This window comes from Vulpes lagopus, chromosome 6, assembly GCF_018345385.1.
Source record: "Vulpes lagopus strain Blue_001 chromosome 6, ASM1834538v1, whole genome shotgun sequence".
Classification (NCBI taxonomy): Eukaryota; Metazoa; Chordata; class Mammalia; order Carnivora; family Canidae; genus Vulpes; species Vulpes lagopus.
In genome coordinates this window covers 34,435,533-34,549,972 of record NC_054829.1, presented here as the reverse complement: position 1 = coordinate 34,549,972, position 114,440 = coordinate 34,435,533, and the positions used below count along the sequence as shown (strand labels likewise).

The 114,440-nt window shown below is 40.1% G+C and overlaps 4 protein-coding genes across 9 annotated transcripts; 3 read left to right on the top strand and 1 right to left on the bottom strand.

The window, feature by feature from the left end:
* Positions 1–10,322: 10,322 nt before the first annotated feature.
* ZBTB25 (zinc finger and BTB domain containing 25) lies at positions 10,323–30,156 on the bottom strand. Of its 5 annotated transcripts, none has more exons than XM_041758652.1 (4): positions 29,716–30,156; positions 28,743–28,896; positions 15,139–15,318; positions 10,323–12,131 (listed from the first exon to the last, which is right to left on the bottom strand). In XM_041758652.1, the coding sequence occupies exons 3-4, from the start codon at positions 15,309–15,311 to the stop codon at positions 10,997–10,999; spliced, it is 1,308 nt and encodes a 435-aa protein (XP_041614586.1). In that variant the 5' UTR covers positions 15,312–15,318; positions 28,743–28,896; positions 29,716–30,156; the 3' UTR covers positions 10,323–10,996. The 5 variants fall into 5 exon arrangements, with proteins under 5 accessions (XP_041614586.1, XP_041614589.1, XP_041614587.1 ...); XM_041758655.1 differs by having other exon boundaries at positions 29,987–30,156; XM_041758653.1 differs by lacking the exon at positions 28,743–28,896.
* Positions 30,157–30,281: 125 nt separating this feature from the next.
* Positions 30,282–58,485, top strand: ZBTB1 (zinc finger and BTB domain containing 1). Of its 2 annotated transcripts, XM_041758651.1 has the most exons (3): positions 30,282–31,000; positions 47,743–49,655; positions 56,618–58,485. In XM_041758651.1, exons 2-3 carry the CDS (start codon positions 47,761–47,763, stop codon positions 56,652–56,654), a joined length of 1,932 nt encoding a protein of 643 aa, XP_041614585.1. In that variant the 5' UTR covers positions 30,282–31,000; positions 47,743–47,760; the 3' UTR covers positions 56,655–58,485. The 2 variants fall into 2 exon arrangements, with proteins under 2 accessions (XP_041614585.1, XP_041614584.1); XM_041758650.1 differs by having other exon boundaries at positions 30,283–31,000; positions 47,743–58,485.
* A 5,545-nt stretch (positions 58,486–64,030) lies between these two features.
* HSPA2 (heat shock protein family A (Hsp70) member 2) lies at positions 64,031–66,810 on the top strand. Its single transcript, XM_041760057.1, has one exon. It carries the CDS (start codon positions 64,428–64,430, stop codon positions 66,339–66,341), a length of 1,914 nt encoding a protein of 637 aa, XP_041615991.1. The 5' UTR covers positions 64,031–64,427; the 3' UTR covers positions 66,342–66,810.
* Positions 66,811–71,164: 4,354 nt separating this feature from the next.
* PPP1R36 (protein phosphatase 1 regulatory subunit 36) lies at positions 71,165–103,226 on the top strand. The gene is made up of 12 exons (XM_041757793.1): positions 71,165–71,170; positions 72,082–72,355; positions 73,106–73,175; positions 83,268–83,354; positions 83,901–83,998; positions 84,096–84,162; positions 87,216–87,314; positions 92,104–92,238; positions 101,172–101,214; positions 101,723–101,901; positions 101,984–102,175; positions 102,609–103,226. Exons 1-12 carry the CDS (start codon positions 71,165–71,167, stop codon positions 102,793–102,795), a joined length of 1,437 nt encoding a protein of 478 aa, XP_041613727.1. The 3' UTR covers positions 102,796–103,226.
* The last annotated feature ends 11,214 nt before the right edge of the window (positions 103,227–114,440 follow it).

Sequence of the window (114,440 nt, the reverse complement as noted above, 5' to 3'; positions counted from 1 at the left end):
TTTATTTATTTGACAGAGAGAGAGAGAGAGCAGGTCCCCACTGAGCAGAGCCTGACTTGGGGCTCCATCCCAGGACCCTTGGATCATGACCTGAGCCAAAGGCAGATACTTAACTGACAGAGCCAACCTGGGGCCCTGAATTGTTTTCAATCTTTTTGGCTCTCCAGATAACTAAACAAACTTGATGTGAAAATGCTTAAATTATTCAGATGTTGGGCAGCCCGGGTGGCTCAGGGGTTTAGCGCTGCCTTCAGCCCAGGGCCTGATCTTGGAGACCCAGGATCAATGTCAGGCTCCCTACATGGAGCTTGTCTCTCTCTCTCTCTCTCTCTCTCTCTCTCTCTCTCTCTGTGTGTGTGTGTCTCTCTCATGAATAAATAAATAAAATCTTAAAAAACTATTCAGATGTTGCCTGCTAAAGCTGAGTGTTTCAAAAGTTCTATGTTTATGAAGACACTGATTTTATTCCCCTAACATTGACAACCTTGTTTTTCCTTAAGCACAGCACAATGGCAATACAAAAGAACGTACTTTCCAAATCTTGGGACCAATTTAAAGTTGATAGTGTCATAGTGTCTGGGGTGCCTGGCTGGCTCAATCAGCAGAGCATGCGGCTTTTGATCTCAGGGTTGTGAGTTTGTGCCCCATGTTGGGTGTGGAGATAAAAAAAAAAAATAAAGTGGATAGTGTCCTAAAACTAAAACTTCTTCCAAAGCAAAATGTCTTACTAATGTACAAACCCTGTGCGTAAGATTATTTACTATTTCAAATTTTGCAGAATTATAAAGTTCTTATTAAATCATATCTTTCTAATATAAAAGAAAGATAACACTACATTTTGCAAAACTTGTCCTCATAGGCAATTCTGCTAATCCTTTAGATCTACCATTACTGCTGAAGTCTGGAGTCCCTGACCTCTTTTTGCATGCCTACTTTTTCTCCAAAAGCTTGAAAAGGTTGAGTTTCTGAGCTTTGGAAAGCATGAGAACAGACAGTCCCCAACTTATGATGTTCAACTAATAATTTTTTGGCTTTATTATCATGTGAAAGCAATATGCGTTCAGTAGAAACTGTACCCGGAATTTTGGATTTTGATATTTCCCAGGCTAACACTATGTGGCACAATACTCTGTCATAGTGCTGGACAACAGCAGCTACAGCCCACGCTCAACCATGTGATCACGAGGGTCAGTAACTGATACACTTACAACCCATACAACCGTTCTGGATTTCACTTTCAGTACAGTAGTCAATAAATTACATGAAATAGTCAATACTTTATCATAAAGTAGGATTTGTGTTAGATGATCTTTCCCCAAATAGGCTAATGTAAGTGTTCTATGTTTAAAGTAGCTGTGCTCTAAGTGGTGATGTTTGGTGGGTTAAGTGTATTAAATGCATTTTCAACTTGTATTTTCAATTTACGATGGGTCTATTAGGACATAACCCCATCACAAATGGAGGAAGATTATATGTGTTTGTACCTGGCAACACTACACATCCGCAGAAATTCCTCAGCAAAGCTGGGCACAGGTGCCACAAACAATTAGGGAAAACCTGGGTAAGTGGAGGATGGTGTGGTGGGCCCCAGCCTAGAAAAATCCCAAACTGAAAATTGTCTCTGTAAATTCCAACTCATAACAGCAGTGGTAGCAGCATTCAGCAGTTTCTGTACATTAGCAAGACACGATGCACTTTTCCTATGACTCATTTTGTAGCTAAGCTCAAGACTTTCAGCCTTGATTTTTATTACAGTGCAATTATGGAGTAGAAATTCAGCTTTCCACAGCTATACTTGTGACCATAAAACCCAGACCTTCCACTTCTGCACTCCTGGAAATGGGGAGCACAGGGTGACACAAAAGCAGATGAAATTATTTGTATACTTGTACTCGAAGCTTTTATTCCCAAATCCTTACTGTGACATCTGTACTTTCAGGGCACAGGAAGGTGGAGTCAGTCTGGCTACAAGTGGGTCTCTGGACCACATCTATGATCAGTAAGTCACCACTAATGCAGCTACAAGCACACTCCAATCCATCAAATACCCTCATACATAAATTACAGTGCAGAGGTTCCGTGTAGAGCAGCCATTTGTGGCATTAAAAACCTGGGATATTGCCCCCCATTTAAATACATCATCCAAAACCAGAGTATTTCCATCCTCTTGATCAGAACTAGTTAGAACTGCCCTTGTTCTCTGGGTAAGGCTGAGATGTACGGAATGCCAAGACAGTTGGTCACCACTCAATTCAAGTGAAAAAAAGTCCAGCTGACTTTCTGATCTTTTATGCAGATGTGCCACAAACAGCCTTATCAGCAGTTCAGTGAACTGCTTAGAATTATCTTTTTAGTTTTATGGGTTTCTTCTACACCCTTAATGTCTGGCTGATGTGTTTTTTCTGACCTGTGGAGGTTTAATAGTGAATGATAATCATTATGGTTCGGTAAACTCTAAAACGTATTTATATCTAGCTGATCTTAACCTTTTTTTTTTTCATTAAGGTATCATTCATATACAGTAAAATCCACCCTGTATGTGCACAGGTCTACAGATTTTGACAGACACATATAGCTGTGTCATCTAGGGAGTTTTTTTTTTTTTCTTATTCTGATTTCATAATTCTCTACAGCACATGTGTATTTTAATTTCCTGGCTGTATCAGTGAAAACTGCTACCTGCTGCAGAAGTTCAAAATAAGGGCTTCTTAAACCCAACATTTAAACCAGGAAGAATATTCAAGGGTGCCTCGCACAGCTGTGCAGAGTGCACAGCCCACGGCAGAAGCCGGCATGTGGGGAGTGGCGCCCCCTAGTGTTTCCTGTGCATAATCTGCATGGCCGTCCGTGGCCGCTCTGAATATAGCCACCAGTTTGAGGGATCTTCAAAACTGTGGTGGTGTTAACAGTGAAACAGGAGATGTTTAAAATAAAAAAAGGAGGCTTCCATTTATATGCCTTTCCTCCCACACTTTAAAAGACTGTGATGGAAAGAGAAGACAGGAACCACTGAGCTTTATAGCACCAGACTTTGCACATATGTGAAAGAAGGGCAATGTTGCAAAATGAGAACTGGTCTGGTAAAAAAACAACAAAAACAAAAAAAAACCAACAACAAGAAAACAACTTGGAGACTCTGCTGAAATCTCTGGTCTGCATCTTATTTTTCTTAAATATGTATTTATTTTAGAGCACTCACGTGCCTGGGGGTGGGGGAAGGGGCAAAAAGAGGGAGAAAGAATCCCTATGTGGGGAGCCAACATGGAGCTTGATCTCAGGGCGCTGAGGTCATGACCTGAGCCAAAATCGAGAGCCAGAGGGACACTCAACTGACTGAGCCACTCTGGTCTGCATTTCATTTACTTTTCTTTTTTAGATTTTTTATTTACTTATAGACACAGAGAGGCAGAGACACAGGCAGAGGGAGAAGCAGGCTCCATGCAGAGAGCCTGACATGGGACTCGATCCAGGGTCTCCAGGATCACGTTCTGGGCTGCAGGCGGCACTAAACCGCTGCGCCACTGGGGTTGCCCTCTGGTCTGCATTTTAAAACCTTTTCTCTTGCCTTTGCAAATGTTACATCCTCCTTCTAAAGAACCACCATAGGTTCTTTAGATGTTCCTCCCTACAAGGCACTTAGAACAAATGCCAGTTACCAAAAAAAAAAATTTAATTAGATATTTCCCTACATATGGTTTGAACTAAGTACCATATGGCTCCCACTACAGAAAAATGTGGCAAAACTGAATTCACAAGACCTCATTCTGCTAGGGCCTATTTAGTCCACACAAGTCTAACATGGACCTTCCAGAAATTTAGACCAAACAAGCAGTAACAAATACAGCTGATGAGGGCCTCCTTCTCATGTTTCCTTCCCACAAAGCCTCTCCCAGTCCACAGGAGAGCAAAGACCAATTCAGTTGTGCAGATCACCTTTCTCGGAGTACTACTATTCCTTCAGATTTTGACATTAAAGGACACCATAGTCTTCTAATAGTTTAAGGGAAGATATTTTATTTCTATTATCTTGATACAATATCACCAAGTTGTTTCAATGAAAAAAGTTTTAACACTGTATAAACAATGGATGATAATTTATGTGAGAGAAGGTGGGATCATTCTCTAAATTGGTTACTCAGCTATAAAATGAATTTAAGAGAAGCATTTAGTGATTAGCTACAAAGTTCTAGAGTAATAATAATATTGCAAGCATAAATGATGGGCGGGGAAAGGCACACCACATTCACTCAGAACTGAAAGGCAAGAAGAGTTGCAGGCAAAAGAACTCTATTTAAATCTCAGCTTACTCAGAAAATGGAACTAGTTGGAAGGAAGTGAGGGTAGAAAAGTATAAAGAACATCAACAACCAGCTTAGAGGCACCTGGCTGCTCAGACGGAAGAGCATGTGACTCTGGATCTCCGTGTCACAAGTTTGAGCCCTGCCTTGGGTGCGGAGATTACTTAACAAACAAACAAATAACCCATCAGCTTAGAAAATCAGTTTTTGAACTACAGTTGAAAAAGAAATTCCAGAAAATAATATAGAGGCCAACCTCATGGGATGGGAATGTGAAGAAAAAAAAATGGAAGGCAAGAAACAAGGGTATATTTACTCAAATGTCCCTGGATTTATCTCTTGACCAGGCAGGACTCCAAAAACTCAGTTTGATGTCTGATTAAAAGAGCAAATGTGATGGGGAATAAAATTCCAGAGACTTACTTTAGAGATTTGCAAGAATCCTCAGAAATGCTTGATGTAATGACCACAATAAATGCTATGTTTTCAAAATAGTATTTACATGTAATTGGAAGCTTCTTGATCAAAGAAGGATGTCAACTCAGGTCATGGTCTTGGGGTCCTGGGGTCCAGCCCCACGTAGGGGCTCCCTGCTCAGTGGGGAGTTTGCTTCTCCTTCTCCCTCTGCCGCTCTTCCCTGCTATGCGAGCTCTCTCTCTCTCTCTCTCTCTCTCTCAAATAAATAAAACCTTTATTTCAAAAAACAGAGGGATGTCAAAACAGAAGTACCCAACACATTATGGAATCCTAGGAAAAATCTTGTTAGTTATGACTAATAAAACAAGATCCAGGAGCAGCTAAGTACTAAATAAATAGTGAATTAAACGAATAGTGATGCCAAATTTGAGCATAATGTAAAATAGATTTTTAAAAGATACATTGGTGCCACCTTTTGGCCAGATTAAAAATTTACACAAATTACAATCTACAATCACATTTGAATTTCAAAGAGACCCTGTTAGAGGCACAGTTGTTTGATTCAAACATTAAGTGAATAGATTTAAAACTGCCTTGCTGCTTATTAATACAGCTGATTTTTAATTCTATTTTGTATTTTTTAAGAATTGGGATAGAAGATAATACAAATAGAGTTTTAATGCTGAACAAATATATCTCATACTCCGTAAGTACTCCTTTAGTTCCTGACAGCCATCACAAAACTTATTTTAAGCTTTTCGGCCAGAATTAGTCAACTTTAGCACTACTGATATTTTGGGCTGGATAATTCCTTGGTCGGGGGGGAGGCTGTCTCCTGCATTGTGAGATGTTTAGCAGCATCCCTGACCTCTACCCACTGGATGCCAGTAGCAACATTCCCCCCACCCCACCCAGTTGTGACAACAGAAAACATCTCTACATTGCAAAATGTCCCCATGGTAAGGGGAATCACCCTGTGTATGGTTAACTTTAAGTTTCAACTGGCCACAGGTGCTGATATTTGGACAAACATTATTCTGGGTGTGTCTGTGAAGGTGTTTTTGGATGAGATAAACATTTGAATCAGTAGACTGAATAAAGCAGATTGCCTCCCCTTGTGGATCTTGAGGCTGCTGGCTTTTGGACTGGAATTACACCATCAGCTGGCCCAGGTCTCCACCTTGCCAACTAGAGATCTTGGGACATCTCAGCCTCATATCTGTGTGAGCCAATGCCCTATAACCAATCACCCTCTCTCTCTCCCTCCTTCTCTGCACACACACACTGTTCATTCTATTTCTCTGGAGAACACAGACTAATACATGCTGGTGGAGAACCACTGTTGTTGATTACATTACCAGAAAAATACAATAAATAGGGAAGAAAAAAAAAAAAGGCAAAGGGAAAGAAAAAAAAAGGCAATGGCTAGATATTAACCTTTCTTTCCAGAGATGGCAGTTGGAAAGCACTGGATTAGGATGCCAATTTTCTATTCACACAGATTCTGGTTGATAAGGACTGGGCTCTGTGATGCATTATTTTGCATTACACATCCAAGATGTTACCTGGTACAGAGACTGACTTACCCCAGTGCTAGGAGGACAATATTTGGCAGACACTTCTGTAAAATAAGAACACTGTGTATAAGCTAGACTAAAAAAAGGTTTTGTTTATGGTCATGTCACAATTTATTTGTCATGATAAAATACATGAAATCCACTGTTTTCATTCCAAATAGAGGGTACAAAACTTTCTAAAATAATGTTTCTGAAGCAAACTCAAAGCACACAAGGTGGAAGAGTTCAACCATACAATGCACCATTCACCACAATCTCCTATATTTGCCATGTGTTACTTGTACTTGGAAGATTTCTTCACTGGACCTTTTTTTTTTTATTGCACATGTTTTTGAAATCCACATTTCTTTGAAATGATTTTAAGTTGATATTTGATCTAGTCTGACTAAATGACTTTATTTGGCACAAAATAGCAGAGTTGATGGCAGTTAATGTCAAATGTGTTGGAGCACTATCTACTAAGCACAGATGCATCCTGAAGCACAACGGATCCTTCCAGGTCTTGAAGACAAAAATCTCAGTCTGTGATTCCTTGTACTTAAGACATCCACACTTGGGACTGTATAATCTTACCAGTTTTCAAAAAGTCCAACCATACAAACGTGGAAGTCCAGCAGAGAACAATCATTTGTTGATTTCACTCTTAGGAATTTAAAAATTAATTATAATAAAATACAACAGAGCTATATTTAGTTTAAAATATACAAAGACACAGATCTCATTATGAAATCTTTTCATGTGACTTATTTTACCTCAATTACTACTAAAAAATGACACTTATAAAAAAATGACACTTATCAAGGATCTTGATTACAACAGTAAGATTTTGCCTGTGCAGATAACATGGAAATACCATTTTCCAGCCTATCTTTTTCCATGATTAATATGTATTTCCTTCAGTTTAAAGTGAGGCTTTTCCATTATGAATTACTTCCAATAATGAATTACAATGTTATTATCCCCACTCTATTTCTTGTCCCCATTTACTTTTTAGATGATCTAAATTAAAGAAATGAAAATGATATTTTCCATTGCTTTTTTTCCTTTTTCCATGCATAAACAATACATTTGGGGGAACTTTCCATGAAGCTGAAATGCAAAGATTTTATTCCCTATAATGCCAAAGGACTAATATCCTTCTTTAACAGGTGGTTAAACTACAGCAGAAAAGGAATTCCAGCAACATTGCTGTTTCTAGAATATTTCTTAAAAATAAAAATAAGAATTGTGTCAATTGAGTATTAAATAGTATATTCTAAGATATTCTAAGAGTTTACGGGTTAGAATCCTGGTTAGGATCCAGGTTAGGTTTAGCCATAGAATACATGTAATTTTCTTTATATGGTTGGTTTTTATTAAGAATACTAAGAGAAAAACAGAAAATAAAAGAAAAAAGAAACACAAACTAGATAATAAAGGAAAACCAATACTTGGAGTTTTTTAAAAAAAAAAAAAAAAAAAAGAATACTAAGAGAATTTAATGCAATTTTTTTTCTATAGAGAAGGGGGTAGAGGGCAGAGGGAGAGGAATGGAGAGAAATAATCTTAAGCAGGCTCCACGCCCAGCATGGAGCCCAATGTGGGGCTCAATCTCAGGACCCTGAGACCATGACCTAAGCCAAAATCAAAACTGGGTGAACCACCCGGGTGCCCCAAACTTAACACAATTTTAGTACAAATCCTCACAACACCCCTGTGAGGTAGGTATTGCTTATATCCACTTAATGGGAAATCAGAAAAGCAAAGCAAGAAATAATAATCTTAAAACACATAAATCAAGAGATTTTGGTTCCCTTATAAGGCAGACTACACTTACAAGTTCCAGAGTTGTGACAATACGCTAATTGGGACAAATACTGAAACAACTCTGTTTCTCTCCAGAAAACAACTCTATGTAGGATCTGTAAAGAAGGGAAAGTTCTAATCTGATTCAAGAAGAAAATGTCTTTTTAGTATTTGCCTAATACACTGATTAAGGTGCATATAGCATTTCCCATTTGAAGAGCTTGGTAATCATTATGCAAACCGTTATTATATGGTTAAGATTATAGCTCCATTTTGTAGATGACATGATCAAAAATAAAGGGCTTAGCCAGAAGGACTTTTTTTATACAAGCAGATTTTCTTAGTAAGGAACCATGTCTTTAAAAATTACACTCAGGGCACAGCATTGATCATGTAACAGCTATTTTAAAAATATATGTCTGCTGAATGAATGTAAAAAAATTTAACTGGGGTCAGTCCCAACATCGCTATTCACTGGCTATCTGGAACCTATTTCTTGGGACTTTTTTCCTATAAAATGGAGTTAACATTTTTCCATTTCCTAAAACAGAATATTATGAAGACTAAAGAAAGAACATTGGCTTTGAATTTCTAATATTAAAAGGAACTATATGAATAAGGATAAAAATATAGCTAACCATCACATTCTTAACACTAAACAAATGTAGATATATTTCACTTTTAAATTAATGTTGTCTGCTATGGCCCCTCAGCCACAGCAAACTCTTACGATTTCTCCAGACTCTCCCCGAACTGCTGCCCTACCCCTCAACTCATGTGCACCCCAATCCCACCCTTTAACTACATACTTCTTATGTCAAGCAAGGTCTAATGACTGAGCAAGAAGGAAAGAACAGAGAAGAAAGAAATCAGAAAATTTGTTATACTAATGAGAAAATTGTACTTGAAGAAGGCTAGGGAATGTATCCTGAATAGCCTAAAATATATGACATCAATGTCAATATTTGTGTTCATCCTAGGAGATGAAATCTTTCAGGGTAGTATAAATTTGCACAACTGCTAGAGTGACTTAAGATTCAAGGAAGTTCTGACTCCAAAGTGTAACACATTTGTTTTTAGCCACTCCCAATATAATTGATCCTCTATCAATAGCTAGATTTTTTTCTCAACACATCTCAATCTTGACCCCAAGAAGTTTTAGTTACTTGTCTGAGGCAGAAACTCAACTGTGGTTTCTTCATTCAGCCTTCAAGAAAAACTTATCATTTCATAATTCACCTAACTTGTTTACCCACAGAAAACCTTTGTGCCCTTAGACTAAGCTAGATTACTCTTTGAGCTCCCTTCTAACCTGAACCCTGACACTGTCAGGAGATGTCCTCAGAAGGATGCAGTCATGAAGGAGCTCTGAGTTTCTGTATAATTTCTAAGCCTCACAAACCAGATTTTTTAACATGTCTGTGAGGCTTTGAATTGAACAGGACAGCATACAAGAAAGAAGAGACTGTTTTAAAGCTTTTCTCTTTTGTTATTCTTGACTAATTTTTGAAATTTAAACATTTCAGGAACAATTTAGATCTATCCTTTGTGGTGAACTTTGACCAGCTTTTTCCCCAGCTACATAAAGCAGGAGAATCTATCATTTAGTCCCTCAGTTTTAATTTTTCTGATGTTTTAGCTGTGTTAAGTTTCACTGCTATAAAAGGGAGCTAAGTTTATTCACAAAGCGAAAGCTATCATGGATTTTAGACATAGTTCTAGGACATTGACTGTATCTACTCTGCTGGTTTTATGGGCCAGAAAAAAAAAGAAAAGTGTGTCATTGAAAAATTACTTTTTCAAGTGATACTTAGAAAATTAACATCAACTGAGGCAGCCTAGAAAATCCTCTGACACTAAGAGTAGAAAGATAATTTCTATTTTACCATTTTCCTCTTTAAACTGATGGTCATAAAAAACAAACAAACAAACAACTCTAATTGCTCTTATGGTTGTTAAGGAAATGCTCTACAATAAGGTAACAATACCGGGTTTAGTGTAGACCTATTTCAACTTCTGTCTGTGTTTATCTATCTGTATGTATATTCCTATTTCTCTCTCCTTGGGATTTTATTTTAATGTCTGAATCTTCTCCCTTTCTCTCTTTTCACTAAAATATATATTTTTTAATTTTTATTTATTTATGATAGTCACACACACAGAGAGAGAGAGAGGCAGAGACACAGGCAGAGGGAGAAGCAGGCTCCATGCACCGGGAGCCCGACGTGGGATTCGATCCCGGGTCTCCAGGATCGCGCCCTGGGCCAAAGGCAGGCGCTAAACTGCTGCGCCACCCAGGGATCCCTCACTAAAATATTTTTAATTAAAAATGAGGTATGCTCAATGTCAAGAAATAAATAAAAGCCATATAAGATGCTGCAGAGCTAATAAGTAAAAAGTGATTTAAAAACTACTTATGATAATATGTAGCTATACCATAAAACAAAATTTGTATACATCATAACATATAGGTATGCATTAAAATAACTTCCTATATGGCAGAGCATAGTTTTAAATAGTCTTCATAGTGGCATATTCATGTGAAAAATTAGCCTAAAATAATAGTGTAGGATATTCTTTAAAAACGATTTCATTTACTTCATTTTCAATTTGGTTTTTACTGATTCTACAACTTAGAAATTATATAAATAACTATTTGGTCTCAAGTTCCATAATTCCTACATTGATTCTGATTTCTAAATTGTGATTTATGAATGTCCATAGCTCTACTTGAAGGTTACATTTTAATAGCCATATGTATAACATATCTTACAATAATTAGACCTACTATACATACAACCTTAAAACTATGGCTAACTGGTAAAAAGTTAATAGAAGGTGAAGAGGAAAATAATCCATGAATAAAAATACATGTGATTTTTTTTTAGAATGGATATAAAAATTATGAAGGAGAAACTGCTACTCCACAAGGATAGTGTCCACATTTTCTTGCGTGAGCTCTGACTCTAAGGCACAAGATGACTCTAACTGTTCTTGTGACAAGCGAGAACCTTTCAGGGGGACATCAGACCAGCTGTCACAATACGGCTGAAATCTCTGGGCTAACGCATTGCCAAACCTTTGGCATCGGTTGTATCTGTAAGCTTTACCTTTGTGTGTATACATGTGTTCTAGCAATTGGCTTTTTCGGAGAAATTTATGACCACAGATGGAACAGCTGATTTTTCTTTTCCTTGAAAAGGAAAAATTACAGTTTAATTCTACTGGCTCTGTGTCTTTGGAGATCAAAGACACTTGACTGATCTGCAGAGGCTCTGTAGCACCCTGGTTTGAGCGGTCAGGCTGCTGCTCGTTCTCCTTGACAATGAAAGAGCTGAGCCTGTGGCATTCAAGAGCCTCGTTATTTTCATTAAGTGGATGCACTTCACCAAGGTCATTGCTTTCCAGAATGGAAGCAGGGACACCAAATGGGAGGGATCCAGACACATGGGTATGGAGATGTTGTCTTAGGTTACTACGGGAATCAAAACGTTCCCCACAGTAATGGCATAAGTGTATTTTGATACTGCTTTCGGTGAAAGTGGGGCCTGTCACCTCTGATGAGGGTGAGGGGTGGCTCTGGGAGATCACAGATTCTGGGTCACATCTCTCCTGCTTGATGGACACCGGGGGTTTCTGGTGCTCCTCCAGGGTCTGGGCAGCAGGATGGGCCCTCTGCTGCTCTGCAGTGCCATCATCCAGCCCAATAGCAAGAGACAGCTGCAACTGGGGGTGGTCACCTTGGACAGCAGCTCTGTTTCCACTGTTATTGGAAGGAGCTTCTTTGACCTCCAGCCCTGGTTTGACAGCTGTTTTTTGGGTCGTTGAGATCTGAATGCCATACAAATTTGAGGACTGCACAGTCTCTGGTGAGAACACTTGATTCATTTCAGTGGCAATGTGAGAAAGGTAGTCGGCGTGAAGAAATCGAATCCCTTCCTCCAAACGACTGTGATCCACAATCTGTTTTGGCCCTTTCCCCGTGTACATAATGTGCAACAAATAGCTGAATATGTCAGGCTGGATGTCAGTTGGTTGTATTTTTATGCATTCACTGTTAAAAACAAAAAACAGACCCACACAAGATGAAACGACCAGTTGGCCTTTTAGTTAGCAGTATATGGTCTTAGACTAACGGAATTTCTTCCTAAGAAGTTCAAACTGAGCAATCTGCCTTGATGAAACATATCAACAGAAAATTAAATCCTCATGGTACATCAGCTTTATGGTCCAGCTACAAGACTTCATGTATTCAACCTACTGTCTAAAGTTAGGAAACACACACTGATGTTCTGATTAGCTCAACATTTAGTGACTCCTAAGTGTAGGAACATAGGGCATGTAGCCCTATGCTACATGCCAGGGAGGAGAAACATGATGAATAAAACAGATACTATGCTCTTAAGGAACTTAACAGTCTTTTGAATACATAGCCAAAAGAACTGAAAACATGGACCCAATAGACACCTGTACGCCAATGTTCATTTCAGCATTATTGATGTTAGCTAAAAAGTGGAAACAACCCAAATGTCCATCAACACACGGATGGATAAATGAAGTGTGGCATATACATATGGTAGAATATTATTCAGCCATAGAAATGAATGAAGTTCTGATACATGCTGCAACATGGATGAACCTGGAAAACGTTCGGTAAGTGAAATAAGCCAGACACAAAAGGACAAATTTTATATGATGCCACTTATTAAAAAATATCTAGAATATGCAAATTTGTAGAGAGAGAAAGTAGATTAGAGGTTACCATGAGCTTGGGGTGGGGCAGGGGAGATGGAGAGTTATTGCTTAATTGGGTACAGAGTTGATGTTTAGGGTGATGCAAAGTTTTGGAAATGATAAGTGGTGACGGTTGCACAACATTGTGAATGGACTTAATGCCAAAGAATTGTATGATTAAAATAGTTAAAATGGCAAATATTATGTTATATATATTTTACCAAAATAATATTTAAAACTTTAATATTTTAATTTATTTAATTTAATATTTAAAATATTTAAAAATATTAAAATATTAAAATCGGTAATATTTAGAATTTAAATACACTAATCCTATTTTGGCTTCCAAACTATCTTAATATGCCTATTCTTTAAATCACAAATGAATATAGGTGTAAGTTTGAAAAGCTTTAAAATAACCCCAAGCTCAATTTTTAAATATGAATCTAGAATTCAGATGATAGATAAAAATAGCAGGGTAACAAGAAATCAGGAAACACTCTGAAAAATTAGGATAAAGAGAACCTGAGGGAAGCACTGGATGTCAACCAACAATTAGTCAATGGACTTACCTTCCCTGAAGCAAAAGTTCATGTCAATGCTTCAGAGTGCACAGGGTGTCAGATGCTGGCAATCCATTTCTTAGTCCCCATATCTCAGGATTCCCTCCTGGGTTTTACTCTTAACTCTCACCCACCCTTTTCCAGGGTCTGTGGCAGGGTTTGTTTTTTTATTTTCTATCAGCACAGAGCTGTTACCTGAAGATTTTTAGTTGCTCAACAGAGATACCACATAGCAGGCCTAACACATTTGTATCTCTTGGATTTAGTTTAGCATGGTGCCTGGTACACAGCAGGGGCTCTGAGAGCTCAACTAACTCATAGCTCTTAGATGAGACTGATGTGGAGGCACTGTTTCTAATCTAATTTCTACATTGACACTACCCATGACCTGTCCCCCATTCCAACTATCTCCCCACTTTGTGCCACGCATTCCAATCATTCTGATCTACTTGGTTTCCTGAATGTACTACTGTGGTTCATATCTGCTTATGTTTTTATGTACCTTCTCCCTTTGCCTGTAGTGTGCTTTCCTGCATTCCTTTACAATATCCAAAAAACTCCTACTGATCTTTCGAGATTCAGGGCTTCTGTAAAGCCTAGATCAGCCTTCTCAAAATAGGGCTGCTGACACTCTATCTTGTACAACACTTCTATTATAGACATATCACATTAATTATTGATTAAACAGTAGATGACAGTATAAAGCTCTGTACTACGCATTTTAATATTATTAATCCATTTAATCTCCTCAACACCATGGGGTGAGTATACATACTATGCCAGTGTTTTACAGAGAAGGAAACTGAGGCATAGACAGATCAATTACATTGTGATTGTTTTCTTTACACATATTATCTCTCTACTAAACTATGAGCCCTTGAAGACAGGGAGCATTACTAGCCTGTTACTGGGGTCTAACACAGTGCTGACATGTAAATACCCAACAAATATTTATTTATTTATTTATTTATTTTTCCCAACAAATATTTAAATGAATGAACAGGTAAATAAAAATGTGTAACTGAAGCTAGACTCCTAAGTATTTCATGCAAGGTCCATTAAAAAAACAGAGAATTAAAAAACAAACAGTGACTTCTTCTGACTTTCAACCTAGGATGGATTAAAACTATTCTTTAAGAGCTCAGAATCTGAATATGATTTTCCTGTCCTCTCTCTACATACCTATCATGTTGGGATAACTGAAATTAAAAAAATCAACACTTTTTGAAAAAAGTATTTGAAAAAAATATCTGTTGAACTGTAATATGGAATATAAGGTGGGTAGAATTATAACATTCCACCCTTGCTATGAAAGTGTTATAGAATTGATATCAACAACTTAGAACATAGATCTTTAAAGGAAAAGACCTGCATTTGAGGATAACTTATTACCTGTATAATCCTACATGGGTCAGTTACTTGATTCAGTCTCAGTTTCCTTTTCTCTAAAGTAGTATGGATTATAGTAGAATGTACATTAGGTAAATACTTAGTGCTTGGGTATGGGATAAGCCTTCAATAACTTTTAACTAACTATTATTGTTTTCATTTTTACCTTCCACCATGGATCCTACACACTGAGATGAATTGCTGCGTGTGTTAAAATACACACACACACACACACACACACATATATATATATATATAACTTTTTTATTTCTTAAGGTGACCCCATAACAAAGAATCTCCCAAATGATATTATAATAAGGCTTAGCTATATTACAACATTAAAAACTCTTCTGATTTACAAAAGCACATCCTTACCTTGTTTGGTGAATAAATATCATCTTGAAATAGTTAGAAAAAGCAGCAAGCACTGCTCTGTGGGCTTTGAAGTAAACATCTCCAATGGCAACTGTGCAATCACACAGAAAACCAAATTCTCGCTGCATGTTCAGCTGCTGCAGAAGGACAAGGCTATGGCTAGCTGTGTCCATTGTGGCTCTGAGAAAAAGGACAATTTTTTTTTTTTTTTTTACAAAATTAGCTACAGTTTACACAAACCTACAGAGTACATGGAGATCTAAATTTAAATGAAATTATTCAATAGTTTTTAATACTGTTAATTTCACCCCAAACCTAGCTAACATGATATCTCATTATAAAAATATCAATTCTGCTAAAACTGCAAAATATGGAAATTTTTTTTCATCTGGTAGGAAGGTAGCTTGGTATGAGTGACATAGAAGCAAAAGGAAGGTCTGTCTGGTTTTGTTTTGTTTTTGTTTTTTTTTTTTAAATATATCTCTCTACATTTCTAGTCCTGTTTGCTCACTGGAAAATGGGAATGAGATGCTGACCCCTTCCTCAGGGCTAAATGAGTTGTGAAAAGCACCTTGTGAAAAGCACCTTGTCATGGAAACCTATTCAAATGGTAGCTGTAACTGTTCATAACATATCACAGTCCTGGCTGGGCTAGAGCTGTTATGGCTCCGTAGGGTTCCTCCGTGTGCTCGGGGTACACTGGCTTCCTATCATACAATATATCTGGGAAACGTATCAGTCACGGTACATTCAGGAGCCCTTAAGCCACATTCCCTGATTTACATGGGACCCCAGGAACCCAATGGAAAGAGCCTAAACCCTGATCTTGACTGGATTCAGACACATACAAGCATGGAGGCCCCTGAAGGAATAATACAGAATGGGGCCACGGGTCTGAGGAAGAATCCCACATGAAGAACATGCAGAATTCTGGCAGAGAAGTCTAGTGTGAGCTGCAAGGGCACTCAAGACTGCCATAGTTCCAGGCAGGTGGAAGGCTCTGCTTCACCACCTCCACCACCCCAACTGTGTAGACAGCCCTGGAGCTTTAGGGAGAAGGCAGCTATGGTATAAATCACTGGCCAGCTGTGAGAACCTTCTCTAAAAGAGCAGGTTCTGAAAAAGAGAATGAAGTTCCTCACTATCCAGAGACCAACGTCAATGGAGATCAGTGATGAGAGTGTGGGGTTAGCTGTCTGGAGATTGGCCGCAGCGTGGGCAGCAGACAGCTGAGTGATCAATAATATAATAAAACTAGCTAACACTTACAGTGCTTCCTGTGTGTCAGGCACTCTTCATTCATCTAATTCTCAATATGACTGTACAAGAAAGGGAATATTCAATGCATCTTACAGATGGAGAAACTGAAACAGTAGCGTTAATTTGCTCAAGTCACACAGCAAATAAGTGGCAGAGCAGGGGATTCAAACCCAGGCACTGTGCTCTAGAACCCAAATGTCCTCTCTTTCTGCCTTCCAGAGGGAACATGACCAACAAACTGGAGATGCCTATGGAATGGTCAGGTTATATATACATCAAGACACCCAGAGAAGCCTCAAGAACATTTGGAAAGAGGAATCAATGAGAAACCCATATTTTCTGCTGCTTATTTTGCTTACACAAATCTGATACAGAAACAAATACTTATTAATGAATAAAGTCTAGGCTAAATAAAAGGTTATTTCTATTTTTATTAAAACTACATATTTAATGTACTGATATGGAATAATCCCCAGGATATATTAAGTAAAAAAAAAAAAAGCAAAGTATAAAATTGTTCAGAAAAGACTATTTATGCAAAAGGAGTGGAGTGGTTATTTTTAAAGGTGGGGGAGAAACATACATAAATATATTCTTGTTTGTGTACACATCTCTGGAAAATTTCAAAGAAATAAGTAAAATGTTTGCTTCTGGAGGGAAACAAGGGAGCACGATGGGAGGAATTGTATGGCTTAAACTGAAATCCTTTTTTTTCTTTTTGAGAGAGAATGAATAAGCGAGCTGGGGTGTGGAAATCAGAAGGAGCAGGAGAGGAAACTTTTTTTTTTTTTAAGATTTTATTTACTTATTCATGAGAGACACAGAGAGAGGCAGAGAGAAAGGCAGAGACAGGAGAAGCAGGCTCCATGCAAGGAGCCCAATATGGAACTCAATCCCGGGACTCCAGGATCACTTCTTGAGGGAAGGGAAAGGCTCAACCGCTGAGCCACCCAGGCGTCCCGAGGGAGAGGGTCTTAAGCAGACTGTGTGCTGAGTGTGGAGCCTGATGTGGGGCTCGATCTCAGGACACTGAGATCATGACCTGAGCCAAAATCAAGAATCAGATACTTAACCAACTGAGCCACCCAGGTGCCCTGAACTTATATCCTTTTATTGAAGTTTAACATCATAAATATATACCAACACGTATTCCTTTCCCTCTCTTTTTAAAAAATTATGAAATATTTCAGATAGATAAATAGGTACAGAGCTCAATGTCACAAACATGCAGCCAGCCAGGCATCCTGAGCACATAAGGTAAAAATTACAAAGGTGGTAGAGACCCCCTGCCATCTCTCCTTCTACAACCACTACTTCGCCTCCAAAGGCAAATTCTACTTCAGAATCCATCCTGATTTTGGTGTTTCTAACTATCTTGTAACATCACCATGTTCTTACTGCACCTGCACACATCACTTATGAAAGTATGGTATTATTTTGCATGTTTTATAATTTATATAAATAATATTGTACTTCAGGAATCTTGCAACTTGCTTTTAATTCTATTCATACAGTACTTTTTTGAATTCTACTTACTCAAACATTAAATTTCTCCCAATCTTCCCCCAATTAAAAAATAAAAAACTCTTAGTCCTTACCACCTCATTTTATAAGCCTTTAAGCAGTAATGAAATAAATAGTAACAGAAAAAAAAGTAACAAAATAACAGAACCAACAGACCCCTGAGCCTAAACCAAACTCCAAATTGTATTGTTCCAAACGGCCATTTAACTAAAAGTCACCATTTATTGTATTCACTGCATTACCCAGATTCTAAAACATCACCAATTTATAGAGAGATTTTAAAACCAAAATAAAACTGTATACTGGGGATTTTGCCATATGAAAAACATGTCTTAGATTCAATGAAATGGTTCAAATTGAAGTAGTTTAAACTAGTCTTATGAATTGTTTAAAAAAACAAAACCTCAGATCATAAACGTTTTCACCAGATCTATATATATATATATATGTGTATATATATATATATATATGGTTCATTAGTATAATGAACTATTGAACCACATGGAAATGAGAAAGGGCACATCAAAAAGCCACATATACAAAAATCTTGTGGTTAATGGTCTATGAGTAAGTTAAATTCTCCACTTACTGAACATATTTTTTAAAGAGAAATTTAATAAAGAAATTGGCTCAGTTGGTTAAGCATCTACCTTTGGTTCAGGTCATGATACCAGGGTCCTGAGATCAAGCCCCACATTGGGCTCCCTGCTAAGCAAGGGAGCCTCCTTCTCCCTCTCCCTCTGCCCTGTTCATGTGCTCTCATGCTCACTCTCTCAAATAAATAAAATCTTAAAAAAAAAAAAGAAAAAATTATTTGAAAGCATGCATTATATACAAGGTGTAGGGACAGAAAAAATTACATATATGATGCAACCAAGACGACTGCAGGCTAACATGCACCCCAATGTTTATAGCAGCAATGTCCACAATGTCAAAATATTAAAAGAGCCCAGATGTTCATCAACTGATGAATGGATAAAGAAGATATGGTACATATATACAAAATGGAGTACTATTTAGGATCCAAAAGAATGAAATCTTACATTTGCAATGACATGGATAGAACTAGAGCGAATTGGGGAAACCCTGGGTGGCTCGGCAGTTTAGCGCCTGCCTTTGGCCCAGGGCGTGATCCTGGAGACACAGGATCGAGTCCCACATTGGGCTCCCGGCATGGAGCCTGCTTCTCCCTCTGCCTGTGTGTGTGTCTCTCATGAATAAATAAAGAAAATGTGTAAAAAAAACCCCAAAAACTAGAGCGTATTATGCTATGCAAAATAAGTCCAGAGAAAGAAAATCATTGTATCATCTCATTTATATGTGGAATTTAAGAAACAAAACAGATGAACATAAGGAAGGAAAAATAAAATATGAGGAAAACAGAGAGGAAGACAAACCATAAGAGACTTTTAACTATACGGAACAAACTGGGCATTGCTGGAGGGGAGGAGGGAGAGGGGATGGGGTAGGGTAACTGGGTGATGGGCATTAAGGAGGGCACATGATGTAATGAGCACTGGGTATGATATGCAACTGATGACTCACTCAATTCTACCTCTGAAACTAATAATATATGTTAATTAAATTGAATTTAAGTAAAAAAAAATTTTAAAGATTTATTCATGACAGAGAGAGAGAGAGAGAGAGGCAGAGTGAGAAGCAGGCTCCATGCAGGGAGCCCAACGTGGACTCAATCCCATGTCTCCAGGATCACGCCCTGGGCTGAAGGCAGGCACTAAACTGCTGAGCCACCTGGGCTGCCCTAAATAAAAATTTTTTAAAAAGAAGATTGCAGGCTAATAGGGGAGACAAAACATAAGAAGTAGTAATTATGATATAAAGTAAAAGTGGTAAATGTCTTAAGAGCAGTTCAGAGAACATGCCATGAAGGGAAGATCAATGGCAACCCAAAGGAAAATAAGCCATTTAAACTGGATTTAGGGCAGCCAGGTGGCTCAGTGGTTTAGCACCACTTTCAGCCCAGGGAGTGATCCTGGAGACCTGGGATCGAGTCCCATGTCAGGCTCCATGCATGAAGCCTGCTTCTCCCTCTGCCTGTGTCTCTGCCTCTCTCTGTATGTCTCTCATAAATAAATAAATAAAATCTTAAAAAAAAAAAAAAAGGAAGAAGAAAAAAAAAGATTTAGATGAACAGGCAGAAGGTGAACATAGCATTCCAGGCAGGAAAAAATACAATGAATTACAGGGAGGAGTGTGAATATATAGGTAACAGAAGAATTCAGTTTGCATAGAAAAAAAACAAAAGGAAGTGAGTAACAAGAGATGTGGTCAGCTCACACAGGGAACCAATGTAAAACTGAAAGGTACTCCAGCTGTGTTTGAAATGAACGATGTTAAGATGCTTTTGCAGGAGGGAGAACGGCGTAGTCATTAAAGCTTGGGTTCTGGAATCAGCTTGGATCAAAATTCCAATTCTGTCATTTAGCTGTGTGCTCTTGAGAAGATGCTTAATTCTCTGGTCCTTGTAAAATACAGATAACTACAGTATCTATCTCACAGGTTGTTACATAGATTTAATAAGATATGCATATAAGCACATAGAAATAGTGAGGCCCATAGGAAGTGTTCAGTAAATACCAGTTACCATCGTCGTCATCATCATCATCATTATCCTCATCATCAGGCCTGTGAGTTAAGACTGCTCTAGTAGCAATACATAAAAAATGAGTAGTAAGGAAAAAGTATGGAAAAATAAAGACCAGCATGAAATCCACTGCAATACCCAAGTAACGGCAGTGGGAATGAGAATACAAGAAGATACACTCGACATAGAATTGACATGACTTGGCAGCCAGACTGGATGTGGTCAGGCACAGAGAAGTACAGTTGAAGGGAAGTCTCAGAATTCCAGCTTGGGCAACTGGAAGAATTCATTCATCCTTCAAGCCATATTTGGAGGAATTGTCAGGTGTTAGGTATCAATATAAAAGCATGGTACCAGAATGCTAGAGAAGAAGCATAGAAACTGGCTCAATAAAAGAGAAGTTTTGTTTTGAACACAGTGAGTTCAAGATGTTCATTCCAGGACATCTGAGTAGAAACATTTTGTCATCAATGGAGACACTGTGCAGGACTGGGGCTCTAGAGATCAAGGCTAGACAGGGAAAGGAGGTCCTCTGTAGTTACACAGCTGAAGCCACCAGGAGTGGATAGGACTACTGAGTAAAAGAAGAGGGAAAAAAGCTAAGAATGAATCCTTGAACAGAAAAGACACAAAAGGAGAAATATTAACACTGAATGGAGGATAAGGGTGGGTAAAGGAAAAGCAAGAACCGTGGTGGGAGGTGGGTAGAAAGTGCTGCAGAGAAATATGGGGATGAGGCCTACTATGAATGCCCCAAGAATGGTGACCAAGAGGTTTCTAGTGAGCTCTGACAATGGTCTGGAAAAGCAGCAGGGGCAAAATATCTCACTGCTAATGGATGTTAGACAGAAGAGGCCCTAAAGGTAGGTACAGATAGGATAGGACATTGATGATAGGGAGCTTCAGCTCAGAGAAGACTTTCAGGCTGAAAGTGGTGGAATCTCTCGAAGCCAGAAGGAACACAAGCAAAAGTCTAAGTGTAACAGTCATGGAGAAGAGATGGCTGAGGTGAGGAGAGGATCTTTGAGTACTCTGTAGATGGCTTTGATTCATATACTATGAAGTCAGTCCATATGCAGAGGGATGCTAGTATATAGTGATCAAGTTTATATAAATTTCATATAATTTTTCTGTTTCAGGGGCACCTGGGTGGGTCAGTCAGTTGAGTGTCTGGCTCTTGGTTTCTATCCATGGAGTCTGCTTGTGATTCTCTCTCTCTCTCTCTGCCCCTCCCCCCACTGATGTGCTCTTTCTCTAAAATAGATAAAATCTTTTTAAAAAATGAAGGCAAAAAAAGAGATCTTAAATAAATTTTGTTTCAGATGAGATACTTTCTATTAAGCTACAAGTTCATTTTTATTTTATTAAGCTGTCATTTTTGATAAACTCATTCAATATGTATATCTGAATTTTTAATTTCAGATATACTTCCAGGTCTTCAAATTTTCATCTTATTCTTTTTTTCTATTTCTCTGCTGAAATTTCCTATTTGTTCACACATTACCACCTTATTTTACTTTACATTCTTGAGCATACTCATAATAGCTGCTCTGCTAAATCCAACCTCTGGGTCCTTTTGGAGTCAATCTCCATTAATTAGGGTGTTAGTTTCCTGTTTCATTTTGGACAATATCCTAGACATTGTGATTACTATAGTAAAGACTTTAGATTCTGTAATATTCTCCCAAAAAGTATTGATGTTTTTGCTTTGTTGTTACAGTTAACTTGGCTGGACTTAAACTCCAAATTTTGCCTCTCCTTTGGTTTTTTTTTAATTGTTGGTGTGCTGTATGAAGGTTCAACATACGTGTAAGTTTAGGGGTTGGCAAAAGATTCAAGTTTAATTATACACAATATTTGGGGTTCCTCCAGCATCCTTTCTAGGATTTTCCTTTTCTTTCCAGCTCTGTGGTCCTCTTTTATTCAAGCACGTAAGATTACAGGTTATTAACCTAAGTTTAGCCAGTTCCTCCTGTCACCAACTAGAGCCTTCTCTCAGTACAAAAGCCATAGAAATGGAAACTTATCCACTGCTGTTCCTTTCTCCCAAGTATAAACCTCATTCCAGTTTCTGCCTGATTTTTGTCACTTTCAAATGCCATCTGGGGGATCCCTGGGTGGCGCAGCGGTTTGGCGCCTGCCTTTGGCCCAGGGCGCGATCCTGGAGACCCGGGATCGAATCCCACGTCAGGCTCCCGGTGCATGGAGCCTGCTTCTCCCTCTGCCTGTGTCTCTGCCTCTCTCTCTCTCTCTCTCTCTGTATGACTATCATAAATAAATAATAAAAAAAAAAAAACAAAAAAACAAATGCCATCTGGTAAGATTCTAAAGCTTTTTCAGTTTATACAGTTGACCTTTGAACTACCTCAGTTTGAACTGCATGAGTCCACTTATATGAAGATTTTTTATAAACACAGTACAGTACTGTACATGTATATTCTTTTCCTTATGATTTCCTTTTTTTTAAGTAAGCTCTAGGCCAACTTGGGGCTTGAACTCACAACCCCGAGATCAAGAGTTGCACACTCTACAGAGCCAGCCAGGTGCCCCTTCCTTATGATTTTAATAACGTTTTCTTTTCTCTAGCCAATTTTATTACAAGAATATAGTATATAATACATGTAACATACAAAATATGTTAATTGACTGTTTATGCTACTAGTAAGGCTTCCAGTCAACAATAGGCTATTGGTGGTTAAGCTTGGGGAGGGGGCAGTGTCAAGTTAAACGCAGATATTTGACAGTGCAGGAGTGTTGGGGTCCCTCATCCCCACACTGTTCAAGGGTCAAATGTAGTTTCTAGTTCAGAATTGTTCCAATAGGAACTACTCAGCCGTTATTACCCTTTATCAGTTCTAAAAAGTTCTGGGCTCAGGATCCATTTACACTCTTAAGAAGAGTATTAAGAATTGCAAAGAGCTGTTGGTTACGCAGGTTGTATTTATCAGTATTTACCATATAAAAAATTAAAAGTGAGACATTTTAAATTTTTAAATTCATTTAAAATAATAAACCCATCATATATTGACATAAAATATTTATTTCTAAAAAATAACCACATCTATTTTTTAAGTGCAAAGGGTAGCACTGTTTTATATTTTACAGTCCTCTTTTAATACCTGGCTTTAAAAAATACAGCTGGATTCCTTGCTTCTGTGTTCAATCTGATACCACATGTTGTTTTGATTCAAGTATATTAAGAGATTTGGGCCTTGCAAAAATAAGATGCTTGCAGATGCTAAAAAGATGTCAGGAACCTCTGGGGGGTACTTGAACCACACTTTGAGAATCTCTGCCCTATGCTATTTTTTTTAAGATAGATTTATTTATTTATTTATTTGAGAAACAGAGAGAGGCAGACATAGGCAGAGGGAGAAGTAGGCTCCTTGTGGGGAGCCCAATGTGGGACTTGATACCAAGACCCCAGGATCACAACCTGAGCCAAAGGCAGACGCTCAACCATTGAGTGATCCAGGCATCTTGTTTTAATCCTATGCGGTACTAGAGCAGGTACTATATTAGTTCCATTTTATTTTTGAGGAACCATAGGCACAGAGAAGAAGGTGGGAAGGTACCCAAAGTCAAATAACTTGCCATTAAATGGTGCTCGTAGTATTCCAGGCTGACTTTAAACTCATGCTCTTTCTTCAAAATCTCCATCTAAAACTTTCAACGTGGGATACCTCAGTGGCTCAGCAGTTAAGCATCTGCCTTAGGCTCAGGGCATTATCCTGGAGTCCAGGGATCAGAGTCCCACACTGGGAGCCCTGCATGGAGCCTGCTTCTACCTCTGCTTATGTCTCTGCCTCTCTCTCTCTCTGTGTCTCTCATGAATAAATAAATAATATCTCAAAAAAATAAACTAAAAAAAAAAACTTTTAACATACATACTGATGGCAAGGTTTGCAAATATATTGAATAGAATAAGGGGGAAATTTTTCCGAATTTATAAAATGAAACAAATTCAGATCTGCTTAAAAAAAAAAAAACAAACAAACCCACACACAACTTAGATACGTAATAGGTTCAAACTTCTTTGTATAATAATAGACCTTTGAGGGACGACACCTGGGTGGGTCAGCGGTTGAGCATCTCCTTTTGGCTCAGGGCATGAGGTGATCCCAGAGTCCCAGAATCGAGTCCCATATGGGGCTCCTTGAATGGAACCTGTTTCTCCTGTCTCTGCCTCTCTCTCTCTCATGAATAAGTAAATAAAATCTTAAAAAAAAAAAACAAAAAAAAAAACCTTGATGTTTTAAGGTAACACAACCAGATTTTATTTTAGCTCAATAAAGCCAATCCATCACAAAGTTATTAAAAAACATTTTCTAATTGACCTACTTTGCAAAATTATTAGTTTTTTAATAAAGCCTTCATTCATCATTTCCTTGACTATCAATATTATCTTCTCTAGTATGTGGAATAGCCAAAGATTCCTATGCATACAGAAAGATCTTAGAAGTTTTATTTAACAATTTTGGGTGGAAATTTTATTTTTTTTATTTTTTTATTTTTTTAAAGAATTTTTTATTTTATTTATGATAGTCACAGAGAGAGAGAGAGAGAGGCAGAGACACAGGCAGAGGGAGGAGAAGCAGGATCCATGCACCGGGAGCCCGACATGGGATTCGATCCCGGGTCTCCAGGATTGCGCCCTGGGCCAAAGGAAGGCGCCAAACCGCTGCGCCACCCAGGGATCCCTGGGTGGAAATTTTAAAATGTGAGAGAAGTTGCAGAAAAATAATTGATCATTTTATATTTACAAATACGAGAGCCAAAATGAAAGAGTGCTTCATCTTAAGATGCCTTATCTATCATCAAAGTGATATTTATACTGTACTAATAGAATTAGTATTGGTATTTAAGAGAGACTACAAAACCTTGTTTACTAACTGAATTGCAGTAACTGTATTAGCTCAAACTAAATAAACTAGAACAGCTTTATACCAGTATCTATTTTTGTTTAATTCAAAGTTAACTTGAAATTTAACACCTTTTGATTTTTACTTATTTTTTAAAAATCTACTGTATTAGATTGGACTCTCAGATCTACGGTAGTCAGACGTAGTCATTTACACAGTTTTTCATTCTCTGAGGCTGTAAGAATCTTCAATAAAAATGGGACAAAAGGAGTAAGACATCTCTTTTTGTAAAAATAAACAGTCTTAGATATTTTCTCTGTGGTTCCTACCACTGTGACTTTATTATTAATTATCATTAAGACAAGGAGACAAAGTTGGCAGAGGAATGTGTACAGCTTTTTTGAGATACTCATGGCTATAAATACAAAGGTAAAAGCAGAAATATTCAAAGTGCCACGTGATAACAGACTTTATACAATGATTTTAACTTTTTAATTGTACTTTCACATGATTATGGAGGTATAACATTTTATAACCTAGAGAAAGACTGTTTGCAGAAATCATTTTATCATGGAATAGTAGCTCTTATCATGCCCTGTAAAATTTTCTACGCAGAGTTGTACTGATGTCTGCGTCCTACTCCAGACGAACCCAAACAGAACTGCTGAGAGTGAGGCTCAGATCCTTTTTAAAAATACTCTTCAGGTGGTTCTAATATGATGCCTCAGTTAAGAACCACTATGATGTTAGAAGGGAACCAAGGAAACTGAAGAAAATATTTCACACTGTAAAATTACAGAGGAAAAAAAAGCAATTGTGGGGATTACACCAATTAATTAAATGAACAAGAATTAACTATTGTAATTCTAATTGTGACTTTAAACAAACAAACAAACAAAAAAATGAGCCAGATTCTAAGAAACAAAAGTGCTCCCAACCTAGTAAGTTGGGCAAAGGAGGAACACATCATTTTCAGACTTCTTCTAAAAAAGTACTTAGGGAAAAGAGGTATTTACTCTCATACACCATTATGCCTATTTTCATAACATCTGAAGACGATATGGAAATTGCAAACCTGAAAATATTGAGATAAAATCTGCAGTAATTCCAGGCATCTGCTCATGAAAATATTAGAGAACAGGGTAAGAAGCAGAGGTGGTAGATGACACAGGAAGAGCAGTTATGCTCTAGAAACCTTTAACGGAACAGGGAAACGTTAGTTTGGGGCCTGCCTGTTGCCAGACACAGCCAGCCTACTACATCTCTAACCATCTAACCAACATGTGGGATGCCTGATAAAGCCACAGCACCAGGCAAACAAGAGTGTTAACACTGGTGAGTGCAAACTGCTAGTGAACCTTAAAAAAATCAGAACCCTGTGAAGGAAAAGAATTCTCAGTCTACTAAAAAAAAAAAAATAAGGTACTCAAAGGACAGTAGGAAGTTGGATAACAACGATGCTAGTACAGACCTAGAATACAGTACAAACAAGAATAATTATAACTTCTGAATATAGGTGAACCAATACTTCCTTTGCCGCAGAATGCTCCACAAACACGTTATCCACATTGGTTAATGAAGCCCTTTGCTTAAAGTGCCTGGAGTTTTTCACAAGGAACAAAAAGTCATTGTATGATTGATATGTACAGTTAAGAAATAATTTAGAAAAATTTCACAAATAATATTAACACCTTTTGTTCACTTAAAAAGAAAGAAAAATTCCTGATAGCAAAGGGAAAGCAGATGTATGAATAAATTCAATTACTAATCCTGACACTGATGTTTGTTTCAAATACTTCCCTCTTCCTCTACTCTCCCTAAGTTCAAGTAGCAGTATCTTTCCTATCCTAGAGGGAATAATACTGTTCTAGTTAAAATAGCTACTATTATAATGAGTAAGTACTACATGCAAGGCCTTGTGCTAAGTGCTCTATGAACATTCTTTTCGTCCTCATCTTGACTATGTGTTATTTTTATTTCTATTTTACACATGAGGAAAAACGTAGGCTTATAACACACAGCTAGAAGATAGTATAAAGTGGGGATCGAAAGCTAGGTCTGACTACATAACCTGCGCTGGTAACTATAAACTGGAGTAGTATTTTTCTTAACTTCCTTCTCTTAAAAGATTGAAATTCACATGCAATCTGGAATAAAGAAGCAGAAGAGGGGCACAGGAAGTGGTGTACAAGTACCTTATAATTTATCAAGATAAGAGCACCTGCACTGCTTTTTTAAGACAAGGAAAAAAAAAAACCCTGCAATAATATAAAACCCCTAACTCTATTATGGCCCTATTATTACAAAAAGGACAAGTTTTTCTTTAACAAGATGGTCAAGCACCACCTACGGGCCATAGTAAATAAATCACTTTGGTTCAGTGGTGGGGAGGGCATTATGCAACACTTCCCAGCACTGCCCTTGCCAGGATATTTTACGGCCAAGACTCTTGGGCCCCTCCTCCCCAGCTAGACAGCCTGGCTCCTGCGCATTCCCCTCAGGAGATAGGGTGGAAGCACACAGCTCCATTTTCTAAGGCAAAGAGGGCAGCTGAAAGTCCTGCTCAGCCTCTCTGGGCAACCACAGGCGCCAATAAATCAGCCACAGGCGATTCTCTCATCCCTTTCCTGGCTTGAAGTGGTAGCAAGATACAACGCAAAAGAGCACTGACTGGACTTGGGAGATAAGTGATCTAGCCTTGAGTTCTACTGCAAATGACAGCATCATAGACAGGCAGGTAAATCTCTGAGGCTGTTTCCTTGTTTGTAACATAGAGAAAACACTACCTCCTTTTTTGTTAAGGTACTTAAAATTCATCTATGAAAGTGGCTAGCCACTGCAGGCGTTCAATCAACAGCCAACAACCTGAGCAGAATTCATCTCCACTACCTCCAAATAAGACATTCAGGGAAGGGTTAGGTAAAAAGGTAAAGCAAGTCATGTGAGGCCCCTCCCTGTTTTGTTGCTACTCATCTCTGTGATATTCCACTGGTTCCTGATCATCTCCCGGTCATCAGAACTAATCTACTCCAAGCGCCATCCCGGTACCCTACTTCCTATTGAGAAATTGATTTCTGATAATGGATAGTTTACCCTTAATCAACACAGATCTAGACTGCTAACGAAGAAGTTAATGCCTTAACCTAAGGGAGCAACCAGCTGCAATTGTTACTCTTTGCAGAGAATAGGGCTGAAGTTTGGAGGGGATGGGCTTTGAGGCCCAAAATATATCACAGGCCATCTACTCCACCTAGAGATAGATACATACCAAACCCAGTCCTTAAAACACCAGAGCCATCACACACTGGCCAAGCCTGGTTTCTCAAAATCTGAAGCAAGCCAAGTATAATCACCTCTGGCAAATGGTCTCTACAGGGAGTGGGTTAAACTGGCACTGCGCTCCTGGTGTGGTGGAGGGCCCAAGGCCTGGAACCCTGGAGTCCAGTTACTCAAAAAGGTGTAGGGCTTAGATTCAAACTACGCGTTCCTTAGACCGGGTGTCTTCGTCTGTAAAACAGAAGGATGAACTGGATTTCCTGGTAGGCCCCTTTCAGCTTTTAAAATGTCATCCCAAAGTGTGCTTTACACACTTGACAAAATCCTGTGAGAATCAACAGTTGCCAAAAAAACAAAAAACAAAACAAAACAAAAAACTTGAGTCTCAAGAGAATGAATGCCAAATGTAATTTCCTGGGGGGGGGGATGGGCGTTACTTTATGAAACCTGTTAGAGGCTGTCAAATTCCAAGTACAGCACTAGGTGCTGCCTAAGTAGCTTCATTGCTCCAAATAACGAGTGCTAGGGAAGCAGTTAATGATCGGGCAGACTTTAAAAAGAAAAACTGGATTTACTCAGGAGATTAACATAATGTGAAAAAAAAAGGAAGAAATGAATTATGGTGGGGGAGGAACTTCCTGCCCCCGAAACGGGGTAATCACAAACGGGGGCGGGGAAGAGAGGCCAGTGGCCGCAGCGCCTCGCCGTTTGCAGCAGGAGGCCCGCCCACTTGCGCGAGGGGCCGCGCGGCCGCCCGCGAACGCCGCGGGCCCGTGGGGGGGGGGGTGTCCCGCGCGGGGCCAGGCCCCGGCAGCCGCCTCCTGCGGGCAGCGAAAGGCGGCTCTGGGTATCCTCGGCCCAGCGCTCACTCGCGGTTGCCATTTTCCTCCAGTGCCCTGATTGACATGTCAAACGGACCAAAACACCCCTCTCCCCAGCTACTTGCATCTGTCCCGCGACCGGCGCAGCTGCAGGCCGCCGCCCCGGGCGGCTCGAGGCGGGAGGGACTGAGCCCGGAGCAGCCCACAGGGGCCGGGCCGCGTCGCTTACCCAGACGCCGCCGCGGCGGCCAGCCGGCTCCTCCGTGCGGGAGGGGCGGCTCCCGCGCCGCGCACGTCACGCGGCGGCGCCGGCTCACGCACCCCGCGGCCCGCTCTCGCGCGGCTTCCCGCGCCGGCCGCCCCGCGATGGGCCCACGTGACCGTGCGCCTGGTAGCCGGGGAACGAGGGGCGCGGGGGCCGGAGTGTGCGTGCGTGCGTACGTGCGCGCCCGCCCGCCTACTCAAGTGGCCCGGCGGGGGTCTGCCCGGGCTCGGGGTACCTCCGCCACGGCCCTCAGTCGTGACTCTTGAGGCGGAAGCGTGGAGACGAGGCCGGGCGTCACAGGCTCCCCACACACAACCGCGTGACCCGGGGACTTTCCCCAGGGTGTGCAAAAGCACTGCACTGCCTCAGTTTGGGGGTGGGGGTGGGGGTGGGGGTGGGGAGGGATGCGCCCGCGTGTTCGCGGGGAGAGGGGTGGGGGCGCGGGGCCAAGGAGGCTGAGCCGCTGGAGCCGGGGAGGGGAGGCGGGCTGGGGTGGGGCATGGCGGGGGAAGTGACTCAAGGCCAGAGGCGGACAGACCCAAGGCAGGCGGAGTGGGGGGAGCGCGGGGAATGGGCGACCCGGGCCGACGGGCGGCGCGCGGGGCAGGACGAGGGCGCCGGCGCCCCCAGGACGCCAGGGGCGAACCGCGAGGGAACGCCCTGCTGCTGAGCCCTCCGGGGCAGGGGTCTGACATCTGGACGGAGTGGGAAAACGGCATCCTGCCCTTGGGGAGTCGGGAGGAGCCCAGTCCCATCCAGCTGTGCAAACAGGAGGAGGAGGAGGTCCCAAGCCTACCCTTGGGAGAGGGGCGCGAGGGGTGGTGAAGCCGCCGCCGCGCCGGCCCCCGCGGTGCGGGTTGCGCCAGCCTCCCCGGAGCCCGACGCAGAAACTTGTTGCAAACAAACAGGCGACCGCGGGTGCCCCTAGCAGCCAGCGGCGGAGTGGGTGGGCGGGCGAGAGGGAGGGGAAGGCTGGCGGACGCCGCAGCGAACTGGTGGGCAGACCCGGAGTCGCCGCGTAAGCGGGGCCGGCTCAGTGCGGTGCGGCAGGCGCGGCTGTGCGGCAGCGGAAGTCCTTTGTTGCAGCACAGTCCCTGGCAGAGCCAGAGCCTCTCCGCGCAGCCCAGCCCGAACGCCGCGCGCCGCCGCCACTGCAGCTCGCGGCCCCTTCGCCTCCGCCCGCCTTTCCCGTGGCCGGTTTGCCTTAAACTCCCTAAAACCTCCGCAGCCCCGGTTCCTGCCGCGGCCGGTGAGTATCTGCCAGTTGTGGGGCTATTTGCGCAACTTTGGCCCGGGCGGCAGGACGCGGGCCGCGGGCCTGGCGGAGTGCGGGGCCGGAGCGGCGCCGACCCGTGCGGGGATCCGGAGCGCGGAGGACGCGCCGCGAGGACCCGGCGGCGGGCGGCTGCCGGGCCGCCTGCTCGATCCCGCCGTTCGCCGGCGCGCGGGGTCCGGGACGTGCGGCCTCCCTAGGTCCGAAGCGAAGCCCCCGCGGAGACCAGTTCCCAAATTAGTTACCTTCTTTTCCTTTTCTTTCTCTGCCTTTATTTTTTTGGGGGGGGGGAGGGGAGGTGTAGACGGGAGGCGGGAGGACCGGGTTGATTGACGTGCCGGAGCCCGCTTCTCTCAACTTACAGCTGCGGCTCCTCGGCGGGTGGGAGGGGAAGTGTCCCGGAGCCCGAGGCCGCAGACTTGGGCGCGCTCCGAGGGAGGAGGCGTAAGAGCCGTGCAAATTCTTGCCACGCTCTTTTCCACCCCGTCTTGTCGGCACACACGCTTTTTGTTCAGTGAAAAGTAGTGAGTCTCGGGTTTGGGAATTTTCAGTGGAAAAGATGTGTTTCGTGGGAAGAAAGTGCTTTCGATTCCGGTGGTGGGCGCTTGCTAGAAGTTCTGTTAGTGTTGGGTAAATGTGTTGTAGATCGGGAGTGGTTACCACTAAAACACGTAGGCTTGGGTCTGAGCTGAGCCAGCCTCCCAAGCCTCCCTTTTTACCTAAGCAGCGCGTCTGTAGGATCTGAAAGGTTGACATGACCTTTTCCAAATTGGGAGCGTTGGGGGAGATGTCGATGAAAATCTTTGATGCTTTCTGGGGACAGTAGGGTATCCGTATGATACTACACCAGTCGAGCTTCAGCGTGGTAGGTACGCGCGGATTCTCCACTGGCCTAACTGTATTTCCATAGCCTATGTCTCACTGTCTCACAGCAGAACTATTACAGGAAAAATTTTCTCGAACCCAAGGAATAGTTCCAGGCTTTTTGAGGCGACTTTCTTGAATTCAAGGCACTTGGGAGCAGAATTGGTGAAGGATGCAGTTCTCATGTTAACTTCAAAACAATCGCTACCTTCTCCTCTGAAACCAAGAAATTCGATTCAATGAAATTTTGTCAGTGCGAATGAATACGATGGGAAAATTAGGACACAAAAAGATGAAGCTTGAATGATGGCTTAGCCATCACAACCTCAAAACTTTCTTTTTGATTCACTCGGCTGGCTATGTGATGCAGTCTCAATAAGTGAATGGGTTTGGGTGCTAGATGGGGGCTTCCTCATTTTTTTTTTTTTAAGATTTTATTTATTCACGAGAGACAGAGAGAGAGAGAGAGAGAGAGGCAGAGACACAAAGCAAAGGGAGAAGCAGGCTCCATGCAGGGAGCCCAATGCGGGACTCGATCCTGGCTCTCCAGGATCACGCCCTGGGCCGAAGGTGGCGCTAAAACGCTAAACCGCTGAGCCACCCGGGCTGCCTCAGGGGGCTTCCTCATCTTAAAAAGAATTGAAACATAGGGGTCATGAAACTATTTTCAAAGATCAATACAGTCTACAGTAGAGCCTTTAATTAACATCTTACATTCATTTTAAGAGATTTCTCCATTACGACCAAATTTTCATGGTGTAGAATAACCCAGGTTGTTTGTCCTTTCCTAAACCCCTTTCTATTCTTCCCACTCCAATGTGATGGCCTACTTGGGGGAATAAGTGAAGGAGCCCTGGTACATCATTGTCAGAGAAAAAAGAAACTATATTTAACCAGGACCTTAGCAGGGTATGAGCACAGTCTCAGCCACTTGCTCTGGACCTTGTGTTTTGATTCCACATTGACAGTGCTAAATTCTTGTAGTTTCCTTATTCTCATCTTTTGCAGGGCTCTGGAGAAGATAAGTTCATGGAGCCTTTTAAGAGTGTGTCCATTTTTCTTGCAGCACCATTTCCTATCCTAATGTGCAAGAGTAAAGCAGTAAAGGCCTGCTTTCAGGCCTTTCTTCCTCCAGCCAGGAAAGTGCTAAGCCTTTGCTATTAACCTTCTGGCCCAAAGGGGAGGAAACCATTTGGGATACAAAGGCAAAAAAGTTTCCATAGCTTTTTATTTTTACATTGTAATCTGTTGTCTTCCAAGAAAATGGAGTTGTATTTGAAAAACATCTGTTTGAGAGGTCACTTGGGTCTCTGTAAGTTGTTTTCTCCAGATATTTTTTCTTGTGCAAATATATTTTACCCTGAAATATTGACATTGTTATATGCTTTTATGTGAACCAAATTAAAAGTGGTTCATGTCTATTCTGTTTTTTTCTCAAAATGGAAACACTTATAAAATCTATGCTCTTGGTAAGAATTCAGCCTATACTAGAATACATAAAATACAAAAATGAATGTCATTGATTTCCAACAGTTACCCAGAGGTAACTGTTAACAGTCAATTCCTTGTTTAAAACAAGAAGAGGCAACATTTGATTCTGTGCTGTTGTATATGCTTCACTCTGCCTAAGGATGGCCTATGATGATTCATGGCCTTATGTTCTCTATTCCCTACTCAGGTTGGTGAGAATTGACTAGGGGGAGAAAAAGGGAATGTTTTGCATTGGACTGGTTTAAAATTCTATGATCGAGTAACAGATGTGAGCGTTTAAATATAACAGGGCTGCTATTTTAGGTTTGTCCTTATGAAGTACTTACAGTACCTTGGTGGGCTAGTTCTCATACTTTTTCATGCTAATGTTGAGGTCCAACCTCTGACGGCTTGATTTATACTGGTCAAACTTGTTTTAAAAAAAAAAAACAAAAAACAAATCTTCACATTTGTAGAGTTTCATAATTTCATAGTTGGGAAGGAGTAGCTATACTTGACATGAAGATCACTGCCTAGATATCCCTGTGCTGATATGGCATGAATGGTTCCCCTTGATTAGTATCTAGAGGTATAGCATGCAAAACATCAAGGAAAGAGAATTAGAATGAAGAAAGGAATTAATGACTCTGCAGTTTTTAGATGTGGCATGGAAGGAGATGGCACATACTTTAGATTTCTAACTATTCTTACATGGTGGCTTGTATGGTAACTACAGAAGATTTTAGTCAAAGTACAGAATCACTTATATTCAAGAAGGATGAGTGTAAAGTAGTTGATGATCTGAAAACAAAGCCCCAAAATAGTACATCGAAGTTTAATCACATTGATTATTTGAGAGTATTGGGGACATGGATTTTTTTTAATATTACTCTGCTTTGAATTTAAAATCATTTTCCAGGCAGCCGTGGTGGCTCAGCAGTTTAGAGAGCCCTTCAGCCCAGGGACTGAACCTGGAGACCTGGGATCAAGTCCCACGTCGGGCTTCCTGCATGGAGCCTGCTTCTCCCTCTGCCTGTGTCTCTGCCTCTCTCTCGGTCTCTCATGAATAAATAAATAAAACCTTTAAAAAATAAAATAAAATCATTTCTCAAATAATACTGGAAAATTAAAGAATTGAATCACCAACCAGATTTTCCATTTGTTATCTATGTGAGATACACATAATCCTTTTTCAAGATAACTAAAGAGCTTCATCCCCACTTTACATCTTTTAATATTAGGGAAGGGTTTGCTCTGATGGGCCGTGGGAGTCAGCAGATGGAAGGAGGGGATGGGGAAGGGGCAGGGCATTCTGCCTGCAATATGGGGGCTGTATGAGAGTGGGTGACTGGGAGGCTCAGGACGTTCCAAAGCAGCACTTCAGTTAATAGTCATTGCCAGGAAGAGTGTTGTCTGGTTTATAAAAGCTGAAACTTAGGGTGCTGAATCAAGACTCCAGAATTCGAGTCCCATCTTCTACTTAGAAAATGAGCACTTTGGTATCAACCACTAAACTTGTATTAACAAAATGAGGATTATGAAAATACCTATCTGAGGGTTATTTTGAGAATAGTTGTTTGATGTATGGGAAATTGCTTTGTAAATTTTTGAGGACTATGTAAGAGTTGCCATGATTGAAGTAATACAAAAAATTGGGTGCCTGGCCAGGCTCATTTAGTGAAACGTGTCTCCTGATCTCAGGTCACAACTTCAAGTCCCATAGTGGGTCTAGAGATTACTTAAAAGAAAGAAAGAAATTGGGCAGCCCCGGTGGCGCAGCGGTTTAGCGCCGCCTGCAGCCCAGGGTGTGATCCTGGAGACCCTGGATCGAGTCCCACGTCAGGCTCTCTGCATTGGACCCTGCTTCTCCTTCTGCCTGTGTCTCTGCCTCTCTCTCTCTTTGTGTGTCTCTACGAATACATAAATAAAATCTTTAAAATAAAAAAAAAAAAAGAAATTGATAAGCAAAATAAAACACCTACTTCAACATTTATTCATTCAAAACTAATCAAATACCAGGCAATTGTTAAAAGGCTCAGAGGATACAGTGAAGAAGATTAAGACAATGCCTTGATCTCAAGGAGCTTACAGCAAAGCAAGGGAGGCACATAATTAAAATCCCTGCCAAGAGTGTGTTGATAGACACAACATCCATTTTGGATGATACACTTTTTGTCACCGTATAGTTGTAGGTAGGGGCTGTCTTAGAAGAACAGGGAAGGGTCATTTTCATTACCCTGAGATCAGGGGAAGAAAAAAAAAAACACTCCCCAAAGAGTGAGCTGGACATCGAAAAGTTTCTGAGTAAAGGGAACAACATATATGAAAGCTTGAAAGCTTTTGCTGTGTAGGTCCCTCGGGATGAAGGGAAATCTTAAATAGATTTGAGACTTAAAAATGGAGTTAAGCTTCTTAGAATGAACACACTTTTTATGATACTCTTTTTATTGGTTTCATTTTCTTTTAATTAGCTAAGAGAGTGAAATTTTCAGGGTTTTGGTTGGAATTAAACAAGAAAAGGGTGACTATAACTGGAAAAATTGGAGACAGTACAATTTAAAAAGCTATGTGCATCTCCTGAGGGAAAGAGCCTGGGTAGCACTTCCTAGTGTCCTGGAGCTGCCTCACCAGCTGCTCATTCAGGAACAGTTACTGAATACTTAGTGTGTTGCACAGAAACAAGCTAACAGCCTTGCCTTCAGGTTGTACATAATCTAGTGGGGAGACCTAGGGACAGATACAAACTGTGGTATCCAATTCTTACGAGCATTTGCTCCTTGACAGCCATTGCCCGTGATAACTCTAAACAGTAGGATTATCATCCCCATTCTCAGATGAGAGAATTGAGGTACAAATTGCTCATGCAACCTGCTCGAGGTCATACACTTAATAAGTGGCAAAATCAGAATTTGAACCCAGGCAATCTGGTTAGTCTACGCTTTAACACCTGCTTTATGTTGCTGTTCTGATGATTAAAATATAGTGTAATAAGTGTAAAATAAGGAGGATACAGAGTAATATCAAAACCTAAAATAGGGGGCACCTAGCTGACTCAGTAGAGCATGCGACTTTTAATCTCAGGGTCATGAGTTCAAACCCCACATGGGGCATGGAGCCTACTTAAAAAAAATAATAATAAATAAAACGTTTGGGACGCCTGGGTGGCTCAGCAACTGAGCATCTGCCTTCGGCTCAGGGTGTGATCCTGGGGTCCCAGGATCCAGGCCTGCATTGGACTCCTTGCAGGGAGACTGCTTCTTCCTCTGCTTCTCCCTCTACCTGTGTCTCTGCCTCTCTTGCTGTGTCTCTCTTGAATAAATAAAAATCTTAAAAAAAAAAAAAAAACCTAAAATAGTGGGAAAGGGAGGTATTACAGAAAGTTTTCTGGAGGAGGTGATAAACTGATTCTCAGATATGTGGGAGGTTCAGGCAGAAGAACTAATTGGCATGAATAATAATGGAGATAAATACATTAAGTAAATAAGGTGGGCTTGGGAGGGGAACAGGGAGAGCAAGCCATTTTATGCTGCTTGAACATGAAGTAGCCAAACATAAGACCAGCTGGGTGGGCACTGTTGGCCTTGTATGCTTTGCTAAGGAGTTTTTACTTTAGCCTGAGGATATGTGAAGGGAACCATAGAACGTTTAAGCAGATTGAAATGGTCTGATTTTTGTTCTTTATGAATTGTTTGAAGTGAAGGATGGATTTGAGGAACCAGTTAAGGAGCCTTTTGCAATAACTCAGCAATGATGATAGGATCCTCAGGAGGGCAGGGAAAGTGGGGATGGAATAGAGGGGCAGATGTGAGAAATACTAGAAAATTGGTAAGACTTAATAGTTAACTATTAAGGGAGGGAGAAGTCCGGTGACTCCCAAGTACCCTGAGTGATTGGTGCATGGCAGTGCCAGCTGAGACAGAATACAGGGAGAGAAGCAGATTTAGGTGGGTCCTAAAGTCACAGAGGCACTCTGGAATAGATAGAAGTTCCACAAAATGAACCCTAAGAATACCAGTACCAATGCCACGTGCAAAAAGTCACTTCCTGATAAAGTTGCTGTTTGCAGAGAGAAGCCTGCTGTTCACACAGTGCCCTCTAGTGGTCAGAAGATGCCATGTTGCCTCTTTAAATGAACAGATCAAAATGTAGAGACTGCCTAGATTAAATACTTTTCCTCTTCTCTCTTTTTCTTTAAGATTCATTTATTTAAGAGGTACCTGGATGGCTCAGTCAGTTAATCGTCTGCCTTCAGCTTAGGTCATGATCTCGGGGTCCTGGGATAAAACCCTGGGTCAGGGCAGCCGGGGTTGCTCAGCGATTTAGCGCCGCCTTCAGTCCGGGGCGTGATCCTGGAGACCGAGGATCGAGTCCCACGTCTGGCTCCCTACATGGAGCCTGCTTCTCCCTCTGACTGTGTCTCTGCCTCTCTCTCTGTCTCTCATGAATAAATAAATAAAATCTTAAAAAATAAAAAAAATAATAAAGAAAAACCTAGGTTAGGCTCCCTGCTCAACAAGGAGTCTGGTTCTCTCTCCTTGCCTCTCCTCCTGCTTGTGTTCTCTCTCTCAAATAAATAAATAAAATCTTAAAAAAAAAAGGGGGGGTGGGATGCCTGGATGGCTCAGTAGTTAAGCATCTGCCTTCCAGCTCAGAGCGTGATCCTAGAGACCTGGATCGAGCCCCACATCGGGCTCTGTGCATGGAGCCTGCTTCTCCCTCTGTCTCTGCCTCTCTCTATCTCTCATGAATAAATAAATGAAATCTTTGGAAAAAAAAAAAGATTTATTTATTTGAGAGAGAGAAAGCAGGAGCACAAGTGGAGGAGGGGCAGAGGGAGAGAATCCTGAAGCCGACTCTTCTGAGTGCAGAGTCTGGCACGGGGCTCCATCCCAGGACCCTGTGATCATCACCTGAGTGAAACCAAGGGTCCAGTGCTTAACCACCTGAGCTACCCAGGTTCCCCTCTCCGCCTTTTGGAGAGAGAGAAATGTTCCAGAAACTATTATGTTCACTTTTCTTTCTCTATGGATAAGTTTACCTTTAGTAACACTTACCTTTAGTAGCAGCTTACCTTTAGTAACGCTTCACTTATTCAGAAGTTACTTGGTTGGCAATGTCAACTAACTAGTGCCCTGGCCAGAAACAAGAGTAAAGCAGAATTGTTGCCTATCAGCAATTAAAATAGATGAAACAAAGTGCAGGAATTAAAATCTGATTTTACAGATTACTTCCCTACGTCCTCTTTTGAAAATTAAGTTATGTAAACTCAGCTTCAATGGGTTTTTGTCTAATTTCATAACCCATAACAGACTGAAATGGTGGAGAGAGGGGATCAGCACCCCTTTTAGAAATGACAGCTGATGGCTTGACAAGCTAGGACACAGAAGATTACTAATCAGCCAACAAACCACGATCTCCCAAAGCACCACAATCTCAGGCCATTTTGTGTAGGTGCAAACAACCCTTGCCAATCTGAACAGGTTCTGTATTTCAGCAAAACATGGTTGATGCAGAGGAGAAAGACAGGCAGCTGTTTCTGTACTTGGGGGCTGCAGGATAGTAGGAAGAGCACTAGACCAGGATTGAGGAGCCCAGGGCCTTTGCTGTCAGCCACTAAAACTGGAAGTGACTTTGAGCATGTCTCTGAATCTCATAGGACCTCAGTTTGTTGTCTCACCTATAAAGCATCAGGTTGAACTTGACCACTTTGTAAGATGCTATAAACTATGATCATGATGATATTAATACTTAAGGAAAATTGTATTATGCTTGACTGAAAAGGCAAGAAGAAATTGTCTCTAAATTACATAAGAACCCTGTGAGGGGTATAATTCTCCATGTTTTACAGATGAGAAAAGTGGGTTTAGAGAGGTAAAGATGTTTAATCATAGCTGAATAGGGTTAGCTATGGTTAGTAGGGCTGGTATCCAAATCTATTGGTGCCTGCTTCCAGGGCTCTTTTTAAGACTTTGATTTAGCAAGCATGCATCAAGTGCCAGCTATGTGGGCAGTGAGTGCTAGGCACTTGGGGGCACAAAGGCCTTTTAAGCCTCATCTTTACCCTTTGGAGGTCAGTGAGGTAGGCATTGCTGTGTGGTACCTCTGTTGGTGCAAATGATAAAAGTCATGCTGTAGCACTGTTAGGACTAATGTAAAGCTACATTAAGCATTTTAAAAGATTTTAGAGTGTGAGCATAGAAGTGACTCACCATTTATAGCATTGTTTCTATGGGAATATGTGTTTCAAGTTCCAAATAACTAACTTAAAAATAAAGTTTTGGAACAGAACCCAATTATAATTTCAGAACTTCCTGTGCTAAGTACTGAATTTACAGTCTAATAGCCAGCCAGAATATCTGTTCAAAAAAATGACTAAGATTTTCTAACCTTGATTGTGTCTGTCATTTAAGTGCCTTGAAGTAAAACCTTTTATCTTTAGGAGCATCTACAAAACTGATTCTTCCTGGAACTTTCAAGGAGAAAACCTAAGGAACTTAATTAATTAAGCTTAGGCATTGGCACATATGCTCTGGAAAATGATATTCTAGGAAAGAATTTCACCAGAGTGACCTTATTTTTATAGGTGACAAAATCTCTAAGGCCATGATCTTAGGCTCAAGAGTCATATTGCTTGTGTTCTAATCCCACCAAGTCCTCTGTGGCCCTACAGAAGTTACGTAACATTGCATACCAATACACATTTTAATTGTTTTTTTTTTTTTTAATTTTTATTTATCTATGATAGTCATACAGAGAGAGAGAGAGAGAGAGAGGCAGAGACACAGGCAGAGGGAGAAGCAGGCTCCATGCACCGGGAGCCCGACGTGGGACCCGATCCCGGGTCTCCAGGATCGCGCCCTGGGCCAAAGGCAGGCGCCAAACCGCTGCGCCACCCAGGGATCCCCCAATACACATTTTATATATATATATATATATATACACACACACACACACGTATATAAATATATGTATGTATATGCACGTGCGCGCACACACACACACACACACCTGCTTAGACTAGAGCCTGACCATGGATAGTAAGACTTAACAAGTGTTGGCTATTCCCATTATCATATTAAAATTGTCATTTGCTCTACCTTTATAGCCTCCATCTACCAGTCCAGTAAGGCATATCTGCTTTCCCTCCCATTACATTTTCATGCTTTTGTTTATGCTGTGTACCCCTCTCTAATTCTTTACCTACATACTTACACAGATACCTGAAATGCCTTTCCCCTGCTGTTTTTCTCTATCCTACTCATTCACCAAGGCTTTACCCAAATCCTACATCCTTCCTAAAGCCTACTCTTCTAGTACAATCATGCTTCCCCCCCCAACTCTTGCTGAACTTTATTCAGTATAATTTAGTACTTAATTATTCTCAAATTGTTTCTTGGTTTAAAATTTAATCCCTCATATGTAATTAGCTCCATGTTTACCATCCTTCTTTACCCTCTACTTCAATACTTTATGCAGTATTAGGAATATTGTAGATGTTCAACACATGCTGATACTCTGATTTATTAACATTAGAGAATCCTTTCATTTCACTTCAGGCTTTTTAAAAGGATAGTCTATAACCCTCAAATTAAATCTATATCTATCTATATATCTCCAATCATATAAGACAGAAATAGGTATGAAAAAATGAATCTATATTCATACATAAATGACCTCTGAGATCCAGAGTTAATTGTTAGTAGTTCAGGGATTGGGGAGCTAAATTGAAAGTCTAATAGGAGGTTCTCCTGCAGATTCACTGAGGCTATGCAAATTATCCCCAGGGGAGCCTCCTTGGTCTAGGGCACACATTAAAAAGAGATTTGCTTTACAGAAGGAGTCACTTCAAAATCACTGTAAGTTACTTACTACTTCATTCAGTTTATATGCTTATTTATAGACCCTTCAATTATCATTTGAGGCAGACGCAAAAGAAACTTTGAGCAAAATTGTTTGTTCCAATTTAAGATATTTAGTGATGAAGGAAAAGTATTTCTGATACCTTACTATTGTCAGTGAGAAATTTATCGAAATAGGGGATCCCTGGGTGGCGCAGCGGTTTGGCGCCTGCCTTTGGCCCAGGGCGCGATCCTGGAGACCCGGGATCAAATCCCACGTCGGGCTCCCGGTGCATGGAGCCTGCTTCTCCCTCTGCCTGTGTCTCTGCCTCTCTCTCTCTGTCTGTGACTATCATAAATAAAAATAAAATAAAAAATAAAATAAAATAAAAAAAAAGAAATTTATCGAAATAGCTTACATGGTATAATTTAGGGAACATGTCTGTTGAGTAAGACTAGATGCACCTATACAGATAAAGCAACATTACAGTTAGATTTCATTCTTTTTTAAGATTTTATTTATTTATTCATAAGAGACAGAGAGAGAGGCAGAGACACAGGCAGAGGGAGAAGAAGCAGGCTCCCAGTAGGGAGCCCAATGTGGGACTCAATCCCAGGACCCCAGGATCACAACCTGAGCTGAAGGCAGACGCTCAACCACTGAGCCACCCAGGTACCCCTACAGATCGATTTCAGATGTGAGTAGTCACTTCTGCAAGAGCAGCCAGGCAAAATTACCCTGTATTAAGGACTCATGCTCAAGAGCGTCCTTGCTGAGCGTTCCTTGGAGAAGGGCACATTACATAGTACCAAGTGGTTGGTACACACCTTCGTGGTCAGAAGTCCTCATCCTGTAGTCCTAATACCCATTTCACCACAGCTAACTATCCCCTTGATACACTGTTTAACAGTCTTAGATCTTTACCCTTCTATGAAATAAGAACCAGATTAGATCTAAACTCTAAAAATCCATAGGTATCTAAATTAATATTCTTAATGTGCTTGGCAGCTGGTTTTGAATGAGATGAAACTTTCAAACTAAAAGTTAAAAAGTTCATTGTAAAATATTTTGCATCACCTAATTCCTCTCTCTTCCTGGAGAACTGCATGCATACAGACCCTAGTACTCTCAGCTTCGGATCACATTTGAAGTCCTGCTCTCAGCTGCAGCCTTTGACCTCTAGCTGTAATAAACTTGTTCCACCAGTGATACAGCTAGTAACACAAAGCAATCACAGATTTCAGTTATAAAGACAAGAATAGCTAAACTCTCTTGCACTGTTGGTGGGAATGCAAACTGTTGCAGCCACTGTTGGAAACAGTATGGAGTTTCCTCAGAAAGTTAAAAACAGAACTGTCCTACAATCCAGCAACTGCACTTTTGGGTATTTACTCAAAGAATACAAAATACTAATTCAGAGGGATACGTGCACCCCTATGATTATAGCAGCATTGCTTATGATGCCAAGATATGGAAGCAGCTCAAGTATCCACCTATTGATAAATGGATAAAGAAGATGTGGTATTTATGCACAATGGAATATTGTTCAGCCATAATAAAGAATGAAATGTTGCCATTTGCAACAACATGGATAAGAGTGAGTATAATGCTAAGCAAAGTAAATCAGAGAAAGACAAATAACATTTGATTCTATTCATATGTGGAATTTAAAACAAAACAAAACAGGGATCCCTGGGTGGCACAGCGGTTTAGCGCCTGCCTTTGGCCCAGGGCGCGATCCTGGATACCCAGGATCGAGTCCCATGTCGGGCTCCCAGTGCACGGAGCCTGCTTCTCCCTCTGCCTATGTCTCTGCCTCTCTCTCTCTCTCTGACTATCATAAATAAATAAAAAAAAATTTAAAAACAAAACAAAACAAATGAGCACAGAGAAACAGGCAAATCAAAAAACAGACTCTTAACCAGGGGAGGTAGTTTAGGGGGTAGGTGAAATAGGTAATGGAGATTAAGGAGGGCACTTGTGATGAGCACCCAGTGTCGTATGCAAGCGTTGAATCACTAAATTGCACACCTGAAACTAGTATAACACTGTATATTAACTTTATTGGGATTAAAATAAAAACTTAAAAAATAAAAACAGCTAGAATATATAATATAAAACCCTTTTATTTAAAACGTTTGCAAGGTTTAATATAAAGTTAAGTATTTTTGGTAGAATTATTATCAAAAAATTGAGAGAACTTTGGAATTTGAAATTGTTTTTAATAAGTGAATGAATTTTTAAAATTTTAATGCAAAAATTATCCTTAAGAGATAACAAGTTAAAAGTCTCATGGGAATTTAGATCCCTCACCCCCGATTCCATGCCCTACTTTTTTTTTCTATTTTGGGGGGGCTTTATTTATTTTGTGTTATTAGACCTTCTCTGAGCTTTTTTTAGTGTGGTGTAACAAGAACAAAGTTGTTGATACTAGGGACGCCTGGGTGGCTTAGGGGTTGAGCGTCTCCTTTGGCTCAGGGCGCAATCCCACATCCCGAGATTGCGTCCTGCATCAGTTCCCTGCACGGAGTCTGCTTCTCCCTCTATGTCTCTGCCTCTGTCTTTCATGAATAAATAAAATCTTAAAAAAAAAAAAGTTACTCTACCTTAAAAAGTTTTACTGGAACGTGGCCATTAGCATGTTCCAGTAATGACACTGATGAAATTACAATTGTATGTCAGCCTAGAAGCTGTAGTGGTAGCATGAATTTTGTTCAGCCTCAAGCTCTGAGGGGAAGGTAGGGATATAGAGAGACATCTGAAGACAGTGGGATTTGTACCCATGCCTTTCTGACCCAAAGCCCTTTGTTCTCTCCACCGGAGCATGATGCCGTCTTCCATAGAGTAGGTACTTTACCGAATACATATTGAATGAAGTCACTAATCTAAAGTCAAGTTTCTCCTCAGTGATGTGTCCTCAAGATGACAAAATACCTGTGCTATTGCCAATTCTCAGTACTTTAGCGTCTGACGCCCCGGAGCACTCAATGCATATTTGTTGCATTAAAAAATGTGCATTAAAATGCAGTTGCTCCTCTTGTTTTCATGTTTTATGTTAACATAGAATGTATTTCTACTTTTTCTTTTTACTTTTATTTACTTTTATATTTTTTAAATTTAAATTCAATTTGCCAGAGCGCCTGGATGGTTCAGTGGTTGAGCGTCGCCTTTAGCTCAGGGCATGATCCTGGAGTCCCGGGATCGAGTTCCACGTCTGGCTCCCTGCATGGAGCCTGGGTTCTCCCTCTGCCTGTGTCTCTGCCTCTCTCTCACGAATAAATAAAAATCTTAAAAAAAATAAATTCTATTTGCCAACATATAGTGTAACACCCAGTGTTCATCCCATCAAGTATCCTCCTCATTGTATTTTTACTAACTTAATTGTGGCTGTAGCTGTAGAGGTGCCTGTCATTTTGGTGGTGTATATAGTTGCACCTGTTTTTTGGTTGCTGGCTATAAAACTGCTTTCCATTTAGATTAGAAGAGTTCTTGTTATTATCTTAAGCATAGGAGATTTAAAGTCTTGGGATGCATGGGTGGCTCAATGGTTGAGCGTCTGCCTTTGGCTCAGGGCCTGATCTTGGAGTTCTGGGATTGAGTCCCACATTGGGCTCCCTGTATGGAGCCTGCTTCTCCCTCTGCCTGTATCTGCCTCTCTCTGTGTCTCTCATGAAAAAAATAAAAATCTTTTAAAAAATAAAAACTAAAACCTGAAAGTCTTTACAGATTTAACTGCTGGCATTCCTATTACTGGACTCTGGAAGGAAATTTTAAGGTTATCTAGTCAAACTTAGCTCCTGATGCTTAAATAAGCATAATCATCACCACAACTGCCAAGTTTTACTTACATTTTCACATGTCAATAATTGTGTACATTTTATACATTGTTTCTATGAATCCTCATGTTTGAAATGTTATTTGACATTTTATTCTCCTCACTTTGACAGTTCAGGAAACTTGGGAGTCAGTGAAGATAAATGTTACCAAAGGTAGCACGGTCAGATTGGAACTTGAGTCTCTCTGTGTTCTCTTCTTTGTATCATACTGTCCTCAATGACATCTCATCCGTCTTCCAGGTTGGGCATCCACTGTCCTTTCAAAAGAGTTTGTTTTATTTTTTAACAATTCTTACTAAATTTTTTTTGAGATAACATCTATCATTTTGCCTCTATTATCAAGATTCTCTCTGAATCCCATAAATGAATATAGAGCTAGAAATCTCATTCTATTTAAAATGGGTTTGGGGTCCACATTTGTGTGTATGTGTTTTTTTTTTTTCCCCTTTTGAGTAAGGTTGTGTTGTTTTGATTCACTTTATATAATTGTAATTGTTACATAATTTCATATCCTTTGTTTATTTTTTTTTCCTTTGTTTATTTATTTGACTTTCCATCCTGGAAACTTGACTCATTTTCTTCTGCAGTCTTCATTCATAAATTTAATTTTTAAAGGCCACAGGACAGTGAATTTTAGGTAGTGGATTTACCTTGGTTTACTTACAACCCCTTACCAGGCATTTCAAATGATAAATAACATACTGATGAATATCCTTGTCCATATATTGCTTCTTGTATTTACATACTGAGCATGCTTCCTCATTGCGTACAGACATCTGATTTACAGAAAGTTGAATAGGTGGAAAGATTCTACTTATTTGACATGCTTGATCTGGCTTACAAAAAAGGTATAGTGGTTGCAATTTTAAGAAGGCAGAAGGTCTCATTATAAAGCCACTTTCCTTTCACTAGAAGAGGCACATCCCTGGCTATGCAACTGTCATCAGGCAGGACGAACAGGAAGAACAGGAAGGAGGTGGTAGGGTGGGTCTTCAGGTAGTGGAGAAAGGGTATGTGATCCACAGATGATCTGTGACAAACAAGTGGAAATAAGCTGTAGATACCTCTTAATTATCACTGCAGGGATTGAAGGGTTTGGGGACTGAAGATTGAACATTTCTCTGAACAGCTTGTTAAATGTTCTTTTTATGCTTGTGTAGGAACTTGTTTTTAAGTAGAAGATTCTGATTATGTATACAGATTAAAAATTGAGGCTAAAATTGGATCTTTAGTTGTTTTTTTTTTTTTAAGATTTTTATGTATTTATTCATGAGAGACGAGAGAGAGGCAGGCTCCATGCTGGAGCCTGATGCGGGACTCGATCCTGGAACCCCGGGACCACACCCTGAGCTGAAGGCAGATGCCCAACTGCTAAGCCACCCAGGCATTCCTTATTTTAGTTTTATAATGTAATGAATAGGGCTTCTAGTACTTTTAATGTTTTCCTCTCCCTCTTTTACCAAAAGTCAACTCGCTACACTAATAAAATTTATAGTGTCTACCGTATGTTAAATGAAGAAAACTAGCAGAAAGGTATATATAGGATGATATCATTTAGGTATTTAAAAAAAAAAAAAAACCCTACAGAAAACACAGCAAGAGAAAAAACTGTGTGCATTGGAACATAGTAGCTATTCAATATCTGTTGACTCTGTGTGGAGACATAAAAACAGATGTGAAGATATGCAATCCAGAGTGTTTGGAGAGGTTACCTCTGGGAAGAGGTACATGACTTAAGGTGTATTTTTATTCTATTTACTTATATATTTGAATTCTTTGCAATGAGCACATGTTACTTTGTATACTTTTTTAACAATTAAAAAATGAAGAAAAAATTACCATTTGATAGACACCTCTGTACCTAACGAATCCACTGCTTTGTTACACCCTAAAGTGCATGCCCAGAGATGTAAGACAGATATTCTGACCCTCCAGATTTATTGCTTCTCCAATAATCAAGAGAAAAGCATTGATTAAACCTATTTGCTTGTTGCCATTTCCATAGACTCTCATGAGCATTTTTAATAGAATGTTTTCTATGGAAATTTTCAAACTACAAAAATAGAATTATACCTGTCTCCAGCCTCCATAGTTATCAACACATGGCCAATCTTGTATCACCTATAGCCCCTACACCCACCTCACTGGATTATTTTCTAGTATACTTTAGATTCTATCATTTCATCTCTAAATGTCAGTATGTGTATTTAAAAGATAGGGACTCTTTTAACACAACCAAAATACACTCACCACGCTTTAAAAATGAGCAATAGTTCCTTAATATCAATTATGTGAGAAGTTTTTAAAACTGTGCAATTTGGTTAAACTTTCATTTTAAGTTGCTATTTTATTTACTGTCGCTGTTTATATCCTTCAAGTACTCTCATTTAAACTTTTTCCTTTCACATTTAGCATACATTTTCCCCCATAGAGTTGCGATGAAACCAAAATAATGGTTTTTGCTTTGAATACCTTAGCTTGTGTTTCTTAAAATCAAAATGAGAAGCTTGAATAATGGTTGGGTTTTCTCCATCTTCACACCTAGAAAATGATTCAGGTGTATATTATTGAGTTTTGCTACATGAGAATAAAAGGTACTTATACCTTTATTGTACTACCAAAGCCACACAAATCCTAAAGTATAATCAAAATGATTCAAGTGCTTTTCTAAAGATACCTTGTCTGACTTTAATATTTCTCTCCACATAGGTCTCTAATTAATTGAAGATGGCAAAGCCCAGCCACAGCAGCTACGTTCTTCAGCAGCTAAACAACCAAAGGGAGTGGGGTTTCCTCTGTGACTGCTGTATTGCAATCGATGACATTTACTTTCAAGCACACAAAGCAGTTCTGGCTGCCTGTAGCTCCTATTTCAGAATGTTTTTCATGAACCATCAGCACAGTACTGCACAACTGAATCTCAGCAACATGAAAATTAGTGCCGAGTGTTTTGATCTCATTTTGCAATTTATGTATTTAGGAAAAATTATGACTGCGCCCTCCAGTTTTGAGCAATTTAAAGTGGCAATGAACTACCTGCAGCTGTACAATGTTCCTGACTGCTTAGAAGACATACAGGATGCAGACTGTTCTAGTTCAAAATGTTCGTCTTCTGCTTCTAGCAAACAGAACAGCAAAATGATATTTGGGGTAAGAATGTATGAAGACACAGTGGCTAGAAATGGCAGTGAAGCCAATAGGTGGTGTGCAGAGCCAAGTTCAACAGTAAATACACCACACAATAGAGAGCCTGATGAAGAGTCTTTACAATTAGGCAATTTCCCCGAACCACTATTTGATGTATGTAAAAAAAGTTCTGTGTCCAAATTATCTACTCCAAAAGAACGTGTGTCACGGCGCTTTGGACGGAGTTTTACCTGTGACAGTTGTGGATTTGGCTTTAGCTGTGAAAAATTATTGGATGAGCATGTGCTAACCTGTACTAACAGACATTCATACCAAAACACAAGATCCTACCATAGAATAGTCGATATTAGAGATGGAAAAGATGGAAGTATCAAGGCTGAATTTGGTGAAAAGGAATCTTCCAAAGCATTTTCTACACAGACAGACAAATACAGAGGAGACACGAGCCAGGCTGCTGATGACTCGACTTCAACCACTGGAAGCAGAAAAAGCACCATGGAGTCTGAAGTAGCCAGTGAAGAGAAAAGCAGAGCTGCTGACAGGAAAAGAATCATCATCAAGATGGAGCCAGAAGATATTCCTACAGACGAACTAAAAGACTTTAACATTATTAAAGTTACTGATAAAGACTGTAATGAATCCACGGACAACGATGAATTAGAAGATGAACCTGAAGAGCCATTTTATAGATACTATGTTGAAGAAGATATTGGTATTAAGAAAAGTGGTAGGAAAACGCTAAAACCTCGGATGTCAATAAGTGCTGATGAAAGAGGTGGCTTAGAAAATATGAGGCCCCCTAACAACAGCAGTCCAGTACAAGAGGATACCGAAAATGCATCTTGTGAGCTGTGTGGGCTCACAATAACTGAGGAGGACCTGTCATCTCATTACTTAGCCAAACACATTGAAAATATCTGTGCATGTGGGAAATGTGGACAGATCCTTGTTAAGGGTAGGCAGCTTCAGGAACATGCACAAAGATGTGGAGAACCCCAAGATCTGACCATGAACGGGTTAGGAAATACGGAGGAGAAGATGGACATGGAAGAGAATCCTGATGAGCAGTCAGAAATAAGAGATATGTTTGTTGAAATGTTGGATGACTTTAGGGACAATCATTTCCAGATAAACAGTATCCAAAAAAAGCAGTTATTTAAACATTCTGCCTGTCCTTTTCGATGTCCTAATTGTGGCCAGCGGTTTGAAACCGAAAATCTAGTGGTTGAACATATGTCTAGCTGTCTGGACCAGGATGTGTTTAAGAGTGCCATCATGGAAGAAAATGAGAGAGATCACAGACGAAAGCATTTTTGTAATCTGTGTGGAAAAGGATTTTATCAGCGGTGTCACTTAAGAGAACACTATACTGTTCATACTAAGGAAAAACAGTTTGTTTGTCAGACATGTGGAAAGCAGTTTTTAAGAGAACGTCAGTTGCGACTGCACAATGATATGCACAAAGGCATGGCCAGGTATGTCTGTTCCATTTGTGATCAAGGAAACTTCAGAAAACATGACCATGTACGGCATATGATTTCTCATTTATCTGCTGGTGAGACTATATGCCAGGTCTGCTTTCAGATATTCCCAAATAATGAACAGTTGGAACAGCACATGGATGTTCATCTGTATACATGTGGAATATGTGGAGCAAAATTTAATTTGAGGAAAGATATGAGATCACATTATAATGCCAAGCATTTGAAAAGAACATAAGTGATTTTCTACTGTACTAATGTTTAGTTGATAGCAGACAAAACACCAAAGCAAAGGATATGCGCTATTTAGAAATTGATTTTATAAGATGAATTGTTGGGAAAAAATTTCAAGGCCCTTTTACCTTTAATATTTTTGTTTAGGATCTTAAGTATCTACATTTTAGGTGTTATTAAATGTTTATCATTTTTGTTATTAATAGAATTCTTTGATTTTTAGTTTGTCTTAGCTATGATTAAAATTACTTTTCAATGTAGAGTACAAGTGGTTGTTACCCCTTCAATGACTATTAAACTTTAGTTTTTTTTATCATAAGGTGATGACTTTACTATTTCTATGTGGGTTTTTTTTTTTTAAGGTTATCCTGTGAAACTTTAAATCCAATATCAGTGGCCATTCGTGTTTATTTAACAAACTTTTTAAAAGTAATTAGCTCTTTGAAACTATCTCATTTAGCCTTTTTTTTTTTTAAGTTGAACAGTGATTTAGCCACTGTTTATTCCCCTTTCTTATCAATGAAATTCATATTCTTAAATTGACATGCTTATTAGGCAGGTTAGGTGCATTGACTCTAAACTTGGAAGGCTGACATGGGCTCAAACTTGGCCTAAAAAGATTGATGGACCTAAGGAAATTCCTATAAATGAATATTTCCTATAATTGATAAAATATTATCATTTAATAATCACATTTAAAACTTATATTAAGTGTAAAACCCAATGACCTTACCCCACTTGAGAAATTAGTGGGGACAAGTCATTTTGTTTTGTGATATTAAATTTAACTATGATAGTTAATTAAAAAGACATATCTTGTATTCATTTAAAATAATTTAAAATATTCTGATTTCTAAAGTGTGTTAGTTTATCAATTATTTTTGTTTATAAATAGACTTTAATAGCTCTCTAGGAATATGACATCTAAAGGAAAATGATTTTTCACCTTTAAAATTACATACTTTTGGAACTTACTTTGAGACTTGAGAAAGCTGCCATGTATATTGATAAATCAAATAAAATAAAGAAATCAACTACAAATCTGGTTGTTCTATAAAAGTAGAGTGTGGAAAAAATGTCTTGTGTTTTATACTATCCTAAGATTTGGAGGAAATGTGTGTGGCAAATTGCAGTTTATCACCATGCTCTTATTTTTTTCTGTAAAGGACTACAAAATTTGAGGACTATAAAATAATCAGAGCATAGAAGTGGAAATAGTTGAACACTTTTTAGTCAAAGTAATATTGTTAGTTATTACTGACACGAGGTCTACATGATTCACATGTGAATTAAAACACTGGCAAAACTGACCCCACTAATAAACACATCTATTGAATAGAATACCTTTTAATGTGAATTACTTGCATTGTGATACCCTTCTCATAATGAAAGGGATTTTAAATAACATGTACTTAAAAGTATACTTTTGTAATTATCAACAGTAACTTAACATCGCTCTTTTTGTTTACATCGGATTTTTAAGATATGCAAGTGATATTTTTCTATACAATTTGCATAAGAGAACAAATTTCTAAGAGAATTGAGAGATATTTGACTAACACAGTTCTAGTTGAGAGAAAAGTAAGAGAGCACAGTGTGAGCTCAGAGATTTGTGGGGCTACCTTGTGGTATTACATAAGAACAGGAACAGTGCAGGAGGCATGTGGTATGAAAACAAAATAATGGGAAATAGAGATGGGGGAAATACACTAAAAGATAAAGAAGAAGTTAGGTGTTTTTTTAAAAAGCCACATAGCAGAAAAAGCAGGAAAATGATTCATCTTTGTCTTGGACACAGTAGTTTATCAAGGAATTCAATCTGAAATGAAACTTTAAATGAAATATATATACATTATTGATAGGAACCTGATAAAAGTGTAACAAACCCAGAAACCATCAGAGGCTTGTGTAAAGACAAGATAAACTCACTCCAAATTTCCAAACTATTTATATAGTTTAATGGACAGAATTTTTAGGAGGATCACTTTTTTACATGATCCTCATGAAAATTTATTGCAGTAGCTTCCCACCATTAAAGAACAGGGTTCTTTCTAAATACTACCATGCTGTAAAAAGGATTACCTCTTCCATTAGGAAAGGGGGGGATTAATTTAGCGTTTTCACATGTACTAACAGCCAACAATTAGCAAGTAAATATATAAACATTGAACATAATCTAACTTCACATAACTGAGATGTTTATGGTTTCACAAAGCCCCACCTTACCGTGTTGTCTCCTCCTAGTGTCATATGACACAGGACACCTTGTGTTTTTGTCTTGGAACTAGCTACAGGGCAGCACAGGGTTCTGTTACATGTAATGTACAAGTTTTCCTTATTAAGGCAGAGAGTATATTGAAAGGCTACTTGCCTCTTAAGGGGAATGAAAATGTCTGACGCCTCTCTCTCCAACCCAGTTCCCTCTGATTTCCCTCTGCTGGGGTTACAGAGCTGTAACTCCTTGTTACTGTGTCTAGCCCTTGTGGAAGCTGCCTTCTCCTCCTGTCTTTATGTAATTTGGCTCCAAATCCAAAAAATGAAAGGAAAAACTAGACACATATGTGGCATCTTGTGTCTTACAGTCTTGCTTAAAGGGCCTGTTGTTCTCCAGCAAGAAATCCTGGAGAAATGGAGTCAGAGCCTAACAAGCTTGTCACCAGTTACAGTGAGACTCAGATGTTTATAATTATTTAGTAAACAGGACTCAAAAATCTCAGATTAATAAAACACAATGAAGCAGTAGTGGAGTAAGACTTAAAAATTTGTCTTAATCTCTCCCATATTTTTAAAGTAAAAATATTCAGAGAAATGACTCTCAGGCATAAAATGATACACAGCTAATGTTTAATGTATGAAGCTTGAATATAGACAAAACATAGAAGGAAGAACGTAAGTATTCCAGGGGCTAGTCATAAAACTAAAAGAAAAGGACAGACTTCGCTAGGGCAGTCAGAGCATCAGTTAAAAGGAAAAACAATAGACTGACGTGAAAAAAAATCATTGATTTAAGTACTGAAGTTGAGAACAAAAATATGAAAAAGATGTAAAAGCTGAATAAAAAATAAACATTTGGAATTGTCTATGTGAGGGCAGAGATTAAAGTAATTTGATAGGTTAAAGTAATACTGATACTTTGAGACAATTATAGCTATAAAATGCCTAAAAAACAATTGTTGTCAACATGCCAAGGATATGCTTAAATACTTGAGATGATATGCCAACTTCTATATTCTAAAAAAGTAGGAAGAGAGGCTGGGTGGTGGTTGGCAACTTTCTCCCTGGTTAAACAATACTTCTTCCTCTACAACCTTAAAGAACTTCCATATTTAATAGATCTCTGGAAAATCCCCCCCAGGAACCAGTTTAATAGTTAAAATGTCATTGTTACCAAAATGGTAAATTAGTACCAAGCAAAAGAAAGACCTGAATGTGTATGTGTACACATTGTTCAGAATAAAGAAATTTGGTGTATTCCTTAATTTTTAATGGGCTTTAGCAGTTAAAATTTTTTGTTGTTTGCCATTAATCTACTTAATCAGTTCCTCATCTTTCCTCTCCTGCCCCACCTCCTGGCATTTATCATGCTTTTCGGTGATAAATACTAGTGTCCTATAGGCACCCTAACATTAACAATGCCTAGGACTTCAGGGTGCCAAAAAGCTCTGTGGGGACATATCCTTGGGGAAGGCCCGCCATCTCCTTAATACTTGAGCTGTATCAAACGGGGTGACAGTATGCTTTCCAGTGAACTGAAGCAAGTAGGAGTTCTTTGGGGTGTAAGAGCCCGAAGCTGCAGCCCAGATTTGGAAGCCTGTGACCCATCCATCCTAGAGCTCTCAATGAGTAATCCAGGTATCCCTTTAGTGTTCTTTATGCTCTGCTAAGTGCTTTGTGTATACAATTTTACTTAAACCTCACAGCTCTATGAGGTAAGTATTATCCTAATTTTCCGGATGGGGCACTGAGGGAGTATTTTTCCTAAGATCACACAGAAATTTAACATTAGAGCTGGAATTTGAACCTAGACCTGATTTCTATGTGCCTGTACTTACCCGCTAAGCCACATACCTCACCTACCAAGAGGTACAATGAAGGGCCTTTTCAGTCTAGAACACATGTGATAAACCTGTTGAAACTCTGTGCTCCATGTTCATCATCTGATCTGCTGTGCCTGGTAAGGTAGTGGGTATCTAATATATGAACATGTTGGATAATGTGAAAATGTATCAGTTGGAAACAAAACTTATTATTTGAATGGGTCATTCAGAATGATGTTTTAGAAATACTAAATATTGACGTGTTTTAATTTTCCTTTATTTAAACCTTTAGTGGTATTATCAGCCATTTTGGAGGGCCCATTGTTTAAGTACTCAATTAAAAATTAATTTGAATTCAACTTCTCTATTTCTACCTCTGTGACTTTTTTCCCTCCTGTTTTCCCTCTTCCTGACCTTTATATTTTACTCTCCAGCCAGTCACCATTTTAATGATTGTGCGACTGATAAGTTCGATAATTCAAATCATTTGAAAAGATTCCCAAGAAAAATCAGGACCCCAGAATAACAAATTTCCTCTTTTTTTGTCTTAACAGATGATATGGATAAGAAAATTTTCATTTCTTTGGCTAAAAAAACAAAACAAAATCCCTAATTGCCATATTGTGATTGATCTGCTTAAAGTTTATAGACTAATCTAAATTTGTCTAAAAACAAAAGTTGGTTATTCTAGCTTTGTAATTCAATTTACCAAAAATACTTTGTGTTAACTCATAAAGACAGTCTTATAAAAGAAATGAAAGATAATTTCAGGAAACGACAGCTGTTTATACACCCTAACCTACCAGCAAACTAAAAAATGAACATTTAATGCTTTAAGTGAAACAATCCCCCTCCCAATCTAATCTGACTTGAACTTTATGCATCTATTACCTGATGTCTAAAACCTATGATAGATTTTACTACTACTATATTAAGTCCACTACTCTAATGGTCTTTCTACCATCTGCCAAATGTTACTCTTTAAGTGAAGAGAAAAATAAGATAGTGAAGACTCCACAGATGATGTCTATAATCACTTAGGTGGCCTACTTTCATTGCCTTCTGTCAAACTCAAGGACCTATTACTTGGTAACGTATCAGTAGAGTCTCCTACTAAAACCAGATGAAATTTAGCTACTTATAAATTTATCTGCTGGCAAAAGGCAAAGATGCAAGGATTTAAAATGCGAAGATATTTGTGTATTGGTAAATATGAATTTTAACTAAATGACAATAACATGTAAACTCATGCTAATTTTGAACCAAGAACTCTTACATGTTTATATTCATATGCTTAGTTGACTTCAGCATTAAGAAGTTTCAATCCTATATGTTTCCTCATATTTAGGAGAACCAAATCGTTGAAGACCATTGGTATGACAGTTGTTCATCCTTCCTACCACAATCCACCACAGATCACTAGGGGGCAGGAAGCCATTATAATTTCTCATTATTTTATTCATTTACTGACAAAAAAGATGGTGTAAAAGCTGCAAGCCAGTACTTGGCTCTGAACTGAAAATATCAATATCACTAATCACCATTTCAATAAGGTGGCACAGGAAACTCTAGGGCCAAAGGATGACAAATATGTAAAAGACATTTCCTTTCAGAATTAGGAATATTAACAATTTTATGTGAGAAAATTTGCATAACCCTCTATACTTATCTATTTGATGAGAAAGGAATACACTCAGGTAAACAGCCTGTGAAGCCCCCAATTAAGCTTTGAAAGTTACTATGTTTTTTTTTTGTACTTAAATCAATTGCTTGTGTCAGAATCAGCAGAGCTCATTTTTAGATGACAGAAATATAATTCTGTCCAGATTAGAGAAGTCATTTTTTCTTTCAAATGCTTATGCATTCCCTGATGTGAGATAAAATATTTTAAAAAACACTCTCTCTTAAAAAAAAAAAATAGGGCAAAGTATTGTATAAAAAATAATTCTACCCAGAATCACTGGGGCAGTTTAGGAGCATTATGAACTTAAGAATTTGCAGGAAAGCTCCTTGGGGTGTGTGTATGTGTGTACTCTATTTTCATTTGCAGAGTGTACAACATTTAATATTTGAAGAAAACAATGTTAGCTTGATGGTTGAAGGCACTCAGTAAAAACGTGAACTTTTAAATTTGTTGGACCTACCTTTCAACCAGAGATTTGACATTAACACATTGGAAGTACATTGTGGGGCATCTGCCTGGTGCAGTTGGTAGAGCATTCGGCACTTGATCTCAGGCTCATGAGTTCCAGCCCCATCTTGGGTGTAGAGGTCATTTAAGCAAATTTTTAAAAAAGTTAAAGTACACTGTAAAATTATTTGAAGGAAGACACTTCTTAACTGCTTCCTTCCTACTTTCCTCTACCTGGCTGACCTATCTTTTCATGTTGCATGTGTCCTACCCATTCTAGCTTGAATCAATAAGAAGGTATCCCTATATTTGAAGAATTAGTACTAAGAACACCTTATATTTGATGGGTACAATGAGTTACATTAAGGAAGAAATTAAATAAATTTAAGTCCCAGGAACTATGCTTTTGTTCCCATTTTTTGTTGTAGTAATATTGTGCTGGCCTGGTGCCAAGCGCCATGAAATTCTGACCTAAGAATTATGTTGTATCTTATAGAGCCGTCGTCAACTTGTAATATTATTTTTCTTGAGTTTTGTCTTTTTCTGTGTGGCAGTGGTGAAATAGGGCCTTCTAAACCTCTGGAGAAGTGAGATCTGAATTTGGAGAGGACATGGGGAAGAATCAATCTTCAACAGATAATCTTTAAGTCCAGACCCAGGAATATCAGATCTGAAGTGACACCATCTTTTCTGTCTTCCTGCCAAACATCAATCCCAAAAGTTCCAGTTTCAAGGATCCAAGAAAACTCAGTAAAGATCACTTTGGAATCACTTTGCTGTGACAAAATTGATTCACGCTGACTCTCCTAGTATTTGTGGAAAATCTGCTAAAGAAAAGTAACTAGACTATTCATATGACATCAGTGGTTAAAGCTACACTAAAATGAAACTTTATATGCTAATATAATTATCTTCCATGGTCCCTTCTAAAATAAAGGGCTTGCTAGGTTCCTATAAATATATTATAAAGAGATAATAACATATCTGTTTAAACACATATAATCCTAAACTTAAAATAATCTGAATCACAGTTTACATATTAAGAAATGTAGTTAGACAATTAAAGTACACCCAAAAATCTGTAGTTTAGAGTATAAATAAAAAGATGTGGGTACAGAGAAAAAGAATGTGATACCAATATTTTAACAAGGAAAGATAATCTAGTTATTTCTCATTGTAATGTAACATTTGTCCTTCCTCCTTTTTCACTGTATATACCAGTCAAAAACTTGATTATTAATATTAATGAAGTTCCCTGTTAATCCTGTTAACCTGAAGGAAAAACAAGTGGTTATTAATTACTTCAATAGTCATAGATTTTCATAAATCACAGACAACAAAAAGAATGCATCTTAACAGACATTATTTTCTTCTGAACTTAGTAATAAAATAGAATGAGTTTCTGTTAAATATTTATTCTCAGTATTAACGTATAATACCATTATTTCTCAGCTTTCAAATTTCAAGATAAAATTCAACTAAGTATTGAGTGAAACAATGATTGCTGTTTTTTAAAAAAACCTTTCAATAGGAAATGAAATGTTTGGTGAGATTTTTAACTTGGCTCCAAATACTTTGTTTTATATATATGCTCATAAACACATTTCTTAACCATATGAATCTTATAGCCATATCATTTCCTTATATACTTGAATACACTTGTAGTTTTACTTTTGGTTAACTCTCTAATTCATTATTACTATTATTATTTTGTTTCTTATGCAGTATTATGATGTTATATATTTTCAGAAATGCTTATTTTGTTTTTATGCCTGTTTCTTCAAATGTTTTAATGAGTGACACAATGAAATCTAACTTAGACTATAACATAATAGTATATACGGAAGTAAAGTCATTTAAAATCTCTAGCTATAAAGTGGGATGATAACTTGAATATTCATTCTACTAATCAGACTAACAAAAAATTAGATAAAGTTAGTTAGAATGTGATAATGGGTATAGAAACCTGAAGGGAGAAGAGAAATCCACCAAAGACTTCAAATTCATATGAATTCACTTGCTTCGGGAGAAATAAGGTTAGAAAAGTGTTAAATTCTAAAAACAAAAACAAAAAAACTATGGTTTATCTCTTGGGAAGCATATAAAACTGCAGACTTCTAACAAGTAGGAAACAAACAAAATAAAAGAGTATCAATCTTGCCAGACCAATATCGTAGAGATTCAGCAAATAATTTCTGACTGATAGTAGATTCAGAAACAAAATATGGCTTAAATTTTGACTGTACTAAATTACAAATGTAATGAATTACATTATAAGTGATATAAATGCATTCTATAATGTGATTATTTTCTGTGTATCAGTATAAAATGGAGTTACTGAGTTACATGGTAAATTTGTTACATTTTTTCAATCCATTGCTTTGACCTAATAAAATGTCCTCCTCTATGTTCAGAAGTTAAACTGTCTGTATAATTGCTTTTATTTATACTGTAGTTTTTTCAACCTGGCTCTTTTACAAAATTATTTGTCTGAAAAGTTATCAACTCCTTCCATTCTCTAATACCAAAATAACAAAATTTCTGATACAGCTAATTTTGATGTTCCTGAGCAGCTTAAGAAGTACACAAACAGGGATGCCTGGATGATTCAGTAGTTAAGCATTCAATTCTTGATCTCAGCTCTGGTTTTGATCTCAGGTTTTGAGTTCAAGCCTCTGTCTTGGGCTCCACACTGGGGTGTGGAGCCTATTTAAAAATAAGAAAAAAATTTTTTTTAAGTGTACAAAAGGGATGCCTGGGTGGCTCAGTGGTTGAGCATCTGCCTTTGGCTCAGGGCATGATCCTGTGGTCCTGGATTGTGTTCCACATCGGGCTCCCTGCATGGAGCCTGCTTCCCCTCTGCCTCTGTCTCTGCCTCTCTCTCTGTGTTTTTCATGAATAAATAAATAAAATCTTTAAAAAATAAATTAATTAAAATAAAAAATAAAAAGTACACAAAACAAATTAACTAAAATTCCTATTGCCAAATCCTCATTTCTTTTATATAGAATGAGTGGAAAAGTACCACCTCATGGCAAACACAGGTGGCAACACATTGATTAGGTTTCCTTATAATATAAAAAGAAATAATTTACTAGAAAATCCACTGATACAACAATTCTTTCAGAGGGTTAATTTTCAAAATAACAATTTCTTCTGAGAAATAACTTCCTTCTCAATATAATCCATTTTGCTTATTTTCAAGTTTAAAGTTTAATATGCTGCCCTCCTTACCAGGTGATCAGCAAAGAGTATTCTCTTCCTTTCAGTACAGTCCTCAAAGACAGTTGAGGTAATTGCCCAGAATTTAGTAAGTATTAACACTTACAACCATATTGGATCTGTTAGATTGTTCCACAAGAGTCTATCCTCAAAGTTAGCACTGTACAAAACTGAAAGACAAGCACAATTAATATTGTTTTCACAGATTCACTTCTCTTCTAGAAAAGCCTCTCTCCTGGGCTCAGGTCTTAGCCTTCCATACCTTGTCCTACTGCAGGCCACTCTGAAACTACAATTTTCAAAGACTGAGATTTTTAAGACTAAAAGAAACGATGGTGAAATTTCTCCTGTACTGACAGGTGATTGGGGAAATAGTGTGGAACATGGAACAGGGTACTTCCAAAGAATATAGGATGGCAGTATTTACAGATATCTTAAATAACTACTTCAACTCCAGTTTGCTCACAGGTCCTCAATTACAGGCTGCTACTACTCACTCGTTATCTTCAGGACTTTACTTCCTCAAAACAATCCACAACCTTTTTGTTTTGTTTTTGTTGTCAATCCACAACCTTTATAAAGGTTGTAGGAATTGAGAGTTTTTCTTTTTCATCCACAACCTTTATAAAGGGTAAGAATTGAGAGGATTCCAGAAAATCCATAAATTTTTTTCCCCTGGTAATTCTGGAAAAATTTATTCTTACTCATTCTCCTTGGACAGGCTTGACTGCCCAGGCATGTAGTTCTTAGACTTCATCTTACTCATCTTTGTATCTCTAGTACAAGTATTTTCAGATGCGAGTTTGTTTCAACCTTTGATCTCTGCAGTATTATTTAATACAGAGAGACAAGAGGTAGAGAATTTTCCTCTTATACAGGAAAAATTTTTTTGGTTAAATAATGTGCCTCAGGCCACTCTTAATAAAACACTGAGCTAGTGAATCACTACTGTGTTCCAGGTACTCTTCTGGGTGCTGGGGGTTAATTAGACGACTTCACATATGTTAAAGCTCTTATTTTTTCCAGACTGTGTGAAATTTCAGTCTTTGGATTTTAAAAATATTATGAAACACCCTAGTATTCATAATTTACCAAAGAGATTTCCCTTGTTCAAAATCAGTAGTAATTTCTATGTAAATAGTAGATTAGCAAACTTTGTTTCAATTGAATGTTAATAGTCAAGCTTTAAAAATCACTGTAGGGATGCCTGGGGGGGCTCAGTGGTTGAGCCTGCTTTTTCGTCTACGTCTCTCCCTCTCTCTCTCATGAATAAATAAATATTTAAAAAATAATAAAAATCATTGTAAAAGTCCAATAAAATTTAGAAAAATTACTGATAATCCTACCATCTAGAGATAATCCATTTTTTTGATCCATTTTTAATATATGTAAGATTATTATACATATCAAATAAGATACAAAAGTCCTTAATATTATTATATGTCCACTTAATTATACCAGGAACTTTTCCTGTGTCATTAAAAATTCTTGTACATGATGTTATGGTTACATAATTCATCACAGGAATGTATTATATTATACCTTATGTATAATACATTTTCTTATTGCCAGATATTTAAACCATTTCTCTTTTTTTTTTAACCATTTCCCTTTTATTACTGTTATTATAAATAATATACCTGTATGTTCTATTATGTCCTTAGGATGAATCACACAAAGAGTAATGCTAAATGAAGGGCATGATCAAATTTTGCCGCCCAGAAAGACTGTACTAACTTATATTCCCACCAGTAGCATTTACCTGTTTTGCTGCACCATTGCTGGCATTGATGAATATTATTTGATCATAAAGTTGCTAATTTAATCATTTTGATGAGCTGTTTTTTCAATGAATTATGAGCCACAATCATAAAAAAAAAAAACAATTTAAAAAAATCAATACAAATAAGAGGCAACAGAAAAATTCCAAGAATGGTCAGTATATGACAATGTTCTAGGGCTGCAAATGTTTATTTCTTACAAAATCAAAATGCAGACATCGTCTTTTTGGGAAAAACTCAGATGCCATTTAAAGTATAATACAAAAAAAAAAAAAAAAAAGTAGAGGCACCTGGCTGGTTCAGTCAGTAGAGAAGCAGGGGACTCTTGATCTCAAGGTCCTGAGTTCAAGCCCCAGGTTTAGAGTAGAGTTTACTTAAAAAAAAAAAAAAAAAGGTATAAAACATCAATTTACTAGGTAAAAAGAGCAGAAAAAAAAACATATAACTAATGAAAATGCAGATAAAACTGCTATTGTGATTTCAGGAAGCAGTGTTAAAGATGAATGTAGTGGTTAGACTGCAAGATTTAGTTGTAATAAGTATGCATTTAGTACATAGTGACCATACATACCTCTTCCTTCTGAAGTTGTAATTTTAGTGTTGGTAAGAACTAACATGTTTGCTTTTTTGCAATCTTGCTTTGCTTGAAGTAAATGTGTGAGGGCGGTCTGAATACAGGAGATCTGGAAAGTTTCTCCCCGTTTTTCTACTTTCACAGTTGTAGCTGAGACCTGTCTCTAAATCACACTGTATCATCAGTTCTACAAAGAATTTGTATTGCTCTCCAGCCTGCTAATCCCGGATTCCCCTTTTAACAACATAAAAAGTAAAAATTTCCAAGAATAAATCAAAGGATCTGTACTCACAAGTTAAGACTTTAGTAGAAACTTTTCGGTTTTATTTTTGTTTCCCTAAAATTTTCTTTTAAAACGTTTCCTAGGGGGATCCCTGGGTGGCTCAGCGGTTTGGCGCCTGCTTTTGGCCCAGGGCACGATCCTGGAGTCCCTCATTGTGCTCCGGGCATGGAGCCTGCTTTTCCCTCTGCCTGTGTGTCTCTGCCTCCGCCTCTGTCTCTCTCTCTCTCTGTGTCTATCATAAATAAATAAATCTTAAAAAAAAAAAAAAAAGGTTTCCTAGTCCAAAATTTTTTTCTTTAACTTCTCTCATAGAATAAGAGATGGAAATTGTGGTTAAAACCAACACCATCTAATCAATGAGATTAACAAATTAATAGCAAATGTGTTTTTAAAAATGACATGGAAATGACATACACAACTAGATAAAAGAAATCTCATTGATCTGATTGTACAGGATTCTGTCAACATTACTTTTTTGGTCACAGATAGCTTTGTGCGTTCCTTGCAAAGAAAAAACTTTTCTCCAGCTGGCTCACACAAGTCTGATAATGGGCCATAGGTTACTAGCTTCCTTCAAAAGATGGTTTCCCCCTCCCATAGCCTCGGGAAAAGAATCATGACACCTAGAGCTCACCTGTAGAGACTATTTTTTGCTTGTGTCCTCCTGTGGTGACACCAAACTTCTGCACAGAACTCGCATGTGCCTCACTACACACTGCCCTCATCCACAGAAAGAATGTCTCTCCTCCCCTCTTGGCTGGCGCACGTGGGCCATCAGTTCCAGGGAGCTTTCACCAACAGGCCCTCCCCTGACTGGATGGTCCCCTGCTTTGTGTTCCCACAGCACTTCTCTCAAATTACGTTTTATCTTTTTATTAGAGTCTTAACCTCATAAAACCTGACCGTCTCATGTGTCTTTTTACGCTCAACATAATAGGTACCTAGTAAAGCTCCTTGAGGGAATGCCTCCAGCTTTCCCCCACAACGTGAAGTGTCATCGCTGCGTCTGTCACAGCAATTTTGTGGTGGTTTTCCTTCAGGAGTCCGGACACAGGGGTCGGCTTCTACCTTCCATCAGCTGGTGCCAGGCCGTACTCCCGGATCCATTCTCCTTTTCCTCTGAAACATAATAATAGAATGAGTTATATGCTCTTTTTTCATCTGCCTACTCTGAGGGTTTGTGTCTTCCCCTAGCTCCATTCAGCATAGCTGAGGAGAACCGCGTCATTCGGTTGAGCTCGGTCATGAAACGCTACTTGGGTCACACGCGCTGGCGCGCGAGCTCAGGGTGGGGCAGAGTCGTGCGGGGCGGTGAGCCTGGGTGATTCTCACGGGGCTTCGACCGGCGCGTTTTAATGAACTTCTAGATTTTTCCAGTGGCGAATAAGGTGCTTGAAACGGAAAATAAAAGCAGTGGAGCGGGCAGGGAGACGGAGCCAGGAAGCTTCGAGTGTCAGGCCGAGCAGGGAAAATGGAGAGCGGGGTGCAGGAAGTTTAAACCCCGGGAGGGCGACGCGCAGCCGCTCCCGGGTCTGCAGTGTTGCAGGCCGCCCGCGCGGTCAGGAAAACCGCGCTCCCCGGGGCTCCTGTGGACCCCGCCCGCCAGGCAGCTTTCATCCAGCGCTCACACCCACGGAGACGCCGCGAAGCACGCCCAGTAAACTCCCAGGAGGCCGACCTCCCGGCCCAGGAACTTCAAAGCCCCCGCCCGGGAGGGAGCGGCCCTCACGCGCAGACCACGCCAACTCCCGGTCCCTGCCGTTGGAAGGGCGCGGGAGGAAGAAGGAAAAAAAAAAAGCTGGCTCTAGCCCTATTTCCTCGGAGCAGCCAACTCTGCAAGGACTGCCCCGCCCCCGCGTGCTACAGCAGCTGGGACACTCGGCTTTGAACCGCCTTTAAGGGCTTAACAACTCCGCCAACCGCTCAGGTGGCTCCCCTTCCGCGTCTCCTCCCCGTACCACGCCCAGCCTCCCCTTCCCCGCCCACTTGGGAAGTCCGCGCTGCTCATTGGTTGCGCGCTCTGCCAATCGAGGAGACGTAGACGAATCCCGCCTCAGGAAAGGCAAAGAGCGAGCAACAGCGCTCACACCTGGCGGAGGGGGCGCGAGCCTAACGCCCGGAAGCTGCCCCGCGGCGCGACGCGCGGGGCTGGGCGGTCGGAGGCTCCCTGGGAGGCGCGCGGGGGCCCTCATTTGCATAACGGCCGCCCCTCGCCTCGGTGCACCGGCCGCGGTCCCGCCCCTCACCCCACTAGAAATCTGTTGGGCTGCGGGCGGGTCAGTCCGACCCAGGCAAGCCTGTGGCGGGCGGTCCTGGGAGCGGATTGGCTCCGGGAGTTTCCAGAAGGCGGCAGGGCGGCGGCTTATAAGAGCCGGGAGCCGAGCGGGCAGAGCGGGAGTCGGTGTCTGCGCTCGCGGGGTCTGGCGTGAGGCGGCCGTTAGTTGACGCCGCAGGTTTTCCGGCCCCAGGGGTTGTCGCCTAACGTCGCCTGCCCAGCTCTCAGGATGTCTGCCCGCGGCCCGGCCATCGGCATCGACCTGGGCACCACGTACTCGTGCGTGGGGGTCTTCCAACACGGCAAAGTAGAGATCATCGCCAACGACCAGGGCAACCGCACCACCCCCAGCTACGTGGCCTTCACCGACACGGAGCGCCTCATCGGCGACGCCGCCAAGAACCAGGTGGCCATGAACCCCACCAACACCATCTTCGACGCCAAGAGGCTGATCGGGCGGAAGTTCGAGGACGCCACGGTGCAATCGGACATGAAACACTGGCCGTTCCGGGTGGTGAGCGAGGGAGGGAAACCCAAGGTGCAGGTGGAGTACAAGGGAGAGATCAAGACCTTCTTCCCGGAGGAGATCTCCTCCATGGTCCTCACGAAGATGAAGGAGATCGCCGAAGCCTATCTGGGGGGCAAGGTGCAGAGCGCGGTCATCACGGTCCCGGCTTATTTCAATGACTCGCAGCGCCAGGCCACCAAGGATGCGGGCACCATCACCGGCCTCAACGTGCTGCGCATCATCAACGAGCCGACCGCCGCGGCCATTGCCTACGGCCTGGACAAGAAGGGGTGCGCCGGCGGCGAGAAGAACGTGCTCATCTTTGACCTGGGCGGCGGCACCTTCGACGTGTCCATCCTGACCATCGAGGACGGCATCTTCGAGGTGAAGTCCACAGCCGGCGACACCCACCTGGGCGGCGAGGACTTCGACAACCGCATGGTGAGCCACCTGGCCGAGGAGTTCAAGCGCAAGCACAAGAAGGACATTGGGCCCAACAAGCGCGCAGTGCGGCGACTGCGCACCGCCTGCGAGCGCGCCAAGCGCACCTTGAGCTCGTCTACGCAGGCGAGCATCGAGATCGACTCGCTGTACGAGGGCGTGGACTTCTACACGTCCATCACCCGCGCCCGCTTCGAAGAGCTCAACGCGGACCTCTTCCGCGGAACCCTGGAGCCGGTGGAGAAGGCGCTGCGTGACGCCAAGCTGGACAAGGGCCAGATCCAGGAGATCGTGCTGGTGGGCGGCTCCACCCGCATCCCCAAGATCCAGAAGCTGTTACAGGATTTCTTCAACGGCAAGGAGCTGAACAAGAGCATCAACCCCGACGAGGCGGTGGCCTACGGAGCCGCGGTGCAGGCGGCCATCCTCATCGGGGACAAGTCGGAGAACGTGCAGGACCTGCTGCTGCTCGACGTGACCCCATTGTCGTTGGGCATTGAGACGGCTGGCGGCGTCATGACCCCACTCATCAAGAGGAACACCACGATCCCGACCAAGCAAACGCAGACCTTCACCACCTACTCAGACAACCAGAGCAGCGTGCTGGTGCAGGTGTACGAGGGCGAGCGGGCCATGACCAAGGACAATAACCTGCTGGGCAAGTTCGACCTGACCGGGATTCCCCCGGCGCCCCGCGGGGTCCCCCAGATCGAGGTCACCTTCGACATCGACGCCAACGGCATCCTCAACGTCACCGCCGCCGACAAGAGCACCGGTAAAGAAAACAAAATTACCATTACCAACGACAAGGGTCGTCTAAGCAAGGACGACATTGACCGGATGGTGCAGGAGGCCGAACGGTACAAGTCGGAAGATGAAGCCAATCGCGACCGGGTCGCCGCCAAAAACGCGGTGGAGTCCTATACCTACAACATCAAGCAGACGGTGGAAGACGAGAAACTCAGGGGCAAGATTAGCGAGCAGGACAAAAACAAGATCCTCGACAAGTGTCAGGAGGTGATCAACTGGCTCGACCGAAACCAGATGGCAGAGAAAGACGAGTATGAACACAAGCAGAAAGAGCTTGAAAGAGTGTGCAACCCCATCATCAGCAAACTTTACCAAGGCGGCCCTGGCGGCGGCGGCAGCGGTTCTGGAGCCTCCGGGGGACCGACCATCGAGGAAGTGGACTAAGCTTGCACTCGAGTCAGCGTAAACCTCTTTTCCTTTCTTTTGTGTTTTTTTTTTTTTTTTTGAAATGCCTTGGTGCCAAGTATGAGATCTGTTGTTGGAAGTCTTTAGCTGGGTGTATGCATATGAAAGGAAGGGTGCAACAACTTAGTTTAATTATAAAAGGTTAGTTCTAAAGTTTGAGTTTTAAAACCATTATTTGAGGTTTCTCTTTAATGCATTTTGGGTGTTTGCTGACTTGAGCATTTTTGCGTAGCTTAGTTTGTGCATGGAGGTTTGTTTGAGATGGGAAACCTGAAGTTTGCACGAAAGTTCTGTGGAAGCTTGGTTACAATAAAATAGAGAAGCTTGAATTGTTTATTTTTATGTACCACTTTAAAATGAACATTGCAGTGATGTTAAGGACAGGTATACTTTTTGCAAACAAATGCATAAATACAAATTTAAAGTAAAGCTGAAATTGATCTCAAAATTAGTCTTCGAGTTTTCAATTTTTCCTTCTTACTGTTTTACCCCTTACCCCTCTTGGTCTTTACTAAGATGAAATGTATCTAACTCAGTCTTGTCTAATTCTCAGATGGGATTCCTGCTTTGAATTACTGACAACTTTTAAAGGGACAAGATGAGGGTGGTTCAGCAGTTTAGTGCCTGCCCTTGGCCCAGGGCGTGATCCTGGAGTATCTGGATTGAGTCCCACATAAGGCTCCCTGCATGGAGCCAGCTTCTCCCTCCCCCCTGCCTGTGTCTCTGCCTCTCTCTCCATGTGTCTATCATGAATAAAATAAATAAATAAATAAATAAACAAATAAATAAATCTTTAAAGGGACAAGATCTGGGTCAACTTTCCCCCTCCTTTTAATAAAGAAACCAGACAGATCTGCCAGTGTACCTAAGGCTTGGTTTAAGTTTTCAAGTGAAAATCCACCTGAATATTCCAGCAAAATACAAGCTATATTCTGGGGTTAAGTATAGATTGATTCTTTTCTGTAAACTAACAAAGGCGGGGTAAGAGTTGTCTTCTGATAATAGCCTGACACACTATGAAACAAATTGCTTTTTTGTGGCATGCGGGTGCCTGAAACAAAAGCTAGCAGGGCAAACTTTAAAGCTACTTAAGAGTCCAATTTAGTCAAACTTATTTTAACTTTATTTTTCATGACTTAATTTCTGAGCTTATCCAAATTCCATAAGGATAGGTTTTCAACAGTTGCAATTACTTGAGGGATAGAGGGAGATTATTTTTTTCTTATTTGAGAATCATAATGCTTTTGCAATACTTGCCTTAAATCACTAGAATATATATTTTTTAATTTTCATTTTTTAAATATTTGTTTTAAAGATTGATTTAAAAAAAAGATTTATTTATTTTGGGGGAGGGGTAGAGGGAGAGAGAAACCCAAGAAGACTGTGTTGAGCACAGAGCCCAATGTGTGGTGTGGGGCTCCCTCTCATCACCCTGACATATCAGACCTGAGCCGAAAACCAAGGGTCAGCTGCTTAACCGACTATGCCACTCAGGCGTCCCAGATTTTCTTTTCTAAAAGACAAAACTGAAAGATGGTCCTGTATTTTGTAATATACCACTTGTTCATTTTCCTATAAATCTGATTTAAGATTGTTACAGATAAGAATGTTGCAACTCTGGGCTCCACTGTCTTGAGCTTAAGCTTTAAAGTCTGCATCCTTAGTAGAAAGGGGTTCATATTTATAGTGGAATGACACTTCTGTTATGTTCTGATTTATTTTCTTTAAAGGAAACTTGGGAGAAATTCAGGAAAGCTGATTGGGAAATGCATAGTTAATGTTTTCACCACATACAGACTTTGGAATCTCTTTTAAGTGATGTAGATTTGCTTCATGTTGTTCATGACAGTGCACTATAGAAGCTATATTTTTAGTAGTGGACCCTTCTGTACCATACAGAGAGATTAATTTTTTAATAATATAAAAACTAAAGAACAAATTAGCCTAAAAATATTGAGCTTTGTAATGACTCTGTCATGAGCTGTTTTTTATTTTATTTTTTAAGGAGAGTCATTTGGGTGGGTGGGAGTAAGATAAAAAGGCAATTTTGAAATTATTTCAAAATAAACTTAAAAAAAAATTTAAGGTCATTTCTCTTTACACTCTGAAAAGCTGAAGATAACTCAGGTTTTTCCATGCTGGTGCCACATTGGTGGAAAGTTTTTAGCAAAGAGGCATTAAGGGGGTTTAATTAACTACACATAGCATTACATAAATACTTGGCAAACTACCTTAGTATTAACAGAATCAGGTGAATACTAGCTTTAGAGTGATGTTTAACATGAATTTTTACTAAGATAATGCTCATTCTAAGTAAACTTTTACTAGTCTTTTATTTGTTGAAAGCATTTATCCCTTGCTCTGACTTCAAAATGCAATGGAATTTTTCTGTAAGTGCAATTTGGTATTAGTATGATTCATTTTATTTATTTTTTTTTTTTTTTAATTTTTTTTTTTTTTTAATTTTATTTATGATAGTCACACACACACAGAGAGGAGAGAGAGAGGCAGAGACACAGGCAGAGGGAGAAGCAGGCTCCATGCCGGGAGCCCGACGTGGGATTCGATCCCGGATCTCCAGGATCGCGCCCTGGGCCAAAGGCAGGCGCCAAACCGCAGCGCCACTCAGGGATCCCTAGTATGATTCATTTTAGACCTTTGTTTAGAAGAAATTAGTTTCAAAAGTATCAGAAAAATGACCATCGTATGGCCTGGCCTCTGGTAACTTGCTGTAACAATATCAATCTATGTAGATACTCCATTTAATATTATTCTGAAAAATAATTTGTAAGATTCCTCACCCTCTTGAGTGTTTTTAATTTAATTTTGTCTTCTCAAATTTATCTAGATCTGAATATTATGAAGGTAAAGCCACCAAAGTAGCCACTCAATGTTTCCAGGGATCAGTTGAAACCGGTAATCGGATAACTCCTGGGAACTCCTTAGCAGATGTTAGATCAGACATAGTCAAATGACAATGGAAAAAGTACTTGATACTAGGATGAGACTAAATTACAGCCTAAGGAATAATCAGCATCACTTGAACATGAAAGTAGTGCTATATTAGGGACTAGTGGTCTGGACTAAAGCTAATGTAACATATATAGAATGCTAAGGGATTAAAAAAGAACAATTCTCAGAATGGGCAATTCTTACCTTGAATGTCTAATATAGTTGTCCCTGTTTTGAGACAATAAATCTAAACACCTGTCAAAATAAGACCTAACAGATTGTTTCATAGCATTTGAGATGCATGAAATTTCAAAACAAGCTTACTCTAAATTTTTTATGGTATTAGTTTGATGTATATAGTGATAATTCATTAACATTTGTTCATGAGGAGCTATTAATGCAGTTGACATCTTTAAATTTAGCATGCATAATAGGATAGTGTATCACCTGTCAAGGAGACTTCATGAGAATTTCTTTATCCTACAAATTGAATGTAGTTTATAAAAGTTGTGCTGTGAGGCATGTTCCCCTTGCTTTTGAACACTGGAATTGAAGTTTTCAAGAATCTCAAATCCATACATCACAAGACAACTGCTAAGACAATATATATGTTTAGGTTGAGGAACAACAGGAATATTCAATTGCTTCTGTGTATGTCTAAATAGGAATGAGAAAACTGCCTTGAAGGGTTATCTGTAAGCATTACAATTAGATATAGAAAAATTAATACATTCCTTAAAGAAAAAATGATAGGTTCTTAGAGGTAGCTCTTAGAATACTTTACGGTATATGCATTCCTGAAATTTAATAGGATGATAATGTTAAAATGTCTTTCCCTTAGAACATATCAAGAAGCCCATTGGCTCTTTACTTTTTCAGTATAGATTGGGTTGTTTGTGAATTGAAGGTTGGGGAAATAAGCAACCAGAAATGGAGTTGATAATTCAAATACTGGCATTGCCATTTTCTTACAAATTCTAAAAGGTAGAATTATAATACTTTGAAAATCTCTGTTATGACTTTTTCATAGTATAAGCATACATTATATTCAGTTAATGTCTTGGACCTAAACTCTGAGACCAGCAACTTAGTTTTATATTATATGCTCTTAGTTATATGACCCTGAGAAGTTTCTCTTAATTAGAAAAAAAAAAAATCATGCCTCATAGGACACTTGAAACTGTTAATAGGGCAGCCTGTGTCTCTGCCTCTCTGTGTGTCTCTCATGAATAAATAAAATCTTTTAGAAAAATTGTTAATAATTAGTACCTTTATCCCTACTTTTTTTAAGAGGGAGAGGCAGAGACACAGGCAGAGGGAGAAGCAGGCTCCACACAGGGAGTCCAACGTGGGACTCAGTCCCGGGTCTCCAGGATCACACCCTAGTCTGTGGAGGCAGACACCAAACCGCTGAGCCACCCGGGCTGCCTCTATCCCTACTTTATAACATCACGAATTTTTTTTTAAAGAGAAAATTATATTTCTATTTTTGGTTATGAGATTCTGATATTAAAAAAATCTAGTAAAAAATCTTTAATGAATAGGTCACTTTTAAAATAAATAATATTTTACTCCCTTTTTGTTAGGGTCCGATAATACAGAAGTGTAAGATTGCCCCTAGAGAGGTTTCGAAGTTTACCTATAAATATGTCCCTCTAGCACAGGTGAAATAACTTGTAACTTTTACATTAGATCATTGTTTTTGGTTCTCAACTCTTTTTACTGTAGTTTTGTTCATTAGACAGCCTGAAGTTAAACTATGGTGCAGTATAAAAGATCTTTGGTTTTCTATTAACATTTCTTCACTCACCGGGGTAAACTGAGGAAGTTGAAGTGTGGTCTTCCTGACAATGGTGGTAAGAATGGATTCTATCCAGAGTTCTTGGTCTTTCTAGGCCTTTGTGGCGTGTCAGCTCATAATTTCTCCCTGTCTTCCCTCCACCCCAAGTTATGCACGTTGTTAGGTGAAAAATTCTTGGTGACTGGGATATTCTTAACTCCTAAGTGAGTCATCTCAAATGTAGTAAGCCAGTCCTGAGGCCACAGGCTCAAAGCCACTGCCAGTGTGTAGAGGTGGGTTTCCATATATCTGAACAGCAGTGGGAATATAGTTACTATTTAGGGAGCATCTCTTAACCTAATTAAGCTGTGGAGATAAAACAAAGGCAGAATATTTAGGCATTTTCAATCATGTGTTATCTAGCATTGCTGACATCAGTGTTGGAAGGAAAAATATCAGCCAGTCAGTTGCAAGAAGGAATTAGAAGACACGGACAGGATTTGAAAAGTGAAAAGCATGAATGTAAAAATATAATTGAATACTGATTGACGCAAAGCAAGTGTCTGCTTTGAGCAACACTAATTGTGAGTACTTAAGGATGGTGTTTTACACACATTACTCCTTTAAAAATCTCATAACCCCTGATTTCGGTATCTTCAAGACGATCAGAGTTGTCTTGCCCTGGGTAACACATCTAGTTATGCAGCAGAACCAAGTTATGAAAACCTCACTTACACATCCTCCCCTACACCTCCACCGGCCGCCCCCACCCCCATCGACCTAATCTCAACTTGGATTTGAAATTTAGTGCCATTAAAATTTGGGACTAAGGGATCTTCCCTGTGAAACCGAGTCTTGTTATTTCAATTAAGAACAAGAAACAGTTCAGTGGTTTACTTCACGGTTGGAAGGGCCTAGAAGAATTGACTCCAAGAGAACCCCTGGGCGGCTTTACTATACCTAAGCCCAGAAGCCACCAGAGCACAGGTAGTGGGAAAGCAGACCGAGCCCCGGGGCCAGGGAGCCGGGCGGAGGCGTCTCCCGCACGGGGTGGGCCGCCCCGCTGCCCTCCGCCCGCCCCGGAAGACGGCCCCCGCCCCCCGCCCCCCGCCCCCCGGCCGCCCTCCGGCCGCGGTTGCCCAGCACCGCCAGGCGGTTGCTTGGGCACCGATTAGGCCGGTCGGTAGCGACCATGCCTCAGGCGCCGGAGTTTTATTCCCGTCGGAAGCGGCGGGAAGGGCAGACCGCTTCCCTGCCGGAGGTGAGTGCAGCCTTGGCTGACCCCGACCCCGAGGCCCGGGCAGACCGGCCCTGCCGCCCCCTCCCGGCCCGCGGCTCCCGGGGCGGCCCGACCCCCTGCCCGCAGCCTCGCCCGCAGCCCCGGGCGAGCGGCACTCGGGGAGAAGTGGAAAACCCAGACCAGGGAGGTGTACTCGGCCAAGGCCAGAATTGAATTCTGGTTCCCTACCCAGATATTTGGATGTTCTGGAAGTTCCACCTCAGCACCTCTGATTGATTGGTTGCAAAATAAATAGCCCTCCTGCGCGGGAAGCTGTCCTGCCCCAGGTGCGACCCCCGGAAAGGAAAGGCTGGTGGGTTGGTTACCATGATTGAAAAGGTAAGCTTGTTCCGGGCCTGCTTCCCCTGGAAGGGAGGCGGTGGCCGGGCGGGCTCCCTGCTTTTGAGTGTCTTAACTCCTTTTCTCCGCGGAGGCTGCCCTGAGCCTCAGTTCCCAATTCATCAGTAAATTGTTCTGATGAGTCTTGATATAGTGGTGCCCTTCCTTTTCTTCCTTCCTCCCTCCCCCTTTTCCCTCTTTTCTACTGAAACTGCACTTAAATACAAAAAGGATAAAATCCTGGATACGATTAAAACAAAAACCCTCCACAACACTTGAAGATTCTACATCTTTATTGAATAAAGAGCAACAAGTGGGAATTGTTAAAAGTTCATTGTGACATGTGTAGTGTAAATTGAATTTTTAATATTGCTGCAATCATTTCATTTACAGCAATTCAATTTGGATTACAATTGGGGATGTGGTACTGGAAAGATGAAACCAGAACTCTTGAATTCAGAAGGTATATTTTATTAAAACTTTATTATAGCTTTTATAAAAATTTCATGTGCTTAGGGTAAAAAACACACACACAAGAGTATAACAAGCAAAATAAATATCTGCCGAAATTCCACGATCTAGAGAAAATCATTTTGGTCAGCAGACTTCCAGACATCACTTTTAATAACATCCATCAGCTGCTTCCTATGTACCAGACACTGTGCTAATCAGTTTGTCAATCCTTTGAAAAAGTTGCATGCTCATCCAGTTTTACAGATAAAACTGAACTCAAAGGTGAAGCAATTTAAAGAAAACTAAATGACTTGGCCAAATGGCACAGCTCACAGGTGACAAAGACGATTGAAATCTAGATCTCTAGAGTCCATGTTCTTAACTACTTTATAAAATTGCCTCTTTGAGTTACAAAAATAAAGTTCTACGTTAATGAGACCGTATTATACTTGCACAATAGTCAATTCTCCAAAGTGAAATTATTAAATTAGAAAAATTGATTTTAATCTCCTTTGAGAAAATACTCTATGAAAAAGTGCATAACTCAACAGACAATACTAGCCACTATCTGCTGTGTACTTATTATGTGCCAGACATTTGCATGTTTTTAGATTCTTTTTTTTTTAAGATTTTATTTATTTATTCATGAGAGACAGAGAGAGAGAGAGAAAAAGAGGGGCAGAGACACAGCCAGAGGGAGAAGCAGAGGCTCTATGCAGGGAGCTCGACGTGGGACTGGATCCCGGGTCTCCAGGATCATGCTGCGGGCTGAAGGCGGCGCTAAACCTCTGAGCCACCCCGGCTGCCCTGTTTTTAGATTCTTAAACAGCCATGAAAAGTGAGCATTAATACTTTCATTTTATAGATGAAGAAACAAGGCTCAAGAAGGTTAAACAATTGAACCAAGTCATAGAGCCAGTAAGTAGCAAAACTGACATTTTGAACCAGGGTTAGTCTGATGCCAAAACCTTTCCCCACCATATATACTGTTTCCCTCCTTTTAGACGGTAGGCCCCTGGGTGGCAGGAACTGTCTTACTCATCTTTGTGTCCCTAGGAGTTGTCTACAGAACTTCACAGGGTACACCCTCCCCAAATATTTATTATTTCAATAAACCAAATCAAAGTACAAGTTAAATACATATTAAAACACCAGAAGGGATCCCTGGGTGGCTCAGCGGTTTAGCACCTGCCTTCCGCCCAGGGCGTGATCCTGGAGTCCCGGGATGGAGTCCCACATGGGGCTCCCTGCATGGAGCCTGCTTCTCTCTCTGCCTGTGTCTCTGCCTCTCTGTGTGTGTGTGTCTCTCTCATGAATAAATAAATAAAATCTTTTAAAAAATAAATATAAATGGAAAAAAAAACCAAAATGTGGGTATAAGTTTCAAGTGTCAACATTTTCTTTTTTCAGTCTATTTATTTATTTATTTATTAAGTGACATTTGGGTTGGGTTACCATTAAATTAATCTAATTCATCGGTATCAATTTCACACCGACTTTCTTACTCATAAAATATTTATAAACCAGTTACTTTTGGTTTATTAACAAATTATTCTTTAAAAATGGCATGATTGGGGTGCCTGGGTGTCTCAGTCAGTTAAATATCTGCCTTTGGCTCTGGCCGTGATCCCGGGGTCCTGGGATCGAGCCGCCTTGGGTCTCTGCTCAGTAAGGAGTCTGCTTCTCCCTCTCCCTCTGCCTGCCACAATGCTTACTTGTGCTCTCTCACTCCATCAAATAAATAAAATCTTTTTTTAAAAAAAATAGGATAATTGATTTCCACTAATTTTGGAGAATATATGTGTGATGGCATGATTTAAAAGGTAGATTATATGACATCATTTTGAAAGGCCAGACGCAAAAATTAAATCTATAATTCCGTTTATATTTAAGTTTAAAATAACAGGCCAAAAAAAGAACTGTGATGATAGAGGTCAGACTAGTGGTTACTTTGGGACATTGTCAACTGGCAGGGGATGGGGGAAGGTGTCAGAGAACCTTCTGAGGTGCTGGAAATGGTCTAAATATTGATCTGGGTGGTGGTTACATGGGTATGTACATAGTAAAAAATTCATCAAGCTGTCCACTTAAGATTTATGTACTTTGATCTGGGTGGGCAGGGTTTACATGTTGCACATGAAATATCATACGTGCTTTTTCTCTTCATTAATGATTTATGTACTTTGCTACATGTTAAAATCATACCACAATTTTTAAAAGCAAAAAACCAAACCAAAACAACACTCTAACTCCAGACGGTGGAGTACACAAAATAGGAGCAGTTAGGAGACAGAAAATAATACTATGAAGAATAGATGGGTGATGGCATGATAAATCTTAGAGTATCAGGATGACCTTGGGAGTCCAGCTGCTGAGGACAGTCAGTACCAAGGAAGAAGAAAGCAGACCTTTGTATGTTTAGGCCAGAGCTAGTGTTTGGAGTTGATGGAAATGCAGGTACTGATTTCTTTTTAGAATTAAGCATATGCCATCACAAAATAAAATGTGAGAAGACTCATGAGCAGCAACAAGCTCTTTTTTTTCCAGAAACAATTTCAGAGACTTGTCACCCCCGTTGCTGGTGATGGTGCAGGGCCAAGGCAGTGGTAGGGGTGGGAGCAGCAGAGGCAGAGGGAAGGCCTGTTCAGTCACTGCACTTGCACCTGGTTTTGTTTAGTACACTGTATAAATCTTTGCCAAGCAAACATAATGGGATTGCATCTGCGCTCTAGAAAGCCCCTGCCACAGTAGCATGGAGAGGCAAGATGAGAACAAGGGAGACGAGGGCGCCTGGGTGGCTCAGTTGGCTAAGCGTCTGCCTTGAGGTCAAGTTATGATCCCAGAGCCCTGGGATCAAGCCTGCACAGGGCTTCCTGCTCATTGGGGACCTTGCTTCTCCCTCTCTCGCTCCCCCTGCTTGTGCAGTCTCTCTCTTTAAAAATTAAAAAAATAGAGTACTCTTATCGGTGAGTTTACCTGTGAAGGAAAAAAAAAGACCTAGTAGCCTTTTGGGGATCCAATCCTAAAGGAAGGGAATTTTCATTGGTGTGTTTTTTTTTTTAATTTTTTTATTCGTGAGAGACAGAGAGAGAGACACAGGCAGAGGGAGAAGCAGGCTCCATGCAGGAAGTCTGATGTGGGACTTGATCCGGGGACTCCAGGATCACGCCCTGGGCGGAAGGCAGGCGCTAAATCGCTGAGCCACCCAGGGATCCCGGTTTTGTTTTTAAGGTAGGAAAATCTTGTTTGTTTTGAGGAAAAAAAGAGATGAAACAGAAGAAAAGGAGTGGGGAGTGGGGTCAAGAGCACAGAAGGGCTTGGAAAAGATAAGAGCGCCTTCCCACTGAGTATGGTGGAAGGGAGGTGACAGACAGGAGGACCGGGGAGGGGAGTTCAAGGGGGTATGGGCAGGGTAGTATCTATGCTGCCCCTTCTTACTGAAAATAAACCAGAACCTTCAGGCTCCTGTTGGAGGGAATATCTGTTAGTAGCAGTGCTATGACCCTAACTGTTTCCCTGAGATGGCTGTTCTTAGGGCCCATTCATTAGTAACTGTTACCACTGCCACCACGGGGCTGAGCCCAGACTGGAAAACCACATTCAGCCAAGCACTCTGACCCAGTTCCCAAATGGAGCCATTTTCTGAAGCCCAGGGAGTGGGGGTGGGGGGATGGGCAGGGAAGGCTTCCCAAGAGAGGTGATATCCAAGCCAAGACCTGAAGAGGAGTAGGTATTGGCAGGGCAAAGGGAGATGTGGTTGGGGAGGAGGAGAGTACATTCTAGGTAGAAGGCCCAGCATGTGCAAAGGCCCAGTCCTGAGAGGGCCCGGGACATATTTGAGACTTCAGGTAGTTCAGGAGCCTGGGTAAAGGGTTCCAGGCAGGTGTGAGTAGAATTTTCAAACCAGGGTAAGATCATGAAAGGTCTTGCATGCTATACTGAGGAATCTTTTTCTTTTTTTTTTTTTTTAAGATTTTATTTATTCATGAGAGACACACAGAGAGAGAGGCAGAGATACAGGCAGAGGCTCTATGCGGGAAGTCTGATGTGGGACTTAATCTGAGGATTCCAGGATCACGCACTGAGCTCAAGGCAGACACTTAACCGCTGAGCCACCCAGGCGTCTCTATGCTGAGGAATCTGAACTTGAATCAGAGGGCATGGGGGAGACAATGAAAGGATTTTTAATTTTTTTTTTAATTTAAAAAAATTTTTTAAAGATTTATCTATTTGAGAGAGTGTTTGTATGAGCAAGGGGGAGGGGCAGAGGCAGACAGAGAGTCTCAAGCAGACTCCCTGCTGAGCTTGGAGGCTGATTGGGGCTTGACCCTAGGACTCTGAGATCATGACCTGAGCAGAAATCAAGAGTCAGACTCTTAACCAACTGAGCCACCCTGATGTCCCTTCACTGAAAGGTTTTATTTATTTATTTGAAAGATTTTATTTATTCATGAGAGAGACAGAGAGAGAAGCAGAGACACAAGCAGAGGGAGAAGCAGCCCTCCATATAGGAGCCCGATGTGTGGCTCGGTATTCCGGGATCACGCCTTGAGCTGAAGGCAGATGCCCAACCGCTGAGCCACCCAGGCATTCCTGAAAGGTTTTAAGTAGAAGTAAACTAGGATTGGAAGTGTGTCTTAGAAAATTGAGTCTGGCTGCAGGGTGGAAATTAGTTTGGAGGAAAACAAGGCTGGAGGCAGGATATCAGTTAAGAAGCAGTTGCAGAAATTCTGTTGGCAGACGATGATGGCTTAAATTAAGAAGGTGCCAAAGGGAAGAGAGGAAAGTAGATGAATTCGAGATGTATTTAAGGATTAAATGGTTAGTGGGGTGTGAGGGCCACAGGTGATAGAGAAATCAAGGATGACACCATTTTCTGCCTTGGCCACCTGGTGGATGGTGGTGCCCATTTGCTGAGATGGAAGTAGTAGGGAGTACAAGTTAAAGGGGAATGAATTCAGTGTTGGACATACTGAGTTTGAAGTGTCTGTAGGATGCCCAAGCGAAGGTGTTTAGTAGGCATGTGTATCATTTTATGTCTGCGGAAAGAGCTGAACCTTCACTATATAGTTGTCAGTTATCAATGCTAGTGGAGTAGTTGAAATTACTCAGAGGAAGTGAGAAGAGGAACCAGATGGAACCCAGGGAAAAAGGCTCTCATTTAGGGAACATGTCCAGGGAAAGGAGGTTGAGAAGGAAACTAAAGAAGAGCCAGCAGTGGGGAAGAAAATTTGAAGTATTATGAATCCAGATAATAGTTTCGCAAAGTAACAGCATGATCTCAGAGGCATTCAGTTTTTAACCCATCAGTTTCCAACCCTGGGAATCCCTTCTGGTGTTTTAGTCTTCTTTCACATGGAGTAGGCCACCTTTTACACCCACTAGCACACAGCTGTTCATAGACTTCTAGGTGTTCTCCAGTTAGAGAAGATGATCCCTTTGCTCTTCCCAACTTTGTAGGTCCTGGCATCTTTCCTGAATGAGTGACTTTGGAAATCCCACCCTTCAGAGAAGACCTAGCTCCCTAAGTCACAGGCAGATCCTGCCTTACTTTTGCAGATTATACCCTGGGAAGGATAACTGTATCAGAAGATACCCATAGCCTCCACACAAGAAATGGATGCACACTAATGGACAGGGACAGGATAGTCATTCATTTTTTTTTAAGATTGTACTTATTTATTCAAGAGAGGCACATAGAGAGAGGCAGAGACATAGGCAGAGGGAGAAGCAGTTTCCCCGAATGGAGCCTGATGCGGGACTTGATCCCGGACACCGAGATCACTCCCTGAGCCCAAGTCAGACACTCAACCGCTGAGCCACTCAGGCGTCCTGGATAGTCATTATTTCTTAATAAGTTGTTTTTTTTTTTTAAAGATTTTATTTATTTATTTTTATGAGAGACACACACAGAGGCAGAGACACTGGCAGAGGGAGAAGCAGGCTCCATGCAGGGAGCTCGACGTGGGACTCGATCCCGGGACCCCAGGATCAGGCCCTGGGCTGAAGGCAATGCTAAACCACTAAGCCACCAGGCTGCCCTCTTAATAGGCTGTTAAGGAAGAGACCTTGAGGAGTGTTTTAGAGGAAGACCTGGATTCAAATCCTAGCTCTCCCTCTAACTAGGTGGTTATCTTTGTCAAGTTAGCCTTGCTGATGATCAGTTCCCTCATCCATAAAATGGATTAATAATGCTTTGTGAGGAGTAAATGAGGATGTTGTGTAATTCATTAGCACATGTGCCCATTTCTTATTTGTTAAAGAGGGAATACCTTTCTTCACAGGCCACCCTGGTTTGGCCCGTGAGGCGGATTTCCCTCTGACACAGTGGTAGCTCTCCTATCCTTTCTTGTTTCAGAAGCTCCTCCTCACAACTGGGAGAGAACCAGCAGCCCACCTGAGTCTTTGCCAAGGTCATTGACTCTCCTACGGACATACAGCTGAGGAAAATATCCCTCCAGAAACCCTGAACTACTCTTGTCTTTCCTCATGGCTTGAGAGAACTCTAATAACCACCAAGGAGCTCTAACTTATGTGGAAGCCAAGAGTGATCCAGCCCTCTGCATTTTAGTGATGGATTCTAGTGGAAACTATGATTCTTTTTGTCATTTATTTCAGGGCAAAGGGAAACGGTATAATTATGTTGTAATACTGTGAATGAACAAAATGTGGTCTGTGAAAGGCCCAGATACTAAATGGGTTGCCAGATGGAGGAGAAGATGGTAGAGACTGCAGGAGGGCACAGAACTAGCTGAGACTGTGGTTTGGGAGCTAGTCAGAATTATGATTCAAAGGACAGCTTCCAGTTATTACTAGTGACACTTTCTAGTGATTTCAAATGCACTGTGAGTGTAGTCTGCCTATAGGGCTACAGCAGGGCACTCACAGGGAGAAAGACTTCTCACCAGTCAAGGTAGAGAATAACTTGACTCATGTGAACCACCACTCAGACAAGTGTGAAGTAGGGAAGGTATGTCTGAAAGAGAATAATGTCTAGAGACTCAGCAGTAAATGTCAGCCTACTGGCTAAGGACAAGCACTTCGTGTCTCTCATCTTAAACTAGGGCAAGACACTTTGAATTATAGGGATAGGACTGAGAAAAGGATAGGAGACAGCAATTTCATTTGACAGTAACTGAGATTGGGTATATCTATCTACTCTTGTCTTCCAGAGAAGGGAAATCCTGGGAGAACTGGTGACCTGTGATTTCCCTAGCCTGGGATAGAAAAAGTTAACTGCCAATGGCTTTTAAGTGGCCAAAACAGTGTGATGATCCAAGGAGAAACATGCAAACAACTTTGTGTTCTTATTTAGGGTGGTTATATGAAGGAGTCTGCACAGGCACCTTGCGAGAAATGGCTTCAAAGAGCCATTAGAAAATGTCTGGGGGGCACCTGAGTGGCTCAGTCGGTTAAGCATCTGACTCAATCTCAGTTCAGGTCTTGGTCTTAGGGTTGTTTGATCCCAGCATTGAGCTACTTAAAATATAAAATGGTTTTTACTTATTTGAGAGAGAGAGAGAGAGAGAGAGAGAGAGAGCATAAGCAGAGGGAATGGCAGAATGAGAAGGAAAATGGCTGTGCAGGGAGCCTCACATGGGGCTCAATCCCAGGTCCCCAGGATCATGACCTGAGCCAGAGGTAGATGCTTAGATGCTTAACCAACTAAGCCACCTGGGCTTTTTTTTTTTTTTTTTTTTAGGTAGGCTTTTAAAAAGTAGCTTTTCCTTTTCTCTCTGCCATTCCCCCTGCTCATGCTCTCTCTCTCAAATGAATAAATAAATAAAATCTTTTTAAAAAATAAATTTTGGAGGTACGCCTGGGTGGCTCAGTGGTTGAGCATCTGCCTTTGGCTCAGGGCGTGATCCCAGAGTCCCAGGATCGAGTCCCAAGTCAGGCTCCCTGCATGGACACTGCTTCTCCTTCTGCCTATGTCTCTGCCTCTCTCTCTCTCTCTTCTGCCTCATGAATAAATAAATAAAATCTTTAAAAAAAAAGTTTTTAAAAAATAAATTTTCTTAAGTCTGGATTTGTTTGGGAGATTTGATTATTTTATTAAAGGCTATTTAAATGGTCTGTCAATATAACATATCTACCATATAGTGTTTGTATGTGCCTCTATCAACTTTTTTGTAGGAATGCAAGAAATCATATAGTCTTGTTATTAAAAAAAAAAAACTCAAATAAAATGGAAGTATACAGACTGGAAGCTAGATGTCTTCAACACCATTTCACCTCTCTGCCTCACCTGATCCTCTTTGGTGGTAGCCACCATCAACATTTGGTATTCTGGGATGCCTGGATGGCTCAATGATTGAACATCTGCTTTTGGCTCAGGTCATGATCCCAGAGTTCTAGGATGGAGTCCTGTATTGGGCTCCCCAGAGGGAGCCCGCTTCTCCCTCTGCATCTCCCTCTCTGCCTCTCATGAATAAGTAAATAAAATCTTAAAAAAAAATAGTATTCTTCCTTTTTTTTTTTCACCCATCCCCTTAATACTTCAGCATACCCTCCCCACTAAATATCCAGTCCTTGGATATTAGTGATAAGAGTAGCATCAAAAAGGATGAAAAGCTTAGAAATCATCCACTGACCAAGTTGGTGCCAATGGTCTTTAGAAAAAAGAAAAGTAGAAAAATGCAAAGGGTCATTCCCTTGCGGTGACATGATATACATGCTTTTAGGAGCTAACCCGTTTTACAACCTGAAAACTGCTGGAAGGTTGGCAAAAACTCTTGGAGGAAGAAAGAACCAAATTGATTAACTTTATTATTCTCATGGGAAAGTATTTCTCTAAAATGATTACTTTGTGAGTAATATCAGTCCCAGAAAATTTTCAAGGAAAGTTGTTTCAAAACTATTGTGTCAAAAAAAAAAAAAAAACCACACACACGTACACACAAAACCCCCACACCTATTAAAATATAAAAAACTGTTGTGTTGACAAGGAGATGAAGAGAGTATACGTGATTGACATCCATCTTTAGAGAATGAGTAAAGTCTGGGGGAATGTGCTTCTATTACTATACCTGCACTTAAGCTTAGCAGAGGGGCATGAAGCTGTGGGCAGAGATTAGGCTTCTGGGTTGTGTTATCACTGTGGCATTGGTTCAGACAGAAGAATGAAAATTCTAATCCACAGTGGGTTTCCAAACCAATATATTTGGTAGACCCCCCCCCCCCAATTCCCCTAGAAAATGTACTCTCTGAAAGGCAGGAACCACATTCTGCTGGTCTTCAAAATGTTTTTCTTGGTTTTTCTATTAAGCATTTGCTGAAATTCCCAAGAGGCTGTGGATTGACTATAATGGAGACCGTTTTATTTTCACATCAGAGCGATGGATGATACAGAGTATGGCCTCAGCATGCGTGTGTGTTGCTCAGTCGTTGTCCCTTCTTACTCAGCACTGTTACCACTTAGTAAATGTTTGTATGACCTTAGAACTTAACCTTGAGTTCATTAAAGGGTCCTGAAACCTTCTGAGAGACAGTCAAGGCACTTAGAAGCGCCCACAGCAGTGACAACTGAGATGACAGCTCAGGAGACAGGATTGCCTGGTGGGTACATGCATGGCTCTGTGGTGAGAGATCCTGGACCCCGATCTTGGCTCTGACACATGCTTAGTGATCTTGGTCATGTTACTTAATCTCTTTCTAAGCTTCAGTTTTCTTGTATGTAAAAAATGCCCATACTAGTAATATCTTCCCCCTAGAGTTACTGTGATTGAATAAGAATATGCCTAAAAGCACTTGGTGCGTCACAGATGCTCAATAAATAAAAACATTTTTCCAGGCTTATCATGAACTTTCTGTTTCTTGTGAAGTTACCAAAACATTTTCAGATGGAAATGTTTTGTGTATGGTGGTGTTCTGGAGACTGCTGATACATAGAGGCAGAGCATAAAGTCTGAAATGTTCATCTTTTTCTAAATGGTTGTTCCATATGTAAGATATGTGAATCGAGTACCACGGTGCCTTGGAGCCTTCCCAGACTCCACTCATAACATCTTCAAGTCTTAAGATCCCATGAGCCACTGTCCTGCTAGGATCAGCCTTCCCCTGGGGAAAGGTCAAGTTCCTAATTTTTTCATTTGTATTCCAGTTTTACACCTGCAGTAGAACTCAAGGAAAAAGGGAAGAAAGGCAAAGCAATACACTTTGCTGAAACTGATGGTCCAGCTGCAGACAGGTATCTTTTCCAAACCATGGCAGTGCTGCTGACAGCTCCTCTCAGCAGAATGGCTCAACTTTTCACAAACTCTAAGAAAATATCATACCATTATCTGAGGTTGATGTGCTGATACCCATTAAGGAGAGAACATGCACTATTTCTCAATCATGGGAGGCAGTAACAGTAGTCCCTGCAAATGTATCCCTGTGATAATCTGGCTCATAGCAAATGTTCAACATTTTATATGTTTTTTAAAATCTGAAAATGGTAGCTACACCATAGAGTACCTAAGTAGATGATTAGTAGATTATTTAAATGCTCTGTTTTAGATGGAATTGGTATTTACATTTTATGTCAGGCAGTGTACATTTCTCCTACCCCTAGCATGGTAAATATAATGTTTAATACAAGGCATTCCAAAATTCTCCTACATTAAACAAAACCCATTTTTGGGTTTTGACACTCAGGCTCTCTTTATCGTAAAAGCTTCATGTACCTCAGGATCAATTAAATGCAACTGAAACCTTTCAAAGCTCTACCAGAGACCATTCTATTCCAAAACAGGTTGACAGATAAAAAATTTGCTTCAAGAGATGATAAGTCACCTAAAGCCTTAGGAAAACGAGGTCAGCAGGGCAATGTGACACTACATGATGCTAAATGTGAGTAACTGTTTCGTTATCACATATGCTATCTGGGGTGAGCCTCTGAGGCAGCCCTTTGTCCCTCTCTTCAATTGGCCATCTTCTCTCCTTTCAGTTGTTGCTTTGTTTTTACTACAAGATACTGAGATGCAGCGGATCTGTTCTTTTACAATATTTATGAGGTATGTAATGCTCCTGAGACATTTTAGATGTTTTATCCTTAATTTGAATTGCAACTGATAAATGATGATAAATATGTTTTTTGGAGATAGGACATGGGCAGGTCTCAAAGACTGAGACCAAAGACAGGAAGCCAGAAGTCACAGGAGCCCAAAATGAAGTCCTAGGGCAAGGAGTATGGAGAGCACATTGTCAAAGTCCCAGAAAGACTACATTATCTTTGTAAACAGTTAGAGGATATTGATGAAGTTTTGGAATATAAGTGAGGTTTGGACCTGACGATCAAGAAAGAATTCTTGAAACATTTTGGAATATAGGTGAGGTCTGTAGCTGACAACCACAAAGTAATTCTTGACGTGTCTTTGGTGCAAAATGGTGGTTTTATTAAAATACAGGGACAGGACCCATAGGCAGGAAGAATTGCTGCCCTGGGCCTGTGAGGGGTGACTGATTATATACCTTGGAGTTGGGAGGGCTTTGAGGATAGCGTACTCTCTAAGGAATTTTGGAAGCAAGGTTCCAGGACCTTGAGGGGGCTAGCTGTTGTTGGGAAAAGATCACTTATTACCATCTAATAAAACCTGAGTCATGAGACCCTTCAGATGTATATCGTAAGATGTATATTGGTGGGTCATGTGCTGGGAGGATGATTGCCAACACCTATCTTGGGGGTTTAGCGATAAAGGGAAATTTTTAAAGGAATTTTTATGTTAAAGCAGACTTATAGGCTCCTGGGGGTTGGGCTAAGATTGCCTTCTGCCCTTAGCAAAGTACGAACATCAAGGCAGTTGAGTCCTTAGAGGAATGCCCCTTTGCCTGTTTCAAGGACTTGTCAGTGTGCTACCCCAAGCTTGTGCCTTGTCCTTAGCTAGCTCTCTGTTCACCCATCAAGTATATTCATTTACTGAAGATCAGTTTTCTCCATGTTGGAGCCCCAGCAAGTACTAGGTGTATGACTCTACCAGGGCAACTTCTTGCCCTTTCTAAGCCTGTTTCTTCGGATAGAAAATTAGAAGTAATCGTGACTCCATACGCAGGTGGGTGGAAGGTGCTCCTCATGTTGCCACACTTGTGAGTACTCAGTGAGAACTGGGTACGCAACCATTGGCAGCCCTCCCAAATTCCCTCAGTGTTCAGCAAAGGCTGCTTGTGGCAAACACCTGAAGCTTTATTCCACAGCAGGAGCACACTCAGCCTGACTACAAGGCAAGCTGGAAGCACCAGTGAGTCAGTGTTCCAGAAGCAGCCTTCCATCTGGATTGTGCTAGACAGAGAGTTGGTACAAAAATATCCCAATTTTCACCTGTCGAGATAACTCTGAGAAGCTTTCTGAACTGTCTCCCAGAGTACCCCCCCACCTCAGGACTGAACTATGTTTGTCCACAGGGATAATGAATGAACTTGTTAACGCCCACTTTGTGGGCTTCCTTCTCTTCCCTAACTTCCCCACCCTGCTACTGATGTTTCCTGTGAGCACTTTCCAAGTAAACTACTTATTCTCACGTCTTTGTCTCAGAGTCTGTCTCTGGGAGAACCCAACCCAGGACAGGTAGTTATGAACATTATGGGGGGAAAAAACCTACAATGCTTATCTTCATCCAGTTGTCAAGGGATGGTTGAAGAAAGAATGCCAGTTAAGAATTTGCATTTGCTAGATAGGAAGCAGCAAAAATCTTGTGAGGATAGTTAGAAAGAAGGCAAAGACTTCTAGTTTTATTTATTGATTTTTAAAAGATTTTATTTATTTATTCATGAGAGACACAGAAAGAGAGTGGCAGAGACACAGGCAGAGGGAGAAGCAGGCTCCATGCAAGGAGCCTGATACGGAGCTTGATCCCGGGGCTTTAGGATCACGCCCTGAGCCAAAGGCACATGCTCAACCACTGAGCCATCCAGGTGTCCCAAAGCTTCTAGTTTTAAAACAAATGAGATGGGATTGTGAATCAGTGCAACCTTTTCCTAGAGCAAAGCTATGAAACTTTAATATGCTCTCCACCATGCCCTACCAACCTCACTCCTAGGAAGTTACTCAGAGATGTGGCCATAAGGATAATTACTGCAGCCATGTCAATAACATTTTTAAGAGACCTACATACTCATCAATAGAGAACTAGTTAAATAAATTATGATATAGAATACTTTACCCAGCTTTTAAAAGAATGAGAAAAATCGATACACAGTATCACATATCAATACATAGTACCATGCTAAGCAGGTAAGTGACAAAACCAAGTTGCAGGGACGCCGGGGTGGCTCAGTGGTTGGGCATCTGCTCAGGGCATGATCCTGGGGTCCTGGAATCGAGTCCCACATCGGGCTCCCTAAATAGAGCCTGCTACTCCCTCTGCCTGTGTCTCTGCCTCTCCGTGTGTGTGTCTCTCATGAATAAATAAATAAAATCTTAGAAAAAAAAAAAAAAACAAGTTGCAAAGACTTGTGTATAGCATTATTTTCCTTGTTACCAAAGAAAATTTTAAGCCATATATTCATGTACATGTCTGTGCATTGGTGAGGGAGGACCTTCTGGGTAATTGTCTGTACTTTGGAAAGTTTAGAAAAGATTCATTCCACTCTTAGCAGTGGCTACCACTTGGAAGTAGAATGGTAGCAAAGGAGGCAGAGGACTTTTTACCTTACATATTTGTAACATTTTTTAAACAATGTAAAATATTATTTGTTTAATGAAAACAAAAATTTAAGCTAATTGATAGGCAAAACTATAATTTAGTGTGTGACATCCCAAGAAGTTTGGTCATAAAAATCAGATTTCTTACGTCTTCAATAGTACAGTAGATAGAATTTTGAATGGTAAATTAGTTGTGTGATAGACATGATATAATGTGTATTCCTACTTATTCTCATGTTTGAAATATGAAGTTTTATGTTTGAAATATGTTTATACTGTATGTTTAATGTTGGAAATGTGTTTATACTATGTTTTATGTTTGAAATATATACTATATATTAACTAATTAGAATTTAAATAAATATTTAAAAAAATATGTTAGCATTCCTTTCTTTCTTTCTTTTTTTTTTTTTTAAACTCTCCCCACAGGAATAAGAATCTTGACAATTTCCTCATGGCATTATTGTACTATTTATCTCATTACTTGGAAAAAAACTCACTGGAAAAACAACCCAAAAGCTATATGGTGTAAGTAGGATTTTGTAGTGCACTTTAAAATTTTATCATTGACAATATTAAAACTAAGGTAAAGAGACGATGGAAATTTTTTAATTTTTGGAGTATACTAAAACGTTTTACATGGGAGGAGTTCTTCAGTTTTTAAAACTCACTGAATAATCAAATGATTATTCTAGCAACAAAATATTCCAGATAATGTAGACCAGCACTGCCCAGTAGAAATATAATGAGAGCCACATATGTAACTTAAAATTTAATATAAAAGTGAAATTGAATTTTTAAGATTTTATTTATTTATTCATGAGAGACAGAGAGAGAGAGACGCAGAGACACAGGCAGAGGGAGAAGCAGGCTCCATGCAGGGATGTGGGACTTGATCCCGAGTCTCCAGGATCAGGCCCTGGGCTGGAGGCGGTGCTAAACTGCTGAACCACCCAGGCTGCCCCTGAAATTAATTTTAATAATATTTTATTTAATGTAATGACTCAAAATGTCATTGCAACATGTAGTCAAATATTAGAAGATTAGTGATGACATACTTTACTTTTTTTTTGTAGTGTTTGAAATCCGATATCAATATTATACTTACAATATACACCAATTTAGACTAACCACTGTGTAGACTAAGCACTGTTAGTGCTCAGTAGCCACAGGTGGCTCATGGCTACCATATCTGACAGTGCAGATATAGATATTGGTTCTGTGCTTTTTATGCTTATGAAATTCTTGCTAGAGCTTTTGTAAGCATCTAATGAAAAAAACTAAGAATGAAAAAATTAATAGATATGACCAAAATGTTATTCCATAACACAGAAGAAAACAAGATTTCTTAGCCTACATAGGAAGAATTTAACTGCTTTAGGCAGAGGTGACTCAGAGCTTTACAGGGCAAGAATCTGGGAACTTGGGAGGCCAGAGCAGAACAATGCCTCTCAGCCTTGGTGACCTTTTGCAAGCCATGGAACTTTCCAAGTGCCTAGGCTGCCCTCCCCAGTATGTGTGGAACCAACCCAATGATTTAACTGTTAGGAATGCTGTTTGAGTCATCAATTTGTTGCTATGGGATGTTTTTAAAATGCAAAATCCTTGTGTACAACCAAGCAGTTTGAAAAGCATTTTATGGATAGATTAATGTATCTGGGCAGCAGTTCTGTAAAGAACTAGATAAATAATTCAAACACTGCTGCTCCAGTGAAGCCATCATAATATATCGTATCTGTACTATTTCTGGGCACAGCAGAGCAGCCGGAGATTGTGAAGTGTTGTTTCTATGGTGGCAAGCAAAAGGGCTCAGCCAGCTGGAGGCTCATGAGGTTTAAGGAGTCTTCATCCTCCAAAAGAACTTAGACTTTTGGCAGCACATGAGTTTATATTTTATGTAGCATTTTCTAATTCTGGGGATTAGTGCTAATTTAGCAGACATTTGTTTCATTTCATAATTTATTGGAATATGTAAAGAGAAAAAAGGTTTCTTAGTTGTTTTTGAAACCCACTAAAGCTTATTAGAGCTCAATGGTATAAGGTGGACTTTCTTAGAAGGAATCAGTTACAGAATAAGAGAATAATCCAAGCCTTAAAATGATTGGTGATTCTAAGATACTTAAAATAGTTTTTCACTTTGGGCTTCCAGTAGTCCACTTACTTATTATAATAGAAATAAATATGGATTATATTGAGATATCTGAACTTAAATAACTTTGAGGAAAAAAATCAATTTTAATCAAACAATTGAGGTGTAACAGGGATAATAGTATCTACTTTACAGTGTTCCCATCCAGATTAGATGAGATAGGGCATATTTATCTTAACCCAGAGGTTGCCACTTGAAAGGAAAGCCTACAACCTGTGAGAGGAGAGCTGAGAGGGGTACAGAGGTACCCCTGCTGTGATTTTAGATGATTAAAAGCCCCAATGCCAGATGGAGCCTTACCCCCATTTTACAAATGAAGAAGCTAAGGCTCAGAGAGGTTAAGGAGCTGGCTGGAGGTGACTTGCTTGGTTGGTGGGGGAGCTGAGATGGGAGCCCAGATCTATCTAACTCCCATGCCTACGCCTAAACCACTGTGCAGCATGTCCACCCTTACCAATCAGCGAAACTCTTATTATACAGAATTTCTCCATTTGTATTTAGGATCTGTAGCTTCTGTACGAAGGTAAAATTATGCAGTTTTAAAACATCATATCAGGAGCACCTGGGTGGCTCAGTCAGTTAAGTGTCTGCCTTTGGCTCAGGTCATGATCCTAGGGTTCTGGGATCAAGCCCTGAGTCTCATTGGGCTCCCTGCTCAGTGGGAAGTCTGCTTCTTCCTCTGCTCCCCCCCTCCTACCTCACCCCTCCACTCATTCTCTCTCTCTTGCTATCTCAAATAAATGAAAATCTTTTAAAAAATGTCATAGCATAAGTATTTTTCAAGGTATTACAATCTTCATAGATTATAATTTTTAGTGGGGGCATGATTTCCATCAAGCTAATGTGTGTTATTGACTGATTGACTCATCTATTAAGAAGCAGTATAGTACATATGGTGGTTAAGGGTATGGACTTTGGTTCTGGAATAAATCCTAAGGAGATTCTTATGTTAATAACTGTTGAGTCCTTAAACAGTACCTGGCTGTATTACCACAGCTGGCATTACTACTTTTCCACCTCCATTTTATATAGTTTTGGGAGTTGCCAGTTTTCCTGATAGACAGGTAGGTAATAATTGAATATTATTGAATATTTCATGCATTAGATTTCCCCCTTAATTTTGGATATTTTTTTTAAGAAGGATACATTTCAGGGATCCCTGGGTAGCTCAGCAGTTTAGCGCCTGCCTTCGGCCCAGGGCGTGATCCTGGAGCCACGGGATCGAGTCCTGCATTGGGCTCCCTCAATGGAGCCTGCTTCTCTCTCTGCCTGTGTCTCTCATAAATAAATAAATAAAATCTTTAAAAAAATAAAGTACCTACAATAAAAAATTTAAAAAAAAAAGGAAGGATACATTTCCAGGAGAGATTATTGGGCTCAAATTTATGATCAATTTATGGCACTTGAAATTATTATCAGTTTTTTTTTTTTACCAAAGGATTATACTTGTTTTATTTATTTTTTTAAAGATTTTATTTATTTATTCATGAAAGACACAGAGAGAGAGGTAGAGACACAGGCAGAGGAGAAGCAGGCTCCATGCAGGGAGCCCGACATTGGCCTTGATCCCAGGACTCCAGGATCACACCCTGGGCCAAAGGCAGGCGCTAAACAAACCACTGAGCCACCCAGGGATCCCCAGATTTTACTTGTTTTAAATGCCATTGGGGTGCAGGTAGGTGTAGGTGTTTGGATTATATGAAATATGGACATTTAAAGTTGGAACTCACCTTATTCCAGAAACTCATCTTATCTCAGTGACTCACAAGCCTTCTCACCACATGTGATAACAATTTGTGTTTTGAACTATCTCTATTATCCTTAAACCCCTTCCTCCACAACATATCCTCATGTGGTCTGTCTAGTGGTTAACATCAAAAAGGGCAGTAATTTGTCCCTGTTGTTTAAGAGTGCATTTCATTGGGTTTAAATCTTTTTGAAAATTAAAAGGCAGATAAAAAGCCAGTGACACTTCACTTTTCAATAGCAATCACTGAAATGTATTGTTAACAATATTGTTTCCTACTATATTGTACTGCAAAAACTCTAAAATTAGGCTCCAGATACACTGTAACCTATGAAAAGGCTGTCTTTTTTTTTTTTTTTTGTTTTTTTTTTTGTTTTTTTTTTTTTTTTTTTTAAGGCTGTCTTTTTGGAAAGTTCATTTGCAATTCAATTGGAACTTGGGCAATGTTTGCACAGGGAAGCAAGGTTATTATAATTGATGCCAGGCACGCCGCTGGGTGGCTCCAGGTGGCTCCATCGGTTTAAGCATAGACTTTGGCTCAGGTTGTGATCCCAGGTTCCTGGGATTGAGACTTGCATCAGGCTCCTTGCGTAGTAGAGAGACTGCTTCTCCCTCTCCCTCTGCCTGCTGCTCCCCCTGCTTGTGCGCTCTCTGTGTCAAATAAATGAATGAATAAATATCTTTAAAAAAAAAAAAAAAGGGATCCCTGAGTGGCGCAGCGGTTTGGCGCCTGCCTTTGACCCAGGGCGCGATCCTGGAGACCTGGGATCGAATCCCACGTCGGGCTCCCGGTGCATGGAGCCTGCTTCTCTCTCTGCCTATGTCTCTGCCTCTCTCTCTCTCTCTCTCTCTGTGTGTGTGTGTGACTATCATAAATAAATAAAAATTTAAAAAAAATTAAAAAAAAAAAAAAGATACCAAAGTTCCCAGAGTCGTGGCCCACACATGCTTGTCATCAAACACAGAACTGAGAATAAAGAAGCATTGATTAGTTCAAACATTGAGCCTTCAAACTTAGTAGTAATATCAGAAATTTAGGGGAAGCTGAAGGGGAAGTCTCCATAGCTCTTTTAACAGAACAGCAGGAAAATGGGCTGCTAGGTACCTCAGAAACCAGTATAGGTAATTTGTTAGTTGAGTTGTTCTATATAAATTACGCTGCCTATATGTAAAATGAAGGATACATACTCTAAAGAATATTAAAAAGTGGAAATTCACCATAAACTTGAGATGCTGATTACAATAACTATCAAAGGGCTTGGAGACCCTCCCTCTGCCATAGCTCAAATAAAATAAACAGAAGGATAAGTGAGATGTGTTGACTCACTTGCATTTTTTTCAAAATAGTTTACATTTCTGACTTTTTGCTAATAAATACTGACATTTGCCCAAATTAATCCAAATGATCACTTTCTTTTCAGGGGCCTTGTAGAGAAAAAAGAGATGGAATTGGTTATAAATAAGTTAGAAGCAGCACAGAAATACTTAGCACAGAAGTACTGCATCCTTGTCCTGGGCTTGGCTATGCCTGATAAACATCATATGTGCTGTGGAAAGTAAGTGCACACTTATTTCATGAGATCTTCACTTGTTTATTTTTCATATCCTTAAGACCCTTAAATCTGAATTTTGGTGCCCTTGTGAAAGTTTTCTTTTTTGTTGTACAGAATCAATGGACTCCCGTGAGACTGCCTCAAACACATGTGTCTTGTTTGAGAAAGCCAAGTTTGGGAAGAATCCCAGAATCCACATTGCTTAGGTTTAAAAGACTCTTCTCTAAGGGTATATTGGCTCAGTGGAATCTTGCTCTCAACCTGGAAGTCTTCCTGCTGTAGACCAGGGCCCCGTGGCTACTGCAGGCAGGAGGCCTGGTGATGAGCAGTAGTGAAGGGGACATTGGGTGTGTCCCCTGCCCTTCTGCCTCTCATTTTGCAGCAACAATAGCTGTGGGTACATGCTAGTAAGGTGGGGGTTATATGATGACATTGTTTATGGGGAGATAATCTTTCCCTTAGAATCACAGTTTAGGGGCAGCCCCGGTGGCGCAGCGGTTTAGTGCCGCCTGCAGCCCGGGCTCTGATCCTGGAGGCCCGGAATTGAGTCCCGCAGCCGGCTCACCGCATGGAGCCTGCTTTTCCCTCTGCCTGTGTCTCTGCCTGTCTCTCTCTCTCTCTCTCTCTCTCTCAATGAATAAATAAATAAATAAATCTTAAAAAAAAGAAAAGAATCACAGTTTAGGGCAGCCCCAGTGGCTCAGTCGTTCAGCACCGCCTTCAGCCCAGGGCCTCATCCTGGAGACCAGGAATTGAGTCCCGCATCTGGCTCCCCGCATGGAGCCTGCTTTTCCCTCTGCCTGTGTCTCTGCCTCTCCCTCTCTGTGTGTCTCTCATGAATAAGTAAATAAAATCTTAAAAAAAATAAAGAATGACAGTTTAAATATTACTATAATTTAAATGTAAGTGTCTCATGGGGCATCTGGCTGGCTCAGTAGAGCACCCACCTCTTGATCTCTGGGTTGTGAGTCTGAGTTCCACATTTGGTGTAGAGATTACTTAAAATCTTTTTTTTTAATTGTCTTATCACAGGACAATTTTTTAAAATTGTTTTATCACAATAGGCTCAGGAGCCACACCATGGCCAGAACTCTTATTTTTAACTTTATAGGAAAAAAACAGAATTCACGGTTTCTATCCACATTTTCAAAATACAGGTATTTCTGTATGCTTTATGGTCTATATTTTCTTTGTACTTTATTCTGTTATTCTGTTTACATAATTTCACCTACCACTTTGACTAACAACTATAGTTATTCTATTGTGTAATATACTAGTTTGCTTTACCATCCCTTCTGTGCATGCTTATGTGGTTTCAGTTTTTCTGCTTCATTATATTTCTGCATTGGATATCTTTATATAAATTACTCTATTTGGGCTGCTTACTTATGGCTTATTACCTAAATATATTTACTTAGAAGGCATCAGTAGTTTTCTAGCTCTTGTTACATATTGCCAGATTATTCTCCAAAAAGGTTAAAACATTTTGTATCACATCAGCAGTAAGCATATCTAGCTCTATTAGTTTAATTTTTTTGATAGCTTAAAACTTAAAAAAAAAAAGCTTAAAGCTATTTTATTTGATTTTGAATATTTTTCATGTCTGTGGGGTCTGTGCTCTTTTTCTGTATAAAATAATTTATTGCTTGTTTTTTTATATTAATATTATGAATTATTAAAGTTAATTACTGCCTCTTCTGGTTTTAACCATTATCAGAAAGTGAGTATTTATATAATCTATGTTTCATATAGCAAGACTTGGCCATTTTTTTCTAGTTTTTTGCTTTTGTTTTGATGTTTATGTTTTTGCATATTATGAAAATGTTAAAAATCTATATTTGAATATTTCTACTTTGTTTCTGATGCTATTCAATAGTCATACAAGTTCATCATCAGCTTTACAGTTTCCTCTTCAATGACTGGTAAAATAACTTTTTCTCAGGGGCACCTAGGTGACTTAATTGGTTAAGCGTACTAATCTTGATTTCAGCTCATGTCATGATCTCAGGATTATGAGATCAAGTTCTGTGTTGGGCTCCTAGCTGGGTGTGGAGCCTGCTTGGGATTCTCTCTCCCCTGCTCTGCTCTTCCCCACCCTTAAAAAAATTACTTTTTCTCAATATTACTCAAATTTATTCTGGCTTCAAAGTGTCACTTCAAATTGAGAAAACTAGAATTTGAGGTTTGTATTAGCTCTGGCTGCCATAACAAATTACCAGAGACTGAATGGCTTAAACAGCAGAAATTTATTTTCTCATAGCTCTGAAGCCTGGAAGTGAGAGATCAGGAGGCCAGCATTGTTGAGTTCTGGTGAGGGCTCTCTTCCTGGCTTGCAGAGAGCCGCCTTCTCCCTGGGTCCCTCCATGATGGAAAGAGAAAGCCTTAGTCTATCTTTCTGTTTTGTTTTTGTTTTTAAGATTTTATTTATTTATTTGAGGGAGAACCAAAGCAAGAGAGATAAGAGAGGAGAGGGAGAAACACATTTGCTGGTGAGTGGAGAGCCCCATGTGGGGCTCAATCCCAGGACTTTGAGATCATGACCTGAGCCAAAGGCAGAGGCTTAACCAAATCATCCAGGTGCCCCTCTCTGTTCCTAAAAGGACACTAATCCCATCGTGGTGGCTCCACCCTCATGACCTCATCTGAACCTAATTACCTCCTAAAGGCCCCACCTTAAAATGTTACAACCATGATAGTTGTTAAGGCCTCAACATATGAATTTGGGATGGCTGGAGAGAGGGCCACAAACCTTCTATCCACAACAAGGTAAAAAAACCCTACTCTAAAACAAACAAAACCCGAAAAACACCTACTCTAATAATCATATTGAATAATCAATATGAATAATCATATTGGCAATATCTAATGTTTAATCTTTTTTTTTAAAGATTTTATTTATTCATGAGAGACACACACAGAGAGAGAGAGACAGGCACAGAGACAGGCAGAGGGAGAAGCAGGCTCCATTCCATACAGGGAGCCTGACTCAATCCCAGGTTGCCAGGACCACATCCTGGCCTGAACCGCACTAAACCGCTGAGCCACCCGGGCTACCCTAATGTTTAATCTTTAAAGATTTTTATTTTTAAGTAATCTCTGCACCCAATATGAGGCTTGAATTCACAACCCTGAGATTAAGAGTTGTATGTTTTATGAACTGAGCCAGCCAGGTGCCCCTTAATGTTTAAAAGTACGTGTGCAGAGATGCCTCATGATCTCAGGGTCTGTGGGATCCAGCTACCTTGGGCTCAGCAGGGAGTCTGCTGGAGATTCTTTCCCTTTCTACCTCTTGCTCGTGCACACTCTGTTATTCTCTCTCTCTCTCTCTCAAATAAATAAATCTTTTAAAAATTAAAAAAATAGGGGGATTCCCTGGGTGGCTCAGTGGTTTGGTGTCTGCTTTCGGCCCAGGGCATCATCCTGGAGTCCCGGGAACAAGTCCCACATCAGGCTCCCAGCACAGAGCCTGCTTCTCCCTCTGCCTGTGTCTCTGCCTCTCTCTCTCTCTCTCTCTCTCTCTCATAAATAAATAAAATCTTTTAAAAAATTAAAATAAAAAAATTAAAATAATAAAAAAAATAAAAGCACATGTGCAGTGCAGACTAATTTTGAGATTAAAAATACCCAAACTTGGGATCCCTGGGTGGCGCAGCGGTTTGGCGCCTGCCTTTGGCCCAGGGCGCGATCCTGGAGACCTGGGATCGAATCCCACGTCGGGCTCCCGGTGCATGGAGCCTGCTTCTCCCTCTGCCTGTGTCTCTGACTCTCTCTCTCTCTCTCTCTGTGCCTATCATAAATAAATAAATAGAAAAAAAAATAAAAACTTAAAAAAAAAAAATACCCAAACTAGGGATGCCTGGGTGACTCAGTGGTTGAACATCTGTGTTTGGCTCAGGGTATGATCCCAGAGTCCTGGGATAGAGTCCCACATCAGGCTCCCTGCATAGAGCCTGCTTCTCACTCTGCCTATGTCTCTGCCTCTCTCTCTCTCTGTGTCTTTCATGAGTAAATAAATAAAATCTTTTTAAAAAATACCCAAACTATAAATAATTGTCTCATAACTGAAAAATTTTATTGTATCTTTTAGTTCTCTAGATATAGACCCTCACATTATTATACTTTCATTTTTTTTAAAGATTTTATTTATTTATTCATGAGAGACACACACACAGAGAGAGAGGCAGAGACACAGGCAGAGGGAGAAGCAGGCTCCATGCAAGGAGCCCAACATGGGACTCAATCCCGGGTCCCCAGGATCGCACCCTGGGCTGCAGGCAGCGCTAAACTGCTGCGCCACCGGGGCTGCCCACATTATTATACTTTTAATGGTAAATTTTTATTACAATGTAATTTTTATACAAATTTTTAAAGAACTCTGTTTGAAAGATACTGACTGCTTCAGTTTAGCACTGGCTCATCTCCAAGAGGTGCTGGTCTTTTTTGCTGTTGTATGCAACATCACAAGCTTTTCTCCTGCCTATTGGAAAATAGTTTGGAAAAGAATGGGTTTAGAGCTCACCACCCACCATTCACATAACAAATTCCATTCAGGTCAAAAAAGCCAAACAAAGCATATCAAGGAAAACAGATTACAGCATGTTTTGCCAATAAAAGTTGTTAATTGGCCATGGGTGTTGATTATGTTCTTGAATGGAGTTTATATTGTTCTTTTGGCTATTTTTTATCTAGAAGATGAGGACAGTTTTGCCAGTTATGTGATTACCTGATTCTAACATATCATTATTTTACTTAATGTGAGTAAGCTAATGTTCTCATGAGAACATTCTTGTGTATTTTCTGACTTTTCTCTCTAATATATGTATGCTTAATATTGGACTAGGACACCTTATGTTATTTGTCTCTAGATTTAAATTAGAGATTTCAGAAGACCCAGCAATTTGGGGGCTGTTAATTTAGCGCTTTCATGTTTCTTGAGAAGTAGGAGGACATGCTTTTCTATTCTAAATACATCTGTAAGATACTAATATTGTAAAGCTTTGGCACAATTTTGATGAACGCGTTCAAGTAAAAGATCTCTGTGTTTTCCAAAATAGATAAGAAACCCCCTTGATGGCACTTGCCATTGAATTAGATCTATTTTTTGGTTACAGCCAATTCAGGCTCCACCCCCACCTCTACTCTAGGATTTCTACCCTCTTCTTTGCTCTCAATGCTAGCTGTCACCTGATGGGGACCAGAAAAGCTGGCATGGGGATGACCATACAGAGAAAAGGATCTCTTTGAAGCTCAGATTTATAAATCATCCTTAAACCCCATTTCCCACCCCCACCCTCCCAGTCCCAATCAATGATACCTCTTTCCCGGCCCCCAAACACTTTCCTTTGATAGTCTCTTCCTTTGTGCAGAGTAGGCCTTGACCTTCATTTAAACCTGATTTAAGGGCAGCCCGGGTGGCTCAGCAGTTTAGCGCCACCTTCAGCCCAGGGCCTGATCCTGGAGACCAGGGATTGAGCCCCATGTGCTGCTCCCAGCATGGAGCCTGCTTCTCCCTCTGCCTGTGTCTCTGCCTCTCTCTCTCTCTCTCTCTCTGTGTCTCTCATAAATAAATAAAATAAAATCTTAAAAAAAAAAAACTGATTTAAGGAACACTACCTTTTTTCCCTTCAGGAGCAGGATCCTATGGGCCTGGCCCTAGGCATTTTCTCCCCCCAGGAATGACTAAAATATGATACACTTTCTTTGTGTTGATTTAGAGCTAAGATCTAATGTAGCAAGAAGGAATAAGAAAGCATTGCAACAGGCCACCAAAAATCTCTGGGTTTACCACCAGACTGGCTTCCCCCCTTTTCTTTAGAGTTTGCCCTCACAAGTGAAATGTACAGCATTTTTGCTGACTAGCATGGTAGCCACTTGCCACATGTGGCTATTGAGCACTTGGAATGTAGCTGGCCCATATTTAAATGTGCTATAAATGTAAAATATACACTATACAAACAACCTTACCAAATTCAACCAAATGAATAAAATATGTCATTAATCAACCAAATGACATATTTTATTCAACCAAATGAATAAAATATGTCATTAAGAATTCTAAAATATTGATTACATATTAAAATGATAATATTTCAGGGTTTGGATGCAATAAATATTAAAATTAATTTTGCCAGTTTCTTTTTACTGTGGCTATCAGAAATTTTTAAATTACGTTTCTATTAAATTTCTATTGGATTTTGCTATTATAAAGCCTGTTTCAATTTGTGGAGGATATGGAGTGTTTAAATTTGTTATTTATGCTCTGTAAAATTTTAAATTTATAATCAGTTAATAATTATGATGTACTTAATTTAAAAATTATACAATAAATTTAAAAAGAAGACAAATGATCCAGAATTCACCAAGAGATGAATTTAAACTAGGAGTTAAACTAGGAGTTTTCCAAACGTGCTCATTCTCTGCCTCCATTTCCTGGACTCATTTCAGGTTCACATGTGCAGCTAAGTCAGAATGGTAAGAAGAAATCCACTACATTCTGTACTTGATTTCTGTGGGATAGGCTCCATCAATTTGCTTTGGACTTTAAGGGGAGAAAGAAGTCCCAGTTTTATGGCAACTTGAGGGGGAGGGGAAGAGGTTCATGGTAGCTTCTCTTCTAATGTTTAAAAAGAGAAGAAGAGGGGCATCTAACTGGCTCAGTCAGAAGAGCATGCAACTCTTGATCTCAAGGTCATGAGTTGAAGCCCCATGTTAGGTGTAGAGATTACTTAGGAGAGAGAGAGGAGTGCCCGGGTGGCTTAGTCGGTTATGCATCTGACTCGATTTCGGCTCAGATTATAATGTCAGGATCGTGAGATCAAGCCCCACATGGGGCTTTGCACTGGGCATGGAGCTTGCTTAAAATTCTTTCTCCCCTTCTCCCTCTGCTTACCCATACCCCTGTGCATTTGCTCACTACCTGTCTCTAAAAAAAGAGAGAGGGCAGCCCCTGTGGCGCAGCATTTTAGCGCCTCCTGCAGCCTGGGGTGTGATCCTGGAGACCCAGGATCTAGTCCCACGTTGGGCTTCCTGTATGGAGCTTGCTTCTCCCTCTGCCTGTGTCTCTGCCCCTCTCTCTCTGTCTCTTTGAATAAATAAAATCTTAAAAAAAAATAGAGAGAGAAGAAGAGGAGAAAGTGTGTGTTTCGCGCACACTTTGTCATTTCAAAACCTCACTAAGATGGTGGTAGTTTGGGTTGTACAAACATATGTGCTGCTCTAAATCTCCCAGAAGGCAGGCTGACTTGATATTCCAAAAACTGAGGTGTTTTTTTTTTTTTTAAAGATTTTATTTATTTATTTATGAGAGACACACACAGAGAGAGAGAGGCAGAGGGAGAAGCAGGCTCCATGCAGGGAGCCCAATGTGGGACTCGATCCGGGTCTCCAGGATCATGCCCTGGGCTGAAGGCAGTGCTAAACCACTGAGCCACCTGGGCTGCCCAAAAACTTAGCTTAGTTGGTTTTTGCTTCAGCTTGGTGGGTCTGCATGGTGTCTGGTGTCAGCTGGCAGATGCCGTGGAAGGGTGGAAATGCCATATAAGTACTCCCATCAGGTGGATCCTTCAGGTGGCACAGAAGGATGCTGAGGCTTGTCTTGAAAGCCTCTGCTGGGCTCTGTAGTTTAATGTTTTCAAGTCTGCAAAATAATCTAAAGGAAAATCTGATTTCCCTAGCATTCAGGTGTCAGGGACAAATGTGGAGATCTGACAGGCCCCAGTTTTAGTACAGACTGTTCCTAATTAAAGGTGTCTTTGGACTTCAGTCTCAGCTGTAAAGTTGACTACATCATAGAGATCTTATGAGGACTAAAATGATAATGTAAAGGGCTTAGCATAGAACTTGGCATTATAGTCTGTACTTAGTAAATGTGCACTGTAATTATTGCCTGCCTTCTTTATTGAAGACTTGCACATGAGAAAACCAGTGTATGAATAAAGAGGCTGTAAGAGGGGAGGAATCTGCCCCGGTAAAAGTTTAACTAATACTTCAGTGTTTCCTCCAAATAGAGGGCTAGTTTGGGCCCACACGGATCATGAAGTCCCTTTGAGAAGGCTGGAGGTCCCGAGGGGTTTGGGTCATCTTCCCCAGACCACTGCAGTTCAGGATTGTTCATGAAAGCCTGATATAGCAAGGCCAATCCTGGGAGACTGCTACTCGGAGGAAGTCCCAGGCAAAACCAGAAGCAAATTCAGAATCAGTCTCGGAGTGCCTGGGTCTTGCTTTGGCCCCTTGAGTGATCAAGTGATTGCAGGTGCACAGCCCTCTCCATCAGTTCTCAAGTCCTCCACAGGCCATGCTTGCTCTCTTTGGGCTGGGAATCAGAATTAGAATGGCTTGTGTTGGGGAGGGAGGCCAAGTTTAGTAAGCATGCCCGTGCTGGTACAGTAACCTTAACACTGAATTCATGTTGCAAGGACTCCTGAGCAGATGCCTGCCTTTAAGTGACAAGGCTCAGTATATATACCGCATCTAAAAGGAAGAGCACACTACTGTCTCCAGTCAACTGAAGATTTTATTTAAAGATGTTTTTGATCTTTTTAAGATGTGTATTCTTTGTCTTTCTCTCCATTTTAGACTTCTTAGTTCTCTGTTTCCTACCCCGTGTTACCTCTTTACCACCTTTCCATTCCCCTTCTTCCCCAATACTCACATCACCAAAAACATTCATAAGAATACATTTCCTGCTAACTTGTGTATCCTGAATTTATTAACTTTTGACCAAACACTCTAGGAGTTTTGATCTGGATAACCTAAGAAGCTGAAGAAAAAGATATTGGGACTCATCACTGTCTTTTGATAGCATTTATGTGGCCAAATAGCCGTGGGGCCACAGGCAATGATCCTGCCAAGAGACCTTTTAAAGATAGAGGGTTGTGTAGATCACTGAAAGGTTGAAGTTGCCTTCAACCTATAGCTGTGAATTTATTATATTGCAGGGAGAAAATCTCAGATACACAAAAAGACTGGAAATTCTTTGAGGTAAGTCACTTATATTTTGGGGCTTTTTCTCTTTCGTATGAAACATGAAGTAGGAGGCACCTGGGTGGCTCAGTGGTTGAGTATCTGCCTTTGGCTCAGGTCATGATCCCGGGGTCCTGGAATCAAGTTCTGCATCAGGCTCTCCACAAGGAGCCTGCTTCTCCCTCTGCCTATGTCTCTGCCTCTCTCTGTGTCTCTCATGAATAAATAAATAAGATCTTTTAAAAAAAATGAAGTATACCAATAACCAATATCCATTTGTCAGGCACTTATTTTTATTGAATATCTTTTCTTAAAAAGGATGCTAACAAGCTATATGCCATATAGTAAACTTCTGGTCTTACCTTCCTCCTGCAAAGGTGACTACATGTGTAATTTCCCACAGCTTTTCAGGAATGTGGAGAAATGGGGTCATCTGGGTTTGGGTCTGCTTAGCGGTGTTACAGAGATAGGTGGGAGCTTTTACTCCCATAGCTGGGTCGTGACTGTTGTCTGTTTCCTGTTGTAGTCCTTTTATACTTTCTGTACGTATGTAGCTTGGATTGTCTTCCGACGTCAACACTTCACAGAGATTGAGGAGGAAATAGGGAGGCTCTTTCGTACCAATTTGTTCAACATTCCTCGGAGGAAGCGTGAAGATGAAGAATCAGGAGGGGAAAAGAAACGCATGACTCTTGTACAATTCAGGTATGACCTTTTGACTTTCCAAAGCTCAAGGACATTTTTGAAAACAGGATGATGTAACCTAAATCACCTCTCCCCACCCCAGGAGAATGATGGCAAAACGCCCAGCGATTAAAAAAGCCATTCACATGCGCTCTCCAGTCATGTCTACTCTGCTGCCATCTCTCAGAGAAAAAGCTCAGGATATCTTTGAGAAAAAGAATCATCAAGTAGGCATCAAATTCCCAGCACAGATGCAAGAGCACATGGAAAGTCTGGACTCTGTGCCTATGCCAACGTAAGTGGCCCAAGGAGAGAGAAAGGAGAACCTCAAGTCATGTCCTACGTTGGGCTAGGTGGGCCAGGGGCTCAGACACCGTGCTCTGTCCAAAAAGTTGAACAAAGATGAAAGCTTTCTTCTTACCCACCCCCTCTCCTCCCCACTGTTTCCTTCCCCAAGCAGTTCTTGGTATACCCATCTAGACTAGAAAACATTGCTAGACAAATATGCTAGATTTCAAAAGTTCTAATTTGGATGAGGGAGTAGCTGACTTTATAAGGCTGAGGTTTCTTCATTAGAAGAACCATCTCTGGGAAATGTGGGAAGGGCTAGTACAAAATCTTACTGTGGGCTGAGTTTCTGGACCAAAGCTACACACACACACAAGTACAACTATACACCTTTTTCTTTGGCCTCACTGCTTCAGCTCTACCAATAATTCTTTTCACAGAGTTGGCATCCTGGGGGAGCCTCGATGTCTGTTCAGCCCCCATACCCTTCTTCCTCTTGATCTGGAAGAAAACATGAAATCAGATGGGAGACATTCTTCCCTGATCGAAAAAAATAACATGAAAATCCAAGATACACTGAACTTAGCCATGAGAACACTATCCTCTCAAACAACATTCCCTAAATAATCGGGTACCTTCCATTTCTGTAATTAAGTTCCTATATTTGAAGTAAACTACTTTGACTTAATCACTTTATATAGGACTAATATTTATTATTGTTAAACTTTTTAAGTTGTTCAAATTATTTTGTTAAAAGTGGAATAGTAAACAAGGAATCCCAGAAAGCTCTTGAAAAGCTCATTTTCCTGTATTGACTAGTTTGTTTTGTTATTATATATTTACTTCCTTGGCTTCTATGTGACTGTTTAGAGTAATGTATTAGAATATTTAGCCAATATTCTAGTGGACTAGTGAAGAAACATCCTGTGTATTTGTTTCTAAGCTCATTTTTACCATATGAGAGAGTATCTTTGGTACATTTGAAAACTAAATTTTATAAAAAGAGAAATTAAAATGTTTTAAAAATGAAACTTCCTGGGGCAGCCCTGGGTGGCTCAGGGGTTTGGCGCCTGCCTTTGGCCTAGGGCACGATCCTGGAGTCCTGGGATCGAGTCCTGCGTTGGGCTCCCTGCATGGAGCCTGCTTCTCCCTCTGCCTGTATCTCTCTCTCTCTCTCTCTGTCTATCATGAATAAATAAATAAAATCTTGAGAAACATAGGAGATTGAGATAAATAAAATACGCACCTGCTTACAAGACAATATTGAATGTGTTGGAGGCCATAAAAGGGGTAAAAACCAAGTGCCTTAAGAGGACAGAGCAGAAGAGCAATCACTTCTAGGGGGACCAGGGGCACTTTAACTAGAATTCTGCTTTGCTTGGATTGGTTGGCACTAAAGGGGGACTTCCAGTCAGAGGGAGAACATGTGCAAAGGCCCAGAGATGAAAAAATGTGCCCTATGACTGAGTAAAGGCAGGAGCATGGCGCCTGCAAAGGGAACGGTGGAGGAGCAGGCTGGAAAGGACAGCTCAATGTCCAGCTAGGGAGGGAGTTGGATGTTATTTGGCAGGTGGTGATGATTAAGAATCATTGAGGAAGGGTGCCTGGGTGGTTCAGTTGGTTAAGTGTCTGCCTTTCAGCTCAGGTCATGATCTCAGGGTCCTGGGATTGAGTCTCACATTGGGCACCCTGCTCAGTGGAGAGTCTGCTTCTCCCTCTCCCTCTGCCCCTCAGCTCACTTGTGCACACGCTCTCTCAAATAAAATCTTAAAAAAAAAAAAGAATCACTAAGGAAACCACTCCACTACGTGGAATACAGAGCTGCTGATTATATATTGTTATTATTTTAAAAGAGTTTAACCAGCTAAAGCAACTGGACTGAATTAACCTTTCTGTTAATTCTGTGGTCACAGATTTATCCTCAGGTTTCAAAATCCTCGTTTTAGCCTTTAGCTAAAAGCTCATTCATTTCAGAGAGAAAACTGGACACTCTCCCCAGATTTAACAACAGAAGTAGAGGAACACCAGCTCCAGCCTATTGATAATGTGGGGCAGCTTCTGTTAAACATACTCTCCATCTTCACGCTGTCATCCTTTACCATCCAAGTCAATTCCTATAACAACCTCCATTAAAACTGCAAAGTTATGGGGCGCCTGGTTGGCTCAGTTGGTTAAGCATTTGACTCTTGATTTCAGTTCAGGTCATGATCTCAGGATTGTGGGGTCCAGCCCCACATCAGGCTCTTCACTCAGCAGGGAGTCTACTGGAGATTCTCTCTCTCCCTCTGCCCCTCCCCCTGCACATGCTATCTCCTTCTCCCTCTCTCTAAAATAAATAAATCTTAAAAAAAAAAAAAAAAACCTGCAAAGTTCTTATTAAAATCATGGACCATGAGCTAACCTTTGTTGGACTTTTAACTTATTAGAGAATTTGGTTATAATGCATCTGTCACGAAAATTTCTATCTAGAATATGTTGACATGGTTTTAGCTTTTATTTTTTGATATTTTAAAATAAAGGTTGAGAATTACAAGACTTTTGTAACTACTAAGGCACTGGGCTTTTCTCTACCTCCTTTGTGAACGGTGAGGCTTTGGTTTACTTCATTTACTAATTCCTTCATTTGTTTATTCACTCTTTCATTCCATAATTAGTATATCTGCACTGTGTGCTGAGCACTGTGTTTGGTGCTAGGAATTCAGTGTAGAAAAAACACAACCAGCTCTGATTTGGAAGTGACAAGTCTTAGGGAGAGACAGACAGGAAACAAAGACCTAGATATTTTTTATTTTTTTTAAACTATTTTTTTTTAATTTTTATTTATTTATGATAGTCATACAGAGAGAGAGAGAGAGGCAGAGACACAGGCAGAGGGAGAAGCAGGCTCCATACACCAGGAGCCTGATGTGGGATTCGATCCCGGGTCTCCAGGATCGCGCCCTGGGCCAAAGGCAGGCGCCAAACCGCTGCGCCACCCAGGGATCCCGCAAAGACCTAGATAATGAGCTAATTGCAGTGGTGACGAATGCTGCATAAGAAGAGAATGCCAACAGAGTGCAACTAGAGACTTGCTGGGATGTACAGGATAGGCAGGTAAAGAAGAGTTTATCCCTAAGGAAGTGACATTTAAATCTGAGACTTGAGGGGTGCCTGACTGGCTTAGTATTTAGAGCCTGTGACTCTTGATCTCATGGTTGTGACTTCGAGCCCCACATTGGTTGTAATGATTACTTTAAAAAATAAAATCCTAGGGACGCCTGGGTGGCTCAGTGGTTGAGCATCTGCCTTTGGCTCAGGTTGTGATGCTGGGGTCCTGGGATCAAGTCCCGCATCAGGCTCCCTGCGGGGAGCCTGCTTCTCCCTCTGCCTGTGTCTCTGCCTCTCTCTCTCTCTGTGTCTTTCATGAATAAATAAACAAAAATCTTTTTAAAAATTTAAAAAAGGGACGCCTTGGTGGCTCAGTGGTTGAGCGTCTGCCTTTGGCTCAGTGCGGGGTCCAGGGATTGAGTCCCACATTGGGCTCCCAGCTTGGAGCCTGCTTCTCCCTCTGACTGTGTCTCTGCCTCTCTCTCTCTCTCTCTCTCTGTGTGTGTGTCTCTCATGAATAAATAAATAAAATCTTAAATCTTAAAAGAAATTTTAAAAATAGCGGTGCCTAGGTGGCTACGTCAATTAAGCATCTGACTCTTGATCTCTGCTCAGGTCTTGATCTCAGGGTTTTGAGTTCCAGGCTTCACATTGGGCTCCATGCTAGGCATGGAGCTACTTAAAAATGAATGAATGAATGAATGAATAAATAAGTAAATCTGAGACTTGACACATGGGATTAAAGTGGCAGGAAGTGATAAGGGGAATACTCCTAACTATTAGTTATCTATTTCTATGAAACACCTTATCCCCAAACAGTGACTTAAAACAGTAACATTTATTATCTCGCAGTTTCTGTGGGTCAGGCATGTGGGTGCAGCTTAGCTTGAATCTTCCAACTCCTGGTCTCTCAAAAAGTTTTCAACCAGTGTGTCAACCAGGGCTGAAGTCATCTGAAGGCTCAACTGGGGTTTGATCTGCTTCCAGTATGACTCATAAGCCTGTGCTTTATGAGCCTGTGCCTCAGTAGCTGATAATATATCAGTAGGCTTCATCAGAGTGAACAAGTAAGAAAGGAAGAGAAAGTGTGCAAGACAGAGGTTAGTCATTTACCTAGCATTGGAACTTCCATTCCATCAGTCTGCTGTATTCTGTCCTTTAGAAGCAAGTCACAAGGTTCAATGGGAGGAGACTATACAGGGTCATGAATATGAAGTGAGGATCACTGGGGGCCATCTTAAAAGTCAGCCTGCCACACTGGCTATGAAAGTCTTGAGGCTGGAAGCAAAGCCTTTTCAAGTTGCTGAGATAAAGCTTTTGTGGGTATAGAGAGAAAAGATAGAAGAATGAGAAGTAGCAAGAGAATAGGCACAAGCTTATCGTGGAAGGTTCTGTAAGTGTACTAAGGATACACTTAAGAACAATGAGGGTTGTTGCAATGTGATTATGTGGTTTATGGCTTGCACAAAGGCATCAGTCAAAGGGATGGATGGGGGCTGAAATCCAAATACACATCCTTACTTGCCACTAGTTCTTTCCAGAGAGAGTCTCTTCTAGTAATTTACAAAGCAACAGACTTAAATGGGTACCCTTTGATGTTTTTTAAGCAGGTGAAGATTTTTTGTTTTCGTTTTTGGGTTGGTGTGTGTGTGTGTGTGTTTAATATTTGGCAATTAAGTGAATGAAAAGACAAGCTACCAATTAGGAGAAAATATCTGCAAAACTCATATCTGACAGAGGATTTGAATGCAAAATATACAAAAAACTCTTAAAAATCAACAAGAAGAAAACAATCCAATTTAAAAATGGGCAAAAACTTTTCATAAGAAGATATCTTACCAAAGAAAATATACACACAAAAAAGCATATGAAGAGATGTTCGCAATCATTAGAGAAGACAAATTTAAAAAGTTATGAGATGTCACTACAATGCCTATTAGCCATGGCTAAAGTCCAAAAACCTGAATACCAAATGCTGGTGAGGTTGTAGAGCAATGGAACTCTTATTCACTGCTGGGGTAATAAAAATGATGCAGCCACCTTAAAAGATGATTCAGAAATTTCTTTCTCTATGCTTCTTTTAAGTTTCTTAAAATTCATATGAAAGTGTAAGAGATCCAGATAAGCAAAACAATTTTGCAAAAGAACAAAGTTGGAAGACTAACACATTCTGATTTGAAAATTTAACTCAAAAGGGATAATAGACCTAAATGTAGGGACACCTGGGTGGCTCAGTGGTTGAACGTCCACCTTTGGCCCAGGGCATGATCCTGGGATCCGGGATCATGTCCCACATGGGGCTCCTTGCTCCTGCTCCTCTCTCTGCCTGTGTCTCTGCCTCTCTCTCTGTGTCTCTCATAAATAAATAAATAAATAAAATCTTAAAAAAAATAGACCTAAATGTAGGAGCTAAAACTAGAAAAGTTTTAGAAGAAAATGTTGGAGTAAAGTTTGATGATCTTGGGTTAGACATTGGTTTCTTAAGTATGAATGACACCGAAAACATAAGCAACCAAAAAAATTGATAAATTGGATTTCATTAAAATTAATAACTTTTGTACTTCAAAGGACATTATCAAGAAAATAAGGATGATGGTTGTTTAACTCTGTGAATATACTAAAGACAATTAGATTTTACACTTTAATGATGAACTGTATGGCATAGTTATATCTCAATAAAGCTGTTATAAGTGAAAACAATCCACAGAATGGGAGAAAATATTTGCAAATTGTGTATGTGATAAAGGTCTGATATTCAGAATATATAATGAATTCTTACAACTCCGCAATAAAAAATAAATACTCTAATTTTTATTTTATTTTTTATTAAGTTTTTATTTTAATCACCTGGTGGTGCTTATCATGAGACATGCACTCCTTAATCTGTGTCACTATTTCACCCATCTTGCCACCTGCCTCCTCTCTGGTAACCATCAGTTTGTTCTCTAGAGTTGAGTCTGTTTCTTGATTTTTCTCTTTTTATTCCCCCTTTACTCGTTTGTTTCTTAAATTCCACATATGAATGAAATCATGTGATACTTGTCTTTCTCTGACCGACCATTCAGTTAGCATTATACTCTCTAGATCTATCCATGTCATTGTAAATAGCAAGATTCCATTCCTTTTTTATGACTGAATAATATTCCAATGTGTGTGTGTATACATCTTCTTTATCCATTCATCAATTAATGGACACTTGAGCTGGTTCCATATCTTGGCTACTATAACTAATGCTGCTATAAGTATGGAGGCTCATGTGTCCCTTTGAATTTGTGTTTTTGTATTTATACCCAGTAGTGTAATTGCTAATAATAGTTCTATTTTTAATTTTTTGAGGAATTCCATACTTTTTCAGCCACCCACAGGGTTTACACCACTTTGCATTCCCAACAACAGTGTAATAGGGTTCCTTTTTCTCCATATCCTAGCCAACACCTATTGTTTCTTGTGTCATTGATTTTAGCCATTTTGACAGATATGAGATGGATCTCATTGTAATTTTGAACAGCATTTCCCTGATGGTAAGTGATGTTGAGCATCCTTTCATGTGTCTTGTGGCCATCTGTATGTCTTCTTAAGAGAAATGTCTGTTCATGTCTCCTGCCTACTTTTGAATTGGATTAATTGTTTTTTGGGTAATAAATTATACAAGTTCTTTATATATTTTGGATACTGATGCTTTATTGTATATGTCATTTGCAAATATCTTTTCCCATTCTGTAAGTTGCCTTTTAATTCTATTGATTATTTCCTTTATTGTGTAGATTTTTATTTTTATTTTTTAAGACTCTATTTATTTATTTGATAGAGAAAGAGAGTGTGTATGTGAGCCAAGGTGGTGGGGGAAGGGGGTGCAGAGGGAGAAGCAGACTCCCTGCTGAGCAGGGAGCCTGTTGGCTCATGACCTGAGCCAAGGGCAGATGCTTAACTGACTGAGCCACCCAGGTGCCCCAAAGATTTTTATTTTGATGTAGTCCCAATAGTTTATTTTTGCTTTTTTCCCCTCGTCTCAGAAAATATATCTAGAAAAAAGTTGCTGTGGCCCATGTCAGAAAAAAATCTCCCTATGTTCTCTTCTAAAACTTTTATGGTCTCAGTTCTCATATTTAGATCTTTAATCTATTTTGAATTTACTTTTGTGTATGGTGTAAGAAAGTGGTCCAGTTTCATATTTTTTGCATGTTGTGTATGTGATAAAGGTCTGGTATTAAGAATATATAATGTTTTCCAATACCATTTGTTGAAGAGATGGTCTTTTTGCCATTGGATATTTCATTCCTCCTTTGTCAAAGATTAATTGGCCATATAATTGCAGGTTTATTTCTGGGTTTTCTGTTCTATTGATCTATATGTCTATTTTTGTGCCAGTACCATAATACTGTTTTGATCACTACAGCTCTGTAATATAACTGGAAGTCCAGAATTGTGGTGCCCCAGCTTTGCTTTTCTTTTTTGAGATTGCTTTGGCTCTTTGATGTTTTTTGTGGTTCCATACAAATTTTAAGATTGTTTGTTCTAACTCTGTGAAAAATATTGCTGGTATTTTCATAGGCATTGCATTAAATCTGTAGGTTGCTCTGGGTAGTATAGACATTTTCACAATATTTGTTCCTCTGAGCCATGAGCATGGAATGTCTTTCTGTTTCTTTGTCTCTTCTGCAGTTTCTTTCATGAATGTTTTATAGTCTTCCAGGTATAGGTCTTTCACCTCTTTGGTTAGGTTTATTCCTAGGTATTTTATTATTTTTGGCATTGTTTTCTGAATTTCTCTTTCTGCTGCTCCATTATTGGTATATAGAAATGCAACAGATTTCTGTAGATTAATTTTGCATCCTGAAACTTTACTGAATTCATTTATCAATTCTAGCAGTTTTTTGGTGGAGTCTTCCAGGTTTTCTATATATAGTATCATGTCATCTGCAAACAGTGAAAGTTTTATTTCTCCTTGCTGATTTTGATGCCATTTACTTCATTTTGTTGTCTGACTACTGTGGCTAGGGCCATCCAGTACTATGTTAAATGAAAGTGATGAGAGTGGACATCCTTTTCTTCTTCCTGACCTTAGGGGAAAAGTTCTCAGTTTTTCCCCATTGAGGATGATGTTAGTTGTGGATTTTCATATATGGCCTTCATTATGTTGAAGTATGTTCCCTCTAAACCTACTTTGTTGAGGATTTTTATCATGAATGGATATTGTACTTTGTCAAATGCTTTTTCTGCATCTATTGAAATGATCATATGGTTTTTATTCTTTATTATTCATGTGATATATCATGGGATTGATTTATGAATATTAAGCCACCTTTGCAACCCAGGAATAACTATGACTTGATCATGGTGAATGACTTTTTAAATGTATTGTTGGATTTGGTTTGCTAGTATTTTGTTGAGGATTTATGCATCTATGTTCATCAGGAGGGATATTGGCCTGCAGCTTCTTTCTTTTCTCTTTTCTTTTCTTTTCTTTTCTTTTCTTTTCTTTTCTTTTCTTTTCTTTTCTTTTCTTTTCTCTTTTCTTTTCCTTTCTTTCTTTCTTTCTTTCTTTCTTCTTTCTTTCTTCTTTCTTTCTTCTTTCTTTCTTCTTTCTTCTTTCTTTTTTCTTTCTTTCTTTCTTTCTTTCTTTCTTTCTTTCTTTTTCTTTCTTTCTTTCTATTTTTGTGGTGTCTTTATCTGGTTTTGATGTCATGGTAATGCTAGCCTCATAGAATTTGGAAGTTATTCTTCTTTTTCTATTTTTTTTTTTTTTGGAATAGTTTGAGAAAAATAGGTATTAAACTCTAAATGTCTGGTAGAATTTGCCTGTGGAGTCATCTGGTCCTGGACTTTTGTTTGTTGGGAGTTTGTTGATTACTATTTCAATTTCTTTGCTGGTAATCAGTCTGTTCTTCCTGTTTCAGTTTTGATACGTTATATATTTCTTTCTTTTTTTTTTTTTTAGATTTTATTTATTTATTCATGAGAGACAAAGAGAGAGAGAGAGGCAGAGGGAGAAGCAGGCTCCATGCAGGGACCCCAATGTCCCGGGTCTCCAGGATCACGCCCTGGGCCAAAGGCGGCACTAAATCACTGAACCACCCGGGCTGCCCACGTTATATATTTCTAAGGATTTATCCATTTGTTCTAGATTGTCCAATTTGTTGGCATATAGTTTTTCATAATATTCTCTTATAATTATTTGTATGTCTATGGTGTTTCTTGTTTTTTCTCTTAGTCATGATTTTATTTATTTGAGTTTTTTTTTCTTCATAAGTCTGGCTAGAGGTTTATCAATTTTATTGATTTTTTTCAAAGAACCAGCTCCTGGTTTCATTGATCTGTTTTATTGTTTTTCTAGTTTCTGTATCATTTATTTCTGCCCTAATCTTTATTACTTCCTTCATTCTGATGGTTTTAAGTTTTCTTTGTTGTTCTTTTTCTAGCTCCTTTAGGCGTAAGGTTAGGGATTGCTTTTTTTTTTTTTTTAATTAAGATTTTATTTATTTACTTGACAGAAAGAGAGTACACAAGCAGGGAGAGCAGCAGAGGGAGAAAGAGAAGCCAACTCCCTCCTGATCAGGGAGCCCCATGTAGGACTCAATCCCAGGACCCTGGGACATGACCTGAACTGAAGGCAGATGCTTAACAAACTGAGCCATCCAGGCACCCCAGTTCAGTTGTTTATTTGAGGGTTTTTTTTTTTTTTTGCTTCTTGCAGTAGGTATCTATGGTGTAAATATCCCTCTTAGAATTGCTTTTGCTCTATCCCATAGGTTTTGAACCATTGTGTTTTCATTTTCATTTGTTTCTGTGTAGTTTTTAATTTCTTCTTTTATTTCCTATTTTGCTCATTCATTATTTAGTAGCATGTTATTTAACCTCTATGTATTTGTGGTCTTTCCAGATTTTTTCTTGTGGTTGACTCCTAGGTTCATAGTGTTATAGTCAGAAAAGATACATGGTATGACCACAATCTTTTTGAATTTGTTGAGGCTTATTTCATGGCCTAAAATGTGATCTGTTCTGGAGAATGTTTCATGTGCACTTGAAAGAATATGTATTCTGCTGTTTTAGGATGGAATGTTCTGAATATGTCTGTTAAATCCATCTGGTCCCCCTTGTCACTCAAAGCTATTGTTTCCTTGTTGATTTTCTGTTTAGATATTCTGTCCATTGATATAAGTGGGGTGTTAAAGTCTCCTACTAATATAGTATAACTATCATTTTAGGTCCTTTATGTTCATTTTTATTTCTTTTTAAGATTATTTATTTATTTATTTATTTGAGAGAGAGTGTGAGATAGAGAGCGTGAAGTAGGGGGAGGGGCAGAGAGAGAGAGAGAGAAGCAGACTTCCCACAGAGCATGGAGGCTGATGCAGAGCTTGATCCGAGGACCCTGAGATCATGACCTGATTCAAAGGCAGACACTTAACCAACAAAGCCACCCAGGCATCCCTGTTTTTAATGTATTTTTAAAATGTATTTTCATGTATTTGGGTGCTCCCATGTTAGGTGAATAAATATTTATAATTGTTTTATCTTCCTGTTGGAATGTCCCCTTTATTATTTTTTTAAAAATTTTTATTTATTTATGATAGTCACACACAGAGAGAGAGAGAGAGAGGGGCAGAGACATAGGCAGAGGGAGAAGCAGGCTCCATGCACCGGGAGCCCGACGTGGGATTCAATCCTGGGTCTCCAGGATCGCGCCCTGGGCCAAAGGCAGGCACCAAACCACTGTGCCACCCAGGGATCCCCTGTCCCCTTTATTATTATATAGTATCTTTCTTTGTCTCTTCTTACAGTGTTTGTTTTAAAATCTGTTTTGGGGACACCTGGGTGACTCATTGAGTTAAGCATCTGACTATTGATTTTGGCTCAGATCATGATCTCAGGGTTCTGAGACTGACCCCTGCCTTGGGCTCCATCCTGGGAAGTCTGCTTGGATTCTCTCTCTCCCTCTCAAGTATATAAATCAATCTTTAAAAAAAATAGTCTATTTTGTCTTGTATAAATATTGGTACTTCAGCTTTCTTTTGACATACTTGCATGATAAATGTTTCTTGATCCCCTCATTTTCAATCTGCAGGTATTTTTAGGAGTAAAATGAGTCTCTCATAGACAATAAATAGATGGGTCTTGTTTTCTTTTTCTTTTTTTAATCTGTTCTGTTACCCTGTGTCTTTTGATTGGAGCATTTAGTCCATTTAATTCAAAGTAATTATTGATAGATATGTATTTATTGCCATTTTATTACTTCTTATGTTTTCTGATCCTTTTTCTCTCTCTCTCTTTTTTTTTTTTAAGATTTTATTTGTTTATTCATGAGAGACACAGAGAGAGAAAGGCAGAGACACAGGCAGAGGGAGAAGCAGGCTCCATGCAGGGAGCCTGACAGGGGACTCGATCCTGGGTCTCCAGGATCACACCCTGGGCTGAAGGCAGCACTAAACTGCTGAGCCACCAGGGCTGCCCTCTCTGATCCTTTCTTGCCTTTCTCTCTTTCATGGTTTGCTGATTTTCTTTAGTGATCTATTTGGATTTCTTTCTCTTTATTCTTTGCATATTTATTCTTGGTTTTTGATTTGTGGTTACCATTAGGTTTGTGTTTGACATCTTCTGCATATAGCAACCTATATTAAGTTGATGGTCACTTAAGTTTGAACCCATTCTTTACTCCTCTTCCCATATTTTAGGTAATGATATCATATTTCACATCTTTTAGTTTGTGAGTTCCTTGACTGATTTTTTTTACAGAAATATTCATTTTTACTGCTTTTGTGTTTCTTACCTTTGTATTGTCATTTTGGGTCTTTCCTTTCCACTCAGAGTCCCCTTTAATATTTCTGGCAGGTCTGGTTTAGTAGTCATGAATTCCTTTGGCTTTTGTTTGTCTGAGAAACTATTTATCTCTTCTATTCTAAATGATAGCCTTGTTGGATAGAGTATTGGCTGCTGGTTTTTCCCATTCATCACTTTTAATATATCATGCCTCCTTTCTGGCTTAGCGAGTTTCTGCTGAAAACTCTGCTCATAGCCTAATGAGCAGAGCATTATGAGCATTCTTTTGTATAAAGCTATCTTCTTGGGTGGCTCAGTGGTTAAGTATCTGCCTTCAGCTCAGGGTGTGATCCTGGGTCCAGGGATTGAGTCCCATATCAGGCAGGAGAAGCCTGCTTCTCCTTCTGTCTATGCCACTGACTCTCTCT

Coding starts and splice junctions, on each gene's coding strand:
- ZBTB25 (XM_041758652.1), bottom strand. CDS start 15,311: ATGGACACAGCTAGCCATAGCCTTGTCCTTCTGCAGCAGCTGAACATG. Junction 12,132..15,138: donor ATATTTATTCACCAAACAAG/GTAAGGATGTGC, acceptor TGTTTTTAACAG/TGAATGCATAAAAATACAAC.
- ZBTB1 (XM_041758650.1), top strand. CDS start 47,761: ATGGCAAAGCCCAGCCACAGCAGCTACGTTCTTCAGCAGCTAAACAAC.
- HSPA2 (XM_041760057.1), top strand. CDS start 64,428: ATGTCTGCCCGCGGCCCGGCCATCGGCATCGACCTGGGCACCACGTAC.
- PPP1R36 (XM_041757793.1), top strand. Junction 84,163..87,215: donor TCTTTTACAATATTTATGAG/GTATGTAATGCT, acceptor CTCTCCCCACAG/GAATAAGAATCTTGACAATT. Junction 102,176..102,608: donor GACTCTGTGCCTATGCCAAC/GTAAGTGGCCCA, acceptor TTCTTTTCACAG/AGTTGGCATCCTGGGGGAGC.